General features: G+C 38.4%; 1 protein-coding gene and 1 pseudogene across 1 annotated transcript; both read right to left on the bottom strand.

Annotated features, from left to right (window-relative positions):
- Positions 1-43535: 43535 nt before the first annotated feature.
- LOC139740514 (solute carrier organic anion transporter family member 4A1-like) lies at positions 43536-104010 on the bottom strand (annotated as a pseudogene).
- A 13451-nt stretch (positions 104011-117461) lies between these two features.
- Positions 117462-131291, bottom strand: LOC139740515 (solute carrier organic anion transporter family member 4A1-like). The gene is made up of 11 exons (XM_071651106.1): positions 131094-131291; positions 128634-128942; positions 127648-127846; positions 126919-127018; positions 126326-126447; positions 125242-125502; positions 124256-124451; positions 123009-123177; positions 122116-122291; positions 119988-120052; positions 117462-118778 (listed from the first exon to the last, which is right to left on the bottom strand). The coding sequence occupies exons 1-11, from the start codon at positions 131286-131288 to the stop codon at positions 118474-118476; spliced, it is 2097 nt and encodes a 698-aa protein (XP_071507207.1). The 5' UTR covers positions 131289-131291; the 3' UTR covers positions 117462-118473.
- Positions 131292-144179: the final 12888 nt, after the last annotated feature.

The raw sequence follows: 144179 nt of genomic DNA, 5'->3' as shown, positions 1-144179 counted from the left end.
TATATTTAAATTTTTACACTGGTTGTTTCTATTCCTACCTCACGTTGTAGAACTATTTCGAAACACTTAGGTTTTTGTTTCATCTGTAAAGTGGTAAATTATACCTTTAACAGTTCCTATTCTCCTTGAAGATTGTTTGACGTTGTGTTGTCAGACCCAGATAACCACCAAGGTCTCTAGACCAGGGACTCTCTAGACTCCTTCGTCAAGATTAAGAGAAAATAATCATTGAAGACGGTGCTCAAGGCAGTGATAACCATCCAGGTTATCGCGTAATGCCTATTGCCACTTCAGACCTTAAGATTATCTTGCAAAATGTCAATTGTTCAAAGGGGCGTGAAATTCTGTCAGTATCAAAGGTTGGAGGACCCCCCTCCCCCCAAAAAGGCAAAACAACAACAACAACAAGTGTGCACTTGTTCCTCAACTTTTCAGAAGACATGCTGAAACGTTGATTTGTCGGTAATGGTCTATGTTTACAAACTTTCTTAGGGTATAAAGCGGTTCACTTAGACTCCGAGATATCCCAACACACATACACTCTCTCAAAAAACCTCACAAATAATAATCTTGAAGTCTTCAACCACTGAGTATTGTGCGCATTATTAGCACCAGTCTGCGCAATATTACTCGAGGCCTTTGTACAGGTAGACCAGCAGAGCAAATAGCCAATTGCGAACGCAGAGGATTTCATAATATGGAAGCAGATTAAATAAAAGCCCCTCGTTATGAGAAACAATTAAGCTATTGTTGTTATTATTATAATTGTTATTACTATTATTATCATTATCATTGTTACTATTATTATTGTTACAATTATTGTCATTCTTATCAATATTCATTCCATGTGTTGTTGTGATAATGATGATTATAACGATGATGATGATGATAATAATAACAATAACAATAACAATAGGGTGCTTACAATAGCTTGTGTCACTACCATAGTGTTTCATTGCGTTTCAAGGGAGTGGGTTGAAAATTGAAAATGAGCCGTACTGTGTGTACCTTAAACGTGTTAGATGGTGCAGTTTGCAAGACCAAAACTCATAGTCATTTAAAATACTTTCAAACAGAAATGTCTTGAGAAGGGTTCTGAATTTTAACACTGTGGAAACTTCCTTTCATATAACATGAAATAGTGTTCCACAGTGTAGGAGCAGCATGAGCAAAAGATCGCTCACCATAAAACTTAGTTGTGTGACAGTACAATGGAGGAGATTTAAAAGATCGGTAGTTCGTTGTTTACGACCCGTGCGCTGCATATAAGAGCTCTTGAACTTTGGAAATCTCAAACTCAAACCGTGATGGAGATACAGCAAAGCGCCGAGCTCAAACAGTTTTTTTTTTCTCTGCCTGTGTGTGTGTGTGTGTTGTTTGAAAGTTTAGATGGTGATGTAAATGACAAGGAGAGGTTTGCGGTAACACTATGTGTATGTAATCCTTGAAAGGACTGTTGGTTGCCATAAGAAGACCATACAAAAAGGGAAGGGAGGAGGGAGTTCCATGACATTTGGTCCTGCAGCAATTGCTCCCATGAAATTTCTGCACGCTAAGCCAATCATAAATTCTACCCACAAACATAACCCTAACCCTAATCCTAATCCTCAAAATCAAACTAAACCTAAAACCCTAGCACGACCCTAACCCTAAGTCCTAGGAGATAAAAAGACCGGAACATTTTCGCGGGAGCATAATTTCGTTTCACCGGAGGAGGGATGCGACATTATAGAGAGAGCGTAAAGAAATAGTGACAGTCAAATGGCAGCGGTGAACTTGAAGACACCCACTTGCTTCAATGTCTCTTCCTTCCTCCACCCTCTTCTTTCGAGGGTCTTCTTTTACCAGCCAATATAATACCCCAAACCTCTCTAACTTGATTGTGTGTGTTCACTGCTCAATATGTGGTAAAGAGATCGTAAGTTAAAGACGCTGTACACAGAAGATTGTGGAATCAACCATGAACTGAATTCTCCGAGTAGCATTCATTTCTGTCAAGGAAGACACATTGATTTTGTCAAGGAAAACACTGTGATTCTATCAAGGTAGAATGATTCTATCAACGTACACGAACTGATTCTGTCAAGGAACACACACTGATTCTGTCAAGGAACACACACTGATTCTGTCAAGGAACACACACTTATTCTGTCAAGGAACACACACTGATTCTGTCAAGGAGCACACACTGATTCTGTCAAGGAACACACACTGATTCTGTCAAGGAACACACACTGATTCTGTCAAAGAACACACACTTATTCTGTCAAGGAACACACACTTATTCTGTCAAGGAACACACTCTGATTCCGTCAAGGAACACACACTGATTCTGTCAAAGAACACACACTGATTCTGTCAAGGAACACACACTGATTCTGTCAAGGAACACACTCTGATTCTGTCGAGGAACACACACTGATTCTGTCAAGGAACACACACTGATTCTGTCAAGGAACACACACTTATTCTGTCAAGGAACACACACTGATTCTGTCAAAGAACACACACTGATTCTGTCAAGGAACACACACTGATTCTACCAAGGAACACACACTGATTCTGTCAAGGAACACACACTGATTCTGTCAAGGTACACACACTTATTCTGTCAAGGAACACACACTGATTCTGTCAAGGAACACACATTGATTCTGTCAAGGAACACACACTGATTCTGTCAAGGAACACACACTGATTCTGTCAAGGAACACACACTGATTCTGTCAAGGAACACACACTGATTTTGTCAAGGAACACACAATGATTCTGTCAAGGAACACACACTGATTCTGTCAAGGAACACACACTGATTCTGTCAAGGAACACACACTGATTCTGTCAAGGAACACACACTGATTCTGTCAAGGAACACACACTGATTCTGTCAAAGAACACACACTGATTCTGTCAAGGAACACACACTTATTCTGTCAAGGAACACACACTGATTCTGTCAAGGAACACACATTGATTTTGTCAAGGAACACACACTGATTGTGCCAAGGAAAACACACTGATTCTGTCAGAGAACACAGACTGATTCTATCGAGGGACACACTCTGATTCCATCGAGGAACACACAATGATTCTGTCAAGGAACACACACTGATTCTGTCAAGGAACACACTCTGATTCCATCGAGGAACACACACTGATTCTGTGAAGGAACACACACTGATTCTGTTAAGGAACACACACTGATTCTGTGAAGGAACACACACTGATTCTGTGAAGGAACGCACACTGATTCCGACAAGGAAGACATACTGATTCAAGGAACACACACTGATTCTGTCAGAGAACACACACTGATTCTGTCAAGGAACACAGACTAATTCTGTCAAGGAACACACACTGATTTTGTCAAGGAACACACACTGATTCTGTGAAGGAACACACACTGATTTTGTCAAGGAACACACAATGATTCTGTCAAGGAACACACTCTGATTCTGTCAAGGAACACACACTGATTCTGTCAAGGAACACACACTGATTCTTTCAAGGAACACACACTGATTCTGTCAAAGAACACACACTGATTCTGTCAAGGAACACACACTTATTCTGTCAAGGAACACACACTGATTCCGTCAAGGAACACACTCTGATTCCATCGAGGAACACGCACTGATTCTGTGAAGGAACACACACTGATTCTATTAAGGAACACACACTGATTCTGTGAAGGAACACACACTGATTCTGTGAAGGAACGCACACTGATTCCGACAAGGAAGACATACTGATTCAAGGAACACACACTGATTCTGTCAGAGAAGACACACTGATTCTGTCAAGGAACACAGACTCATTCTGTCAAGGAACACACACTGATTTTGTCAAGGAACACACACTGATTCTGTCAAGGAACACACTCTGATTCTGTCAAGGAACACACACTTATTCTGTCAAGGAACACACACTTATTCTGTCAAGGAACACACACTGATTCTGTCAAGGAACACACACTGATTCTGTCAAGGAACACACACTGATTCTGTCAAGGAACACACACTGATTCTGTCAAGGAACACACACTGATTCTGTCAAGGAACACACACTGATTTTGTCAAGGAACACACAATGATTCTGTCAAGGAACACACTCTGATTCTGTCAAGGAACACACACTGATTCTGTCAAGGAACACACACTGATTCTTTCAAGGAACACACACTGATTCTGTCAAAGAACACACACTGATTCTGTCAAGGAACACACACTTATTCTGTCAAGGAACACACACTGATTTTGTCAAGGAACACAGACTGATTGTGCCAAGGAAAACACACTGATTCTGTCAGAGAACACAGACTGATTCTATCGAGGGACACACTCTGATTCCATCGAGGAACACACAATGATTCTGTCAAGGAACACACACTGATTCTGTCAAGGAACACACACTGATTCTGTCAAGGAACACACACTGATTCTGTCAAGGAACACACTCTGATTCCATCGAGGAACACACACTGATTCTGTGAAGGAACACACACTGATTCTGTTAAGGAACACACACTGATTCTGTGAAGGAACACACACTGATTCTGTGAAGGAACGCACACTGATTCCGACAAGGAAGACATACTGATTCAAGGAACACACACTGATTCTGTCAGAGAACACACACTGATTCTGTCAAGGAACACAGACTAATTCTGTCAAGGAACACACACTGATTTTGTCAAGGAACACACACTGATTCTGTCAAGGAACACACACTGATTCTGTCAAGGAACACACACTTATTCTGTCAAGGAACACACACTTATTCTGTCAAGGAACACACACTGATTCTGTCAAGGAACACACACTGATTCTGTCAAGGAACACACACTGATTCTGTCAAGGAACACACACTGATTCTGTCAAGGAACACACACTGATTCTGTCAAGGAACACACACTGATTTTGTCAAGGAACACACAATGATTCTGTCAAGGAACACACTCTGATTTTGTCAAGGAACACACACTGATTCTGTCAGAGAACACACACTGATTCTGTCAAGGAACACACACTGATTCTGTCAAGGAACACACACTGATTCTGTCAAGGAACACACACTGATTCTGTCAAGGAACACACACTTATTCTGTCAAGGAACACACACTGATTCTGTCAAGGAACACACACTGATTTTGTCAAGGAACACAGACTGATTCTGTGAAGGAACACACACTGATTCTGTGAAGGAACGCACACTGATTCCGACAAGGAAGACATACTGATTCAAGGAACACACACTGATTCTGTCAGAGAACACACACTGATTCTGTCAAGGAACACAGACTCATTCTGTCAAGGAACACACACTGATTTTGTCAAGGAACACACACTGATTCTGTCAAGGAACACACACTGATTCTGTCAAGGAACACACACTTATTCTGTCAAGGAACACACACTTATTCTGTCAAGGAACACACACTGATTCTCTCAAGGAACACACACTGATTCTGTCAAGGAACACACACTGATTCTGTCAAGGAACACACACTGATTTTGTCAAGGAACACACACTGATTCTGTCAAGGAACACACACTGATTTTGTCAAGGAACACACAATGATTCTGTCAAGGAACACACTCTGATTCTGTCAAGGAACACACACTGATTCTGTCAAGGAACACACACTGATTCTGTCAAGGAACACACACTGATTCTGTCAAAGAACACACACTGATTCTGTCAAGGAACACACACTTATTCTGTCAAGGAACACACACTGATTCTGTCAAGGAACACACACTGATTTTGTCAAGGAACACAGACTGATTGTGCCAAGGAAAACACACTGATTCTGTCAGAGAACACAGACTGATTCTATCGAGGGACACACTCTGATTCCATCGAGGAACACACAATGATTCTGTCAAGGAACACACACTGATTCTGTCAAGGAACACACTCTGATTCCATCGAGGAACACACACTGATTCTGTGAAGGAACACACACTGATTCTGTTAAGGAACACACACTGATTCTGTGAAGGAACACACACTGATTCTGTGAAGGAACGTACACTGATTCCGACAAGGAAGACACACTGATTCAAGGAACACACACTGATTCTGTCAGAGAACACACACTGATTCTGTCAAGGAACACAGACTGATTCTGTCAAGGAACACACACTGATTTTGTCAAGGAACACACACTGATTCTGTCAAGGAACACACACTTATTCTGTCAAGGAACACACACTTATTCTGTCAAGGAACACACACTGATTCTGTCAAGGAACACACACTGATTCTGTCAAGGAACACACGCTGATTCTGTCAAGGAACACACAATGATTCTGTCAAGGAACACAGACTGATTCTGTCAAAGAACACACACTGATTCCGTCAAGGAACACACGCTGATTCTGTCAAGGAACACACACTGATTCTGTCAAGGAACCCACACTGATTCTATCACGGAACACACACTGATTCTGTCAAAGAACACAGACTGATTCTGTCAAGGAACACACACTGATTCTGTCAAGGAACACACACTGATTCTGTCAAAGAACACACACTGATTCTGTCAAGGAACACACACTGATTCTGTCAAGGAACACACACTGATTCTGTCAAGGAGCACACACTGTGACTGTCATTGTCACTACTTAAAATGGGCTACCCTCCGTATGTATTTTTTTCTTTACTGACCTTTATGTATGAAATGTGTTGACTTTTTTTTAGTACGGAAATAAAACAACAACAACAACAACACTGATTCCGACAAGGAAGGCATACTGATTCTATCAAGAAACACACAGTGATTCTGTCAAGGAACACATACTGATTCTGTCCAAAAAAAAAAAGCATACACTGATTCTCCGAAGGACAGGAAACGAAATTATGCTTATCAGTGCTATTCCTCCTTGTGTCTGAGATTTCCGTACACTCTCCATGGACCGAAATAAACCATAAGTTTGCTGATATGATAATTCAACCCTCCCGAATTTTTCTTCTCTTCATAGCAACAACAACAAAACATGTCATAAATACATTAAGAGTTAAAACCACAACAAGTTTATCGATAATCTTAACTCGGAACAAAACAGCAGCAGTAAAATCAACGAGTCTGAAGATCGAGTAGAACATCATGTCTTTGAGATGCCGTGCCAGATATTGATGGTGATGACAGTTGATGATAATTTTGCTGACGCAAAACATGTAATAATTATAATTACAGTGACAAAACATAATTGATGATCATGTTTAAAGCAACGCTAATAAGGAAGTAGTTTAGCTGATTTACAATAGGATTGTTTCATTAATACATTGTAATAATACAGAATGGCCTGGGTCGAAGCAATCATTGTAAGAGGATGAACTTGTGACCACATTTAATCGCCAAGACGCACCCGCTGAGGCTCCCAATGCATATACGTACAACAGGTTGATATCAGCTTCTGAGTGGATTCTTCAACCGAGTCAAGAACAAATTGATCATACCTTCACGCACCTGCTCAGTTTCCTGGTAATGGCATACTTGGCCTATTACGAATTATTGTACCACTGTAAAAAGATTGGATGGCCTTGGTTCATTTATAAACCCACTGATCGTGGGAGCGAGATATATGCCAGCATTAACTGCAAAAAGGAAACTGTGGTCGTTTTATAGCGGTAAATGGGTTAAGGATTACGCCTGGATTGTATCTCCCAATATACTAGTAGTTATTGCAGATACAAGGTTGAGTGTTTACTGGGCACTGGTAGCAGCTCGCTCTGTCCTGCGAGATCTTCTTCATTGTGCATTACGCCATTGACTCCCGATCAAAACATAATGAGTGCGTGTGATGCACGTATGGGGTTTCCTGCATGACCGGACTGCTTTTTGCCACACACCTCTGCGCATGGAGTTGATCTAATACAGGAATATACTCTAAATGATGATAGTACTGTTGGTAATATTAGTATTAATCGAATAATAATAATGATAATGATAATGATAATGCGATTATTATCATTTTTATCATTATCTATTACTATTATCATTGTTATTGTTATTACTATTATCATTATTACTATTACTAGAAATTATTATTATTATTATTATCATTATCATCATCATCATCATTATTATTATTATTATCTTTATTACTGTTATTTTTACCATCATTGATAATAGCAGCAGTATACTACAGTAGCACTATATAGTAAGTAGTAGTAGCATCAGGCCTAGTCGTATTGTACCAACGACGTCATTGATAGTAATGGTAATAATGAATAAAATAATCATGTCATACTTTTGTGGCCTAATGTACCGTGGGTATTACCTTCAATGTAAACATATTTTCTTCGGCAGGTTTAGGCACTCGACCTCTACAGCTTATTGTCCCAACAACGCATTTGCTATCAGAGTTGGACATTAAATCTGTCAGTTTGCTTCGCTAATCGTGGTAGCAAAACAGTGCATTGTCATATGAGTGTGATGTTTATGAATCAATGCAGCCATTGCAATGCCGCAAAAAATAACCCGTTTGGTGTTACAAAACAAATCGCCAAAGTGCAGCTTTCACACTGGTTTAGAAAAAAAAAGAAGAAAATCAATACCAGATTGAGACCGCAACGGATTCGGTCGCTGCGACTGAACAAGATAATGTTCTGTAGCCTTGTACGTCTTCGCTACATACCACCACCTACAGCTAAAGAAATTCACAGCAAACAGGGTGTAACGATTCTTGCCGAAGCCTTGGACACACGAAAGCAGATATCCATCACGTACATGCAATTTACCACGTTGCTGAAGCTTTTTACACATGAAAAACAGCAGATTGCCTGAAAACAAGCCATGCACTTAGCCACTTAGCAGCCATTCCATGTTGCGTTTCGGCTAATCGTGATATTACGGAGCGATCATTTATAAAGCCCCTTTGGCGAATAGACTGTAAAGTAGTTCGCTGTTCTATTTGAATGAAGTATCCTTATATACTGCAGGTCGAATGTGAGGTACCTGACAATCATGAACACTGAACAGAAGGCCACTGCAGCGGTCGAAATCTAGTGTCGTGTCTCTATACGGATCGTATTTATGGCACAAGGTTATGGTCGCGAAGTCCTGCAGTGTATGAAAAATCTTTCGTCGTGAAAACCATAACATGCAACAGATCATGACAGGAGAGAGACGCATGTCAGTGATATGTAATTCATCAGCAGTGGTAGTAGTGGTGGTAGTAGTAGTAGTAGTAATAGTAGTATAGTAGTAGTAGTAGTAGTAGTATTAATAGTAGTAGTATAATAATAGTAGTAGTAGTAGTAGTATAGTAGGAGTAATAGTAGCAGTAGTATAGTAGTAGTAGTATAGTAGTACTAGTAGTAGTAGTAGTATAATAGTAGTAGTAGTAGTACGTAGTAGTAGTAGTTGTTGTTGTAGTAGTTGTAGTAGTAGTAGTAGAAGTATTAGTAGTAGAGTAGTAGTAGAAGTAGTAGAGTATAGTAGTAAAGGAGCGGTAGTAGTATGTGGTCTTCTTTATCCAGGGTTGTCTCTCAAATGTTGCCCCTGCACTACCAGAGGGCCCTGCCATTATTTTATCCAGGGAGGTGAGGCCTCCCTGTTTTATCCTAGCGTTGCCAGGTACCCATTTATACTCTCTTTAAAAAAAAATCGAGTGAAAATATTCACTCTTAAAGGAGTGAATACAAAAAAGAGTGAATTTAGAGTGAATTTGGAGTAAAAATTTTCATTTTCACTCAGTTTGGAGTGACCTCAGGGATCACTCGAAGATTTTGGAGTGATCCCTTAGGTCACTCTAAAACGAGCGAAATTCACTCTTTTTTGCATTCACTCCTTCAAGAGCGAATATTTTCACCTGATTTCTTTTTAGAGAGTACATCTGGGTTGACAGGGACGTAGCTGGTAAAACATCTTGTCCCGTGACGTTACAGCACTGAGCGGGAATCGAACTCGGGTCCTGCGATTGGGAGTCGGGAGTCTTATCCACTATGCCACAGCACCCCACATGTGTGTATGTAAGTATGACTGTGTGTGTATGAGTGTAAGTACGTATGTGTACATGTAACTGCATTCTGTGTGTAACAAACAAGATGACAAAGCATTGCGTTCCACCTGTCTCACTGTTTAACATGCATAAAAATCTATCACGATAGATGATATGAATATAAGAACGACCCAAGTCCAATTTTTGGCCAACTTTAGTTTGACATGGGAAATTGTAGCTTATGCATGGACTCATCTTGTGTATAAATGATAAATCCTAATTACCCCCGGAAGTGCCTGAAATAAATGAGTTAAATCTTATATGAATGTAAGAATGAAGGACTTGGGTCATTCTTACATTCATATTATAGCCCCCTCTCTCATCCTTCTCTCATCTCTATAGCAGAATACCATGTATATGAATCAAAGAACGACCCAAGTCCATATGAATCAAAGAACGACCCAAGTCCATCATACAAAATGGCCTCTCCACAACTAATGTTAATGTTAATTGTCATAATAATGTATGTTCTAATTTGATTATACAATGTTGCCTTCCCATCACAGTTAAATAGAATATTATTGGACAAACAAAAAAGATATCAATTTTTTTTAGTTTACTCGAAATGGTCTTCCATGGACTTGGGTCGTTCTTATATTCATATACTCGATTATTTATTACTGTATACATGTAAATTTCCATGTGTACAACCATGATAGCTGTAGGCCAGTCACACACACAAGCACACACATAGAAACAGACACACACACACACATACATACTTATGTATAATAATCAGCTGTTGGTTGATCATGATCCCGGTAGAGGTGAGCGTGGCGTTTATTGTGAGTGTCCGGATGGTATGGGAGAGGTGGACCTGGTGTTCATTTGTAGGAAAAAAAAATAGGTGGTGTAGGGGATAATATTCGATGTATTGACTATCCCGTAAATCGCTCATTCCATTTAACATGCTGTTATATACATTTCCAAAAACAAACAAACAAACAAACAAACAAACACCCCTAACATTGATGTCTTTGAACAAAAAAAAAAATGCATTTTAATGTAGTGTCATCATAAAGTTCTGGCTACGCCATTGCATAGTTATAATCAGTGTAATCTCGTATACTTTCTAAATGAAAGCTATATTAAAGCAGCATCGAAATTGCTGCCTATTGCCAGTTGATTGCTGTCAGTTTTAATCACTGACCAAGGTTCTGGACCAAAAGCTGTGATATGAATAGACTCTGTGAGCTCAAATCTCTGTCAATCTCTGTCACTCACTTCATATCACGCTAATTGTGCATGTGTTTGTGTGTGTGTGTATGTGTGTGTGTGTGTGTGTGTATGCTTATATTTAAAGTTTCCATGTTATGTGTGTTACGACTATATAAGTGGTCCGTTTTGTTTCCAAGTCACTGCCGCCATTGCCCACATTCTGTACCTTTAATACCCAGATTCCTTACAACTGTGTCGAGTTGAAAAAGTGTTTGCGTGCTGGTGCTTAGCTATGAATACGAGCTCTTTTGTGTAGGCATAGTGATCGACGTTTCGCAACGCTTGCGAATCCTTTTTGCTACAAATGACCTGGTGGTCTTGTTGGCCTTGAAATGGCACGGATGGCCTGACAGCGAATATTACAGTTCTGCATGCACTAAAGTTTGTTTTTGTCGTTTTCTCAAAATAAAGTATGACGAATGCTATCTAGTCGTTCTGATATAACTTCACACTTTTTCCGTTCCTTCTAGATGCTGGTTATAGATTGTAAAGTCGATCAGGATTTCTTAATTGTTGTGTAACTTTCCAAACACATGACATTCGACAGGATCACTCACTCTTGGGGTGGTCAAACTTGACTCAAACATGGCATATTATTAAACTTTGTATCTCTCTTCAAATACTTGATGAAAGACAAATATTGGTACAGTGCATAAATAATGTCCAATATATCCAAATGGTTGCACCAAATTTTCGTCGCTGTCATGAGTGGAAAATTTGGTGCTAATAATGCATTATTATCCCTTCTCTTCAACTTTTATGTACTGAAACGAAGCATGGAACATACCCCCACCCCCTCTCTCTCTCTCTCTCTCTCTCTCTCTCTCTCTCTCTCTCGGGAGAGAGACAGACGCTGTTACATATTACATAACTCGATAGGATACGAATGAGATGAATAAGGAAAACCTCTTTCCATGGAACACTCTTCGTGTTTTTCAGAAGGTAATTATCTCCACTAGCTGCTGTGTTTAAGAAACATTCAAATCAATCGTGTTTCTTTTTTTCATCGATTAACAAAAAATGCTCTTCATTGTTCATGCGATACATTTTCTCATTTTGAATGCTTTATCAAAAGAAGAATATCAAGTTGGTTATTGTGAAAGTCCCATCAGGGTATTGCATACACACAAAAAATAGAATCTCACAAGAACTGCGAAGTTCAAGTGAACCACTAGCATTATAATCATGATAATAATTATGCGCAGAGGTCAATGGAGGTCATGGTGATGAATAGTTTGTGCCTATCAAAATTTATGATTTCACGTAACTGCGGTGTAAGAAACAAATTAAGCAAATCTAAGTGAAATATGATGCAAGAGACCATTTTCATAATAAGCAAATGCTTGAAGACGATAATGGCCTCAGAAATGCACATTTATAATTATGCACTGCGGCAAAATATAATGATAATCCAGTCACCACTCACAGGGTAGGGGGGAAATACTGCATTCAGCAAAAGTGTGGAGAGTCTATGTAGCGATGAGTTGTGCGTATATTTATGAGACAATGAATGTACGTTTTATGGTCATGTTTGGTCTATGCGCAAAGATCGGCAGCATCTACTGTTTGGACGCGTAAAAACTTTAGGATGTGCAGAACGCAGCATTAACCATAAGGACACTCTTACATTATTGAGAATGTTGACTTACTTTCGAACGATGCTGAGTAATAATGATTCTATAGCAGCCTGAATTTCATCTGCACCAAACCTCACGTTTTGTTATCGATTTCATTTTACTTTGATTGTCTTGCTCACACTTACTTCACATGATCGCTATCTTCTTTTATAGTCGATTTTTACCTGAAATGTGATGCTTTGTACTGAACAAACAACACTCATCGACTATCTTCCAACACACACACAGAGTCACAGACAGACAGACGGACAGACAGCACGCACGCACACACTCACACACACACACACACACACACACGCACACGCATCTAATGTCAGCTCTGCTTTCGAACTACATTCACGCAGGTGACATTGAATGACCTAGAAAAAGGTGTTGAAATTAACTCCCCCATAGGTGGATGAATGCGGCATTTCATGGCCATGTTGAAAGATGGGCGACAATACGGATGAACAGACACTTTTTTGATACAACATTATTCTGCGTTATTGGACCGTGACTGCTTTGCATTGTCGTAATCATAACTACAAGCACCACAGTTTTAATCCGAATCAGTGATGATAACATTCATACATCAAATACAACAACAACAACAAGAAAAAGAGGAGTAATCATTTCATTTTCACACATCTTAAAAGAAATAGCAAAAACAATATCACAATAATGTTGAATCATTATCAATTGTATAAAGAGATAAGCCGTGTTTACCCTCAGAAAACTGCTACACGTGTATTAACCTAGATACTCAGGCAGATGGAGGTGACAGTTAATTCGTAACTAGAGGCACTCGACTGGTGTCAAACCGTGTCATAGCCATCCATTATGACACTAACGCATGACAATTGCACGTCTCTTTTGGGAACAAGAAGTCCTGAACCCGGATCCGGATCCGGATCATGATTACGACCCGTACGACGACCGAACGCTAATCAACTGTTCAGTTTTACCACACCGAACCTAGTTTAAGAATAATCATTGTCAAGACCATGTAATCAATTTTAAGTTAATATTGCTGAGAAGGAAGCGGTCAAAATACAACGATCGAATAAGCCCGCAAAATTATATTCTCTCTCCCAGAGGTATAGGGGGATTGTAAAAGTTCAGTTATCTGTTATTAGTGGTCATGTAATCTCATGATTGCAAAAGAATATCTGGTTTCATTATAAGGATACATGTCGTTCATAACACAAGGGCACATGAAACACCATTCCCCTTATACTCCAACACGTCGACAAAGCTGGCGACAAAATAATCATCGCTTAATAAGAGATCCAGAGAAAAGAAAAACATGTTTCTGCGTGCATTAATACCAATGTCGCGACATAAATTTTCCTGGAATGAAATTAGCCCCTTGTATTTCCCATCACGTTGGATGATGTGTCCGCTATTCATCTGCATAATTAGCTCGATAAAACGAATCGATTGCGGAGCGACAAATTACCCCACCACAATACGGGGATACGTCCGGGGATGCGTGTGACGAAAAGTGTTACCAACCCGCACGTACAGTGTGTATGATGTTGCCTCGTCCGGATGCACCCAGTTATGTAACGCTATGTCAACATCTCCCCCAAAGACAATTGAGTCAGCAAATGTCAGGACAGTTGGGACAAATATATACTGGAGGGCATCTTAGATCCTTTTTTTTTAGATTCGAGATTCACGTCCATGCCCTCATGTGTGTGTGTGTGTGTGTGTGTGTGTGTGTTTCCCTCAGAAATGTTCAGCTGAGAAGTACTGTCAGTGATTATTGATTATTGTTTTCTTAGATTAAAATACATACAATCATGAAATAGCATGCGCTGCGTTAAGCTTAAATCACGGTTTGCCTAAAACATAGATTCAAAAATACTCTGAAAAATTCTGTCAATCTTTAAGAGAAAATATAAACGCTTAACTATATCACTTGATATAAAAGAACCAAATGGAAGTGGTAGATACACAAATAGTGCACCATTAATTATGTTTCTGTTCTTTTGTATCTTGTCTTGAGATAACATTTTAGTCCTTTATTATACAACATACAATAATTAGTCAAGGCTCCTATGCTGACTTGATGCACATTACATTGAGGGCTGATACCCGTATTCTATTCCAAAACAAACAAACAAGCAGGCAAACACGAAAACAGAACAGAACATAACCCATACAATTATAATTATGAAAGTTAGCACATACCAGCGAGGTTGTATATATCCGGGTTTAAGTTTCACGATCAGCCTTCGTACGATGTGCCTGCATGTGTTATGACGTGATGCTGACGCTTCGTTTGATGTGTGGTAATCCAGCCCTCCCGAGTTATATTCAACTGTCCCCCGTTGACTGCGGCGGAGGCTGAGCTCGATGTGGCGTACCGTGCTTGGCTTGGCGCCTCTTTTAATGTCCTCTGTGTTGTATTCACCGACGTGCGTGCGTGTGGACTTGATTCTGTTCGTATAGGCGCCGTTTGTTTTATTTGGCGTGTATGTATAGTCCCACCTGCGTGTGGATCCTTCGTGCGTTCGTTTTTATCGGTTTTGTTTTCCCATTGCCTCGCCTTACGGTCGGTTGCTGGAGTGATAACGCCAATAAAAAGCGACGAGGGAAGCTCGCTAAAAGCTCATTGGTATATGCAGGGTGCTGTACTAAATGAAATCCTCTGTTGATGAGCACTCATAAAAAGAGAGAGAGGGGAGAGATAGATAGATAGATATATGTAGATAGAGAGATATAGATAGACAGACAAACAGATAGATAGATAGATAGATAGATAGATAGATAGATAGCGATAGATAGGTAGATAGATAGATAGATAGATAGATAGATATAGATATAGATAGATAGATATAGATAGATAGATAGATAGATAGATAGATAGATAGATAGAGATAGAAAGATAGATTAGATAGATAGATAGATAGATAGATAGATAGATAGATAGATATAGATAGATAGACAGAAACTAGTAGATAGATAAGATAGATAGATAGGTAGATACTAGTAGATAGATAGATTGATAGATACTAGTAGATAGATAGATAGATAGATTAGATAGATTGATAGATACTAGTAGATAGATAAATAGATAGATAGATAGATAGATAGAGGGGGAGCAGAACATGGGATGAAATGAAAAGAAATTTACAGTCGATCTGCTCACCATTTTGTAGCAGCTGCAAACACCTGTAATTATATTCTGCTCCTAAACTTCGCAGCGACGCGTGTATAAAATATAGACTCTCAGTGATACAAAGTGGATAACGGTAGTTGTCATTACTTTCTGATGTTTTGCACAGGGAAGCGTAATCCATGTAGAGAAAAGTCTGGTCGAATTGCTCACATAACAGCGGCCAGAAATATATATTTCATTTATCATAGACAGGTTGAACAGTTTCCAACTGATGAGTAGGTTTGCGATGTATGGGATCAGGGGCCACGACAACTGGACAAGTACAACAGCTAGCGGTACTTTGTAAATACGTATTGTGAAATGTTACAATTTCAAGTGAACATGTGATGAACAATATTTCATATTCATTTATTCGTTTATGGCTTATACTAGTAACAAATCATTCATCGTTATTCACATTTCGGGCGATTTCGTGCATCAAGTGATAGGCTTGGTGAAAAGAGAGTATCGTGGTCGATTGAACGGATGAATGAAATGAATTGAAATGAAATGAAATGAGATGAAATTAAATCTATTTATATTCCACATTGTCAACATTATATACACAACATATCGTGACATTTTTGCATGTGATTACAAATGTGGAGGAGACTACTAAAAAGCAAAGCTCATGAAATGCAGATCCCCTATACCGAACATAGACAAATATAGTTTATCAATTTCGAAAGAAAAAGCAAAGTGCTATTACAAAGACACTATAAATACACATAATGCACAAGGGCTTGGAACCCTGTATATGAATAAAAGGTTATAATCAAATATAGTGTAGGCTTACAATGTTCAATGGGAAAGAAATACGCTGTGTCTTCAGGTAACGTGCTATTCATTTGGGCGATTAGTTTTCGGTGCTGTCTTCGTGATGTTAAACTAAAAAAGAGTGGCATTTTAGTCAGAAGTTGATGAAAGTGTTCAGAGCTTTCATAGATGATGATTAATTTTACTTTTATTTAATCAAGAAGATTACGACGAGACTACGCGAATTATCCTTGGTCCTCCTTGATTAAGCTATTTAATTACCTATTTTTTCTCATTTTTTATATGATTGAAAGAAAACGTTCCGTCATAAGAGAATGGATAATGGATTTTCTCTTCCTGAAGAAAATATTTCATGAAGAAGAAAAATAACAAGAAATAATGGAACATTTCAAAAGTCATAAAAAAAAAATAAGAAGTCTACGCCTGCAATCTACTATCCTGGGCTCACGATATTGAATTAGAACTTGAAGTTACCTGAGGCACTTCGCGTGGCAGACTTTTAGAAACTCGCTAGAATTATGCATGCCCTGGTTTTATCGCCAGGATGATTAAAAATAAAAATGACCTGTGATTGATAGATTCTACTTATTTTATGACTTTCTAGTAGACGTTTACTTCGTTATTATCCAGGAGATGATCATAAATTACATAGTTACTGCATTTCCCCCAAAAAAGGATTACATAAAACCCCTGTCTATCGGTCATTCATATTGTCTGGGGAATTTAAAAATAGAAAGATTGGTTTATGAGACAGACCATTTTTCACATGGTGTTTTTAAATGCGCTTCACAGTGCATATTGCTTTTAAGGTATACTCAATTTATCCACAAAAAAAAAAATTGCTTACCAGAACATGATGTCTGCATGGAGGCTTCTCTTTATGGTTGCCTTTATGTCTGTGAGACCAGATATAACCTAATATAAAACTGTTGTGATGAAAATGATGATAATGACGATGATAATGATCATGATCATGATAATAATAATAATAACAATGATAATAATAATAATAATAATAACAAGAAGAAGAAGAATGATGATAAGGATATATTATTATTTTTAAGCATAACGATAATTATTTTCGTCATCAATTTATTTCTATTACTTGATGGCATTTCAAGTGTAATTAATTTGATTATATCGAGATAAATAGAAATAAAAGCCTTCACACACCGAATGTTAGGTTCTAGCCCAATGATTCCCAGGAATAGTTGGAAAAGAAATAATTTGGCATATAAATCTTGAACCATCCTTTATACACATTAACAATTCAATTCAGTTGAAATATGATAATATAATGTTATAACGCAATATGATGTGATATAATATAATGTAATATGATATGATATGATATGATATGATATGATATAATATGATATATAAAATAGAAAGCATGCGTAAAAGAATCACATTGTTTGAAAAGTTTCAATCACCTTATTATTAACATTTTTTTGATTATACAATTTTTTGCAGGTCAAATTTAGTGTTTCTAATTGGCAATTTGCTGAATTCAAGCAGCTCCATCGAATCCCTTCTATTTATGTAAGATATAGTGATATGCACTCAGTCAAGTTAACGAGGACAAGAAATGTTTATTACGACGTTGATTCAAATACGTATATGACATACTCTAGACTTATTTCAATCCATTCTGTATCATAACGATAATAGATTCTGTATACACTGAAATTGCAACTATGTTGTTTTTTTATACTATTGATTGATCGTGAGATGCATGTTGAAAATGCAATTCATGTGGAAAACTTAATAAATTAATGAATGATTAATTCCTGTATGACTCGGGTTTGAATTCTGCCATTATTCATGATGGCAAAACAATTTAAGCTGAGATGTCATTGTTTGAAAGACTTTGTATTCAGATAATCATGTTGTACTCTCGTTTGTGTATAATTATACTTTTTTTCTGGAAAATGGAAAAAATATATATATAAATGAAATAAAATGAAATGAAATGAAATGAGAGGAAATGAAATGGAAAAAAAAACCTGCCTCAAATCTGATCTCATGATTTGAAGATTTAACCATGTTGAAGAGATTCTTACGGAAGAATGGGGAGAGAGAGAGAGAGAGAGAGAGAAAGTAAAAGAGGTAGAGGGATAGAGAGAGAGTGGGAGAGAAGGAGAGTTGCGTCCTGCTAGAAGAAAAGCCGAAGCGGCAGACGTGTCATCACAAATCAATGTGATTGATAGGACAGAGACAGTTCCAGTTCATTAGCGACCTACTGACAGTCCCCTTTAATCATCGTAATAACATGACATCGGTTCAACACCTGAGCACAGAATAATCTCCTCATCTCACGACACTCGTCCCGATCCGGTGGAATAGCACGGAGCTTTAGATTTGCGACGCGGACGTTCAGGGCGACGACTGCGTTGGCCGTTCTCCTCTCAGAGTCTCTCTCTCTCTCTCTCTCTCTCTCTCTCTCTCTACGTCGTGCTGCAAAGATGCTTTACATTACGTGAGAACGCAATTGATAGAAAGTAAATTGGCGCCCCCCCCCCATGTGATCAGTGCATCAAGTCATGAAGTAGCTTTCTGCGTCGTGAATTGAGCGGACGCAAAACTAGCCCAGAACGCGTGGTGAAAACTCAGACGACGTGAGATATAATATAGATCGATTTTGATTAGCAATTTTGCGCATGCGCAGAACATTTTCTTTCTTTTCTTTTTTTTTTCCGAACGTTTGCGTCGCCAAAATGGAGATCTAAAGCTCCCTAGTGATGAAATGGCGCGGCACTGATTTCGACTGTGATCTTTCCCCAACAAAACAACAACAACAACAACAACAACAACAACAACAAATCAAAACAAAACGAAATAAAACAAAATCTTAGCAACGTCAGCATCCAAGTAGAAAAGAAAAAAAAATAAAAGAACCATCCACGAATGTCAATGTCAACAGATGTATAAAATTTTAATGACGGTTAGACAATCTGAGATATTTCCAAACACATATCAAGTTTCGATTTCAAACAAACTTTACACCATTCGTTGTCCAAACATTTCTAGTCTTTGAACTCTGCAGCCTGTAAAAGCAGACTCCAGGTCTATAAAGAAGTTAGCTTGACATTCTTTGTCATTATCGTCGTTGATTTTAATGTTTCTGTGATTGTGATTACACCTATACCCACCATCTTCACTATATTGCGATGGGTAGATTTACTATGGTAGACTTTGGACGTCATTCTCTGTCACGTGCCCTTTTATTGATGCAATGAACATACAGAGTAACATGAGAAATATGTAAAGCTTGCAAACTGTCATGGGGGGGGGGGGGGGGGGTGGGGGAGTAGGGTATACAGGCCCAGAAACACAATGTACAATGCAGGGCCGGCATCTTGTTCCTTTGATTTTGTTTTACATATCCGTTATTTCATTAAGTCAATATTTATTTTCTTATGTATTTTCTGAGGGTCCCATATCGTACAAGCTTTGCTTTTTAGTAGGACCCTCCATTTCCATTCAATTCAATTCAATTCAATTCAATAGTTTATTTATTTCCATCATCACAAAGAAAAGAAAAGAAAAAGTTGACATAATCCAAAGTGATACAATTTTTTTTCATTTCTCTTACACTCGTCCGATAAAGGATTTTTTTTTTCAATACAATATAAATTATACACGAATGATGTCGTAAAAAAGAAACAATGCACTTTGTCATGGCAACAAAAATAGTAAATAATCACAATGATGGAAAACAGTGTTCCACTAAAAAAGCCACGCTTGTAAAACGTGGAACACTGGAACAAAACAACAACAGCACCAATTTGTTATACCAATAAGACATATTCATTTTAAATTCTTCTATATACTATAGTACATTTTACTCATTGATATAATGATGTTGATACTATGAACAATACTTACTAGGATTTTAGGATGCAAACGTATAAACTATATAACATATCACATTTGTGGCACAGACACTATGGGGCCAGGTGTGCCAGGAAAATTGAACGGAAAGGAAGATATGCAATCGGCCACAAAAAAACATAACGACGACAACAACAACAACAATAACACAATACACAGAAACAACAGAATTTGAGGAAATGCACTCAGACAGATACTGGACAACGAAGAACGAGGAAAAAGGAGCAGGGAAGAATAGAGAAGGAAAAGGAGAGGGATGGAAAAGGTCTGTGGACACACTACAAAATCTCAAGGAAAAGTGAAACATGACGGGTTTTTTCATTGAACAGAATTAACTGGTATATTTAGAAAACAAATATTTTTTGAGTTTATACTTAAATGTAATTAACTTCACAGATTCTTTTAGATCATTATCTAAGCTATTCCAAAATCTGGGTCCGGTATAAACAAATGTATTTTGAGTGTGTACAGTTCTAACTAAGGGAAGATGAAATTCTTTAGATTGTCTAGTGGGATAGTTATGTACGTGGCTGTTACGGTGAAATAAAGAATAAAATATTTTGGGTAGATGATTGCAGTTGTAATTAAACATAAATTGACCAAGTTGAAACAAATACAACTCTTTTATTTTCAGAATTTTGTGCTCAAGGAAAAGCTTGTCAGTATGTGCTCGGATATGAAGGTTAAAAACGATTCTGAGCGCCATCTTTTGCAGAAGAAAAAGTTTATCTAACAATGTCGAATATGTATTCCCCCAAGCAAGAATTCCGTAATTCAAGTACGGCAATACCAAACTTGAATAAAGCGTAATCAAAGCCGAAGAAGGAAGATAATATTTCAATCTATTCATTATGCCTATGTTACGTGCAATTACTTTACAAATATTGTTTATGTGACACTTCCATGATAACTTATTATCAACACAAACACCTAAGAATTTAATAGACGAAACCTCTTCTAAGGGAGTAGTGTCAAATATAACATTACCTGGTAATCTATCTAAAGAATTACTGAAAAACATATACTTTGTCTTCTCAATATTCAGTGACAATTTATTTGCATATATCCATTGTGAGACATTCTTCAATTCATCATTCACTGTACTAATCAAAGTATTAGGGTCAGGGTGGGAATAAAAAAGATTGGAATCATCCGCGAATAATATGAAAGAGAGTTTATCTGAAGATCTATAAAAATCATTAATGTAAACTATAAATAGCAGTGGGCCTAACAAACTTCCTTGCGGAACACCACATTCTATTTTCTTCATAGAAGAATCAAAACTGTTCACATGTACATATTGAAATCTGTCAGATAAATAACTCGTAAACCATTGCAAGGCTTTTCCGCGAATACCATAATGGGATAACTTAGAAAGAAGTATACCGTGATTAATCGTATCAAAAGCCTTTGAGAAGTCCAGGAAGATGCCTATTGTATGCGAAAATGTATCAAGTGCATGTGTAATCTTTTCCACAAAGGTAAGTAAAGCGTGGGTGGTGTTGTGATTTTCTCTGAATCCAAATTGAAAATTCGTAAATATATTACTCATATTGAAAAATTTTACAGTTCGGATATATACTATTCTTTCCAAAATTTTAGAAATTGAAGTTAATAACGATATTGGTCTGTAATTATTGACATCATTTTTCTCCCCTTTCTTATATATAGGTATAACTTTGGCAGTCTTCATTTGACTTGGTACAAGCCCAGTACTAAGTGATAGATTAATAATATATACTAAAGGATCTATTATTTGAAGAATTATATTTTTCAACAAATAATTATCGATTCCATCACAACCTGGGCTTTTCCCTTCTTTCAAATTGTTAATAATATCAATAACTTCTTCATTATACGTAGGGTCCAAAAATATAGTTTTAGGATTAGGTATATCTAAAAAATCAGAAAACACTTTATTAGATGAAGGGATACTTTGTGATAAGTTTTTCCCAATCGATGCAAAAAAATCATTAAAAATTTCGGCCATACCAGCAGGTACATTGCTTGAGGTATTACCCCATCGTACTTCTGAAATACTAGATGCATCATTAGATGTATTCATAACATCTTTTATTGTTTTCCAAGTATTCTTAATATCATTTTTATATTTCATTATCTGGTTGACATAAAATTTTCTCTTTTGTAAACGCAATAAATTAGTAAGCGTGTTTTTGTAAATCACATATTTTTGTCTGTTTTTATCCGTAGGGTTACTCCTGTATTTATAAAACAAATTATTTTTTCTATTAATCGATCTTAAAAGTGATTGGGTTATCCACGGGAGTCTTGGAGTTCTTTTATAAGAACTTTTCCTTGTGCAAAACGGAATATGTTCATCAATTTTAGAATTATCTAGTGTGTACTGTGCTTATGTATAATTATACTTTAAAAAATACAATTATGTTATTACTCATTATCACATGTATTTTGAGAATTTACGTCTTTGAAATTATTACAAGCATGTTCTGCTTATGCATTATATATAATTTTCCCTATTCATTTGATGGAAATGAAAATAAATTTGAACCTTTGAACTTTTGAAGACAGAGACGGAGAGGACACGCATTTAAAGTAATTTTACCAGGACAATGTCTCCTTCTCACACCTCTGCAGCTCCATGGTGTGAAACCCGATCCAATAGGGAGGAATCATATTGAGTGCGCTGCGGGTATTCCACCTGCTGCCCAATCATTTTTTTTTTCTCTATGATCCAGCCTAATCGATCGGTTGGGGGGCAGGGTGACCATTGTAGCGTCTTGACCTGACAAGATGGGAATGGGAAAACGACTTCGATCATCAACCATGTCCACAAAAGTCGGCAAGGTTAATCATCTTGGTATTTGAATACTCTGATAACAAATCGAAGGGAATATCTGAAACTAAGGCTACAATCTTAAAGCTTTGAAATGATACCAAGAAAAGTACCATCGGATGTACTCCGATTGTATATTCGTTACCTCATAATGAGGGTCTTTCTCTTTTCCCTTTAACAACAGGGATCAAGTTCGAAGCGTCCGTGATCTTGTGTTGTTGTTTGCCGTGAATGCTGAATTTGTTAGGTCGGCCTGCCTGCTGTTTGCCTGTGCTGCATAGTCAAAAGAGCCTCATCGGTACATGCGTGCAATATATCATAGTGAAGATTACAAATCCAATTTCCATCTCGCACATGCGCACATGCTCAGACAGGTGGCGGAGTCACGGGCGCCAATTTTAGTGTTTTGTGTTTATCACTGGTAAGTAAACATAACATTAGTTTTGCCATTAAATTATTATCACTGAACCTACCTCACACTATGACATAATAAGATCTCATCTCAAGGGTAGCAGTAAAGCTTGAAAAACAAACAAAAAAGTGTTTTATCATGCAATTATTTACATGAGATAACAATGATAACGGCAATAACGATAAGACAACTATTTAGGACGGTTCTTCTTTTACATTTCCTCCTATATCATGTTGTGTACAACGTTGGTTTGACGCAACTTGTTGTTCTTCTAAACAGGCAGGGAAGTAAAAAAAAAAATAAAGATAGTGAATATTCCTTAAATCCCAGCTAACGTGATCTGACTAATCAGCTCAACTGAACGACAACATCAACAACAGCAACAAGAACAAAAACAATGATGATAGTAATAATAATGATAAAACAACAACAACAACAACAATGAGGAGGAGAGAAAGGCAAATACAATCATAATCAGTCAAAAATGATAGCAGAAAATAAAATATATCAACAATCTTGATGTAAGGATGGTACATTTTCGATTGAGATGGGGCTTCAGGTTTCCAACTTTTTAATGATGATTTTTTGAGATAATGAGAAACCTGTTAGGGAATATGAAAGTACATAGAATTCTAAAAAGAGTTCAAAGTTTACTTGAAGAAAGTTGGCTTTGAAATGGCTGAGATATCCCAAACAAAAAGATACTAATAAAAGGTGGGATCCACCTTTTGATAAGGATCGCTTTGTTTTACTTTGTTTTTGGATGTCTCAGCCTTTTCAAAACCGATTTTCATCAAATAAAGTTCGAATTCCTTTTAGAATGATTTGTATGCTCTTTAACATTTCACAAAGTGGTTTCGAAGTATCTGTGTAGAAATTAAAAGCTGAATACTCACCTCAACCAATACTATATACTATCCCTAAAATTAATAATAAGATTTTCTTTTAATATCCAGGGCAGCCTCTTCCGTGTTACCACTGCTCTACCAGAGGACCCTGTCATTATCACTGCACAGCCCAACACTGCCAGGGGGGTGTTTCATAAAGCTGCTCGTAAAGTTACGAACAACTTATGAGCGACTGGAGATCAGTTCTTGTGCTGAATTATGGAAATTCTGATAAGTATAGCACAACAGAACTGATCACCAGTCGCTCGTAAGTCGTTCGTAACTTTACGAACAGCTTTATGAAACAGGGCCCAGGTACGCATTTACACCAGAGTCAAGAAGGACATGGTGGGTAAAAACATCTTGTCCATGGACGTAGTACTATGAATGGATTTGAACTGGCGACGTCCGATTGTAAGTATTGTGCACTATATGCCGCAGTGCCCCCACCAAAACACTTTGAAAATTCTGTTCTGCTGATATCGTCATAATGGTTAACCTATTATCATTGCCATTGTAATCACTATATGGCGACTTCGGTGGAGCATCAAAAGCGTTTTTTTTTTTTTCAGTGGTGGCACAATGATGGCGAGAATAATGATGATATCGATGAGTGAATGCATGTTCTTTCTCGTGTTTGATTTGATTTGATTTGATTTGATTTGATTTATTGGTTTCTTTATTATCATTGCACATGCAGGTACATTCACATGTATATTGTTGGTGCCATAACATTAGTTGTTAACAAAGTAAGTTTCTTCATTGCCTTCACAATATACAGCAAAACATTTTGAATGTTATATCTTGTTCCGTATCATATTGAGTTGGGTTTTTTTTTTCACTTAAAAACTCACTGAAAACAACCCTGAGCCTGATAGTGCTTTTTTGGCCTTGTTGAGATAAAACGAACAAAACATTTTGTTTTGGGTTGAAAACAACCCTGAGCCTGATAGTGCTTTTTTGCCTTGTTGAGATAAAACGAACAAACAAACAAATAAACATACATACACACAGACAAACACACCCACACACACACAAATGAAAAATATTTAAAAAAATCCCACACAAAGTTTGCTCGTTCAACTGATGGCATTATACCAGATGTGTATTTACCATCACCATCGGGATGCATCAGTAAATATGAATATTATATAACACTCAACTTTTCAATGGTAAAACCTTGACATAGCATCGCGAATTGCGTTTGTTGTAGATCCCTCCTCTGATAAGATTAGCCTTCGTTCAAGTCTGCTGGTGCATCAGATTTAGAGATTTTTAAAGGGCAGCTGGTTGCGTGTCTTGCGATCATGGAACACCGCGTGCGAAGGAGATTGTTTAAATAATTTTCTTGGTATATCTATGATACGCGTTGAGAATACATACGGAAATGAATCAATGTGAAATCTAATGCAATTAGTCTCGTTTTCTATCCCATTTTCTTTCATAAATGGTTAAACTGCTTCAGAAAAGATATTTGCATCCGATGTCATCTCACTGTCGGGTTTTTGTTTTATAGCAAGTAATTCCCCCCTCCTTATACGCTGCATGGGAGTCTTAATTTTGTTATAACAGTGCATGTGTACTTCCACAAAAAATTATCTTTTTTTTTTCTTCAATTCATTCAAACTTTATCACTTTTCATGTTGTTGTTGGGTTTTGTTTGTTTTTTCCACAGAACATATGTATACAGTAATGACTGGAATTGTACAAGCATTTTGAATAATACACAGGAAGCAATATAAACGTATGGTCATAAAACCATACAGGCACATATAAACATATTCTGAGAAAAAAAAAATGGAGCTACCCACTCATATGATTATGCTAGCACATACGTTAGTATACGCCGGAAAGAAAGATAGCTTACCACTTCAAAGAGTGTGGTAATAACTAAGGAGAGAGGGAAAAAGAGCGAAAGAAAGTGCAAAGAATGGCAAAAGCGAATAGAAAAGATGAGGAAACGTAATATTGAAGGAAGGAAATACATGAGCATTCATGCCGTTGAAAAAAAAAAGAAGAAACAAACTAATTGCCGCACTCCGTAACACACTGTTCCGACAAGCGGTGAAGCCTGGATGAAGATAATGCGTATTGATGCAAGGCTAACCTTTGCGTGTTGTCAGAGCAAATACTGTATGTCGCTTTCTGTCTGAACTAGGCAACGGTAAACAAACCGTGCAAATGATAGGTCGTAATAAATGTATTTTGTCGGTTTGTGTGAGGTGGTGAGTGTGTGCATGCGTGTAAATGTGTGTGCATGTATGTACGTACAGTATGTATGTATGTGTGTTTGTTTATATTGTGTGATGATGTGGGTATATTGTGGTGTGCTAGTATGATAAGGTGTACATTTTGTATGTTGTTAAGAGAGACAGAGATGATAGATCGATAGATATAGATAAACAGATGGATAGATAAATTAAAGATAGATATATACATACATACATACATACATACATACATACATACATACATGCATACCATGCATACATACAACATACATACAGACATAAAGACAGGCAGACATAGATGGAGAGAGAAGGGGGAAATGTGATAATGAAGATGAAAGTGATGGTAGTGATGATGAAGGAATTGGGAATGTAATGAAATGGTTATCTTGGTCATTTGAAGACGCCGGATTTTGTTTCAAATGTTGTTGTTCTTGTTGTTGTTGCACTTTTTTATACTTTTGTGAATATGCACGCATCTATTTGTATGGATATCTGAACTTCCTATGGACCATTGTGTACTATAATGACATACTCGTCTCAAGTTTCATAGAGACATGGAGAAAATGTTTTTTCCTATGCTTGCAGTGGCGGATCCAGGGGGGAGCATACCGGGCGCGCGCCCAATTATTATTATTTTTTTGTTAAAACAAAAGGATAAAAAAGAAAACATTGAGGGGTGCGTACGCCCCCCTTTAATTTTGTTAAAGGCGCCCCCTCTTTACGGAATTCCTGGATCCGCCCCTATATGCATGGATATAAATTCTGTGACGGTTGATGCATAAAAGGGAAAATGCATTTCTGTCTGACATGATCATAATGGTTGGTACTTCACTGAACAAACAGCGGTCGGTTGTCTCAGACAAACAAACAAATTAACAAACAACACAACAACAGTATAGTACTTTCATGTCTAATGTGTTTAATGTAAAAAAAAAAGAACTTTCTCTGCAATGTGAAAAGCAATTTATCCTTGCAGCTATTACGATCACCATTACAATTTGCGGTCTTTTATTTGTTGTTGCCAAGAAAATGATATTGTCATGACCTTTATATTCTAATCTAATGTGCTGGTGGGATGAAAATAACTGAAATTGAATCCATTAGCCAAAGCGAATTGAATTCATATTTTCCATTTTTGTACGAAATTTTCACTTGTCTGAGTCGTGAGAAGCGGAATGTGTGATGTGTTTCCCTTGGAGAGAGAATTCCACGTCGATATTGGCTGGTAAAGGCCTTGACCCAATTAATATCCCGATTCTCAGGCGCTCTGTTGAATGCGATAATAGTAATGAAGTGCATGTCTATAACACAGAGCACCTGATCTGCGAATGAGGACACACATGGGCACACGCGCACACAAACGCTTATCTCACACAAACACACGCACACACACACGCACACACGCACACACACGCACACACACACACACGCACACACACACACACGCATACACACACACACGTACACACACACCCTCTCTTTCTCCCTCTCTCTCCTTCTCCCTTTTCTGTGGAAGTATCAATTGCATGTATGTCTTCTGTGTAAAAAAAAAAATAAATGTATAAAACGGTACGGACTGACGGATACAAGAATAAACGTCTGCACTTTCTTAACTCTGATATTTGGTGGAATAATGAAGGGCTAGAACGGAAGGAAGAAGTAGATTCCACTGCATACAGCATGCTTTGTGCACATGTATGAGTAAAATGAATGCATAATTATGTCAGTATGATAAAATTCACACATAAAATAATGTTTAATCTACTTTTGTGGGTAAACACTTTTTTTTTTATTTCTGAATCTCTAATATTTAGCTATATACGTCCTCAGAATACCGATTTTGCCCATGATTAAGGGCCTATTAACTTCACGACTTAATCACGAAGTTAATTACAGACTTAATTACGACCTCAGAATACCACCCCAGGGGCCGTATTCTGAGAGCTAATTAAGTGTCTGATTAGCACTTAATTACCGAATTGGTATTCTGAGAGCATGATTAAGTAGGGGGTATATTAACTACCATAGCAACAAGCGTTTTGGCGGGAAGGACCTACGCGTTTGCGCGTATCAATGCGCGTGCACCTCTGAGAGGACTTAATCACAGAGTTAATTACGAATCGGTATTCTGAGGGTGTAATTAAGTATGAAAGTTAATGGAAAACTTAATGATACCAAAGAGTGACATTAACTACTCCGACATCACGCATTACATCGTGTTTTCTCTGCCACAATAATGCTTACCGTCTTCGGTAACCGAGGAGCGGTTGAATCTTGTTATCATGGTATCCGTAGAATTCAGAGAAAAAAAGAAATACAGCCGATCTTCGAGGAATTTTGTCATTTTATGTGAGCAAAGAGGTTGAGATCTTCGCGTGCGTAGGTGAGGGGTTGTAACCAAATACCGGAGTGTGCGCACGGAGCTCTTGGGTTGTAAGTACAGGGGGCGTGCAGGAGCGCGCATTCAGGGCATATTTGCGCGTGTAATCATCATTTTGGCTTCTAACAACGCATCTGATTGGATGGAATAACAATTAGATGGGAGGGACCTAAGATAATTACAGGGGACTTAATCATACCTTAATTACGTCCTCAGAATACCGATTTTGCCCATGATTAAGGGCCTATTAACTTCACGACTTAATCACGAAGTTAATTACAGACTTAATTACGACCTCAGAATACCACCCTAGAAGGCATAAGACCTGGAGATACAAGACTGGCCAGTATTTTTAAAGAACCTAAATAGATGTGAGTGTTTCTGTACGTGCTTGTACGTGTGTGTGTGTGTGTGTGTGTGTGTGTGATTTGTGAACTCATTATGCAGATTAGTTCCTGAAGGACAGATTAGACATAGGTTGTCTTGAGTATAAATAGCATCTTACAGTTAACTCACATCCAACTTTTCATGGTTATCACATCAGAAGTGGATAGTATATTATGAGATATTATGTATGTGTATACTGGATAAATGTTAACATGACCTATTGTGTTTATTAACATATTCATGTCTATATATACGGATATATTATATATTCATATCATACACTATACCTGTAAGATATACACTGCAAAAAGTCCGGTGTTAAATATGAAACACCGAGCTGGTGTTAAATTTTCGGTGCTCATTTGTGGTGCTAGATCAACATCTCCGGGTGTCACTTCAAAATATAAAAATTGTTTTTGAATAGTTTCTTAGTTACTGTTTTTCTTGTTGATTTTTTTGAACTTAAACAAGACGATCAAGAATTTTCCGATAAAGTACTTGACTTTTGAAAAAAAAAAGGTGTGAACACATTTACACCACAGTAACACCAGTTGGTGTGGTCTCCTATTGAAGCTGGGCGGGTGTTATGCCATTGACATTAACACCAGCAATATCAAACCAACACCATGCGGTGTCATAGTTGAATTAACACCAGCGCAGTGTCAATAATATCACCAGCTGCAGTGTCAAATTAACACTATGTAGTGCCAGGTGAACACTTTTCAACACAATCACAGCATACTTTCTACACCTGTGGGTGTGGTCCTCTATTGGCACTTGATCGGCGTTAGATTTAACACCCGTGGTGTTAATCTAACACTGATGTTTTTGCAGTGTACACATTTTTACATTTTGACATTACATTTCCAATCCTTCAAGCACCTATTACTGAGTTATGTAGTTGGTCCTTTGTACTGACATGCTTTCATGATTATTTATGCCTGTCGACTTAACACATTAAAATCATTAGTACGCATGCGCCATGACTTCTTTCTGAACTACCGAACGACTGAAAAAACAAAACCCAACTCATTTTCTATTCATTCATCCTTTCATATACTGTTCAATTAAACAATGTTATGCTTCGCACAATGAGTACACAAGCATTAGCACCACGAGTCTCGTAAGGTGTAGAAAACCATACGTAGGTGTGATGACAAAGTTAGCTAATGCACGAGTGATACAGAGATCAAAATGTTGACTTTCTAATGACAGCTTTAAAAAATACATGTTAAAAATCATGTGTAATAATGATAACAACTTACACGGCAGGTTTTTCTTTTTGTTGTTGTTGTTGTTTTTGCGCCAAGTTATCCATGTGACCAGATATTTCCAAGCAAATGAACTATCGACTCTCAATCAATATTTTCCTATCTTATCCCTTACTGCAGAATATAAAAGATAAGGAAAAGCAGGAAGTTCGGCAAACGATGGATCAGTACTGTATACAGTCTTGCCACGAAGCTGTTGATAATGTTCTTGGATTAGACACGTACATTTGTACTATTAGCTTACAAATGACAATTAGGGGGCCTAGTTGCAAAGGAACAGACGCATCATAAGTCATTATTGTTACTTAACGTGATACCATGACTGTTGCTACAATTACATTGGGCGTGGTGTCTTCATACCACGATACATGTTGGCATACACTGTATGCTTACGATAATGTTGTCGATGAACACACATACTTTTCTACGTACATTTATTAAATACACAACACACACACACACACACACACACACACACACACACACACATGAACGCATATTATATAAATATGTAATATGTATGTAGGCCTATGTATTTTATATATTTTAGTCGAAAATTTTTATTGATGCCTATTCTTCCCTCATCACAAATACTCTGTGTGCCACGTTCATTTCCAGTCCATACGTACCTGTATAATGATATGTGCGTGAAATTTTGTGCACGATATTTTGACTCATTGGCTCAGAAAGTTCAAAAGAATGTCGCTAATTCCATTGCATTCTTCCCCACACACGGACACTCGGGGGAGTACCTAATCATCTGTTTCGTATCTCACACCCAGAGTCCCTCTAGTACTAGTAGTAGTAGTAGTAGTAAGTAGTAGTAGTAGTAGTAGTAGTAGTAGTAGTAGTAGTAGTAGTAGTAGTAGTAAGTAGTAAGTAGTAGTAGTAGTAGTAGTAGTAGTAGTAGTTTATAGTATAGTACAAAGTGTAGTAGTATAGTAGTAGAAGTAGTAGTAGTAGTAATAGTAGTATAGTAGTAGTAGGCCCTAGTAGTAGTAGTAGTAGTATTAGTTGTTGTTGTCGCTGTTGTTCTCGTCGTCGTCGGTGCTGTTGTTGTTGTTGTTGCTGCTGTTGTTGTTTTGAGTCAGTCAGGTTGTAGCGTTTTTGTTTTTTGTTTTGTTCGTTTGCTTTTTACATTGTATCTGGACTGCCACTGATTGTCTATTTCATATTATGCGTGCTTCAGGTGGCATAACTTGAAGATAATGCATGCTATAAAGTCAGTAGAACAAAGGCACACACATACACAGATAAAACACACCTACAGTATACACACAACCACACACATAAACGAACGTATCTTTGGGGTAAAAACAAACAAACAAACAATAATAATCAAATTTGTGGATAACACATCTTCTTTTTCTCGTATACGGACCAAGTCAGTATTGTGTATTTGTCGTGTTTGTCGTAACATTTATTGAGAATAATCTGTATGTGCACTTTATTTATGACATAACAAAACAAGAGAATCGTACCATAATGACGACACTACTTTCCGAATTGAAAAAAAAAACAACAACAATCACATGGTAATGAAATACACGATTATATTCTCAGAAATGAATTCGTCATTGAACATATTTGGACCACGTGACACGGCGTTTAAGGACAGACGTCCACGTTCTCCTATGGGAAGGAAAATGCTGTCTATAACATGGTAAAAACGGAACTGAACAAAATATGCAGCTGTGTGTGAACTCCTACTCACTGTCAACAAACTTTTTTTTTTTGTTCTGATATTTTCATGTGCAACCAGACGGACATAAATCAAGATAAATACATAATAATTATTATGATATAATACACTATTATCATGAAAATGACACCTATGCAGAAGACAATACACGATTGACAAATGCAAAGAACATTCGGGAGAACAAACAGACGACAATGTCAGCAAATTGAACATGTGTGTACCAGCTAGATTGAAATGTGTAAACAATAAGCATTGGCGCGTGATAAAATAAATACAATCAACCTTTTTATAGCGTTCTTATTCATATATATCTTTAACATATTAATTGAAGGAGACGCGCGGTTTGAATTATCTCCTATAATTATCATATCTCGAAAGCTAAAAAGCAAGAATATCATTATGAAATGAATTAATAGCGCGGAGTAAAGTAAATATAGTCAACGACTTTATAGCTCTCTTATTTATGTATATCTTTAACATAATATTGAAGGAGACGTGTGGTTTGAATTATCTCTTATAATCATCATATCCCTAAAGCTAAAAATCAAGAATATCATTATGAAATGAATTCATGCTTTAGAAGCACACTTGACAACGCACGTAGAGGACATCGAGGTTCAAGTAACAAACGTCCTTTGGAAGAAAAACTATCAATCTGCAACACTTCAGTCGCGCATACGACGTGCTGATGAATAAAGGGTTCAGCCTATGGATACAGACACAAAAAAAATCTTTAAAAGTAACCGATGTCACTTCTCAAACGTAACTTTAACCAATTTCAGCAGTCCTTTCCCCTGTCATCCCCTTAATATTACAAGGGAGACACTGTTCGGCATTACCGCAGCTCAATAAGCTAGTTCGGGGTTCCACTTTGAGCATGAGCAGAAAAAGGTCATTTGTACCAGGAGAGCATGTTGGTTTTATATTCACCAAGATAAGCATCCGTGATGTAATGATTATTTCAAGTAATCCTTGTAAGTGGTGCTTGCCATCACATCCACCTGAGAGCAAAAGTGGTATTTGGCAATATCAATAGAAAATTATTGTCATTTCATTCAATGCAAAATAATGAAATGGATGCTTTCCAAAGTGCCAATTGATGGATCATTCTGGTCACCTAGTCTGCGCGCAATGACGCGAGTTCATCCCTTGCTTGAACATGACTGATGAATTCTATAAATTGCTACGTCGGGCAAGCTAATGCATTCTGTTGCTTGAAGACTAGTGGAGTGCCTAATCAACTGAGAAAGAAGAAAGGTCATTTGTACCCACCTGTACATGAGCTAACCCCGAACTGGCTTATTTAACAGTTGTTCAGAGTTTTGCTGATTGAACAGTGCGATGTTGTTCCACATGAACGAGGAAGGGGGAAAATACTCTAGTATGATGTGACTGAATTCAGAGATCTACGCCAAAATACCATCCTCATGTTTTTCTAAAACAATTACAGTATGGCCTATGCTAACATTACTCTCCAAGGAAAATGTTATACATGAAATTCAGGCGCTATCACATTTTTATTGTCTTGGAAATACGCAACCCATTATTACGTCATTGTGCAAATTGTACATATGAACATAATATCTAAATTGATAAGCTACCAGGATAACGCTAAAATAGTAAAGTAATTTTAACCCAAAATTTTGTGCCCCACATGAAATAAAAAGATCTCGTGTTACCCGTTTTCCGAAATCGCATATAACTTTACATCGAAACTGATATAAAAGCGAGATCCATCAATGAAAAGCAAAGGACTCCCTTCTTAAAGCTTTATTTCTAAGGACAGAATGTAGCATTAAGTACGCGGCGTCTCAGTTATGCATGCCGTCGTGGATTTTTCTTTTGTACGATGTGTTTGCTATAGGTGAGTAACTTCAGATTATACTGTACTCATTACTGTGTTTTAGCAATGTTTTAGCAAATAATTACATACCATTATATGCTATAAAATCATTCAACAGCGAGTTGAACATGTACAAATCCTTTTAATGTGACATCGTGTTGGTGCCATCAATGAGTATCAGAACCCACATGATATCAACAGCGATTAACCTTCAGACCCTCAGCGACAATGTGAACGCGATCATTCGAACGCGATCATTATTGAACGCGATCACTGTCACAGGACTGCAGGATAAAATGGGTTACAGCAGAGTTTCAGTCAAGAGGTGTTCGCGAATGTTACGGCGACACATTCTATCGCTTTAGCCGGTGTGAACGTGATCGTGAAAAAATGCCATCCATCCGTGTGTAGCAAGACGGCGGCATGATGATAGCGTGCATTCAGCCTCCCAGACACAGGATGTACAAAGAGAATGGACGGTTTGCTAATATTGACTCTAGCCTCCGGTGGAGTGCCAACACATACATGCTGTGCAGACTCTATAGAGTATACGATGTTCGGACAAGTTAATTCCTTTTATAATCAGTGACAACTCTTCCCCAACCCCTCCCTCCGTCTATTATTAAAGTCTCCCTTCTTGTTCTCTTTCATTACAACGCTGATCACGTTGGAATTAGCAAAACCTTGCGAGAAAGCCCTCTAGAAATACGCCTGGTAAGAGCAAGGAGGTAAAGAGCCATTGCCTTCTTCCATTTTTTCCCGCACCCCTCTGCCATCCAAATTTATGACGTCATGACAAACTTGATAACGCAAATATACGACATATACTGAGTCTATAAAGATTAAAAAGAGAGGCGGAAATAGTCCGTTCACTCCAAAGCATTATGGCTGGATCGACAAACACTGCATATTTATTTTTGTGTACGAAGGATCGCAAACTCTCTCCGTAACATTCCGTTGTTTGCACTTTGCATTTCGCATGCGAATTTATTGACATATTGAGTGAAATCACTGCTATAAATAGGATTGCTGTACACTCTAACCCATAGAGCGTCCCTCGTATACTAGTAGATGCTCTTTCGTTTCAACACAATTGTGTCGTTATCTTGCAACACAGGAATAAAAAGTTATGTATCCTTCTAACATTTAGCTGTTTTACTTTAATAATTATAGCAACAACAACAGTAATGATTACAATAATAATGATTATAGTAATAACAACATTAGTCGTTGTAGTGATAAGAATAACGACACTGACAATAATGGTAATAATAACAATAATAATAATAATAATAATAATAATAATAATAATATAATTCATCAATAATAATATTAATTGTAACTGTATCAGAACTTGACACGTGTCATGTGTAACTTCAACGCTTAGTTTAATGTAGGTTGGATTATATACGTGAGTCACCTGTGCATGGTTTTTATGATCATGTATCGACTTCTTGAACATGCACAGCATTCCATTGAAACTAAATTTAAAGCGGTAATGAAGGCATGAGAATATTTTATTCGACCAGTCCCCCTCAAGAACTTTCCAACTGACATCATCTTTCTCCGAAAATCATCTCTCGAATATCATTAGCCACAAAACAGCAGTGTCAACATCATTAGCTCCAAAACAGCAGTGTCAATAAAGGCTAGTGACAAACATACAACGAATAAACACGCTCTGTATAGTTTGAATAATGCACGCGTGAAGGTTTAGTAGGAGCAATAAACGTCGTGTTATCCGTAAACCAACATCAGAGCAGTTTACATATTTCTATCGAGAAACAAAGTCATAAATAACTCGAGGCGAATTGCATACAAATATGAGATAACGTTATAAGATGACGACTACATACACGTATACCGTCCACATCATGACATGACAGAAAAAAAATCGTCATAATACATAGCGACTTTGGTCCTCAGAATTACACGTAGAAAAATTGAACATCGCATACCAAAAGGAGGTTCAAGGCGTAACTGCCTATCATTACGTCATAATCGTGTCCCTCATATAACCAAGAGAGGGCGCTGTTTAACACAAAGTTTACATCAGTACGACGCCGCGCCACACGACCTGCCTTCTTCACCGCTTTACAGTTAGTCAGTTCTGCGTAACTGATAAGTAATCCACTCGTGGAACTGTATCCACTCTTTGCATGAGCTGCTACACAAATCGTGGACAGCATGGAGTACAATTCAAAACCTTTTTGTATAATTATCTGCGGATGTCATAATGGTGTACCAGACGCTCACATAGAACGAAACATGGCTGATACACGTACTATCAACAGGAATTCTCTTCGCCTCCCAATGTCTGCTCCCGTGTGCATAAAATAATGGAACGGATTCGAGTATCAATACAGCAAATTGTCTTTACGATCATGCACATACTCATTCACAGAAAGTACGACATTTTGTAAATCAAAATTCTACCATCGTGTGACACTATATAAAAGAGTTTCGTAAGCCTTGACAGTAAATACCCACATACATATCAACAAACAAAATAACTGGCACATTCATGCATAATCGGTCAAAAAACATTGTCATCGTTTGAAAATATATCAAGTCATATGACAAAAATCCAATCACTTTTCCGCCACAGCAAACAATCTTGCAATATCCATAAACCTTCGAGCTATACAAACGGTATCACACAACTGCCCCATGCACCCCTCCCTCCCCCCCCCAAAAAAAAAAAACACCACGCGTAGAAACACAAGACCAATACATTGCACAAGTACATCATAATGTGCTCGACACGTAATTGCAGCAGTGTTGTGATTGTCTTTTATCTTCTTCTTTTTTTTCCTTCATTTTTTTTTGTTTTTTTGTCTAAGACACACTTGTTCCCTTGGCTTGGATCTGAGTCTTTCTCACAGACGCAATCAATTAATTGGGAGCACCTTTCGAAAGGACATATATGGACAAGAAATATATACCGTAACAACTCAGAAACGGAAAACTAGATCAAAATGTCGGAAGAATAAGACACACTATTGCACTCATCTAAACCTTTCCTGGCAAAGTGGCGAGTATCGTCACAGATAAAGGGATATATTCCCTTCGAGGAAAAAAAAGACAGAAATAGTCATAATGGAAATACATTTTTTATGCCTGGAAAAGGAAAAAGACAGAAATAGTCATAATGGAAATACATTTTTTTTTTTTATGCCTGAAAAAGGAAAATCATGGCAAAAGCAGAAAATGAAAAAAAAATGGTCACATCTGATTTACGACCATTATCAAGAGATAAAGAAACAACTACGATCAATAGTATTAGTACGACATTCCGGGTACAAAAGCTAAAGTAGATGAATCATTCTTACGTGACATCAAATACAAGTATTACATCGATTGCCCAAACTTAAGTTCCCACACCAATGATTATATAGCGGCGAGTTTCAAACGTTCATTTTAAGACCTACACGAAGTACTACAGACTGTCAGAAAAAAAAAAAAAAACCCAGTTCAAAACAAACTGCAATTCCCGTTGGAATATGGTTTTAAACAATATGAAATTCCGAAAGAGCGATTGTAAAAAAACGCTACCAAAAAGGGAAAAAAATCTATTTCACTGTGCTGCCTACGCATAGACGAGTGAAGAAAAGGTCAACACTCGTTAAGATCAACTCGATATGCACCATACCCAAATGAGCACGACAGTATAAATGTGATATCGCAATGATCGTGTGTTTGGCAGTTAAGATCCACTGCATTTAATCAGGCTACGTATAGACAAACGCGATCGCATAGACATTTCACCTCACAATAAAGCAATCATTATTATACACTTCCCTTTCCTTGAATGCACGGCTCACCGGGCGTCATTCACAACTAACATGTACTTGGTTGTGTTTGATTTTTCGACTAAAGGATTATTTCAGCAGATGGGATTATATCCAGCTTGCATCATTCTATTCAGTCACAATAATAAGCTAATACTACTTCACTTTTTTTAGGGGGGTGTTTTTGTTCCTTTTTTCATTGCAGTAACTAAATAGAGGGCAATGGAATATAGTATTCTGAAATTTTGTCATCTCCCGAAAGTTACATGTGAATTAATTGTGGAAACGTTTTCAAAGACATTTTTAAACTGGTCCAAGGCTAATCAGAGAACATGACATGTGATAATCATAAGAAATGGATATGATGCATGGGCTCAATGTTAAACATGAGGAGCCATCACGGAAGCTTATCGGGTTTGCTAAACACAGATACCAAAAGCAACTACACATAATCCGATGGACAACTGCGTACATGTTAGTCGATCAGCCACAGTGAGCAAGCAGTAAGGTAGCTACAGTAGGTGAAATATCACCATTGGTTTCCTGTCGGGATGACGAAAGCTTTTAGGCGTTTTTTTTTTCTTTTACATTTTTCAGAAGAGCATACAATCCGACAACGCTATGACCCCATGTCTACACAAACACCTCGAGCATCTGCGATTTCGTTGACACTATATTATGATCGTACGGTATGCACACAAGCATACACGAAAAATCTATTCAGAAAATTCACGCTGCATACAAGCAGGACGCTGCATTCGTTGTTATGTACATAAGCAATCTTGTGTACTAATTTCTTGCGTTCTTGTGTCACACACATTAAACGGGCAGGCATCCCTTCCTCAGTATAGACGAAGAGGGCGCCATTCGTTGTCGGTTTCGTCGCAACACCGTTGCAGCATAACCATTATTAAACTGACAAAGCTGTTTATGGTGGCACGAACGTCTACACAAGAAAGATCTGATCGAATTGGCCATATAAATGTTGCCATGGAAATAAAGAAGAGATATGGCCAAAACTTTGGTATGTAATGCATGTCCACAGGATTGAAATGCAGAAATGTCTTACTCTTTTTTAAGTGTGGCACGACTATTTACACTAATTCCGAAAATAGTGTCCTATACAAAATACGGTAATTATGTACATTCTATCAACTACCATTAACATAGAATTTACACAGATAGTTTTCACTTACAACATCTTGTCTTTGTCAAACATTGTTATTAACTGAGACAAGCATATGAGCGCTGTTCGACCTAAAAAAAAAAAATCGCTCAGGACATGGCGATATGAAGAGAACATGTGGTGAACAATAACGAGCACAATGTGAAATAGAAAAATCTACCTAATATTAGCCCCTGTATAAAGACTTCACCGTCACGAAGTTGGCGAGACGTTTTCGTAATTGAAATTGGAGGTACATACGTGAGCATCGTCTGCTCGCTGTTACCATGGCAATGAAGTGGCCGAGAAATGGCAATGAACACGGCATTGCGTCTACAAGGCCCGAATTCGCGAAGGTGGTTTTAAACTTAAGACCATCGTATTTTAGACGATGGTCTAAACTAAGCGTGAAATAGGCGTACCTTTGACATGCGCGTATCAATGCGCGTTTGTTACGGGACGTCTGTTGGCGTACGCAATCTGTCAATCGTATTCACGCAGAAGAAATTTACATAAATGATCGATGGCTTGAATTTAAACCACCTTCGTTATTTCGAGCCAATGAGTCTACACAAAAACATTATAATTCACAACAACAAGACGATCGATTTTAATATGAGGTACATTAATAAGCACACATCAAACGGGAAGGTGTGGCAACAAACATACAACTGGGATGTATGCAACGCATAATTATCACCATACGACGCATGAAAATAAGGGCGGTCATTTTAAAATCGTGGAAAATTATTTCAACTTCGCCAAAGTGAACAAAAAATAATAATCACAGTAATTGGCGCCAAAATTGAGGAAAATCCACTCCCACGGTACGCCAGAATTGTGCTCTGCACACCGTTTGTACCATCCCCGTTTTCACGACAAAAATAAGTTTGAGAGTTTAACAGCATACTGTCAACGACGGCGCTGCTGCGTTTGATCAGCTGTGCGCCCTGTTGTTGAGGCAGCATTCGGCACAACAACAGTAATAATCCTCGCCTACGATTTCTGTGCACCATGAACTCTTTTTTCAAAGCCCTCGTACGTCAACATTTTGATAAGAACGATGTGTTTTCACTGGTCCCAAAAATCCACCACAAACGATAATAAATCTGCTTTAATTTGATGCACTAATCAAGAAAAGGTGGAGTGATAGAGCGATTGACAAACCAGAGTCCTCCTGTAACCACGGGTTGCGTCACTCTACAGATGTCATCCACGAGGATCCAGTGGAAACGTAGACTTTTGCAAAGGCAGCTGGCTATTATTCCAGCACACGCACGCAGAGAACAGTGGACTCGCACACACAGCAAGCGAGCGGCGATCTGCGAGCGGAGCGACCGATCCGATCGCTGTGTGCGTGCGATTCCACTGCGAGCTGCCTTTGCAAAAGGCCAGTACTAGCCGAGCTTCGTACCTTGATGTTACCAAGGTATGTCATAATCAAACACTCATATAAAAAACAGAGCGCGCCAGATGCCAGAACTATGCTGTGAACGGTTGTGTATGCACTGGTGTTTCAATTTTATCTATTCTATTTTTGTTTGCTTCTCCGGTGCAGTTTTACGCCTTACGTCGGTACTTTACAATACTATTACAAAAGAATCGGTTTGATTTGGCAAATTCATTCCCTTTCAGTTTGTTTCTTCTTTTTTTTTCTTCTTCTTCTTCTTCTTCTACATCGAGAGGAGGCAAGTTCTGTTTTTCAAGCAGAGAGAAAAATGAGAAAGAAAGTAGCGCTCTTGGTAAGATGATAGAAATGTTGGCAAGTTATCAATAATTCTCAAAAAAATCCGATTGCTTTATCTTTCTGGAAGTCATACCGCATGCCTAAACGTATTCTAACAATAAGGCAACTTATATACTAGTAAGTAAACTTATTTCATAATATGTGCATGTATAACATGAATATAAATATATTATCTTTGGTTGGAATATACTAATTTGCTACATGGGAAAACAGAATAATAAATTATCCATACAATGATACTATAAGCAGTGATCTGATAACGCAAAGCGATTTCTTAGTTTGCACATTAATTGGTTTTGTCGAGAAAACGACACACACACACACCTGGGGCCCGTTGCATAACAGTTACAATTATGGTAACTTTGCCATCTAATGGTAACTACCATGGCAACAATACTCAACAGCCAATCAAAATCAAGAATTCCATGGAAGTTACCATTGGATGGCAAAGTTACCATAATTGTAACTTTTATGCAACGGGCCCCTCGGATCAACCCATTGAGGACGAGCTGATCTTGCTTAAGCATGCATTTCCCATAGACACCTGCCCGAGTATACTCTGGACTATAGTCTTCAACGGGTTAAGCCGTCAACTGTTACAGCGTTACAATAACATCATTATCGCCAGCTCCGACAAACTCAATATTTTTTCTTTCTTTTTACCATGTGGTAAATAGTGTTCAACATGCCAGACAACGAACAAAATTGCAATATTGATATATTTAAATATTTATAGATTTAGTTTCGCTGCGTGCCAGTGAACAACAACATACAATCAACAACAAAAAATATCAAAACATAAATTTGTTCTACAAATCGAATCATTTGGCGCGCAAATGAAAGTAGTAAAGAGCAGTCTGCAATAACAATTGCCAAAATTGATAGTAATAACACCAAATCCATTAAACTATACACTGATTGCCACAGATGATTAAAATACATCGTATACCCTAATGCACCCTCACATTGTACTACAACGATTGTATAATGTGCATGATAATTGAACGACAATCACAAAACCTCAACAGAATGATATCATTGGTGTTGCAAAAAGTCGACAAACAGTACGAAATTCACTCCCGGACGAAACAAATGCAATTAAAGACAAATCCGTAAATCATTGTCGTCGTTGCAAGAAAGATCATACATCATACTTGGCAGGTTGATTCGCCGGGCCTGATCTGTTGTTACCCCATTAGAGTGGAACACGAAGCTCCCATCCGGTGTTTTTTTTTTTTTTTTTTTTTTTTTCAGAATCGCAGCTTTTTTACGCTTTCCATACTCACGGAATCCCCCCTGACAGTTTGACACATGTTACTATTCGGGTCCTGTTTCTGTAAAATGCCGTGCACTACATCAGATACACAGAATATTCTAAAACCCATTGCATTCTACCAGATACATATTAGAGTATTCTTTAAAGTTAAAGGGGATGATCATTCCACAACGTCACGTCTATTCTTTTTTTATTCACTTTTGATGAATTCTTGAATGATTCCTGAGCCTCATATGAAAATGGCCCCTAAATAATTTTCTTTTCGAACATAGGATACAGTTTTAATGCAATGCACAATTTGGTTTAGCGCAACCCATGAGAACAAAACAACAACAAAACCTCCAAGAAACAAACAAACACACAATATAAACCTGCCTGCATATCCGATCCTCCTCGTTTGCATATACTTTTTTTTTCTTCATACTCATACTAGATAGGGAACTGCTTGATATTGCTAGCGCTCTTTTATGAAAACCCGCAACATTCCAAACATATAAACACCAGCCACAATCAACATGAACAAAGAATGGAGGACTTAAGTCAACGAGTCATATCAACAAATAAAACACCAAAGGAAATCACATCCTGTCGCCAATAAGATAAAACTTTGATCTGATCAGCATACATCACCAGGCGTGGCGCACTGCGCTCGTTTTAAATCCAGAAAACACCTCTCCAAGTCATTAATCCTTTGTGAACTTTGAGTGCTAAACTCCATATCGTTGTACGCTCTGTCCAACGGTCCCTGCCAAAGATAGAGTTCACAGAGAGATTTTACTGATTGGGCTGTAGTTTGCCTCTCGGCTTGTAGGTGAGAGAAACGTTGCTGCCCGCCACAGCTACCGTGTTGAACACCATGAAAATTGGGGGAGGGGTTGGGAGAGAAAAGCCGCTATGTTGTAGCGGAAGCCCTAACCCTCACGGAGCCCTCAACTCGCGGGGCGCTTCTAGACGATGGTGCCGGTGTCTTGGGAGGAGATAGAGAGCTCGCTCTGGCTGGCTTTACTCCTAATGCCGTCCTGGGAGTCGACCTTCTTGATTAGCGGCTTGCTGGGCTTGTAAAGGACGTGGGCGAGGATGACGAAGACGACGGAGAGGAGCTTGAGCACGACGAGGAGAGTCAGCGTGTAGCGGCTAAAGAGCTCGTTGTTGTACGTCCAGCACTTCCGGCTGCCGTCCTGACCGTACTGCCACAGGAGACACGACTTGTCGATGAGGGCACCAAACACCACTGGCCCCGGCACGCTCCCTGCGAAGAGAAGCAGAACGTCCAAGGTCAAACTACTGTAACAGTGGAATGATGATAATAGGGAGCTTTTAATAGATCTGCGACGTACACGTTAAGACGACGGTTGCGTTGGCCGTTTTTCTCTCTCTCCCTGGGTCGTGTTGCCAAGTAGCTTTAGATTACGCGAGGACCAGCCTATACAGAGTAAAATGGTGCCCCCATAATGATCATCAAGTACTCCTATCTTTCTGCGTCGTGAAAAGAGCGGACGCAGAAATGTCCCAGAACGGACCGTGAAAACTCAAGACGACGCGAGGATGATTATATAGTTTTGTACAAACAAATGTGCGCATGCGCAAAACACTTTTTTTTTTCTGTGAACGTCGGCGGCGCAAAAATCTAAAAGCTCCCGAAAGATTTTTTTTTTTCTACAAATAAATTACCTGATGAGTCTAAATTATTTTTTTTTTGTCCTGAAAACATTGTTTGGTTAATGGAACCTGCATTTTTTTCTCTCTCTTTCCTATTCTTAATCTTTTACTCATTCTCAACATTGAATAATAATATCTTGTAAACAAGGTGTCATATAAGTAGTATGTTTTCGAAAGTGGTTACAATTACATTGTTTGGTTAATGGCATAAGCTAAAACTATATCGTTTTGTCCAACGGAGGTACATAAAGACGCTTGAAACTTCGTATGTTTTCTAGCAACTCTTATGTCATGGTATTGTTACTGCGATTTGTTTAATTTCATCGCACAAAATCAATATCGCAAAAATAAGGAAAAAAAAGTCCCTGTCTCAGTGACATGTGACGAGACATAAAATTAAGAGAATTTCCTTAGCTTTTCACCAGTGAAAAACACTACTATAAAAACTCCAATATTGAATAATCATACGAAATGCTAGATTTGTAGACAGAATTATCGGTCATTATATTGAAAACACAATCCATCCTATGTTTGAAACTGGGCCTCATTTCATGGTTGATATGATAGAATGGAATTACAATTGTCATGGTAACGACAAGAATCCAGCTTCCTGATTGGCTGTCGCTATGGGAAGTTGCCATTCAAGCATGAGCTACTATCCTTACATCTTTTAGGAAATGGGGCACTGGAGTAGTCATTTTCATGAGACGTTCGCCAGCGACATCACATTCAATTGATGTGCTAATGAATTGTAAAACTTACCGAGCATTCGAAACATTAATGACTGGACACCGAGGGCGTATGTACGCTGAGATCTTGAGACCACTCTGAAATATAAATGAATACAAATAATAAATGAATGCATGAAAATGCAGAGTTAGGAGGATTATACCTATACATGTAGCATACTGCTGTCAGATAGATCGATGTTAAAAGTTGAGAAAAGCCACTTCTTTCAAGAAATGCAGAGTATTTTTTTTTCATGTTAATGTGGCTCATTTTAGTGGGGTTCTCAAGTCTACTTTCCATTGGAAAGTAAACTTTCCAGATGGGAACAGCAAAATTATCATCGCTGATGACAAACAGTTCACAGAAATAGAGTTTACATATAAATGCATGCACATATGGGAATTATTCGATAGGGTCTACAACACAATGGGGTATAACGCGTCTACTAATCCAGAGCAGATAGAAATCAGACCTTCATTAATTTGAAAAAAATCAGAGAGGGATACTATGAAAATAATACACATCAGGGAGGGCAATAGTAAGAATCACCCACACAAGGCACCTTAGGCACAGTCTAACACGCCCGGGGCGATAGTCGACTATGGCGGGTTTTGGACTGTTTGGAAGGTACCCTGAGTAAGGGTAACAATACTAATGCCCGAACAAAATGATTTGCGTCATTAATTTTGCTTTATAGGATGATAAAGTGGATCCTCTTCAACTGAAAAATCACCCTCATCGCGAGTAGGTAGAACGATGAAATCTTGCCCGTTCACCATCACAACCACCGACAACGCGACAGTGAATGGGCTAATTAATGACCGGTCACTATACTTTATTATATACCTCATATATAGATTCCTCTCATCTGATTGGTTAAAAGTGGAGTCATGAAAATAGCTGTGCCCCAGTTTTGATCAAAATGACGTCATGATTTACTGTGCCCGGGGCATAGAATCAACTGTGCCTTGTAAATAGGTTTGGAGACAGTTGCAACCCCGTACACATAGATCACTCATATGTACGCACCAATGATACGACCGCCGCGCTGTCGATCAGCGTTGATTACGAGTGCTGTAAAAGAGCTAGACTAGAATCTATATTTTCGGTATCTATATTTCGGTATATAAAACAAATAATGACAGCTTGATATTCGGGGCACAGTTAAAATTATGTAGGCCCTCGGTGATGTGAAAACCATAATTTTAACTGTGCCCCTCATAGCAGTCATTATTTGTATACTAATGACTGGTCATAAGCAAAATGTCATGTTAGGCAAAATAAATGCCTGGTCACATGTACGCCCTCAACCAATCATTTTGATTAGCATCTGCTCCATCATTTCATAACACATCTCTGTACCCCTAAAGATCCGAAACCATCCAAACGCGCGCTTACCTGAGCGTCGCCGTAATCATGGGAACCGTTGCTAGGAATGTGAAGGTGATCATGAGAAAAAGGAGAGCAAAGAACGGCGCCCTCAGGGGGCAATCTGTCGCACAGCGTCCCGACACGCCACGGCCGAATCTTGGCGACTGCGAAGTGGAATTGCCGCCAGCTATACAGTGACACTTCTCGTACGTCTGTATGGAACGAAAACAAAATCACCAACATAATACGTTAGTGAAGGACTCCCCCAAATCGCTCAAATTCAAGACTTATCTTTGCTGCTCATTTGGATGAGAGATAAATCTGTAATTTGAATGATCTGGAAGAGACCATAACAATAAGTTGCATGGCAACTGCATGATAACAGATTATATAATGCGGCGATGGAGACTGGGACAAAATGTAGTCGAAAGCTACTGCGGATGTCATTCTCATCGTTACAAAGACAAGCAAACAAATAATTAATACATTGATGAGACGACTACGATTCTGACTTTCGTATATGATATCACTTGTGATCACGAGCAAAGCGATGAGTAGAAGTTGCTTGTCAGTCTACCTTATACATACATTATACAAGACAATTTATTTGAACTTTGTTTTTCTTCATGTAGATTAAAAAGGTATTATAAACAAATGGAGCAAAAATATTACATGAAAAAAAAAAAACATTACCACGTGCGCATCTTCGCTCTGCACGGTTTCGCAGCCAGCACGGCAGGCGGAGTAATACATGACGTCATCCTCCCCGCACACCGGCTGAAAGTTATCCGTGCAGTGGCAGTGGGCGTTGCACTCCGCCGAGAGGTTGGACAATCCGCCGCCGTAGGCAAGGGACCTGGGGAGAGTGGCAAAGATGTTTCAAAAATATCTAACATCAAGTTCATGCCTTCTCATATCCTCGAGAAACGTTTGGTACACTGCTATCTGCTCCAACAATTGACCGGTTTTTATTGCAACTGATTGACAAATTGTCCTACATCGACGTATAGCAGCTACGACAAAAGAAATTGTAGGCATACATACAGCAGGATTCGAACCTACGACCTCCTGTCTTATCCACTAGACCACCGAGCTTCCGCCCGCCAGCCAGTGCTGGTTCTAATCCTTATAGCATGCAGCGGGTACTGCATAATTATCCAACTGATGAAAGTCTTGCGTCGAGTTACCTTTATTGCAACTCTTTTTACATCCTTCATTTTCAACTCCTAATAACTTTTCAGAGAATGATGAAGCTACTGCTTTGAAAGTTGGTATAAGTCTTGAATGAAATGTGTTGCTTAATCTAACAATCCCTTCATTGATGTGCTTGGAGTTTGACACCCTGTTTTTTGTCCCATTCACTGCACAAAGCACGGCTTGGTAAAGATTTAGCGCTTGAATAGTCTTCAGCGCCTCTTTTCTCTGTACACACTTTTCCAGAGTGCATGCTTTCTTTCCAATATCTAGACAGGTAAGGAGATTTGATTTGCATCACACTGTGGACTCCCGTTATATCAAAGTCCTTGGGACCGGCAGTTTTCTTTCGTTATATCGAAATTTCGTTATAACCGAACAAATAAATAAAGAACAAAGAGCGGGTAATGTTGCGGCCTGAATATTTATTTCGTTGTGACCGGAATTCGTTATAACCTTGTTCGTTATAACGGGGGTACGCTGTACATCATTTTAAAGCGTAAAGTCTGCGCTTTCAGAATCTGCTCTCAATTAAAAATCCATGTCTGGCGTTTTTCGGTTGGTTTTGTGATGCAGGGTCACATTGATACACTCACTGATGACCTTAAGTTTGAACTCACCCATTACTGTACTCGACCGTGACCCCAGCGAACGGGGCGTTGGGACAGCTGATCATGAAGGTAAATGTCAGGAGGAAAGAGGCGCAGAGGCTGGCCAGGATGAATTTCATCATGCCGCGAAACTTGAGGTCGAAGCGCTTGACCGTGTAGCCACCGACGAGCGCGCCCAACACACTGGACGGAGTGACCAGCAGGCCTTATTAGAAGAACGAAAGCAAACGACAAACAAAAAGAAATCAATATGCAGTAAGATAACTTCAGTGTTAAGCCCAGCTCACACCTTTGCGGTTTTAGCTGCGTATAGCTGCGTCAGTTGAACGCAGCCTTAAAGCAGCCTAACGCAGCACTCCGCGGCAAAATATTTTGTAGCAGTCACATTGTTGCGTTGTAGCTCGTATATTTTGTACAAAATGGTTGCGTACGGTTGCCTTAGTTTGCTTTTCACCTCGCTCCATCTCGCTTTTGCTCGTAACAGTACGATTCAGTACGAAGATTGCTCGCCCCGTTGCGCGTGTACCTCGTTCGCCACTCGTTCGTTGCTCGCTGGCGTCTCGCACTAGCTCGTAGCAGCTCGCATGAACTCGCTTCTCCTCGTTTCACTGCTCATCCACTCGACTGTTACTCGTTCCGGCTCGATCCGCTGCGTATCAATTCGCCCTGCTGCGTATAAGCTCGTAGAGAGCTTCACTGGTATAAAAATTTTGACATTTTACAGTTACGGGGGGGGGGGGGGGGGGCACAAGGACTTTTTGGTTCAAATTCTTCAAAAAGCACTAAATTTGGTACACGTGTTGCCCAAAGCATACTAGTGTATTTCAATTTTTGATGGGCGCCAAGAAGGGCGCCCTGAGGCCATATTGGCCAAATCCAATATGGCCGCCATCTGAAATTCAAAAGTCACTTCCATTGTTTAAAAAGGTAAACATTTCACAATAATTTTCAAAATCTGTATTATAGGTTTTCTGGGTCAATGAAATCGATTCTGAATGTTGTTTTCATGGTCTGAAGTCAACTTTTCCTTATAGGGTCACCCTTAATGTCGCTTTGGGTCAGGACATTATTTTCACTACAGGTTATTTCAAAATGGCTTGCCTATGGTCACTATAACAGGAATGACAACCTTGCTCATTACCTGCAGTTGTTGAGGACTAAACAGAGCATGTTACTGTGTTAAAAATTACTTTTCAGCAATATACATTGTGTGGTAATACAATTCTGAGAAAAAAAAAAGATTTTCCACAAAACCTACAACAGCGGGAAACTCAGTTTGAGGTGTTTTTAAAAACTGATATGTTTGAATCTGATGTTGCTGAAAGCACACAATCATTCCAAAAGCTTCATGATTTGATAAGCATATTGTGTTTCTTAGTCAACTAAGTGAATTCTAAACTAGATTTTGTATGAACAGATGTATACGCAGTCATAGCGAGCTAAAGCGAGCGGCATCGAACAGGATCGAGGAGGAACGAGGTAAGGCGAGGATGAACGAGGGGGAGCGAGCGACGGACGAGCTAGATTCGCAATGAAGCGAGTTACATCCGCAACGGTCCTTGCTAATGCGAGCAGCGTACTAGGAGTAGAGTGAGGTGATGCGAGGTAAAGCGAGGTAACGCGAACGAAAGCGAGGTAAGTCGAGGTGAGGCGAGCAGGTATCGTAACCATACGCAGTGAAACGCAGTTCAAAGTAAAGCTGCGTTGGCCTGCGTTAAGCAGCTCGTTGTCGCTCGCCCTTGCTCGTCCTTGCTCGCACTAGCTGGTTGTCCCTCGTCTTAGCTCGAATGAATTTTGATCTTGCGTTCAGTTGCGGATGTTTGAAAAAATTTCAAACTAGCGAGCTAGAACGCAAAGCCTCTGCGTTAGTCTGCGTATTAACCTCGTATTAGCTCGTTTCATTGCGTAGTGCTGCGTTGGGCTGCGTTAGACTGCGTTCGGGCAATACGCAGCTGAACGCAAGCTCGAAACGCAAAGGTGTGAGCTAGGCTTTAAAGATTACTTGGATTTTACACTTGTGGACTAACAGATCTCTTTTTGCATTGGTGACGTCAAAGATGAAACATTGGCAGTGATATGAATCGTATTGTTCTGCTATTACTTTTGCAGCGTAGGAGAATATAATTTGTACACGGGTTTTGCGCTCGAGAAATTGATATCATTATTATACTGATCATTAATGGTGTAGTTGCAACAGCAGCAGCAGCAGCAGTAGTTGTAGTAGTTGTAGTAGTAATAGTATAGTAGCAGCAGCAGCAGTAGCAGTAGTAGTAGTATCATTATTACTTTTACATGAAAATATTAAAAGGAAGGTAAACCCCAAGCGCAATGTGGATTGAGTGAAAGCAGCAACATTAGTAGAACAAGTGACCAGTAGAACAAGTGATCTTTTAACGTTGATCTTTTAACGTTGATCAAGTGATCTTTTAACGTTGTTATGATGTAAGTTTATTTATGCATGCTTTCGGGCAGGGTATGTTCGTGGCAACCCGGTGGCTTTCTAGGAGCCTACCTGGGTGTGGCGTGTGTAATGTAAATGTATACACTGTACATACTTTCGGGCAGGGTGCATCCTTGGCGTTCCAATGGCTTGCCGGAAGTCCGCTGGGGGCCTGCCTGAGCGTGGGGACGGCGGGTGAATGTTGTTTGCTAATTTCTAGATTTTCTGTCCATGGGGCCTATTAGTATTTACGAATTTCCTTTTATTAGCTGTACATTGCAATGTGGCTGTGCGCGGCCCTGTCGCTGAGCTCAAGTGTTACACTTGTGTACGGCGGCGGGGCTGTGTGTAGTCAATTGCAATGGTCCTGTGGAAGTTATTCAATGTGCACTCGTCGTCGCCATGTCGGGCGGGCCTGGGCGGGCTTTCGGACCGCCAAAAGTTGTTTTATCCTATTTTCGCATTCTCGCATGTACGACCCTTTATAGTATGTTTTTTAGTAAGAAGATATTTAAATATTTGAAAAAAAAAGTATAAAATCACAGATATATGCTTAAATTGTTTGTATCAAAGAAATGTTTTTGTGTTGAAGTAATAACTTTGTAATTCATTTATCCTCTGTAAAATTATGTTGCTTCGAGAAATCAATAAATTCTATCATTTGAAAAAAAAAAAACATTAGTAGAACACATCAGTAAAAATTTGAGGAAAATCGGACAATCGATGCAAAAGTTATGAATTTTTAAAGTTTTGGTGTTGGAACCGCTGGATGAGGAGACTACTAGAGGATATGACGTATGAGTGGACAACAATACAAAGAAAATATAAAGGAAATTTAACAAAAATTCACTTTTCTAGAATTATGAAAGAGCAATGGACCAACCGCTTTCAGAAAGCAGGGGCAATAATTGCTGCCCTTAACATATCTCAATATCAAGTTGGTGGAATTTGTAATTTTCATGAAAAATGGATTTTTGTAGTATTTTCTTTATATTTTCTTGGTATTGTTGTCCACTCATACGTCATAACCTCTAGTAGTCTCCTCATCCAGCGGTTCCAACACCAAAACTTCAAAAATTCATAACTTTTGCATCGATTGTCTGATTTTCTTCAAACTTTCACTGATGTGTTCTACTAATGTTGCCGCTTTCACTCAATCCACATTGCTCTTGGGGTTTATCTTCCCTTTAAAGAACCATTACCCTGACAGGTCATATGTATAGGACCAGACAAAACTGCATTTGTAACAGAATGATTTGACTGGCAAAATTGGCGTTTATTGACGATCTTCATCAACCTCATGCCGAACTTGTTTAATGAAGCATGTTATCATTGCGTTCTAGATCGACCTATTCTGCTCAAATTCTGTATCGTCTGTTCGCGAAACTGCCCGTAAACTTCTAGACCAATTTTCTCAATAATGCGTTTATATGGTTGCTGGCTTTACTTTCGTTTCTGCCTCGGGTGTGTGGAAATGATGGGAAATAACTCAAAATGTGGTTGGAAAGCTTTAAAGTACTTTATAAAATGGGTTCAAGAATGTAGCCAATTGGAAGCGCTGAAATGAGTCACGTGTGCGTGCATAGGCGTACCCAGGATTTTTTAAAGGGGGGTGTTCAGTGGCGTACCGTGGGTTAAAACATTGGGGGGGGGGGGGGGGCACCTCATGGAAGCAACATCAGAATTGCATAACTGTACAATTAAATGCGAGCGGGCGGAGCGAGCGAGCTTGAAAATTTTGACATTTTTGACATACAGTCCCCAAACTGCCGTTTGTAGCTATATATGATAATATATGTATATATATATATATATATATATATATATATATATATATATTTTGCTTTGGAAATTAAGGGGGTTGCACCGGGTGCAACTGCTGGCAATTACTGACAGCAACATCAGGAGAATTGCATAACGATTAAATGCGAGCGAGCGAAGCGAGCGAGCTTGACAATTTTGACATTTTACAGTCCCCAAACTGCCGTTTGTAGCTATATTTTTTCGCTTTGGAAATTAAGGGGAGGGGGCGCACCTGCTGGCAATTACTGACAGCAACATCAGGAGAGTTGCATAACGATTAAATGCGAGCGAGCGAAGCGAGCGAGCTTGAAAATTTTGACATTTTACAGTCCCCAAACTGCCGTTTGTAGCTATATTTTTTCGCTTTGGAAATTAAGGGGAGGGGCGCAACGGGCGCAACTGCTGGCAATTATTTTCATTTCATTTCATTTTCATTTCATTTATTTCCACTTTCATAATTGGTTTACAAACTTTGCATTAAAAACAAACAGGCAGACAAACAAACAAACAAAATACATGGTGTCAAATATGATAGTGGCGGAATCATGGGAAGCACAAAGTAGGCTTATTGAAAATGATCCCTTAAGAAATATTGTGATGTAAATATATGTAATCATTTATAACCATTGGTTTGTAACTGAATTGAAACAAACATGAATACAAAATATGATAAGATTTACAACTTGAATCAATAAAAAAACGGATACGTGTAGATATGAAAATAGAGAAGAAAAGAAGAAAACTCCATATTATTTAACTATTCGTCAGCTTGTAACTTAATTGCATCAAAAAGATGTTGCTTATATAATTATTGACAGCAACATCAGGAGAATTGCATAACGATTAATTGCGAGCGAGCGAAGCGAGCGAGCTTGAAAATTTTGACATTTTACAGTCCCAAAACTGCCGTTTGTAGCTATATTTTTTCGCTTTGAAAATTAAGGGGAGGGGGAGCACCGGGCGCACCTGCTGGCAATTATTGACAGCAACATCAGGAGAATTGCATAACGATTAAATGCGAGCGAGCGAAGCGAGCGAGCTTGAAAATTTTGACATTTTACAGTCCCCAAACTGCCGTTTGTAGCTATATTTTTTCGCTTTGGAAATTAAGGGGAGGGGGCGCACCGGGCGCAACTGCTGGCAATTATTGACAGCAACATCAGAAGAATTGCATAACGATTAAATGCGAGCGAGCTTGATAATTTTGACATTTTACAGTCCCAAAACTGCCGTTTGTAGCTATATTTTTTCGCTTTGGAAATTAAGGGGAGGGGGCGCACTGGGCGTAATTACTGCTGGCAATTACTGACAGCAACATCAGGAGAATTGCATAACGATTAAATGCGAGCGAGCGAAGCGAGCGAGCTTGAAAATTTTGACATTTTACAGTCCCCAAACTGCCGTTTGTAGCTATATTTTTTCGCTTTGGAAATTCGGGGGGGGGGGGGGGCGCACCGGGCACAACTGCTGGCAATCACTGGCAGTAACATCAGGAGAATGGCATATAACGGTTAAATGCGAGCGAGCGAGGCGAGCGAGCTTAAAAATTTTGACATTTTACCGTCCAAAAACTGTCGTTTGTAGCTACATGTATATTTTTTTCGCATTGGATGGAGGGGGCGCCCGGTGCGCCCCCTGGATCCGCCACTGGTAGTCAAGGGTGTCGGTTTATGTTCATGATTGGGGGAGGTATGACCAGCGAGGGGGCGTCGAAGTGACCAAGCGGGAGAAGGATGTCCAAAATCTGTATTTTATATAGAGCATCCCCTAATTTGTTCGTGTTTGTGAGTGTGTGTGTTTCATATAGATGGAAAAGTTAGGAAATAGCCAAGGTCAAGTCTTATTATTGGCAATGCGAGGCATTTTAATATAGACTAGTATGTATAGCAACACTGCATAATCAATGATCAAGCTTTGATAGCAAATGTGTACAACCTATCAAACATCACATTGCGCAACATTGCAGCGACTCTTTTTGCCATTCCGATATTCTGAGTCACTGCGCACATCCTGCTTGTATTCAAAATGCCAACCAGGAATCACGCTGAATCACAATCTTTTGTCGACTCCGGGCTTTTTGAACAATGTTATACCTCTTTATTATGGTTAAAAGAAATCTTAGAAAAATATCTTTTTTTCTTGATCATTCTTTCATGTCGATTTCAAAAGCAGTTTACTAACCCTTGAATTATCATTTTCGTAGGTTTTTTCTTTTTTTCCCTTGTTTTTTCTTGTTTTTTCTTTTTTTTAACCAGCGGATTGGGGGGGGGGGGGGCACGTGCCCCCCATGCCCCCCGTAGTTACGCCACTGTTCCTAGACCTAGATATCTAGTGAATTTTAGGCGCAATAAAGTCATCCAACCACAATTTGTAGACTCACACTCAGTTATCTTTCAGTTTTAACTTTCAGTCATTGAAAAAATTCATATCTACTATTACTAAAGATTACCAAGTCCATGTGCTATTACTAATTACATTGAGTAGCAAGTAACTTGCTACTCCCAGAGCTTCCAGAGCTTGCTGCTTCCAGTAGGCTACTATACTGACAGTACTTGGTAGTCAGTGGAGTATCTAGGGAAAACGGCGCCCGGGGCAAGCGCGAAAATTGCGCCCCTAATTTCTGAAAAGGTGTTCAACCCCAACCCAATCCCGGTAGGGACTTAAAAAAAAGTCCTCATGATATGCTTTTTGAAGCACTTAAGAGGGGTCTTTTGAGGGTGATTTAAATGTAATAGGAAACCCTAAATTTTGATATATTTTGGCGAGCGAGCGCAGCAAGCTAGCCGAAAATTTTTATATTTCAGCTTTATACATAACATGGAATTCTTGTCATTTTTGGTTATTAAATCTTCGAATTACAATTCTAACTATAGTGACGGTCTTATAGATAACGATTTATACCAACAGTGTCCAACCCCATCCCGGTAGGGACTTAACAAAAGTCCACATGATATGCTTTTTCAAGCACTTAGAAGGGGTCTTTTGAGGGTGATTTAAATGTAAGAGATATTGAAGAATTCTGGCGAGCGAGTGCAGCGAGCGAGCCGAAAATTTTTGTATTTCAGCTTACAAAACTTGGAATTCTTGTCATTTTTGGTTATTAAATCTTGGAATGACAATTCTAATCAAGATATAGTGACGGTGTTATAGATAACGATTTATACCAGCAGTGTTCAACCCCAATCCCATCCCGGTAGGGACTTAAAAAACGTCCACTTGATATGCTTTTCGAGCACTTAAAAGTTTTTTTTTTGAGGGTGATATAAAATCTGATAAATTTTGATAAATTTTGGCGAGCGAGCGCAGCTGGCGAGCCGACAATTTTTGTATTTCACCTTGCAAAACATGGAATTCTTGTCATTTTCTGGTTATTAAATCTTACAATTCTAATCAAGATATAGTGACGGCTTCATAGATAACGATTTATGCCAACAAACTAAGGACTTGGAAAAATACTCTAAAATACTACGAGTGAGTGAGCCGAAATTTTTATATTTCCACGTCATCATTACGTTTTGTTCTTCTTATTTTTTTTTTTTGGATAAATTTTGGCGAGCGGGCGCAGCGAGCGAGCCGAAAATTTTTATATTTCAGCGTTACAAAACATGGAATTAATGTTTTGTTTTCATCTTGTTTGATTTGGTTTTCTGCCCCCCCCCCCCCCCCCCCCCCCCCCCATTCTCCTTTCCCCCGTCCGGGCGAGGTTTTTTTTTTTTCTTCTTCTTCTTTTTCTTTTTCTTCGGCGGTTTTTTTTTTTCTTGTTCTTCTTTTTCTCGTTTTTTTTTTCACGTGCCCCCCTTGCCCCCCCCCCCCCCCCTAGATGCGCCACCATGGCCACTGTTGGTAGTTGATACTACTAACTTAACATGCAATGTGCCTATAATAGGCTGCAGCGCAGCATGCATTGTATACACACATAATATTATGCATCATACACAATTTACGGGATACCGCGTACGGTATAATACCGGTAAACGGTGAACATTACGCGCAATGACAATCTCCGCGATTCGGTCAGAAAGCAAAGCAGGGATCGGGAATGTCTACTGTTTGCGCGTCAGCTTCGCGCGCGGTGCGGTAACGTAGTATTAACACGTACTGTACACGAGTTCTTTAGTGCGTATATTATGTAACTCCATAATGTGTCATCGTCCACACAAGCATTAAGATAAAACAAGGAAGAGAGAAAGAGAGAGAGAGAGAAAATGAACGCAAAAGAAAGGAAAGGCGGAATTCAAAACGGAAATAAAAGCGGCAAAGACAGCTTTTGTTTCATTTGTCAACATCTAAACATTGCTGAAGAGGGGTGTTGAACAGCTCAAACACCTCCCTTTTGCCCAAGGGAGGTGTTTGAACACCTCAAACACCCCCCTTTTGGCAAAGGGGGTGTTTGAACACCCAAAACACCCCCCCTCGGTACGCCCTTGTGTGCGTGCATTATTTTCTTCAGGTAAGCACTAAGAAGAGTCTCTCTTCCACCTCCCTGGCCTGACGTACGTCACAATGTTTTACACTAGCAGTGCGCACTCAATCAGTTGTTACAAGTGCGTCACACGCTACTATACGCGCTGTCAATCCTGTAAACAACTTCTAGTTCGGGCCGCGGGCTGCCACAACAGCCGGCGGCCTTTCTTGTGCATAACAGTACGTGGCGTACGTATACTCTTATGCGTACGTACAGTACTTATCAGTGTGCGGGATTTCCGAGTGCGACGTGCGTAAATGTTTGGGACGAACATCTTCGGACATCTTGACTTTTGAGCGAGTGCTACATGTAGCTGACTGGTATTGACCCACAAAGGTACGTGAATAATGCTGTTAGTTTTCGACCCATTTTATAAAACTAATGATGCACAGGATTATTTCGTGGCGTTAGTGAAGGTGCGGCTCACTCTCGAGTATTGACAACGGTTGCAAACATGCACTCGGCTGCGCCTCGTGCATGTCGCACCATTGTCAATACTCTCGAGCGCGCCGCACCTTCACTAACACACTCTATCCTGTGCATCATTAGTATAGTGACAGCAGCTACCTGCGGTGATGGCGGCAGAACCCGATGTCATATTGAACTGGGACTCGAGGTACTTCGGGCCGAAGACGGCGATAGATGCCAGCGTGAACGTCTCGGTGACCGACACCATGCTGACGCACATGAAGGCGGGGTTGCGGATCAGCATCCACGTGGCGCGGGGGAAGTCGATGAGGCCGCCGCTGAAGCCGGCCCGCACCTCGAACTCGTGGCCGTTGTGCGCTTCGTTACGACGCTGCTCGCGAATCTTCTCCGCACCTGTGATGTGGAATTAGGAGAATCGATATGCGAAGATGGAAGAGGAGGAAGACGAGGGGGAGGAAAGGCATGATAAGGAGACGAGAAAGAGGAGGATGAAGATCAGAAGGATAAAGGTGAGGAGCAGAAGAATTGAGATGATGAGGAAAGAGGCGGAGGGAGAGGAAGAGGTGGAGGATGAAGATCAGAAGGATAAAGGTGAGGAGCAGAAGAATTGAGATGATGAGGAGGAGGGAGGCAGAGGGAGAGGAAGAGGAGGAGGAGAAAGAGAAGAGGGTCCATGAGCAGGAAGAGGAGGAGTTAGAGGAAGAGGAAGAGGAGGAGGAGGAAGATAAGGAGAAGGATAAAGATGAGGAGTAGAAGAATTGAGAGGAGGAGGAGGAGGAAGGCGGAGGGAGAGGAAGACAGTAGGATGAGAAGGAGGAGCAGGAGCAGGAGGAGATGAGGAGGAGGAAGAAGAGGGGGAGGAGAAGAAGAAGGAAGAGGTGGAGGAAGAGGAGGAGGAGGAGGTAGAAGAGAAGTAGGAAGAGGAGGAAGAGGAGTAGGAAGAAGATAAGGAGGAGGGAAGAAAGGAGAAGAGGGAGAGCAGGGGAAGGAGTAAAAGGTAGTGGAGGACGATGAGGAAGAGAAGCATGAGAAAACGAGAAAGAGGAGGAGGAAGAAGATAAGGAGCAGGAGAATTGAGAGGAGGAGGAGGAGGGAGGCGAGGAAGAGTCGGAAGAGAAGGAGGAGCAGGAGCAGGAAGAGCAGGAGAAGGGAGATGAGGAGGAAGAGGCGTAGGGAGAGAAAGAAGAGGGGGAAGAGGATGAGCAGGAGGAGGAGCAGGAAGAGGAAGAGAAGTTAGAGGAAGAGGAGGAGGAGGAGGAGGGAGATGAGGAGCAGGAGAAGACGAATGAAGAGGAGGAGGAAGAAGAAGATGGTGATGAGGAGAGGGGAGAGGAGAGAAGATGGAGAGGGAGATCATGGTGGTGAAGGTGATGACGATTGAAGAAAAAGAGAGAAAGAAAAGGAATGTAACACAAGATTAGATAAAGAGATTGAATTTAGAAGATAGTTGAAGGGTAACAGAAAGACACAAGCCAAGGAGAAAGAAGGAGAAAAACGTAAAGTTAATTTGAAAAGATAGAATGATTTCTCAGATGAGCGAAAATACATATTCAAAATTCAACCGGTTGCCATAAAACACAAAAGGCTAGGATGATTAACAAGTAGCAAAATATTGAAGCACTGTCTATCATCTTGTTGACAAATTAGAGTTCTCTGTCGACAGTTTGATATTCATGATGAAGCTGCCCAGGCATTTTCTATTCGTGTGTGTGTGTGTGTGTGTGGGGGGGGGGGGGGGGGCGGCAACTTCAGGACAAACTAAAGCAAACACCTACACACAGTATTTCTCTGTCATTCCCCTCCCCCCCCCCCCCCACTTCCCCCTCTCTCTACCAATCTATCTATCTATCCATCAATCAATCAATCTATCTGTCTATCTATCTATTTATCTATATATCTCTCTATATATTTATCTGTCTATCCGTCTATCTATCTCTCCATCACGCCTCAAACCTGCTTCCTACTGTCATGACTGATGCTATAAACTCAGCTTTCACATGCTTATTTATTGCACTCGATGCAGGCACGAAACGTGTTTTAACACCTGCGTTAACCACGGAACAGGTGAGGATGATCGTAAACGTGCCTCTACACCAACCCCTCCGTGAGTAATTTCCGCTGGTATTCAGCAACTGTGTCTTGTGTTTGATATATCAAAAGACAAATAAAATTGGAGCGCACCCGCAGAATGCAACAAATTTGTGAACTCTCACACAGATACATTACACTTGCATTGCGGAAACGTACTTATGGTGCTTTATTTTATTTATTTTTTTCTTGGTTGGTTTTGTGTTTCTATTTTGATTCTGCATGATTAAAAATGTGCACATTAAAGCGTCACATGCAAAAGACAAAATACAATGTATGTGCACATTGCATGTGCCATGTGTCAGTAGCATAATATTATCACAAATATCAAATTTCAGTACCGGAGGCTTCACATTAAACTCTTTCGTGAACCCTGAGTAAATTATTTGTACACTATGTCGATGGCCTTTCAGTTCGTGGCCTGAGATGGCTAATTCTGACTTTATAGAGGTGGAAGAAAGTAGGCCGCTTAATGGGGTTACCCTGTACAAGGAAATGAAAGCTACTTGTTCTCGATTGTGCAATGTATTAAAGACATTATCAACCACTGCATTGTTACAGCATGGTTACAGAGACTAGTAGAGTAAAAATGATCCTAGCTTACATATACTTTATCATTTACACTACACACTTTTGTACATATCCAAAAAGCAGCCATGTTGCAAACTGGGATTTATTACACACAGCGTGTTGGGTTTACATTCTACGTTTACCTCATTCTGTTTTTAATTCGTAGGCATAGCTTCTTGCTTCTTTTTTTTACCACCATCTACAAAAGGACTGTGTCCCCATTTACTTGTTCTTTCCTTATTTTCTGGATCATCATCCATAAGGTATAAAATATTTATACGGATCTACAATGTTCTACCTTGTCAAATATCAAGAGAAAGAGAGAGAGAGGGGGAGGGGAGGGGGCGACTAATAAGTTATAGGGGAAGAAAGCAGAGAGAGAGTTTGGACCGCTTAACTGCCTCGTGTGATGAAATATTTGACAAATGAGACACGATAAGTATAAGGTAGAGATTGCCCCGGAAGGAATTGTGTAAAGACTGGTATAAACACAGAGACCAAGGAAATCATACTGACCCGGAAGTGACCTTGGGAATCCACAGAGCGGGAATGCGACAATGAGGGCGAGGATTCCGGTCACCAAGAAACCCATCCACCAGGCTCCGACCCATACGGGACTATGCGGGTCAATATCCAGTCTATCGGGAATAAAACATACCGGGACAGAAGTAGCCCCGGGAAAAACGGAAAATGGTTACAGAAGAAGGTCAAAAATCAGGGGGAAACGAGAGAGTTGATAACGGCGAAAAATAAGATTGGAAGGAAAGTACAGAATCGAAAGATGAATGGTGAGATGGACAGAAAGAAGAACAGGGTACGAAAATAATGACAGAGAGATAGATAGATAGGGAGATAGATAGATAGATAGATAGATAGATAGATAGGTAGATAGATAGATAGATAGATAGATGGATAGATAGATAGATAGGTAGATGGATAGATAGATAAATAGATAAATAGATAGATATATAGGTAGATAGATAGATAGGTAGATAGATAGATAGATAGATAGATAGATGATGGATGGATAGATGGATAGATGGATAGAGATAGATAGATAGATACATACATAATACATACATACATGTAGATATAGATGTAGATAGACAGATAAAGTGAGGGGGAGAGAGATAACAAGCAAATCAAAAGGACGAGATACAGTGTCCCAGTAACAAGCCGTGAATAAGAGAACGTTACAAGGATCAATCACTTTTATTTTTCTTGTTTTGATTTTTGATACAATTAAAGAGACTTTGTACGGAGCATGAAGAAAAACGTAATTATTCTACTAGTAGTCGATTTTTGTTATCACCCTTTCATCGCATTTATTGGTTGACTTTTAGCATGGAGATAAGTAGGTCTACATTCGAGAACAATCAGAAAGATTGGCGCTTACTATATGACTTACAGCCCTTGATGAGAAAATAAACTCATTTTCAAATAATTATGGCTATTTCTGTCGATGGGTTTGATTACTCACACCTTAGACCACCTAATATTTGAACAATCACTCGTTATCTGCATGCAATCAATGCTATCTAAATTTGTCCACGGACGATTTAATGCTATATTTCACTAGACTCGTTACTGTAACGAGCATTTGATTGCTACGTGATAGGTTATAGGACACGATCGAGTCTCTAGTTACTGGTGACACCAACTCTATAATATGCTGTTTTTATGACTATTTCCCAGAAATGTATTGTAAAAGAAGGAGGTTGAGGGGGAAAATGTGAAAAGACGCGCAGACAATGTACAAAATGAATGCACACAATGCATAAATAAACTCTGTAGTCCGTATCAATGTATAGAAGCCAGCGACACAGCAAGTTCGTGAGGGTGGAATACACTCAGCAATAACGCGAACAAGTCAGTTTGGGGTTCAATTTTGCGCATGAGCAGAAAAGGCTTTTTGTACCAGCAGGGCATGTTGGTTATTAAATTCACTGAGATACCATATGCATCTGTGATGTAATGATTATTCATGTCATCCTTACAAATGGCGCTTGCCAGCACATCCATTAAGCAACAACAGTGGTATTTGGGAATATCATCAGAAAAGGATTATCCATACGTTCAGTGCAAAATAATGAAGTTGAGGCTCTCCCAAAGTGATGACTGATGGACCACTCTGTTCTCCTGGTCCACTCAAGGTTATCCTTTGTTTGAACATGATTGATGAATTTAATAAATTCTCACGTCAAGCAAGCCTTTGCATTATGTTGCATTGAAAACGAGAGCAGTATCTAACCAACTGAGAAAAAAAAGAAAAAAAAAAGAAAGAAAGGTGATTTGTACCCATGCAGCCTACACATTGTCATGAGGTAACTCCGAAATGGCTAATTGAAAAGCTTATAGATATCAAGAAGTGATATATATCTTGGTTTCCGTGTCGCCGGCGTTCGTTTCATAAACATATCTCTATTACAGCACTCACTCGTTCCGGTCTATTAAAGGGTCGATGTAGAAACCAAGGAACACGCCTCCCAGTAAATATCCTAGCGCTGGTCCCAAAATGGCGAACGCTTTGAAGACGCCTGCGTGAGCAAGAAAGGAAAGAAAAAAAGTTAATTTTATTATATCTGACTGGTATAAAGAATTCTTTCACTTCATTTACCTTACTCAGTTACTTGAATTACATTGCAGGTCACTATATTCTTGTGTTTGCTTTGTTTCGTTTTGGATTGTTGTTGTTTTTACAGAGATAACTCAATACAGCCTTCGATCTTCACACACACACATACATGATACACACACAGACACCTGGATAAGATGTCGAGCGTAATGAAGAGTTATTAAGGGAACCAGTGTTTGACTAAGCGCTCCGCTAAATATCACATGAATAATGCAAGAAAGTAACCTTTGTGAATATTATGATATGCTCCATCTAAAATGCAGACTTGACCAGTATATTCTGCCCATATTTTCTTGTTTAATACTCTGACTAATGCAAGCACAACGGGCTGCCTTTAATCTGGCCAACTTCGCCACACTTTACTGCTTGCAAAAACAATTCCTTAACCCTTGACCTGCCACATCAATTAAATGACCAAAGTTTGTGTGTGAAATCTGTGCACATTCTACTTATTGGAATAGAAAGGGCTAACCCTAACTGCACTGGGGGGGGGGGGGGGCCTCGGAGGCGCCCCCCCCCCTCTTCGACATTTCGCACGATTACTCTGCAACACGCAATGCTCTCGCCGCGATGCTCCATGACTTTTTTCTTTTGAGTTTTCCGCACATTTTGACATCAAATTTGTGACGCCTGGGGGTACGGTTCTGAAGTTACATGACTTTTTGTACATGCACGTGAGGCCAAAAATGGCAAAAAAATGTGATTTTTTTTCACATGGTTCATATGAATATGCTTATTTTTACTCTCAATGGCTAAAATTTGTTTTAGGAGTATTACGCTTCAAAAAGTGTCTGTGACAAATTTTGTTACAAAAAAACAAAAACAAAGAAATACATAAGAAATTCATGAAACAATAAAATAAATAAGAAATCAATTTTGATACCGAATTTTTTTTTCAAGTACATTTGCTAAGAATGCCACAAAGAATAATTATACCAAAAATGAGCACTTTTGGAGCTTTATTTACTGATTTAGATGAAAGATTCTGATTTCTTGCATAAATTATCATAACTAATCAAAATAAAATAAAAGGAGACTATTTTGGAAAATTTAAAAACACGATCTTGTAGATTACATCGCACACTACCATTGTGCAAAGTTCCGCGGCGATCGCGCGATCCACGGCCGAGATCTTAAGGGGGGCCCTTGAGCCCCCCCCCCCCCCCCCAGTCTTTCGAACTACCAAAATAGCCCAGTCTTTTTAGGGTTAAAGCGCCAATCGACTTCATGAGCAGCATAAAAATACTGTATTAACAACAAATACAACAGAAACGCATTATAAGTCATGTTAAAACCATTGTCATTTCTAACATAACCACATCAATCATGCATAATTGTATTTTTTTAATTTGAATGAAATCAGATCCTTCGTGAATCTCCCCCCCCCCCCCCCCCCCCGGAAAGAATTATTCTCTTTTTTTCTTCTTCTTCTTCTTCTTCCTCTTCTTCTTTTGTGTGTAAATGCTAGAGAACATTCTTTGTTTTTGTAGTGTTTTTTTTTTTTATCAGAAAAGGGCTGCTATGTCATCAAGCATTAATTATTATGTATAGCATCTGCAACTGTTTTCAGCTGTGATATGGAAATGAAGATGCGATAATTTACAGGATTTTGTACCTGAACGATTTCTTGAATTTGCTGTTAGACTTGGATATTCGCAGAAAATTCAATCTTAACAAAATCTTCATACCATACTGGTATTTTCGTTTGTATGTATTAGTGTATATATTCGGGGGGGGGGGGGGGGGGGAGTTGCAGAAATGAATCGTACCGAATTGAAAATTGAAATAAAAAAACAGACGAACGAAATGGCGTATGTTTCATTGCAAATCAGGCATAACAAAAATATAGTGGCATTTTGAAAGTTGGTATGTTTTCACTATATATCGCTCTTTAACTAAAATATCTCTGATTAAGTACACCAAAATATTACCGAAACCATGATTTTGGTCCATTATTTTGACGAAACCGCTGGCATATTGTTTGTACTAATCTTATTCTGTGTACTATGGCTAACTTGAACACAGTATAGACTTGCCCTCTATTAAAGCACACTTCCGCTGTGATCAAAAGCAGCATACAGCATTATGTATATTTTTTTAATCTTAAAAACAGATTTCCTGTAACGTTTAATCTATCAGTTGACGCGTATGCAGTGTATAGTTCTTTTTTTTTTCTTCAAATGATAGAATTCATTGATTTCTCGAAGCAACATAATTATACAGAGGATGAATGAAATACATAATTATCAAAACCATATAAAGCCAATTCTTTGGTACAAAGGTGTTTTTTTTTTCTTTTTTTTTTCCAAATATTCAAGTAACTCGCAAGCCATTGGGTCGCCAAGGATATACCCTGCCCGAAAGCATGCATACATTTACATTACACAATAAAAACGAACTGTATACATTTGAATAATGCTTGTTTACTTCATGCATATATACTACTTCAACAGCGGTTGCCACCGGCAACCCGAAGAACCCCTTTCGAGTAAGGATGAAGTCGCTCTTGGCAGTGCGACAGCCCGCCCAGGCCCACCCGACATAGCAACAGCGCGTGCATGCAAACTGTATAAAGTACAGCAGTATCTTACCAGTGTACAGGTTAATGTATAGTTCTTAATAATTAGAGAGAGCAGAGAAATCACCAATCGTTTCGCTGTGTAATTTATATCAAACATGTCAGGCATAATACGACCAAATGAGGTTTCAGTATCGTGACGCATAATTGTAATGAACTTAACTCCTTAACTTCCTTATACCCCCTCAATATAGACAAGGCAATACATTTATCGATGGGTTATGCAGGGTTCATGAAGTAAAAATCAATTTCCCAATAAAGTCCAACAAAAAGTGCCGATGAGAACCACTGAATACTGAGTATTATGAGTCGAAATATTTAGCCTCCTACTATCTAGTGAAAATGACATATTTGCTGACATCTAATAGGAATTTATACTTCTCTAATCCCATCAATCCAATCCAATCCAATCAAATCAAATCATGCATTTTCTTTTTCCACCTTTGGTGTGTCTACCTAGATAAATGCCTGCCGAAGCGGGCGCGACGTTTTCGTCGATATAGGTGATGCCCAGCGTGTAGATGGGCGAAGCCCCCAGCCCGTGTAGGATCTGCGCGCCGATGAACACCCAGAAGTAGTTGCTTAGCCCCTGGACCTCGTCGCCGGGCCCGTTGTCGATGCTGGAGCCGTTGAGGCTGTGGTTGAAGGCACTGCACTCGTCCGAGTGGATCTCCTGGGCAGCAGAAAGTGACGAGGCATTGATGAAAATGACCCAAACTGCATTTTTTTTCAGAATATTGTGATTATAGAGTATCAAACTGGCAATGACACATTCTTGCAAAAATTCGAACGGATGACAGAAACTTACACTCCAACATTCCCTGTTAAGTATAGCACAACTATTTTCATCTCAAGCATTTCTACCACCTCTTTAGAAACGATAATTGTGCAGTATTTTATTTTCTTTAGTTTCATTTAAATGTTCGACAATTTTTGGCAACATTGAATGGACGACTTCACTGGTAATGGTGATAATGATATCAAGGGGAATTATAAATAATAACATTAAAGGGCATTTAAAAACGATGAAATGACAGCAAATAAAAACCAAAACAAACCAAAGACAAGCAAACAAACAAATAAACAAACAGACATATATGCACCTCGCCGTAGATCATGTACGGCCCCGTGGTGAACTGCGGGCTGGCGAAGAGGAACGACCCGCAGGCGAAGATGAAGGCGCCGATGCCCAGCCACATCGGCTTGTGACCGCGCTCGCCGACGTACGTGACGAAGACGATGATGATCATGACGGTGAAGTCGAAGCTGCTGGAGATGAAGCCCGTGCGGACGCTGGGAAGTTGTAGCGGCGCTCGAGCGACGTGACGACCACGTAGACGAGCCCGTTGACGGTCATGCCCTGGGCGACGACGAAGAGTGAGAGGAACACCAGATACCCGATCGGGTTGTTGCACACCTGCATAGTAAAGAGTTTATATGAGATGGTTCCAAATATTAACAAGCGAGTTGACGATATTAAACTAAAACTAAAACAAATACACGTTATCTATGAAATTTTAACTTGGTTTTTTTTTTGACATGCCATTTTGTTCTCTCTCTCTCTCTCTCTCTCTCTCTCTTCTCCATCAATAATTTGTTTTTTTTAATGTTTTAATGAAAAATTATACAAAATCACACTATTTACGACAATTTACATGATTAAAATAACACAATCACTGAACACTGAAGAGTAATTGTAATAAAAACAACAAGCAGAATATTAAGTTATAAGATACGAATCAGATCTTGTTCAAGGGCGAAGTTCCGAGATGGGGAAGGAGAACAAAAAAAAAACAAACACACAAACAAACAAACTAATGAGTGACCAATTAACAATTTCACCCTCCCCTGCAATAAAAAAAAAAAAGGTGTGTGCATTGCAGAGACTGGAACAAGCAAAACCAGGGACGAGGAGATCCACATTACCCAAATATAACTTGAACTTCCACACCAACTACACCTCCCCCCCCCCCCCAATAATTTGGGTTTTCATTCCAGAGCATCACATTTTATGTTGTATATAGTGGATGCTTTTTCATAATTGTTATTATGTTATAGCAAATCGAAAGTAATGAATTGTTGCACCCTGCATCACTTTTTTTCGTGAAAATAATTCCAACAACTTTATTAGGTATGTTTACTTTATAAAATTTTGTTTGTTTGCTTTTACCCTGTTTATCATAATCAACTTCAATATTGGTCGACATAGCTCTTTATTCATTTTCGAATGAAGGGCAAGACCTTCCCCCTCCCCTCCTCCTCCTCCTCCTACCCCCCCCCCCCCCCCCATCAAATATGGTGCATCGTCTTTCTGAATAAAACATCAGTAGACGAGACAAGCATAATAAACGAGGTAAAAGGGATCGTACAGTTTTGGTTGAGACCTAATTTCAGGTTTCTAACATTTTTTGGTGAGATAATGAGAAACCTCTTGTGAACTATGAAAGAGCATGTAATTCTATGAGGACTTCAACGTTTATTTGATGGAAATTGGTTTTGAAATGGCTGAGATATCCGAAAAAAGGAGCGATTCTAATAAAGTGTGGGGACCCACACTTTATTGCGATCGCTTTGTTTTATTTTGTTTTTGGATGTTTCTATCATTCCAAACCCGATTTTCATCAATTAAACTTTGAATCCTCTTAAAATGGTATGCTCTGTACTATATCATAAGTGTTTTCTTGGTATCTCGCAAGAAGTTAAAAGCCCAATTCTCATCTCCACCAATACTATACCATCCCTTTAAAAAGATACACAAATAAAGAGTTCCTCCCTTTCGGATTTCTTTCATGAATAGCACCTACTCCGCATGAAATCTATCTCCAGTAAACCGTTCGCGACAATATTCACTGGAAGTATTTATCAACAACATGAACGCTTTAACAACCAGCAATATTGTGCTCCGTCGCTAACACATCTTCAAGATCATTTACCATAGAGCTCGTATTCATGTGAATTTGAGGATTTGGGGATATGCGTATTGGTGTATTGTGCGTGCATTTCTATGATTTCGTCTTACAGAATTACATTGTTATCTGTGTTTCTATTATTCGCGTTCTTGAGTTGGCAGATTTTATAGACTTCTACTTGTGGTGATGGCGTTGCTCAGGAAAGTGCTAGATAGCAAAATCATATAAACACACGTGTACACGCGCGCACACACACACACAAGAAAAAACACACACAGAGACATTTATACTGCGTGTGATATACCCTGTAGTCAATTTTTTCCATAATACATACACGCCAATGCAAGGAAAAACATTAATGACAGCGCGTGGTAGAAAAATGTCCAAAGAAGTGTCGTTTCCGCCAAATCTGCGGCACATCAGCATTACTGGAATGACAAGTAAGCCGGATTCACAGCGTGCCTTTACGCCTGATTAGCGACGGGTACGATCAGGCAGCTAAAAAACTGTACAGGTATTCGTCTTGAAGAAGTCTTGCCTCACACACGTATAAAGGGGACAAAATATAAACTTCTGTTCTCGTGACAGACGAAAAGAAAAGGAAAAAACATCGTGTTAGGATTCCGCGCACACGTTCGTGAAAGCCAATGTACCATGACTAATGGATGGGTTGGAATATTGAAGGACGCCGTGTTGCGTTGCCCATAGCAACGCTCTCTTCCATTGTACAGCGTCTTGTCGCTAAAGCTTTCTTTCGCGAAGCTATAATAGCTGGGTTCATATCACTGGAAGTAGTGCAAGAACGACAATGGAGTTTCAAGATGTAAATGTATTGTATACTAGTACACAGTGAGTGCATGGAGGCAAGAATACACTCCCTATTATGCTCGTGAGTAATGCTGTTCGCAGACACAAGGGTGTGATGTTCGCTGCAAAGCCGTGCCTACAATGCAAAACAGAATCACGTATTATACCATGTCATATCTGAAGGTTGAAAGGTTCACGCAGTCGCATGTTTATATTCGCTGCCAGACTTTTCTTTGATTTGTCTTCATTTCTTTTTGATATCAACTTAAAGGTAAACTTAGATTAGAAGCCGGAAGGGGACTATATAGGTAAAAGCTACTGTAGACTGATGTTGAAATATATAGTAACTCAGTGACGTTACCAAACTCTTATAGAAGTAATAAGTTGTAGACAAGTACAAGTTGAATAAAGACTCACGCATTAAATTTATTCCAAATCACACTGACCACCATTCTAAACATGTTCCATAGGCAATTTGTTGGGTGATGCAGTCGCATAATTGCTCAGAAACAGATTTTTTTTTTCATTTGTATATACGTCTACTCACTTGAAATCTACCTGAAAACATCGATAGACTGTATATAACATTTTACCCGTGGTGCTGAACGAGTCAGTATATAGACTTCGAGTTGTAGGCGAATAAATATGTCACAAATAATTAATCTACACTGTAATCAGAAGGGAAAATCAGCGATCTTCATCGAGTGCCATAATGACGCAGGCAGATGCAATATCAGCACAGAAACATGCAATTAAAGTCTGCCCTATAGAACTCATCGGCTTTTATACTTTTCTAGATTGTAACGTTGACAGCCACGATAAAGAACAAAGGGGATTAGTGGGCGAAATCCTATATATAGCACAGCTTTGAAGCGAGCCAGTTTTCTATATTATTACACTTTTTGACAAGAATAGATGGTGTTTTGAAACGAATGATCAGTGTCATATCATTTTAAGAAAACGAGATTCTGATAGAACCGATTATAAAATGAAAACCAAACCAACAACGATTCATCTCACTGAAGCTATCATTAAATGATTAAGTATGTCAAGACATTTCCATAGACAACTTTGATTAAACTGAGTTATATAGAAGCTATCATTACGCCTAAGATTTCAGGATCACAAACTATTATAAGGTTAAACTGAAATATTTTGACGGCTTGTCGATGAATGTTGGCAAGAAACTGGTCATGCTGTGTTTTATTGACGCAGGATATAAAATGTTATAAATTTCAAAAGAAAGAGGGGCAAATTACTTTGAAAGCGTTCGTTGAGAGAGGTAAAACTCTTTACCAGTAACATCGAGATACAAAGCATGGGATTGCAGTAAACATAACTCTTGCGTGCAAGGACCAAATAAAAAGTCATGTTGCGAACGCACAACTCAGTCAGCTTTATACACGTTTCGTGTTTGCGCTTCAGTATTATGTACATGTATAATCTTCTCACAGGGTATGCACTCTAGCTCATATTACACCTTTCGAACTGCTAAGTACTGGTGTCAATAGCTGTTAAACAGTTGTTGGTGCGTTGCTGTCGTTATAAGAGTCTATTACCATTACATCCGTCTGTTGGGCTTCGTTTCTTTTAAAAGGATTGCATATTAGCTTGGGGGGGGGGGGACACATCTGCTAGCATAAGAAATAGAGGGAAGTATAGAGTCATTCACTATACTTCCAACAGATATTATAGTCTGAAGGTTTCTACCATGTCGCCAGTTCCAGTAACAATTTCCAACGACATTCTAGGATATGATTTCCACTCCTTTTCTTCCTCCCCCCCCCCCCTCTCCCCCCCCCCCCCCCCCACATGACTTCACTGAAATTTATTTTTCAGGGTTAGGAAGGCGATGAAATTCAATTGTGCATTACGTTTGTTGGGTGTTCTTTTTGTGCATGTGTTTATTTGTGTTTTGATCGTTGATTCTTGATACGAGGTATACTTCTCAAAGAAATGAATCGATAATGGGGGGGGGGAATAAAATAATATTTTCCACTGCTGCTGCTGCTGGTCCGCTGAAAGACGTATGCTTCTCTTGTAACTGTGGTAATTTACAATAAGCAACCTCCTTGTCATGCATGTACACTGTGTAAGGCTTTCGGTACGGAGAGGCGCTTAAGTCACTCTAAACCTAGCAATAAACGATGAAGCTTTAAGTATTCTTCTTTTCCCAATTTAGTATGATCATGTATGGCGGTGGCAAGGGTGGTGGTATAAGATCGCAGTATCGCTTTCATCACTATCACCATCACTATCACTATCGCGGCTGTCATCAATGTCAAAAGGAACATGATACATTGCATAAACCCATTCAGCTTAACCATCATCATAAAGTGCTATTGACACCATACCCGTGCAACGAGACTAAAAGAGTCAACAGTCGCGGTCACACAGGCGAAAGATGGAGATCGTAAAGATCGAGATCTTAAAGATCGCGATCTTAAAGATGGAGATCTTGAAGATCGCGATCTTAAATTTTGCGATCTTTTGCCAGTGTGACCGCGACTATAAAAGAGATGACTACATTTCTATAAGCCATTCACAATGAACACCAGTCCAAAATGACCTCTGGAACCACAGACTTTACAAAACGTGGAATAATCTACTCGAAGAGCACTTGAAAACAACCAAGCATAAGAAAGTTGTAATTTACATGTAAGTGCTGCATGAATGTATTTTGTTTATTTGGTTGAAAAGAACACGCATCACCTGTACATTCCAATTTGCACCTGGCTATGAATATTAATAATGTAGTTTTCATGAAGACCTTTTCAAGTGTTCAGATACCTCAGTTCCAAGTCAGTTTCAAGAGAAATTAAGTTATCATGTATCTGAACATGATGCTTTGAGTGACTGCGTGAAATGGCTTACTATCGAAACACGCCCCACACTTCCACGATACTCTTGCCGTTCGCCACCTCTACGAAAGTGCGCAGTGAAACCAACGAGCGTCCGCTCTCTCCACTTCAACATCAAGTGGCATAACCGCATCTATAAAGTCATTTTTATGAATCTGCGTCAGGCATGGGACACCTACTGTAGTTTTTACCCTCTTCCTCGGCCTCACACGTTTAATTAAGGATTGAATCTACAACGGCCTGTCCACGACAAAAAAAAAAAAAAAAAACACGGTAATTTATACGGGTATGCATTTAAGTGCTAGTCTCTTTACAGGACTTCATTTATTAGAACTTGTACATGTACATGTATCTCGTGAAATGTTTTTTTTTTTCTAGCTTAATTCACGATGGTCTCAGTCATGATTATGTTTAAACATCACTTTATTATTTTTTTTTCGGGGGGGGGGGCGTTGCTTAGTGTTTTTTTTTTTGTGTGTGTTTTGTTTTCGTTTTGTTTTGTTTTGTTTAAGGACGTAGCCTCGTACCGTGGTTGGTATCGTAACTGATAATGATGTGTTACAGTGATGGAAGTGATGGAAAATGATTGTACCATGCGATGATTAACCTGCTGCATTCGACATAACCCAGTTACACACCAAGACACTACATGTTCTCGTACATAAGCAATGTGTTAAACGCCCGTGGGAAACGGTGGATAACTCAAATCCGCTCCTGAGAACTGTGCAATGCTTCTAGATTGTATTTTTGTATTTTTGTAGCTTGTCCTCTTGTTCTCTACTCATTTAATTACCTGTCATACCAGTTTGCAATATGTCTCTACATGCATTATTTTGTGTTATTTTTTTTTTCTATTTTGATTTACTTCAATTGTTTTCCTTGTCACATGTTACACTCTATCTGACTTCCCTTTGGTTCTAATCATTATGCTGTCTTCCCTCTTTTAATCATAATATCGTATTTCGTTGATCCACCACACGATATCTCACCTGTATACATTTCGGTCTCCACGAATACCAGCCGCAAAGATAGCTCCCGGCGTCGTCCTTGCCGTCGTCGCCGTCGCTTCCGTTTTCCTCCACCAGGTCGTTCTGACTCGACGTCTCTTCGCCGGCCTTCCGGTGAACGCCGTTGGCAATGTTCTTCCGCTCCAGCTGCTGCGCGCTCCCGATGTCGGTTATGCGCAGCGAGCCGTTAGAGGGCGTGTGGATGTCGGCGTGGACCAACGTGCCGTTGGACAGGCCCGCCGTCCCGTTGATGCTCGAGCTCGTGTCCGAGAGGGACACTTCCTGCTCGTTGGCGGTCAGGGAGTCCCTGGACCCTGTCTGTTCGTTGGACTGGACCATGTCCTCGTTTGATTGCTCGGGAGCTGCCTGGACCGAGGACAAGCCTAAAAAACACATAACAAAACAGCAGGTTCAAAACAAAGAATCCTCGTCAAGTAAGGCCATTATACTCTGATAATATAAGATATGCATGTCATCACAAACGTCTACTGATCAGGTTATCAAACATCAATGTACCTGTTTGGTACGCTGTATTCCTAAATTCTCTCCTATAAGTACGCATTTCAATGCCATAGACTTATCTCACTTATGAAAAAAAAAAAGCAAATCAAAGAGTTCCAATCCAACAAGGCTTACTCTGATAACAAGCGACCTGTTGTCACGGAAGTCAGTAGCTGATAAAAGTTATCAAACATGAACGTACCTGTTTGACATACACTGCATGTTCCTAAATTCTCTCATATTATTTAAGCTCTTCATTGACATAGAACTGTCCCACTAATCAAACAAAAAACCAAAGAACGAAATAAACGCGCAACAGGTACACACACACACACACACACACACACACACACACACACACACACACACACACACACACACAAACAAACAAACAATCATGTAGCACAGAAACTGGTCACATTGCACAGCCAGCAACCAGATAAACACAGTGGACAATGTTAGCTTGTTGCCACCTTCTAGTTACAACTGCACCACTGAGTCTGATGACTATATTAATAAATTCTTGTCAACTCACTTCAAACATAAGAGATTCAGTAACGGTCTCTGCTCAAGTAAAAACGGAAGGCCTTGTGAGGTTATATGTCATTTGCCACCTCATTTAATTTACATACAACTTGTAAATTGTGACCAATTTAGTTCGTATATCCAACTTTAAAACCCCATTCCACCATTCTGCGTCTATTTATAAGGGCAAGACTACCGTTACGTCATTTCCTGTGTAATCTAATTAATATCTTTTATATTCATGATGAAGTAAACAACACAGAACAGGGGGAAGGGGGCAATTGCCTATACGATTGCAGTGCAAAGGCATGATGATTGCGGGGTACATGGTGTTTACGTCAAACACGACACGGTCGAGTATCAAAAGTCGAAAGAGCGTAATATAACACCCAATGGAAAGTAATGCGTGTAGCACTTATAGGTTTAAAATTACACGTCGAAGTATACACCACTGAGCTGAATGAAGGATACGAGCCGAAAAGTGCGATTCAATTTTTTTTTTCTGTCTCTTACGAACACAGTTCGTGGTGCAGGGGAATACAAGTGACAAATAAGTTTTTTCTGGCATATTCATGCAGGAAAACGAACACACGAACTGTAAATGAACATGCACACTGTTATTGTGCATGGCAAGAATGAACGACGCACTTTCAAGAGACCTATATAATCCTTCTTTTGGTTCGCTAAACCAAAACGTCCATGAATAATGAGTGTATTGCATATGGCATGTTGTACGCGTAAGACCTATGAAATGATGCGTGACCTGCATATATTTAAGTATCGTTCTTTCCTAGCACTCTAAATGTATATGGAAGTATATATGAAACCCTACAAAGTTTGAAACCCTAGTGCTTCATACTGCACCTAACTTAAGTAAGAACCATGGTGACTGCACGCTTAACAAAGCTCTCTGTAAAGGGCTCTGTCTCCCTGTGAAAGGAATACCCAAAAGCAGGCTCTTAGAAAAGACATCCCAAAGATAAAAAAACAACAAGTGAACAAAATGAAAGTCGGGACACAGTCGGACGAACCAAGACACAACGTCACATTTTATACCTGAATGATTATACTGGAGACATGACAATTTATGGATTATTCACCAATAAAATATTACGCAAAAAGAATATTTAAAGAAAATACATGGGACTGCTTTGGACAGACAACTTAATCAATGAGACCTAGAACAACGTTTTGAAACACGCATGGACCTGATCGTTATAAGGTCTTATCACTGGCGAACAGGAGGGAAGAAAACCTCGATTAGAGTTGCTTTCCTTGGACGGTTGTTGATAGCGTTCGTCGGAAATTTGCATTTCCGTATATAGTAGATTGCAAAACTTGCACTCTTTCTGTCTGCGTAATGGTCTGGGACTAAGCCAAATGTACCTCCCTTCCCACCCCACCCCAATGCAACAGATAAAGAAAGACATTGAACAGAGTTGTACAGGGTGCCCCAGGAAAAAAATACACTGTTAACCCCCCCCCCCCCAAAAAAAAAAAAGCGAAAGAAAACACTGATTTTTTGGTAAATATGGTTAGCTATAAAGAATGGCTCTTCTATCGTATGACACCAACAAGTCCGAAATCATTTATGCTCATCTGATGAGCACTGCCCACTTTTGTAAAGGACATGTAAAGTAGGCTGCTAAGAAAATTACTATCCATTTAGATGGCTGGTGACGTAGCATCAAGGAGCTTGAAGCTCCTTAATTGGTAGCATAGACCTGTGGCTGCGAGTATCTCCCCCCCCCCCCCCCCACACACACAAAAAAAAAAACACACACACGCACACACAAGGAAATGGTAGAGTTTTGGGTAAGGGAGTGTGGAATGGAATTGTTTGGAGCGGAGCAAAAACCTGAGAATGGAGCTGTGACAACATTACGCATTGTGTCGCGACTCAAACCGGGGAGGTGAGACAAAACTGCCTCCCACACACACTTTCAATTCACCCATGGTGTGTAGCCAACTCCTGCGCAACCTAATTTTCACGTCCTTTCTGAAATGGGGCGGGAGGGTGCTCACTCAAGCATAAAACATTTGCGGATTTCTTGGTGTCATAGTTTATGATGAAACATATTTTTTTTTCAGCTAAACATGACATTGTATATACCTAAAAAATAAAAAGTGCGATAGATATTTCCATTTCGGTGATATGTATTTTCTAATTAAATCGTTTTATTTGGGACAACCTGTATGGATGCATATAGCGGCCTACGGTATTTTAGTAGACTTTTTGAATACGTGCACGGGTGTCGCATGCACCGAGATTCTCTCTTCCTCTCTGTAGTGTTCCCTCGCTTGTTAAATAATGCATGAATGATTATTCTTCCTTTTATATTCCAGCACAGTGAGCACTCCCATTTGGTTTGGCTCTGAGAGCCACTTCAAAGAAGGGATCTTCTAACCCGTTCACTCATTCACCTTATCCTTCTCTCCCCCCCCCCCCGCTTCCCCCAAGCCCAACCTCCTCCAGGTCCTATACCCGCGTTTCCTGTTTGGTTGCAAACATGGGACAGGGCAAGCACGGTAAGTGATTTGAAATCTTATCCCACATGCATTCTCTCACACCCTCTTCATTTCTCTCTCTCCAATTAAAATTTGCAACGCCAATTCTAACAACAAAACATATAATATACATACAAATATAATTATATATTACATGTGTAGGCATATCATATAACTTGTGTCATTGATGATCCAAGTAAAACGCACTTGAACATGTACGTGGAAAATGCGCTATATAAGATATATTATTCAAGAGCCTCTCTTTCGTCATTCATTACCGTCAATTGTGGCTGTTTACTTGTGTTTCCTTTTGAAAGTCGTTAGTCTGTTAGTAGTACATTTCCTGCTCTGATTGATTTTATGTTTAATAATTTGTTTGCCACTTTGCTTGTTGTGAACATTTGCGATGAGCAGTATATAAGGCCTAGATACTAAAACTCTGTATGGAAACATGATACGCGGAAGAGGAGACATTGTGATTATGTCGGGAAACATAATCATTATCAGAAACAAAACTAAAAACCAACCAGCAAAGAGTGTTGAACAATAAAGGGACGGTATAGTTTTGGATGAGAAGAAGATTCATATTCTCACGTTTTGCGAGATAATTAGAAACCCCTTTTATGAAATATTACAGAACATATACAATAATTCTATTAGGCACACTGGCACTGGTCCGACGGTCCCTGACCAGTAAAAATCACTGTCGGACCAGTAACTTTTTTCAGGAATGTACCAGTAGAAAATAGAAAAAACACTGGGTACCTACTGGTCCAACACACAGGTTGGACCAGTAGAAGAAAAAAAAAAATGGGTTAGTGTGCAGCCCTGGCTTATTTGATTAAAATCGGTTTAGAACTGGCTGAAATATCCAAAAACACACCAAAACAAAGTGGTCCTAACAATGCCATCCCTTCAAACTTCAGCTTTATAAATCCTTGAAATGACGCTGCACGTTGTGTCGAAATATTGGCGAAAATTATACAAAAATGTTACTATGATATATATGACTATCATAACAGCAACAATAACATCAATGATCAGAATTAACATTATAAATAATGATGATACTGATATGAATAATATACAATCATCATTGAAGATAAACGAAGAAGAGTTAATTAACTACTTTTCTGTATAGAGGCCCTATACGTTTTTTTATCATTTTAGTATAATACGATGATATCAATATGGGTACTTTAAATGATTATTTCACAAGAGGAACAAGAAAGAGAAGAAGGAAGTAAGAGAACAAGAATAACGTAATAATATACCATGCATGACTACAGTACCAGGGTGGTCTATTAGTTGCCAGGTATATACGGTATCTCATGCAAATGCGAGTAACCACGGTACAAGGAAACCCGTTGATCCTTTATTAGCTTTAAATGTTCAGCCTCATATTTGTTCCTCGGTTTTACTTTTGTTTTGTTTTTATTCAACCTGAACCACCTTTTGTGTTCTGCAAGGTCATATCCATTTCTTTGCCATACAGTATAATGCAGTGATTTGTCTTTTTATTGCCTAAAAAAAGGATGGCTGTCAAACAAACATACGTCACAAAGGCGTTTCGGTGACAAATACAAGGAGCCGTGGCACTGCCGTCAGATAATTGTGAAAAATCATTTCAAGTAGCACTTCAGCTCGTCCAAGCAGAAACTATATATCGCACGCGAACTACAGATTATACTGCCTTGCACCTGAAGATATTATTGGTAAACAAACACGGCTTCCACTAACAAGACCATCACTGTTTGCTACCTTATATCCTTGCCTTTCTTCGTCAAAATTGCTAGTAAAACAATATTCGACGTGTCATTTATTTTGCATCATGTTTTCATTCATATGATTTTCGGCTGAAGTTTCAACACGTTTAATTTTTGTCTTCGACTTGTGTATAGTATGTCATTTTCGACTGTATAATTTCGATTTTCAACGATAATTTGTTTCAATGTCCTGGATTTTTCCCCTATGAATAGAATTTAGCTTGGGTCGAGTTTTTCCTCCTTTCCGCACATTCCTTCCTGGCACGTGTAGGTATTGCCGATCTTCCTGACACACTGTATTATTCATCACATATGATATAAATGGAGCACTTTAAAATCGCGCGGAAGCCCCTGTATCGTAAAAATGAAATCAAATACACTGCAGCAACACCTCAGTGTATCATCTCCTTCATAGTCGCTATTACAGTGTATTATCATGCGATTCCGCTTCAATTATCACGCTGGATGACAATTAAACTTTAAAGTGAATTAGTCACTGAGTGATAGAATAACACTAACGAGAGAGACCATCGGGAGCTACAGTATAGTACAGCTGTATAGGCGGAAACGACTTATGCAACGGAAAAAGTGTTGAAAATGCGATACGTTCATCAGTTTCTTGCCTAGGTCCCCCCCCCCCCACCCACACACACACACTGTCCCTCCCTCTCCCTCTCGCCCTTTTAGGGCTTTTTACACTTGTAAAATTTTGCTTAGCCCCGGACCAACGGTGGGGCTAAGGGGGGGCCTTAGCCCCACCGTTGGTACGGGACTATCCTTAGCCCACTTTCTGTTTACACTCGTTTTTGCCAAAGTGGGCTAGCCCCACCGATAGTACGGTACTATCTGGCCCTGCAAAATAGCAGGGGTTAGCACCGCAATTGCGGTGCTAGCACCGCAATTGCGGTGCCAAGCAAGTGAGTGTAAACAGACCGAAAAAATAATCCTGGGCTAAGCGACGGAGACGAAGTCCGACCCTCACTGACCAATCAGAAACGAGATAATCAAGTGCTGCCGGTGCGTGCGTGTACGTGTACAGTACACAGCGTAATTATGAATATTCATGTGGTTTGGAAAGTCCGGGGCTAAGAAATACGAGTGTAAAAAGGTCAGTTTTCTCCTTAGCCCCGGACAAGAGATAGTACGGGACTAATTGGCGAGTGTAAAAAGCTGAAAAATTGGTACGGGACTAACGATAGTCCTGGGTCAGAGAAAGTCCGGGGTTAAGAAACACAAGTGTAAAAAGCCCTTTTCTTTCTACTGTACTATAAAAGTGAAAAACAGGCGCCATCGCTTTTGTCAGGAAGTCTCAGCTGCAGCAAGATATTTGACAGTTGACACGACAGAACAATCGCATTTCCTGGTTTTAACAGGTCAGCCATTTACAGAATTTTGTGCGGCGGACCGACATTTGGGGCTCGGCATGTAGGGTTGATAGGCGTGGCGGTGCATGGACTGAATAGAATGAGATACGCTTGTTTGTCTATAATAATTATCTATATCTATAATTAGTAATATATTTCCAATATTTCATTCTTTGTCTTCAGAGTATCTTTTAACTGGTCCGGAATGGAATGTAACCTTTTGTTACCCCAGAAATTAAAAAAATGAAATAAAAGAAAGAAAGAAAGAAAGAAAGAAAGAGAGAAAGAAGTAGAATGTTGTCACTCGGAAGAATATGACAGACTAAGCAATTATCAAGGGTTATTGAACAATTCTGTAACCCGAAACAAAAATTACATAGACCCCACAAACAACAACGAACCCATACGACATAAACTTCAAAAACACAAACGATGACTATAGTATACAAATGAAAATACTTTGCCTTGATAGTTTTTGGTTATAACCACGGGCAAAGATGGCTCCATATAACAGTACATGTGTATACTGTTAGAAGCAACAAGGTCCATTATAGTTTTAACCAGAAACTCGAAGTTAGGAAGAGTATTTTTTTTTCATAGATGCAATGCTATAGAGGGACCAATCCCACAAGATATTACCATGGAGGTACAAAGTCTTTTGTACCTCCATAATATTACTAACAGTGACGGTAATGTGACAAGACTGTATGAAATGACTTGGTGACAGTTCAAAAAGTTTCGTTACGAGGCAGCGTGCGATGTCAGAATTGCTCTGTGATGTCACAATCCTTTTGTGACATGTTACACAGTGACCATACGAAGCAGCGCGCGATGTCGCAATCGCTTTGTGACAATATTTCGTAAATTATTCATTACAGTGTATCTCCTATTTGCAAAATGTCGTTATAGAAAGTGATGTCATTTTCCCAATAGTATACCATGGAGCTTGTCAAACAGGCAAACATTCAGAAATAGTTGAAACTATAATTTTCACGTTACGCTCTTTCAACCAATCACAAAAAGATACATTTTTGATCCGAATATATAGATATAACATTGATTATCATTAAAAAAAAGACACAGCACGAAACCACAGCAAGCAATGAGGTTACTGAGACACGAGTGGTTAATGTTAGTAGCAGCTTCTGTACAGTTGAGATGAGGTTTGAGGTTTCCAATGTTTTTTATGATAATATTTAATGACAAACCTCTTATGAATCATGAAAGACCATATATAATACTAAGAGGAACTCAATGTTTATTTGAATTTGATGAAAACTATTTATGAAATGGCTGATATGATCTACAACAAAAGGATCTTAAAAGATGGGACCCACCTCCTGAGGATTGCTTTGTTGTTGTTGTTGTTTTGTACCTCAGCCATTTCAAAAACCCATTTTCATCACGTAAACATTGAATTCCTCTAAGAATTGTATGCTTTGTAACATTTCATACATTAGTTTGTATCTCGCAAAAAGTTAAAGACTGAATTCTAACATCAACCAATAGTATACATCCCTTTAAACACGGTTTTTTGCATGCAGTTATGACTTTGCAGTGTCTAAGCGTTAATCGACCGCGAAGAAAATGTTCGCCATGCAGGCTAAAGACCCTTACTCATAATAATTACGTACTTTGAGATTGTGACGCCATTATGCTCTGCAAATAAGGGTTATCTCTTTATTGTATGACGGCGCCTTTCAGTCGAAGTCATTTCTCGATATACGATCCACGTACCAGTGCATTCGCGATATAACACACTGTCAAATAACGAAATCATTTTGAAACCGAAGTCATGGTTACAGACACCGACAGGGTAGCTGTTGATCAACACTCTGGGCGCTATACTCCTCTCAGGATGTAGACTCCTACATTATACACTGAAGAAGGCATTGTGCTCTAAGAGGGCAAACTTTTGACTCAGTAATGGTTTTGGGGTACAGCTTAGAACGCCTTGTTCTAAGACTAGATATGGGACATTTTCAGAGGCCCGATTCATAAAGCGGTCTGCAATTACTCGAAGCTCTAATGAATGCAGTTAGTGAGGCATCAACCATGAATGAAACAATCAGTTGCATATTTTGAATGGTTGCCCCTGTATACATAGTAATCATGGTAATGGCAAACATTTGAAAGGAGCCCCACATTGTGAAACGTAATTATGCAAGTGAGTTCTGCATCGTAATGAGTGAATTTGACCTTTGACTACATGTATAGCTTTTATAGAGTATAAAAGGCAGAAAATACCTCTATGGTTTCTCTGAAGTTATACCGACAGTGAAGGACGTCTATAAAGAATATCTGGAGGAAGCACATGTTGCGAAAGAGCTATGGTTCATCCCTGCTCCTCGCGCATGTAGCTTTAAAGGGATATGAAACCTAAACACACATGTGGATTGCGGATCGAGGAATATACGCAGCAGTATTAGTAAGAACACATCAATGAGAGTAAGCAGAAAATCGGACAATTTGTTCAAAGATATGATTCTTTAAGGGAATTTCTCATCTTTTATTTAAAAAAAGAACTGTTGCTGAATTTTCTTCGTTTTCTTTTTATCGTTTTTTATGATTATGTAACCTCACAAATTGTAGTATAATCTTCTCATCCAGCGATGCAAGGCTGCATAAAAATAGAAAATAAAAAATCATATGGAAACGTTTGATCGGATTGTCTGATTTTCCCCAAACTTTAATTCAGTGATGTGTTCTATATTGCTGCATTCACTCTATCCACATTTATATTTTGGGTTAATTCATTCATCTTTAAGCTGGAAATGGATATCCAGGACTTGGAACATAGTTTATGAGCTATTTAGATGGGACTCCTAGATACGATAACTTCCAGCGGAAATCGGCAGGCCTAGAACAGTTAGAAATAGAGAGCTTCATTTTCAAGAGAGCCTATCACTCCATGTTTGGCATGTAAAATTGATTCGAACAAATACTGAAGGGAAAAAAAAGAAAAGTCAAAATTAAATCAAACATCTCAGATGTGTTAATAAAGCAGAGCAATCGTTCAAAATACAATCTTATGCAAATGAGGTGATGTCATGTTGTCACTCTCAAACTCGATTGAAACATATAATAATGATAATATTTGTTCATTATCAGCATAATAACCCAACCGTCTTAAAAAAAACCCCTCATTATCAACTCGTCGTCGTTGTTTATCAAATACAACTTCAAGAGTAGACCTAATTTGATGCTAAAATTGTATTTTTTTTTACTGAAATTGTGTGAAGATACTGCGTCAGTCCATTGAAAACTTTCGAGCAAGATTGCATCTAATGTTGAACTTCACGATTTTCTTGATAATGGTACACTGGATGCTACTTGATAGAGCACAGGTTCACCCTTCCGTTTCGATACTCTCTCTATTTTTTCTCTTCCTTTCCCCCATCTTTAGACAAATGTTCCTGTCTGTTTGATTTTAATTTGTCCATTGGGCAGTCGACTGGAACAGGGAGTGGTAGTTTCACTTTAATTCCGGTTGTGGTTTGCGAGGTACCGGTTCTTCCTTTCGAAAATAATCAGACTTTTAAACAGCGAAAGAGACGCGCGATATCTCCCGCTCATATCGCCAATCAACAGATCAATGACAGAGATTTCCTACAGAATGGGCAACATTCAGACCAGTTGCTGTATATTGCCCGGTCGTCGGCAGACATTAATTGCCGATAAGTCAGGGAAGTGGCTAATATAAGTATGGTCTGAACAAATATCATATCTTATTATGACATTTCAGCTGTGACATTTATAATTGCCGATTACATTTTGGCTCTTTTTTACTTTAATAATAGGCACGCACCATGATGCGCTTTGATATTATCAGCTGGTTAGTATACTCATTCTCTCACAGCTTCCGTGTTGAGCTTCTTGTGTTCCTTTTTTTTGTGGGTGTGTGTGTGTGTGACTTTGGACTCGTTTTCATACCCTTGCTGTTTCTTTATAGGTCGACCCGATTTAGATTTGAAGAACAATCTATACACAGGGTTGTAAAATGATAAACCCAGCAATCTAGAACGTCCAGCGTGCAATAAAACGTCTTCGTTAATTGCAGGTGTGTATTATGAGGAAGTACAAATCTGTTATGATGCTTTTTGCATATTTATCAATGTTATGAATGTTCTCTACGTTATGGGCAATCCCTATCAGGCATCAGGGATTAATATCAATCACGAGATTGTGTCATAATTATGTGTTATGCGCAAATACATTAACGTTTCACTTCTTTCCTCCATAGTATAATATGTGTATGAGTGCCTTATTCATTACAAGTGACTAAACCGCAATAATTGGCTCTTTCAAACCACAATAACTGTCTACATCTACGTATAAAACAAAGGCATAAATGCACACAGAGACACACAAGTTACTTCGTGAATATTAATCGGAAACCCGCCAACGGAAACTGACAAAACTAGAACTATCACTCAATGTGATTAATACCCCCATATAACACAGAGGGAGTTAATTCAACCAGCAATTACTTTGTATGCTTTTTTATAGAAAAAAATAGAAACATAGCAATGTACAGTATTGTTCAACATTGAATAAATGTATATTTTGCTCACTGATAGTCACATGAGCCATTTCTCAAGTCGAGTGCTCAAAACCTGAGGGAGTAAGTAAATCGGCAATTTCTTTGATTTTCATTTTAAAAATGTTGTTACCATGGCAACACAAAGTTTGAGATCGGCAAAAAAAAATTATGTTTGCACAAGTATATATCACAGCCGTCACATGAGCCAAATTTCAAGTCAAATGCTCAAAAGCTGCGGGAGTTAGCTGAATTCGTATTATCGCATTTTTTCATTCAAAATATGTTGTCACCATGGCAACGCATTTTTCAACGACGACGAAAGATAAATTTTGCGCATCTAGGTAAAACACTGATCACATGTGCCAAATTTGAAGCCAAATGCTCAAAAACTGAGGGAGCTAATTGAATCCACAGTATTCTGTATGATTTTTAATCAAAATATATTGTTACTTATATATTTATGGCAACACAGTGTTTAACAATGACAAATGATTAAGTTTGCACATCTACGTACTACAGCGGTCACATGTACCAAATTCCAAGCCAAGTACTCAAAGACTGAGGGAAATAACTGAATCCATAGTATTTTTGTATGATTTTCATTCAGAATATGCTGTTACCATGGCAACGCATTGTTCAACAACGACAAAAGATTAAGTTTGCAGATCTAGGTACCATAGCGGTCACATGCGCCAAAGTTATTTAATAAAGCTAAACGCTTAAAGACTGAGGGAGTAAGCTGAATCCACATGTTTATATGCTTTTAAGAGAAAAAAATTTGTTACCATGGCAACGCATTGTTTAACAATGGCAAAAGATTAAGTTTGCACATCTACGTACTATAGTGGTCACATGTACCAAATTTCAAGCCAAGTGCCCAAAGACTGAGGGAAATAACTGAATCCACAATATTTTTTGTATGACTTTCATTCAGAATATGCTGTTACCATAGCAACGCATTGTTCAACAATGACGAACGAATAAGTTTGCACATCTACGTACCATAGCGGTCACAATGTGCCAAATTTCAAGCTATATGCTCAAAGATTGAGGGAGATATAGCTGAATCCAAAATATTTTTGTATTCTTTTTAGTGAAAAAATGCTTACCATGGCAACATATTGTTCAACATTGACAAAAGATGTGTTTTGCACATCTACATACAAATGTACTGTAGTGGTCACACGTGCCAAATTTCAAGTCAAATCGGCCCTACTCAAAAACGCAGGGAGTTAGGTCAATCCACATATTTTTGTATGATTGGCATAAAACACTGATGTTGCCAAAGGTGTCTTGCACAACTACACATTACATTGATCATATATCCCCAATTTCGACTGAATTGCTATAAAACTGAGAGGGTAGTTCGATCCACATCATTTTGTAAGATTTCTTAAAAATTTGCCGTTGCCATGGCAACACAATATGCAATACTAACAAAAAAGGAGTCTTCCACATCTTCATTTGATAGCGGTCACACATGCCAAATTTGGGGTCAATTGCTCAAAAAATGAGAGAGGAGTTCGATCCACAAGATTTTGCCACCGACCGACCGCCCGATCGACCGCCCGACCGACCGACCGACCGACCGACCGACCGGTCACCCGACCTCAGAGTGATTCCTATATACCCCCATACACACTATGTGTGGGTGGGGGTATAATGATGAGGGGGGGGGGAATATAGGTGCAAAGTATTAAAATTAACAAGAGCAACAATGAAGACGTCTAGCATAATATGCAATGATCTCTTAGGATGAAATAAGGCGACGTTCCTGTCCTCGCTATTATTTTGCTTAACTGTTTGCATTTAAAACAAACAAACAAACAAACAAAGGGGGAGGAATGGCAGAGGTTTCATCAAAATCAGACCGAAAATGATTACGGAATGTTGGATTTTTCCGAGCATTCACGAATCAGTAATTGAAAATCAGTCACAACCACGCCAAATACTTGTATAACAGTCAAACTAACAGAGGTAATGACGTCATCACGTCAAAGTTAGTCTCCAATTGAATTTTGATACATGAACCTATATGCTAAAATTTCCTTTCAGTGATTATGAAACTTTAAAATCATCCATGATATAAAACTAACATAAATCACATTCTACGACGAAACGTCTACGATTCTGATGATCGTCTCATTTTATACTCTGTGGATCAAAGTTAACTCTAAATTGCGAGAAATTGCACTACATGATGTAACTAATTCCTCTTGTCCATTTTTGAAAGTTCAGAATTTTCTTTTTTACCAGTTTACAGAGTATGTTTCACACTTGCATTTTGATACGAGTCAGTGCATTGAAGTGTCCATTATAACACGTTTAAATGCATCTAAACTGCAAGGTCATTTCTGTCCAATCACACATATCTCCTTTTAAAACAACAACACAGAGAATGAGAGAGAGAGAGAGAGAGAGAGAGAGAGAGAGTGAGTGAGATAATGAAAGAGAACAAAGCTTCTGTTGTTGTTTTTTTTCAGGGATACAATCCGTTCAGATTGACTAATGAATTCCACTCGCGGCCTCTTACGATCATTGAACCACTGAGGAATTTTCTACCTGCCTTCTTTCTGTATGCATACGCAGAGCATGTCCGTGAACGAACCGTGAACTTGATGTGATGCGTGATGTGCTCAGAACGGGGATGAACCTTCAAGGGGTAAAATATCCCTTGAAGCTGAATTGCTTTGCAGTTCCTCCGAATTTTAGTGATCGGGCTGTTCCTGCTTTTATAACGTCGAAATTAATCTAAGTTTATCAACAATGATTTATGCTTTGGTATGAAACATTTCTAAAAGAGCACAGTGACATTCCTGTAACAGTCAACATTTTTGCTTGAAAGGCATGAAGACGATGTCTTCAACAATCGAAATGTATATTATAAAGAGTTATAGGCCTATATTTCCGTTCGCGTCACTAATTTGAACAAAGAGAGACTACACCGAAAGTATAACAAAACAAAACAAAAACTTCCCTACAGTTATGCACTGTAAAAACATCGGTGTTAGATTTAACACCACGGGTGTTAAATCTAACACCGATCAAACTTCAATAAAGGACCACACCCACAGGTGTTGAAAATGCACTATGATGGTGTTGAAAAGTGTTCACCTGACACTTCGTGGTGTTAATTTGACACCGTACCTGGTGTTATTTTGACACTGTACTGGTGTTAATTCAAAAATGACACCACATGGTGTTGATTTGATATTTGTTGGTGTTAATATCAATGGTTTAACACCCGTCCAGCTTCAATAAGAGACCACACCAGCTGGTGTTACTTTGGTGTAAATTTATTTTCACATTTTTTCAAAAATTTAGTATTTTAATGTAAAATTCTTGATCGTCTTGTTTAAATTAAAAATCAACAAAAAGTGCAGTTACTAAGAAACTCTTCAAAAAACAGTTTAAAATTTGGAAATGACACCCGGAGGTGTTAATTTAACACCATAAATGAGCACCGAAAATTTAACACCAGCTCGGTGTTCACTATTTAACACCGGACTTTTTGCAGTGTGTTTGTGAAATTACGGTTATAATGAGCAGCAAGCGATGTATAAAGATTCCATCTTTACACCCCATGCAGTTGACGAATTTATGACTCATCGAACTGCTCGGCAAGTTCACCAACAGGACCCGTTGAGGCTTGAAATGGAATTCCACACCATGACTTTACACATGCAATGAAGTTGACTTAAATTGATAGAATAAGATAAGGTGAACACGAGCCTTTCACAAGATAGTGATATTGGTTGCAACTACACTCCATACATTTTAATGTAGTAGCTGATGTAAATTATATCATCAGCTGCAACATTCCCCTTGGTTTGTGCACAAAAATGTCTTCATAAAGAATTGTACTTTTGGTCAGTAATTCAGACACTACGACCACATCTCCTACAATAAACCAATGGGCAATTGCAACATAACAATTTGGAACAAATACAGTCTATTTTTTATTATTATTTCATGTTCACAAAGGAAGTTTAATGACAATTTGCATTTATGTTGAATGGGATGACTACGAGAAAAAGCATGACATCCATACATATGACATCATCATCCTATCCTATTTGCACATTATTTGGTTAAATACCATGTGTAATAACTTTAATACTTAACTGTGACCGCGTAGAGTTCATCAGTAATCTTCCAACATTACACATCTACAGTCTATCATATCGTGAGAACTCTGGCAGCCATAGCCAATAATCATAAAATGTGTGCGCCAGCATACTGTTCCGTGCATTCGGACTACAAAAGGTAATTACCCCATTATTGAAACGTTTTGAAATCTGCGTTTGTTGTTGCCAAGTGAAGTGAAGAAAAGTGACTTCTGTCAAACTGCCAACTACATGCAGGGACGGGCAAAGTGCACATGTCGCGCATTAGGGGTCGTATCTTCATCGTAAACTGCGATAAAAGGGTTTGCAGAACAATTCGAGCGCGGGGTCACAGACCTTATACTCTTTCTCAAATTTATCCACCTTCCTTTATATCTTGAACCGTCAACCCGAAAGATCAAACGTTCAACTTTGTATGGATATAAACGTTGGGTAACGAAGAAGAAGAAGTAACACACAAAAACAATGGGTTCACGGGTTTCATGAAAACCATCTAGCTTCGTAATAAAGTTCGTTTAGGTATAATCGTTTCCGTTCAACAATAAAACCAAGTGGCACATTATACTTCCATGGCCAATATTCAATTAATCGGCGTCCAAGTTTCTTCCTGCTGTAACATATAGCTTTCAACAGCCTCATGTTCGATGTTTGTGGAAACAACGCTTCAAATGCAAGTCCTACATGTATGATTCTGCTTGATACGTGTAAACTATTGTAGAAACTGTGAAACTCAAAACGTAGCCTTGCACTCAAATGACTCTCAGTATTAACTTCCCGCAAACATTTTTGCCAATCAGTGAATAGAACTTCTTGTGGTAGAAGTTTAGTACGGATAGGAAAATTTACGAATATGTGATTGTGAACATACTAAAAAGAAAATGCGTCATTGTAATTTGGTTGTACGTTGTTTCAATAGCGGAACGATCATCAATTCGCTTCGTCATTCTTTGACTTCGCATTCTCGAATATTATTACCGGATTACACGATGATTCTACATGATGAAATCTGTATTGATGAACGTCTGCTATATAGTATCATGCAATTGCATACATCATAGGAAACTGGGAAATGGTCGTTACGAGGGACATACAGTAATGTATCGTGTACAGTCAGCCTGATACTGTTATTGCCGCATGACGATGGTGTTGACAATATTGATAGTATACAGTATGTTTATTTCCGAAGCTTTACGATGACACACACATCTCACACCTGATAAACAAACGGGCGGTAAAGTTATATACATGTATACCCAGTGATGAACATCACACCTGCGCGCGGGAGATCGCCGACTGTGTGTAGGACCACATCGTATAATACTCGTACACCTGTACAGTGTATCACCGATCAGTTGTATCTTCGTGACATTTTGAGTATGCCTTGTGAGTGAGACTCTTGGATTCCCGTCTGACTGAATACATATAGCTAATTGTCCTCTGACTGACTCATAACAATGGCAGCCAGACGAATGCCTTAGAGGTGATTGCATTTAACCATGCACTGCTGGCAATATTAGACAAGCACATAATAATAATTTGACCATCTACATGCTGTCAACACCTCTTCAGGACTCAGATAAAACGGGAACACCACGTGACTTTAAAGGACCTGTCTGCAAATACATATTGACTTACATTGGAGTGTCTATCTTAAATATCCTTATCACTAAGATGGCAAAAAGAATGTCCCATAATATTATACATGTATTTCATAAGGGTATAGTCAATTTAATGAGATTAGCAAAAGACACTGTATGGGCCCTTGAAAGCTTATGCTCAGTTCAGTGGATGGAATTTTTCAACGTCTGTTGTTCAAGAGTGACTGCCAGATGTCATAACCAATTCAAAAGAAAATACTGTTTCACTTGTTACGGCAAGTGTTATAGTTTGTATATACGCAGTTGGCGATGGGCTTCTAATTACCTCCGCCAGTAGGTGAAACCTACAGTACGCGGAGGTTATGTTTTCGGGTCCGTACGTTTGTTTGTTTGTCTGTCTGTCTGTTTGTCAGGTAGGCCTACAAAATAACTCGAGAACAAATGAACGAATTTTCACCAAATTTGCAGGGTGTGTTGATAATGAGGTAAGAAAGAAACGATTGAATTTTGGGGTCATGACATCAAAGGTCAACGGTCATAAGGGTCATGAAGGACATAAAATTGAGCTTATTCTCCAAATAACTCAAGAACGGATGATCGGATTTTCACCCAATTTGCAGACTGTGTTCATAATGAAGTAAGAAAGAAAAGATTAAATGTGGGGGTCTGAGGTCAAAGGTCATGTATAGGGGTCACCAAGGACATAGAATTTGCTTTATCTACCAATAACTCAAGATCGGATGGCTGAATTTTCACCAAATGATATGTGTAGATAACATAATGTATGTTTGTGTTGAAAATACGGAATGGTGATATCTTAATTTTGGCTGTTTGGCGGAGGTCTGCCCTCTCGGAGCGCTCCTCTCGTTTTTAGGCGCATTTCCGTGGTATATCGCAGACCGAAATAAGTACATGCACGCATGTAGTTGAAGATCATCCTACAGTATGCTGTCACCTCGAACACAAAGTCACTGAACTGCTCTGCGTAATCTATGTACATACATGTATATACAATTGTAGCTCGGTCGAGCTACAGTCGGGCGAATCATTATTAGCGGGAGTTTCATAGAAAAACTAAAAGGTCATTGCTACACAAATTGGGAATTTCATGTTTGCTCAGGTTGTTTTCGTCGTTGGCTCTGGGATGCTTTCACTCTCTTCATTTCCATCATTTTAGTGCTTTGGAATTCCTGGTCAAAATCCATTATCGACCGTATTAAGGAACTTAAACGAGGACGGAAAATGCTGACACCTTGATTTAAACTGGGGATCTTATGAGAGATCATCACTAACACTCGTTACCGGCAAATTTACAGCATAAAGTATTTTTTTTTAAAACAGTGATACACACAAACACACTCGTATACACACAGAGCAAATAATCCTATCCCCCCCCCCCCTCCCCCCACTATCTCTCTCAAGTCCTACACATACGATCCCTGATGTGTTACTGCAACATACAGTAAACAGGGTTTGGCCTACAGGGCAATCCATTCCATCTAGAGTGAAATTGCCACAAGAAATGGAAGTAGGGGCCTAAATCTTTAATATTTTACCACAATAAATAACAGATTATCAATCGCTTTTCATGCGTCATGGTAGACTAGTTTGCACAAGTCGTGGCAGAATGAATTAAAAGGAAATTATTTACCGTAGTGCATCGTTATTTTTCATGCACACTATTATGCAATGTATAGTGATGTACAGCACATCCAACATGACAATCCAAGTGCGTGTGGGTGTGCGCGTACGCATATAATTATGGATATAGTCGAGCAGTCGTATCTGTATAGTCAATGTTATGTTAGCAGGTACTTGCTATCCGGTGCACATGAATTGGCGAAGGATACTAATAAGATACCTCGAACCATATCGAATGGAATATTTATGATTGCCGGTTTCATTACTGGCGCGAAGGTGAGCACAATCAATCACCTTCAGTGTGGAACACATCACAAAGTCTCAGGCATGGGTGTTCGCTTTCGTTGAGCCGATATGATTTTGAGTTTGAGTGTTTTGTTTGTTGGTTGGTTTGTTTTTTTCGTCTGTCTCTCTGTCTGCTTGTTTTTGAAGGAAACTTATGTTATCAATTTGCTATTCTACGCAAAATGAGAAAGCATATACAGGGATCGCAAAGCAATATACAGCAGTACGAAGTGTGGCAGGTTATAGTCTAAACTTCATACATTGTCATGATTATGACAATGCATAAAACATACACATCATGATTAAGTTAATAAAATGAATAAACTCAAACAAAAATGAATATACAGGCATTATTAAAACAGAATATTGAAAGAAAACGGTTATGTTTTCTTTTTTTTTAATTCCATATTGTTTCATGACGAATCACCCATATTAGCAGATATTTCATGGAAAAAATATGCCATCTTAAAGGGGCATTCCAGACAATTTTGGCCTACATATCTGAACATCATGTGGGGCATAAGTCGATAGTGTATCCAATAGATTTGTGGAATTTATTGTTGTCCTTAATGAGTATATAAACCAATATTAGTACTCTGACGAAACCGCTGCCAATTTTATTTTGTTATATTTCATGTTGTTATATTCGATGTATTTTTCACTGAGAAATACGAAAATAAACTGAAATTGAAATTGAAATAAAAATTTGCTCTGAAGATCTTTCTCTCCCTGCTATTATATTCTTTTTTTTTCTTTAAATGATTTATTGATGTTCAATGCAGTAAACAAGGAGATAAATGTCTTTCGTTTTAACACAGCAAACGAAGAACAGGAAGCGAGGAGCTAGGAAGAGGAGGCAAGACACGAATGAAAACTATCATAAACTCGCCCTCCCTTGGCTTTAATCGCCCATTCTCACCGTCAACTCGTCCTCTATCGCCAGACCAGATGTATACAATGCATAAATCTTGTCATGATCGCAACCCTGTCGTAGTACAATATGTCTGTTCTCATTTCCTAATCCTTTAATCATCTTGCACGTCAAGCACTATATGCACATGCAGTATTACCAGCTGTCATTATCGTGACCTCGGGTCAAAGTCGTGAATGAATATCTTAGGGATGTTCTGGGAATTCCCCCCCCCCCCCCACACACACACACACAGAACTTGACATTTAAAAGTGTATCAGGAAGGAACATCCCGCAAATAAAATGAGGAATGGAAGGCGAGACAATACATAAAACACAAGATTAGTTTTTTTTTTGTTTGTTTTTTGTTTGTTTTTTGTTTGTTTTTTTAATCAAACAGCTTGCAGTATGCAAGCAAATCTCCACCTTTTTTTTCTGCACATGCATAGCGAGATTTGACTTTCGGTAAAACAGATCGCCCGGATCATGTTTTAATAAAATGCCTAAAATGATCAGCAATCACAAGAAACAGGATCGCCCTAATCTAGGTTTGTTTGTTTGTTTGTTTGTTTGTTTGTTTGTTTCACTTACGCATTGATAATTCCCACACTAGAGATGCCCACATTGTGAGCACATTTTAATGCTCACGTGCATGGTCATACAAATAACCACATGTCAAACACAGAAACAAATAATTATTATTAGCGTATCATGTACACGTGCTGTTTATGGCTCACATGACCATAATATACTGAAGCTCAAATTATCTAAGTTTTACAATTTCATGTGAGCACTATACTCGAAGATGCAATATAGCCAAATATGTCTACCCGTGTCTATAGAGATTGATGAAAACAATTCTCAACTGTGCTTTTATTTCTTTGTATGATAAGTTTACGACAGCATGAAAACTGAATATAGACGCTTGGTTGGAAAAAAAAAAGATAAAATAGACATTACATACTTTTCGTTAGCTGGTTTTCCTATAAAACAAGGAAAGACGGAAACAAATTAAAAGTATTACGTTTCAACATTATAATTAAACACGAATATTTACCCCTACACTCAATGTCACATATGTGACCGTGCACCTCAAAACGAACATAAAGTCGCACACACTGATTTTGCGTGAGGACTGAAAATAAGTGAAATGGGTCAACCTAGCCGAACTTGACTTTTTCATATTTTCTGAAAGAGCTGGTATTCTTTTACATTATGCTAAAATTTGGTATCATAAAACGGGCGGGAAAGTGTGTTTTTTAAGCAGTTTATCTCGAGCATTTTTGGTAGAATAGTGTAATCATGTGTGTCTTTAGAATCCCTTTTTCATTTCTGAAAAACCTTGTCCACACTCTTCACTTTTAACTCTAATAACTTTTGAAAGGATAGTGCTACTGCTTTGAAAGTTGGTATTGATTATGGACATAATGTGTTAATTAGGCATGCTTAATTTCAGTTTAATTTGATAATCCCGTCATTGTTGTTACTCTGGTGGTTTACTTCCTGTTTTTTGTCCCATTCATCGCACAGCCAGCAGGGTTTGGTAAAGATTAAGCGCTTGAATAGACACTGTACTTCAGAGCCTCTTTTCTCAGTCACACTTTTCGTGAGTTTGTGCTTTCTTTCCGATATTTAGATAGGTTAGGAGAGTCCATTTGATTTGAGTTATACATCATTTTAAAGCTTAAAGTCTGCTCTTTCAGAATATGGTTTTAACTAAAAATTCCTGCCTGGCGACTTTTTGTTTGTTTTGAGGTGCATGCAGTGTCACATATGGACCTATATATCCAATGCAACTACAATTCCTTCAAAGTAACCAGACGATGTCGTTCACAATAGAACATGAATAATATCAAAATTACTAGAAACGTTAGAATATTGTGTAAGACGTGTAAGACATTAATCAGAAAGGGAAATTTGGAATCCACTTGTCACATTTCGAATCGCACACAAAGTGCAGTTGATTTGAAGAATTATTCACTTCACCGCATCATACATGCATAATTCTTCAACGGTATGCTGAGAATAAAATTACCTGTATACTAGTATACAAATTATACCTTGCCTTGAGAATTTCTGGTTAAAACTATGGGCAGAGGTGAATCCAAAGGACCTATTCACTGAGGCGCTCAGGCCCGAAGTGAATAGTTCTTTCGGAGACACCGCGGCCTGTGGTTTTTCGAAATTAGGCAAAGTATAGGGCCCTATTTGTTTTCAAGTATTTTAGATAAAAAATTTAAAGGGGAAATGCAAAGCGAGAAGTCGTGTCGTAGTGGTGGATGCGATGTTATGAAGGGACTCTAGTACGCAGCGCACGATGTCAGGCTGCTTTTGTTCGAAAATTTTACATTTCAGAGCACTTGACGGTCCGAAGCAATGCGCAATGTCAGAATTGCTTTATGACGTCACAATTGCTTTACAAGAAATTGATACATTTCACAGACTGACGGTACGAGCAGTGCGCAATGTTAAAATTGCTTTGTGACGTCACTTTTTTGGAATTGTTACAAACGGTACGACGCATATATGCAGTGCGCGACGTCAGAATTGGTTTGTGACGTGGCAATTGTTAAAAATTGTTACATTTCACAGAGTGACAGTGCAATGCTGCGCACAATTTCAAAAATGCTTTAACTGTGACATCATTTTGCAAATACACTGTAGTATACACACTACTTAAGTATTTGCAAAATGTCATCAAAGGAGCGACGTCATTTTGCAAATATTGTAGTACTTTCTGGAGTGTCAAACATGCCAACACTCTGATATAGCTGAAAATATACATAATCACGTGAAGCTCTTTCAGCCAATCACGAGAGGATAAATTTGTTATCCAAAATACTGCAGTATAATACATAATATGAGTTGATGGATTGTGATAGTCCAGGGAGTATATCACCCATGATGAAAGAAACCTGGGAAAATTCATCGTGAAATGTAGGACTGTGGGGCTATGCGTGCTGCACAGGATGATTAGGCAGAGCAAAGTGCGATGAACCACAGCAGAAGGATTCTACCGCTGATGTATCGGACCATCAGAAAAATGATTGCATAATCGCGGAAGATCGCATTCCCCATGCCACCGCATCCCTAACCATACAGACACGCACACACACACACACACACACACACCCTGTATGTGATTATTGATGCAGCATACATGGCGTCCATATAACGAGAAATGACGTATGGCTCGATTAGTCATCTATTAAAAATTTTGATGTGACTCCGCAGTAGCACGGAGAACTACTAGTAATTAACGTTTGTTTCATATTCGTCTATAATCTCTCAATCTCTCCCTCTCTCCCTCTCTCTTTCTCTCTAACTCTCACTCTCCTCAGTATCTTTCCTGTCACTTTCACACACGTGTCACTCATTAGCTCATACTTGCTTGAATCTTACGCAATCATGATCACTACGCCAATACATTTTTTTTTCTTTTCATTCCGGGTTTCCATGAAAAATAATGACATGCTACTAAAGTCATGTGGCTCCTGACGTTGAAAATTGTAATTCATAACCATGAAGGAAATAATAATGTATATTCTATCTTCTATGGTGACCAGCGATGACATCTGCATAGCGCTTTGTATACAGTAGAGAAGGCGCTAAATAAATACTCAACTACATATTTTTTATTGAGGATATGTAGCATCGAATGGCCGTATTTTCTGTGCTTTTTACAACATCATCGTTATCAATCATCATTTTCGGTATTAATTTTTGAAATACACTGTAGTTATATTAATTCTTTATCAGTTTAATCAAATATCAGCAGCATTAAATCAGCAGCAGCAGCACAAATATTAACGGCCTATAACACAAAGACGAGGATCTCATCTATACAGGGACAGGATGTTTCTTTGCAGTTACGAGTAAATAACACATTTTCACTGCAAAGCAATATTAACAACATAGACACTCCTTCCTGCTATATAGATAACAGGAGACACCTTTATGTAAAAAGGCTCTACAAAATACCCATTGGTTCTTTGAATTCCATGATTGTCTGTCAACTTCTATCATCAAGAAAACGTAGTGATACGTGCCTGCAACACGCACTTTATAGTCACCAGTGGGTATACCATAGGTCTACTCATAATCATCTGCCAGTGTTTGAATCACCTTTTTGGTTTGTCCGGATATTAAAAACGCCCAAATTTCTGCAGTTTGGCGTTATATCACTTTACCATAAATTTCGAATAAATATTAGTAGTTACAGTTTCATTTAAAGGTAGAACATCATTAAAATACTCTTGCATTTGAGCCCCCTTCATACAGATCATCCTATTATTTTAAGTAATCATTTCAGTTGCAGTAACTTTGAAAAAAAAAATTGGCAATATATATAACAAGATCAGACAGATTCCACGAATTCAATCATGCAGTTCCATCACGAACAAATTATCATTACATTAATTTCCGTTACATTGTACATAGTGTGCAGTGAAATCCAGAGTTGCCAATACAAAGGTGACAGGAAGATAATTTTTGCAGTTTGACCTGATAAGTTACATGTTTATGTATACACAGATGGAAAAACAAACTGTCATACATACCAGCATTTTGTCACTGTCATTTGTACCCGCATAATACATTGTCCCTCAAATTAGCCCAGGCTGGTCCATCGCACGAGGTGAGAAAACTTTTACTGAAAAAAAAGTCCAATCACCGAGCAAGGAACCTATCATGCCATGATAAATGATGGCAGCATGTTGTTGCGGAAAGTATACAATTTATCTGTAGAGGATCCATCTCATAACACAAATCTGAAAAGAGTATAATGACTGTACCATTTGTAGGCCTACTAAGGATGGGTATTATCATTATTATATCAACATCGTATTTTTTTTAATGAACTGCCTTGAAATGAGGCTAAACTGTGCAAATAAATTCATGGTACATGCACGTGTATCACTTGGAGATGGACTCTGTTTACTCTTAATAACAAAATAATTCGAGGCCCTGTCCGGAAGCACACGCAGGCAATGCCTTTTGCTGGACATGTTGGGCGAGATAATACTCATCATTCTATATGACGATATCCCTTTTGAAATTGATAATAAAGATGGATGCCTAATAAACAAACTTATGGTATATCAGTGGCTATAAGGAAATTTCGGAGAGGGGAGTCAAAGCAGGGAGGTGCATCTCCCTGGTCAAAGCTTCTGTGAAGAGGCTACCATATAATGCGTCCTTTAGTCTAAAAAAAAAAATAAGACTGCAGTGTTGCGTAATAACTTACTTGCAATTACATCAAAGCTTTCTTGATAAACGAACGTGCGCATGCAGTCTCAAGACATCAAATATACTGTACCATTCAACTATAGTGAAATCATCTAAGGAAAGTACACAATGCCACCTTTTTTTGGGGGGGGGGATGGATTTCAGTGAAACATCTACTCTCTTCGTCGTCTTCACCCATTTACTCGTCCCCATCTTTAAACTCTAAAGTCAGTCCACATAACTTCATTATGTTGTAAAATTGTACACTGTATAAGATATAAGCATTCAGATTGCTAAACTTCTCTTTTTTCCAATCTCTCTTCAGGTAGTGAAATTAACTGTCATAAACTGATCTCTAAGGGCTTATCTTATTGTGAAATGACCTCCTGACCATGCAGTGTCAACAGTCAAATTTCCTCGTTGCATCAGGACCACCAGCATAATCTCTCAATCGATACGCACTTTTTCGTTATTCATCGTGGCTAGTACTATAGTATATATAGGCCTGTACAAATATACATGTACAAAACTGTACTATAATACTTCACAACGATGGTAATGATGATGACGACGATGATGATGACGGTGAAGGTGGTGGTGGTGGTGATGATGATGATGGTAATGATAGCGATAATTACACCAAAACAGTGATCGCTTTTCGTTACTCAAGTTATATTGATGTAGTTATTGTTTGATGTTCATTGTATTTCACTGTTCGCGAAACTGTACTGAAAATGAGTGTCATAATATATCTGGGGACCATTTCATGAAGTCATCACATAAAAGTCTTGATATAAATTTCAGAATGGCCACCAGAGTCGCTCATAATAATGTAGCTATGAGAGATTTTCAAAGAGAAGTAAAATCCCTTTCATAAAGTCTATCATAAAAGTGTGTCTTTTGAGTGAAAAGTTATAGATGTCATCAAATTACGAACACCACATTGCAGGCTTGTATACTCGTAAATGAAATATAGGAAAAGAGCTATACAACCTAAGAATACGAATTAATTATGAATAAACAACGACAACAACTACAACGGTTAAGAAGCTTAACTTCAGAAATGAGGTCTTTGCACACTCATGCACAAAATCTTTTGGCTTTTATGACAGAGTAGAACTTGGTTTATGCGGAGAATCGCCAAAGCCATGAACAGCATTGGCTGAATGCAATTCATCATACTTCGCATAAGCAGCAAAATGAATGCATATTATAACCGCTCAATAATATCTATTGGGAAGCATCACGATTTTACCCCATACTGCGTAAATCAAATACATTGTACTTCGCATTGTAATACTGCAAGAACACCATGACAACATGACAACCACGGGTTTGTATAAAATATTATGGTTTCATGTCATGATGTATTCCAAATTACATGTGACCTCGTAATATAGAGTAGACAACTGAAGAAAAAGAAAGATTGAAGAGCGGCTATTGTAGAACATGCACGTTTCCTCCTGTGTCACCACGGTCGGGATGTTCTTTCTTTGAGAGTATGGCTGGTTATTTAGTTTGCTCTGTCAGTATCTGTGTCATTTCTTTTCAATAAGCACCATGGAAGACAAAACCCTGCAGTGTCTTTTATACTATAGAAATACGACGGATACCCGTTTGTCACCTTATTCTTCTCTTCTCCGCCTTCATTGCATAATTGTAAAATATGCCTTACTAATCACACCCGGTGTCAGCGGCCTAGTATAAGCCTAACTACTTGTGAGTCTCACAACGCAAAATTATAGCAATAACAATTTTCCGGTTCACACAATTTCTTGTCAAATGCATATGTCGCAGTATAGGACCTCCAGATTCGGACAATTTATTGTACTGTCGTTTTGAATTATACTGCGTTGTCGTTGTTCTTGTTGGTGGTGGTGGTGGTGTTGCTATTGTTGTTGTTTTTGCTTGAAGATTTCGCTTAAGAATGAATGACAAAGCAAATTACACGAAATACGGAGCAGGTTTCTGAATGGAATTAATCATTTTTCGGATTATCAATATCATAGAGGCCAAACCACGAACCACAACTGTGCGTCAGCATTGGCACGAAGCCAACGATACGAGTGCATTCAACATTGGTATTTTATAGAGACAGCAGGTCCATGGGGTACCGTAGGTGTTCCTCGTTCAGGATGCGGTGATACCTCGCGTGGCATCGCTAATGTATTATTCACAAGAAGTCCCGAGGGGGGCTGGGGGAGGGAGGTGCAGGGATAATGGGTGACACGACATTTGCTCCTGCGACAATTGCTCCGGTTTTATTTTCCCCATAGACTTTACATAATAGGGTTAGGGTTGGGACATATATAGAGGTTTTATACTAGTAGTTTGGTGTGAGAATTAGAATTAGGCGCAGGGTTATGTTGTGGATAGAATTTATATGGTTGCTTTACAGGAGCAAATGCAAAACTATGCACATGATGAAAAAGATGGAGGGGGTAGGGAATGAATGAAGGAAGACTCACTTATCGACAAACCGCCCACATACACACACCCCCCACACACACACACACACGCACGCCATTCAAGAAGATGACATGATATAGGCCTTCAGCCTCAAAGTAATTGTTCTAGTACCAGGTGTAAGGAATGATTATATCATAAAAGGGGAGGCGTTATAATTTGAGAAATGTTATTGCCTTATATGTTAAAGAAGTTAATGGTAAAATTGTCTAATTTGCATAACACAACCACGATCGGTATAGCCGTCTCTTGAAAAACAAACTGCACAACTTTTCTTTTCAGTTCTGCGATTTTCTAAGCCCTTTGTCAAATTTTATTCATACAGTGACTTTTTCTTCTCATTTGTTATACTCACCCTATACTAAAAGTCAACTTAAACGAGGAGAGGGTCTTCTGTTGTTGTTGTTTTTTTTTATTATTATTTACACACACATGGGAACCGAAAATCCCTCAAATCATTCCGGGCTTTTGTTTGACAACAGGCGCAGATGTTCAATAACTGTCCCCCGGGAAGTGTTCCGGTAATCCCTTCGTTTCCTTTTGTCCCCTTCGAAAGCATCCCTGGCAGCGTTTCCATGAAAATAGCCACATTCGTCTCATCTCCCATAGGCCAATTCGGTTTGGTTACTGTGTTTTTATGGTAATTTCTACCTGGGTTGCTTCACGTATGCCTAACAACAGATTATTTATGCACTGGCATGTATGCAACGCCCCTGACCCATTGCATAACCCATTGAATGTGTTTTTGTTCTTCTTTGGAAGCCCCCAGTTATGTTATGGCTGGCATAGGTTACAGTGATCTGAAGTCGGATTCATCTAGATAGCAAGATTTGAAGATCGAGGCGGTGCCAAACGCCAGTAAGTCATTACTTATATTTTAGGCAACACTGCCGGGCTAATCGAATACATTACACAAATTGGTATTATTATTATTATTATTATTATTATTATTATTATTATTATTATCATTATCATTATTATTATTATTATTATTATTATTATTATTATTATTATTATTATTTAATTGCCGTTATTACGGTATGAGTCACAAAGAAAACTTCGCGATAATACATTTGGGATCAAAAATTTATCCTCGAGGTATAGTGATTGGTTGAAATAGTTCTACATGATGCAGGCCTATTCTTCAACTATTTCAGAATGCTGGCATTTTCGACACTCAGTGGTTAATTGATGTCACTTTTTATGACGACAATCACATTACCAAAATAGTACAAACCACTCAGTATACATAATTATGTCACAAAGCAAAATACTTGTGACATCACAAAGCAATTGTGACATCGCGCGCTGCTTCGTACGGTCAGCATCCCTCCACAACATTGCATCAATCATATCACACAACTTCTGGCCTCATTTTCCCTTTTTTTTAAATAAATTTTTGATCCATTTGAATATACAAAACAAATACAGTCTGTCTCATTTCGAGTTTGCGGTTAAGTTGCTGGCCCCGACGCCTCCGATAGTAGGTTTGTTTGTTGTTTGTTTTGTTTGTTTGTTTTGTTTGGGTTTTTTTCAAAAACCCCTCCGTTTCGTTGAAAAGGGACGGAAAATAGTCCTCGGTTCGCGGTCTTTCCGCTGTCACTGGATTTTGTGTGTAGATGATAAGTCATTTCGCATCCGGGTTGAAAGAACAGATGAAGTGCAAATGTACATTTTATATATAAAATGTATGCAATTTCTAATGTCAAGTCGATCTAATTTGAACAGCTGAGTTAAAACAAAAGTTGTATTTTTCCCCTGCTTCTGACGAAAGTGTGTGATTATGCAATGCACGCTTTAAAAAAAAAAAAAAAATGTTTACCTCAATGATACATTTCAAATGAAAAGCAATGAGTTATAAGTGACCAGCATCCATGTCTACCATGAAGTATAGTACCGGTACTCGGAAAAGAAGTGTATACATTTCGATTGGAGGCCTTTACATTATTCTCTAACGTTAGCCCCCCCCCCCCCCCCCCCCCCACACACACACACACACACACACAGGCATGGAGTATACACAGAATACATGCACTGTACCAATAACAACGGTGCTTGAGCTAGATTCTGTTTGCAATAATTTATATCCATTTTTGTCCAAAGCCTCGGGAGCCCGTGATACAACTGTAATTCAAAAACTTTAAATAAGTATTAATAGAAAGAATAAATCCTTGTATTGGACGAAGTTGAGGATGCGATTATGTCCGTCGTCTTCCGGATAGTGCAAAGATCTTGATAACATTCACATTGCAGAATCAACAAAAGCACCCCCCCCCCCAAAAAAAAAAAAAAAAAATAATAATAATAATAATAATAATAATAATAATAATAATAATACAAATAAAAAATAAATCAAGGAGGAATGAATTATTGCCGTCAGGAGAAGATCTGAATGTCGCGATAACCGCATTGAGTATCACCGAAGCGGTGAATTTGACATCTCAGCGGGCCTATGCTTCGACAGTAGAAAGTCGCCTGACCTTAGCGTGCTCATGTCCATGCTCTGGAACAAGTCATGTCACGAGTTGGACTATTGTATTAGGAAGCTTCAGGAAAGTACTTACCTCCTTAGTCCTGGCCCCTGTCCTGACTACATTCACATGCTTTGTCTCTTTTACTACAGGAATTCCTATAAGAGAGCTAGATTTAGTCGGAGTAGTCTGCAATTTGTTGACAAGGTGCCAATTCAGTAGTCACGTCTCTGCTTCAAGTGTTTAATATAGGATAAACATCTATTATAGCAACGGTTCTACTGTAGATATCTACTGTACTAGGTTCTCCTTGCAGTTCTCGCTTAATCGAGCATGGTCGCTGGAGGTCAGCGGTAAATCAAAACAGCGGAAAACACAGGCCTATCTAACACAGTGTAATGATAGAACGTTCTACATCTCAAAAGTGAGTCACAAATGGTAAAAGGATGTCGGTATCTCATCTTGTGTGAAATTAAGGATCGTCTCTGAATCTGATTCCACTAATGAATCATTTCAGCTCTGCGTTGCACATTGACATGGTACATGTACAATTGCATTGACATTTATTAGTTGTATTTGCAAAGCTTCCTTGGCCTTGCACTCTTCTATTGAGTCTCAACGATTACGACAGAAATTGGAATATAGTAGGAAATCCATGCATTTGTTTGTTATACTCTAAAAGCTTTAGCCCAGTTAATACACGCACAACATCACAGAATCATGTAAGGTACACTCGCAGGCGGAAGCGATTGTATCTCACGCACGTAGCTATACAGCAAAAACTTTCACCCGGCCGTCCTCATACCCTCACCTGCTCCGATTCAAACACACCATACCATAACACACGGTACACAAGAACACACGCAACATGAACGCCGGTACTCCTGCTAGGCCTATGGACGCAGACGATCATGTCTTGAGAAGTAGGCATTTTTAGGCTGCTTGTACTTACGTGAATATCTGCATTTCGACACGCACTTTTCGTCGTGTTCGTGCTCAAGTGAAGTCCTTGCCATGAGTAAATTCCTTTCTTAAATTCCAACAAATCCAGTGTCATCTAACAGTCATCTTTTCGTGAGGATCACTTATCTCGTTAGGCGTAGGATGCTATCTTCCTTGGTTGTCTCGGAAGCTCGCGGCGGATGGATAGATGATGGGGTTTCGATCGCTCGTCCGCCGATCGTACATTCCCTATACTGAGACACACGAACACACGTTACACACACAATTAAAACACACACAAAGTCGATCGGGCGAGCTACGGTGGAGCTGTTTCGAACACGAACTCAACAGTAGTACACGTTACAATTTCATGGGCGGAATACACGCGTGGAGAGAGTCAGCTAGCTTTCACATCACACAGCACATAACACTCTTATTTCCCCAGCTTGTCTGCTGACCTTTCGAAGTAGAACCATAACACGATATAGACGAGCCTCGCCAGCGCGCGCGTGTCAAGTTCATAGAAATAAACAAGACGCGTGTACGTGTCTCCCTTATATGCTGCATGCACGCAGAATCACGCCATCCACATCCACCCCATCGAATGAATGAATGAACGAGCGACTACACCCTGCGCGCGCAATCGCAGTTTTTATCGTTATGAAAACGCACAAACACATAGGGAAAAGTGAGTGTACCTCGTAGGTGGCTACACATGCAGTACACGGATACTAGTACAGTGTACACACAAACCTGAACATAACCGCAATGAAGCCGACCACGCCCCCAAATTACTGTCTTCACGTTGAAACCGTTGTGAGTTGTGAGAACGCGGAAGTCCTTATTTCGTAACAAGGAGAAAAGAATTATCGCTTTAAGAAGATGAACAACATTTGAATGGGTACAACAGTACACTTGGTCTTCTTGCGAGTATGCCATGAATATAGATAATTTCTCCGAGAATCAGGCAGAAGAGAATGCTTCTGTGGAGATAAACTCAATAATTATAACAAACTTGATGTTAATGCCCAAAGTAAACTCTTACAATATCGTGACATGTCATGGTAGCAATTAAAATTGACGAGTAGAATAGCTGTACACTATGCTTACTTCGTAACTCCAGTGTTTGGTATGTTCATGCGTTTTCTAGTTTTATTTTATATCTAACATACCTTTAGACCAGAGTAAAAGAAATCCATTTTAACCTATTCATTTTAAACCCGTATTTTTTTCGATCTGAAAGAATATTGTTCATCTGAAAACGACTATAGCTTACCCAAAAGCAGAGCAAGATGATTCGAATCGCGATACTATCACTGCACTACATACATTGTCTTTCACTGTATCTTAGAGGCAAACAATTACAGATTCCTGAAACTGGTCAAATTTTGTGGAACTATAATTTATAGCAGGGATTGAAATAAAATCTCAAACCCAGTGGTCTAACTCGCCAAGTCACAGTTCAGGGTGGTCCACTAGGGATTTTCGAACAGCATGTTGCTGCAACATGCTCAAATTCTTGTGCAACATCCTCAAATGTTGTGCAACACCCTCAAAAGCCGCCAGCAACATGTTGTGCAACAGTCTCAAAAATTGCAACAAGCTCAAAATAAAATATATTCACACATGTGTAAAACATGTGCAAAACATAAGAAACATCAGACTATATATATATCTTATTTCCGGTACTGAGATATTTGTGTGCAGAACATGAGAGAGTACATTGAATGTAAGCAGCAGAAAGAGAGATAGGCTGCGAAATGTTGCGTACTATACGAGCTTGATGTGCGCTCCGCGCACTTACAATTTCTGCAATATTCTCAGATTCTGAGCTTGCGACAAATTTAAAATAATTGTGGACCACCCTGCTGAGTTTCCCGTGGAATCTAAAGACTAATATTTAATGTGATTTTCCCATCGCTTCCCCTCCCCCCCCCCCCGTCTCTCGCCAGTTAAGTTACAACACTCGATGAATAACCCAGGAAAATGGCACTTGCTCATAATCCATGTCTTGTAATTTCCATAACTTTTACATTTTATACTTCAATCCTCTTCTTCATCTTGATGTCATTCTCTTTACATTGCAAATGAAAATAATGGTTACTGTTGACATTTGGTAACCAAACAGGAACACGGGAATATAACACTGCTATTACATTTTCAACAAACCTCCCTATTATGTTTCGATAAAGATATGTCTGCTTTCTATATATTTATAAATTTTTGTGATCCCAACAGCAATGTGGTTTTTAATTCGTGTACGAGACATTTCCCGGGGTTTTTTTTCATAATGTATAATGTATGTTTGCATGTCACTGCCTATTAATTGACTGACTTAATTACAAATGCTTTACGTTTTGTATTACTCGTTATTCTGATGTGAACACTCCTGGGTGAAAACCACAAGTGTGATTATGCAGTATATAATACGTAAATGTACAGAGAGATAAATCATGATATGATTATATTCTGGCATTTGGAAGAAGCCTATAAACTTACAATTGAATTGAATGGGGCCCTTGTTCTTTCCTTTAAAAGGGTTTCAATTAAAAGGGGCAGACCTAGTGATACTAGATTACCCTGCAATTGCTAGAAAGGAGAAGGAAGTTTCAGCTGGCCTTAAAGGTAGGGGGTACCTTTTACAGACCACCCAAAATGCAGCAAAACATTAAATATGAACCTCAGGGGACTTGTTTAGGCCACTGCTGAGAAATTTGGAAGTCAACAGTTATCTACAATTTGAATAATGCACAAAACTCAACTACTCAGTAGTTCTGTGTGTCAGCCACACTTAAGCCTTTTTGTTGCAGTCTTCTGTATTTTTTTATCTATAAACACAAATCTAAAAGTATAAGAGCTGATGTAATAACATATAGAGTGTGCGGCAAGAATGTATTTAGTTAGTTTTGATGAACTTTCTTCACAAAATATACATGATGGACACACACGCAGTGCATGGGTCTGCAAAGGTAGCCTAGTAATGTACTGGAATTTACGGTGAGCCCCGAAAAAAATTCAATTCAAAATCTAACGGTCAAAAAAATGTACTAAATGTTACCTTCCACTTTCAATACTTTATGGGAGTTTCTAAAATGATACTCTCTTCAACATACCACTGTATTTATACAACTCTTCATTTAAGGCATGCAAATGGGATTCCCTACCTTTAAAACTGCAAATATGTTAACTCCCGCTTCTCCGGGAAATAAGCAACTTACATTGCTAAATTCTGAAAGGATCGGCCTTTCACGAGCACCTGTGTGCTGTGGGTGCATTTTTGGCACAGAAAAAAAAAAACCATCGCATCGTACACACTGCACAAAATCCCTGACACAGGAAAAGTTAGCAAGTATAGGGCCTCTCTCTGCATTGTTGCTAAGGTTGTTTAAAAAATATTCTATAATGTCTTTGTTGTCTTGCAGCCTGCCGTATATGGGCACATATCGATTAAAAGGGGTCCCCGTTCTTCCTGCCAACGCACTGAGTGTCGGTAATTAAATATTCAGCGATTACATAACAAGGAGACATGTACGGCCTATAAGATGACAACTCGGTCACACAGTTGTCAATTGTTAACAGTCCATCGATAGATATTTGAAATATGGTGAATGTAGCTCCTGTTTGTTTGATCCTATTGACAGTCGACCTTTTCAAAATGGTGCTATCGGAGTTGCTGAAAGCGATAAATGATTGTTAAAGACGAGCAATCAATTCACAGTTCCGACAGTGTATGTTACACCAAAATTGTGTGCAAGTGCTTTACGTGATGGCAGCGTGGAAACAAGGTTGCAAGAGAGCCAGTTTTTCTTGTGATTAGATCCATTTTAAAAAGATTTTAATCTATTTTGTACCAAGCATGGGCAATATAAAGGTGCATGCGAAAGGATTGTGACTCTTGGCCACAATAAACACGGCTTTCAATTAATTATTTTGCTTTGTTTGTTTGGGAAAATGTGTGTGATTAACAGCTTTATAGCATGACTTTGTTCATTGTATCTGTTATAATTATTATCATTGCCTTAATATCATTATCTGTATACCGTTACCATTATCATAATCATCATCAGAAACATGATAGAATTACCAGCTAACTATGTTGACATTACTCGTGTATCAACAAATGAATAATGTTTGTAAACAAAATGGACCAAACTGTAAGATATCATAGACGATTGTGGCGATGCGTGTGATGATAATGACGGTGATAATGATAATAATGATGATGATGTCATTGAAAGCGTGTTTGTGTGGTTTTCTCGTGAAATCGTCAAGAGTATGGAACAAAAGCACTCTTCATTCGGTCAGAGATATCATAGCTGATGCAAATTGTATCTAGCATTAACAATAAGTTTGTGAATGGGGAAATGGCCACGATGATTAGGATTTTTTCCAGAGGGCAAGAATACTAATAGGAGGTATAGCTCATGTTTTACGGCATGAACCGCTCTCCAATATCACCCGTTCCCTCAATCCCCCCCCCCCCGCCTCCTTCTCTCTTTCTCTTGTCCGGATACGCCCTAATATAAATCATAATTGTCACAATTTATTCAAATATTATCTAGAATTTGAATGCAAAGCCTGATTAGCGCCATTTTCACAAAGCTCAGGGTAAGGTCTTCATCAAATAGACAAAAATAAATACTTTTCCATGATAGTGCACTCGTTACTTAACTCGAAATATTTTTGAAGATATCAGTAAAATCATCACCTCTTATTATCACTTCATTTTGCTTTTCAGCAGCTTATAAATCTCAAATATTATCTCAATAAAAATTGATAATATATAACCTGTGTGTTGTTGTTTTTTTTTTTTCATTCAAACTCTTGGTACGATTTATAAATCATATATAATATTGAAATAAGGAAAAAGGAAAACTTTGCTCAGTTTTAACTAAATATATATCCTGTGTGTATGTGTGAGTGTGTATGTGTGTGCTGATGAGCAACGACAAATAACAGATGTCCAAGCCCCATGCTGATGATTATCCTGCACATTGTAAAGCTTCTTTCACTGTATGGTGCTCTGTGATAATGGCTGTTGTGATGTGATTGTGTGGATATACTAGGTGTTTCAAAAAACATTTTCCACTTTTGATTCTTAATAATTAAAAAAATATATATCAGATAACACTGTCATTGATATGAGTGATAGCTGAATAGTGTACAATTTGGTTAAAGGTGGTTTAAATATGAAAACATAAATCAATTTCATGAAATCCCTGATTAATTTCACAGTTAGGTTCCAGACTTTGCTCTATTTTCAACCCTCTGTACAAAATTTCACTTTGCACAGGGGTCAATGGGTGTGTATGGGAGTGTGTGGTTAACACCCTGACAATGGTCCTGAACAATGGCCAGGGTTTGAATGCTTCATTATTTATTCATGAGAAATTCCATTATCACAACTAGTCTTTATTCAGCCTCTGGCCGTATCTGTGTAAAGTCAAACGCCTGCCGATACTGTCGTTGAGTCGCGAAATTACAATGAATACCTTCTGTTCTATCGTAAACGTGGTGACAGGAAGCAAAGAAAATCAATTAGAGTATATATACACTTGTGTATATGGAGCCTTAAATAAATCTAATGTGAAACAAATCGCCCCAATGATAAATGCTGCTGAACTCTTTACCAAAAATGATCTCTTTTTATCGAAAAAGCGAAAAATTTGTCAGACTATTTAATTAGTAGACAGTTGTATTAAAATGAGGAACTGAAGATCATTTATGCTTATTTATATCCCAAATTTAGTGATATGTGAAGCAAAATTTGAAAATGAGTGCCAGCTGGAATGAAAAGTGGTGTTTGCAAGCACTTTACCGTGCATGAATTCAGACTAGCAGTGCCCAGGGCAATCCAAATGAATTATTGATTAAGCATTCATGTGCCAGGGAGCGCGAGACTGACGTCTAGTCAACAGGTGGTTCAGGCATGCCCATTGTTCAGGGCCTTTGTCAGCACACACTCACATACACATCATTGGTTTCTGTGCGAAGTTAAATTTTTGTACAGAGGGTTAAAATTTGACCAAAATCTGAAACCTTACTTCAAAATCAATCTTAGATTTAATGAAACTGATTTATGTTTTCACACCCAAATTACCTTCAACCAAATTGTACACTATCCAGCTATTACTCATATCAATGTCAGTATCATTGGATGAATAGTTTTTGAACTATTAATGATCAAAAGTGGGAAATGTTTTTTGAAACACCCAGTAGCTGGCCTTAATGGCACAATCTTCTTTGTAAAGGGGAAATGGAAGCCTCCCTCTATACGAGGAAGCCACGCGTCTGTGAATGACATTGTATGACTTCTCCTTATATGACATTGTATGCATGCAGCTGCACAATAAGGTTTCTTTATTTCCGTGGCCGCGCGGTATAGGTATCCGAAGTGTTCATTCAAAAAGCCGTGTCTGTTATAACAATTTCGATCCTTTCAAACTTGCTTTCGGGATCTTCCCCTAACCAACCTAGAAGTGACGTCAGTGATGTTCTTGTTGTTGTTGGTTTTAATAAGATAGGGACATGTGGACAACAATGTCAAAGTCACTAAGCCGTTTTACCAGATGAATTGTATACTAAAGTCCCAGTCAACTGCGAACAGGACTCCTCAGGCTTTTTTTTTTTTTTCGGAGGAAATTAGTTAACAACAACATTATAATAGCCATAAGGGCAATGTGGAAGTACATGTATAAATGTGAGTCATTCTTCCTCATTATGTGATGGCTCGAGACATTACAATCAGTCATGTATATTTCGCGGTCGATTCCGATAAGCTTACTTTGAATTTATGGCACCGGCTATTAAAGGGGATGGCTAGTAACTGATCAGTTGGAATCAGTGGGAATGCTGGGGGATGATAGTTCCAATTCTTATGGGATTCATTTAAGAGTACATTATAGGCCCTATATATATTGTTGTGTGAAAATTATTTGCTTCAGAACGGTCTCATACTCAAGTAATGTGCAGTTTAATGACCCGTCACTGTACAGGCATGCTAGCCTGGAACCATTAAACTGCACATTACTTGAATAATAATGAGACCATTCTGAAGCAAATAATTTTCACACAACAATAGATATATAATGTACTCTTGAATGAAACTCACAAGAATTGGAACTATCATCCCCTAGCATTCCCACTGATTCCAACTGATCAGTTCCCCTAGCCACTCCCTTAAAGTATCAATTTGTTACTTAGTTCTTTGTATATTGTTATGATGATAACGACGAGGGTGATGGTATTGATGACGACGACGACGACGATGACGATGATGATGATGATGATGATGATGATAAACGTAATCGTGGTGGCAATGAAGATGATAGACTTTTTTTTACCGGATAAGAAGATTAAGACAAAAGAATGGAAACTACAGGAATTTAAAGATGAGTATCATATACAGCGACAAAGAAAAAACAATGAGCGGGGAGATCGAGGGAGGAAGGAGAATATTGATGACGATAAAATATGGCTTGAAAGCAAAGCTCTTCTTTCAGACTGAAATAAATTATGAGATAATAAAAGTAATTATTTCACGTGGAACTGTGATTGTATAGTGAACTGAATTGTTTGGTAGTATTTCATCACTATGTTTGTTTATCTTAATTGTTCCATATTCCACATTTCAACAAATACATAAACTATAAACATAACAATACAAAAGCATGGATGAATTCAGTTCAGTTCAGTTCAGTTTTTATTTCTGCATTTCAAAATCAATACAAATCAACAAATCAACAAAATACTTACATAGTCATTTACACAGCTAATATTCGTAACGTTTGGATCTTACGTACATTTTCTCTTTTTTTTTCAAGAACGAATATCATATGAAAGGCAGCAATAGGAAATGATAAAAATGAAATGCAGGGGACCATCATCATAAGCTAAGCTTGACGAGGAAGATGGCCCCAGGTAAAGAGATACATAAAGAAAATCTTGCCACTCACTGAGTGGGGGGTAATTGTGCAAAGGGCACAACGAGGAGATACATAAAGAAAATCTTGCCACTCACTGAGTGGGAAGTAATTGTGCGAAGGACGTGCGGTGCAGTGCGGTGTGCATTGTGTTGGGATGAATCTTGGTTTGTACGTTGAGTGTTATTTTGTGTATCAGTGTGATGAGGTGAATGTTACTTCAGTTATGGCCGTGAACTCATTGTTTAGGGTGTTTGTTGACCAGGTGGTATGAATATTTATGTGTCAGAAGTATACTGGATTATGAGGGTTTTTTTAGTTCTCGTTTGAAAATGTTCAACGACGTACGTTGTTTTAGATTAGGGGGTAAAGAATTCCAAATATCTGGTCCATTGTGCTTTAATGATTTTTGAGCTAAAATGATTGTGGGGTTTTCGAGATGGTAATCGGACGACTGACGTGTTGGATATGAATGAACGGTGGAATTTGGAGTGAAGAAGCCATCAAAAATTTTTGGAAGACAATTAAATGTATATTTATACATAAAAACAGCAGTTTGAAAGGTGTGAAGATCCTCAATTTTCAATGTTTTTAGTTGACGAAATAGGGGATTGGATGGGGATAAGTAACGGGAATTGGTAATCAAAGGTAAGCTTACAGCACGTTTTTGGAGAGTAAGAATTGGATTAATTCTAGTTGAGCCACAGTTTCCCCAAACGATATTGCAGTATGTGATACGTGGTAAGATCAATGCATTGTATAGAATAATCAGGGAATTTTGAGAAATGAAGTTTTTCAGTCGATATAAAATTCCTACAGTTCTTGAGACAGACGTGTGGATATTATGAATGTGATCGTTCCAAGTTAAACTCGAGTCAATTGTGATTCCTAAAAATTTAGTAGATCTTACTTCAGTTAAGGATAATCCATCAATAACTGCTGTTAATGTTCTGTGAAGCAGTAGGTTTGAAACGTATAAAATTTGTTTTAGAGACATTAAGGGATAATTTATTACATATAAACCATTGGGAGACTTTGTCTATTTCCGTGTTCAGAGTATTAAACAGTGTTTCGAGGTTCTCATGGGAGTAAAAAATATTAGTATCATCCGCAAAAAGTATAAATTTAAGTGTTTTTGATGTATTTATTATATCATTAATATATACAAGGAACAATAGGGGGCCAAGAATTGATCCCTAGGGAACACCACATACAATATTAGAATTCGGAGATTTAGATGACTTAAATAGTACATATTGCTTTCTGTTGGATAAATGATCAATAATCCAAGAAAGTGCTAAACCACGAATACCATATCTTTTTAATTTGTAAATTAATATATCATGATCTATGGTATCAAAAGCCTTTGATAAATCCATGAAAATTCCTATAAAATGTGTTTTATTTGCAAAAGATTCAGTAATCTTATCTAACAATTGAATTATAGCTAAATCGGTGGAATGGCCCTTTCTAAATCCAAACTGATTAGGTATAAGTAGGTCATTTACATAAAGAAAAATGTACAGGCGTTTATGAATAATTTTTTCCAGAATTTTAGAAATACTAGGTAATAACGATATTGGTCTATAATTTGTTAAAAGAGAAGGGTCGTCTTTTCTTTTGAAAATTGGAACTACTTTCGCAATTTTTAATGAGTTTGGGCATATTCCAGAAGACAGTGAAAGATTGAAAATGTAAGATAAAGGTGTGGTTATTTGTTTGATTATTTTCTTCAGTATATAAACACTTATTTCATCATGGCCACTAGATCTACTTGGCTTTAATCTGTTAACAATCTCCAGTATTTCTTCCTCATCTGTTGGGGTAAAGAAAAGGGATTTGTCGCAGTTTGCTGGAAGAAATTCAGTAAAGTTTGAATGAGCATGTTTGTTTTTTAATTTTGAAGCTAATTGGGGGCCAATATTTACGAAGTATGAGTTAAAAGCATCAGATATTTCATCAGGGTTTGTGAGTTCTTTGTTGTCATTATAAAAAACGGACGATGTTTCCTTATTATTTTTACCTGTTATTTCATATAGTTTCCCATCAGCCATTTACGTTATCCTTTTGATTATCAAACTTATCGGAATAATACATTTTACGAGAAATACGAATCAAATTACTGAGTATATTTCTATACTTTTTGTAATCTGTAAAATGTTTTGTATTGTGGGTAGTAATCGCCAGTTTATACAATTTATTACGCGTTTTTATTGAATTGATGATTCCCTTTGTAATCCAGGGATGTTTGTTCTTTCTACGTGTTTTTTTCTTAACTAAAGGAATGTTTTTTCGATAATAATATAAAAGTTTATCTAGGAAAATATCATAAGCTTTATCGGCGTTATTTTGAAGATACACTTCTTGCCATTCTCCTTCACTAAATCAAGATTAAGTAATTCAATATTCTCGTCTGATTCTTTTCTGTACATTATCGGCCTGGGTTTTGAAATACTTTTGACGTTTTCAGAATAACGAAGAATAATGAATATCGGTAAATGATCAGATATATCATAATATAAGATACCATTAATGAATTTGTTTACAGAAAAGTTATTAGAAAAAATATTATCCAACAAGGTTTTAGATGTTTGGGATGTTCTTCTTGGGTTATCAATATGGGAATGGAAAGCATATGAAAAAAGAATAGTTTTTAATTTTACCGCTAAAGTATCTATTTTCGTCATGTCAATATTATAGTCGCCCATAATATAAATTTCCTTATTTTCTTGTGTAATCGTATTGAGGCATTCATCAAAATTTTCTAAAAACGTTTCGGTTTTATGATTTGGTGGCCTGTATATAACACCAATTATCTTATTTTTCATTTTATCATTGATGATTTCCACAAACAGGCTTTCACAACCTTCAATATCAATATCAGTTCTTATTTTCACTCGCAATTCGTTACATATATATATATAGGGCTACCCCTCCCCCTCTACCTCTCTTACGATCAGAGCGAAATATTTTATATCTATCAAGGCTAAACAAATTTGGAGACGTGTGCCCTAGCCAAGTTTCAGTTATACCGATTGCGGAAAAGGGAAAATTTTGTAAAGAAAGAAGAAGTAGTTCAAATGAATCAAAATTTTTTGTTAAGCTTCTAGCATTCCAGTGGAATAAGCTAAAATCTTTAATGGGGTTATAATTAGTGTCATCATTCCTATATATATATTTGTGGAATTACTACGGGAATTATTAACATGACTTGCAGTGGAATCAAGTGAAGATTTGAACATATTATTGAAATCCGAAATAGTGTAGTATTTACTGTGATTACTTATGATACCCTGGTCAGGATGATCGTTGTTATGAGTCATTATGAGGATTTGAGTGCAAAGTTGAGAATGGTTGTTCTGGGGCCATGTATTTTGTGTAGTACGTTGCAATGTCTGTGCGTGAATGTAAATGTGAGTGTAAATGTGATTGTAAACGTGAATGTAAATGTGATTGTCAAGTAACAGCTTATAAGACAAGTATTTAACATGTGAAATATGAGGAATCTACACAGAAGCATTGCTTGTATAGGGTGTAGATTCCCAGATGCGGATGTGAGATTAATTCTTACTTGATATATGCAATTGAAGGAATGACAATTTGTGAATTGGGGAAATATAAACGTCGAAGAATAAAAAAAGACAAAGAAAAGACAAAGAAAACAATGTCCGCGGCACAAGACTTCTTGAGAGTTGCGTGATCACCCGAGCGAGGTACAAGTCAGATAAAGTGTACAATAGCAGAAATACAACATATGCACAAAGGATGTTCAGGAGATAATAAGAAATCACAAGCAATGTACATGTTACATAATCGATAATGACAGTAATACGAATTATGAACAGAGAATGTCGAGGAGGATTGAAGAATAGCTATAAGTATGTATTCAGAAAAACTAGTTTAAGTTTATGCTTAAATGAATTAAAAGACTGAGATTGGATTATTTCTCTATCGAACTCTTTCCAAAATTTAGGTCCTGTAGTAGTTATTGTGTTTAAAGCAGATACGGTGTATAGGAGAAAGATGAAAAGAATCTTTTTGTCTAGTAGGGTAAGAATGAACTTCAGTATTTTTAACAAACATCGAAGAAAACACAACAGGGAGACCACCTGAGTTTAACTGATACATAAATGATCCGATATTGAAATAATATAAATCCTGGATCTTAAGTGTTCTACTGGAAAAGAATAAGGCATTAGTGTGTTCCAGAAATGTAGCGAAGTTAATTATCCGTATAGCTCTTTTCTGTATCAGTAATAAAGAATTTAGTCTAGTTGTACAGCAGTTTCCCCATGCCAGGATTCCATAACCTATTAAAGGCAATAAAAGAGTAGAATACAATGAATGCAGAACATGCTTAGGAAAATACTGTAATAACTTATACATAACATCTACATTTTTTGATAATAATTTACGCAGAGAATCAACATGAACTTTCCATGTCAACTTACAATCAATATAAAGACCAAGAAATTTTATATATTCGACCTGATTCAATTCCACGTGCAACAACTTGCTCGGTAAAATATTGATTATATTGCTTAAAACCATAAATTTTGTCTTAATCAAATTCAGTGACAATTTATCAGCCTGAATCCACTTAAATACTGACTTTAATTCAGTATTAATGGCATTCAGTAAAACATGAAGGTTTCGATTCGAATAAAAATGGTATATGTAATGTTTTTAGGCTTTATTTCAGCAAGTATCTTTTGTTTTTCAATCATTCAAAATGATAATGATGATGATGATGATGATGATGAAAAATAATATCTTACTAAGTACTATAGTGTTCTCAACCTGAGAGACTGATGAAGGTCATAATATGACAAAGAAACACAATGCGTCATAATAATAATATATTGTTTAATGATTCTCTTCGTCAATAGAAACCAGATGTGGTATGTCATTGACGATATTATTACATGTATTTTTCATTAAACTTTATCCCAAACAAACCAGTGTTTTTAGCGAGCCGAGTTGCACTCACAGTCAGAGGAAATTCAGATGATCGATGAAAATTGAAGTAAAGTAAATAAAAATCAACTAAGGGGTCTGCATTGAAATTACTTGAACAGCTATGAATACCTATAGATGTATTTAAGACCACCTGGTGGATAATGCACAGAATTATAAACATATATCTCTGGTAAGACGTCCAACTAACGGTATTTGAGATATGGGTTATGAAGCATCAAACTGATAGCATTTTTACAGAGATGTATATCAATGTACAATATCTATTGCATTGCGATATTGGTAAAGGGTCCTGAGGTCTACAAGCATTACATCACGATGAATTGCTTAATTCACAATGGTGCTCAATTCCTTACAGACAGAAAGACACTCATGAAATGTGTTTATAACCTTGGTTGCTTCATTGCACAAAATGTAAATCTATTTTTCGGTGTCAACTCGTCGGCTCGCTACGTCACTCCTGCTTGACTTACGTGTCTATCGCCCTCTTTTGACGAAAACATACAAGTCATCAACTTGGGTTCACATTGAATAAATACGGATGAAAACATCTTTGAAGTGTATCATTGCTTATGATATACGTATGTAAATAAAACAGTAAAAAAGAAACAATAACAACCATCCAACAACAAGCAGATGAAACTATTTTGTCACTGGCTTACAACTACAGAAGGTGAACAAAGGATTTCAGTTATAAATGGTCGGATAGTCCCCCGTCCAAAAGTTGCTACAAAGGAATTTCGTTCATTTCGGTATATTTCAGTGAGCCGTCTTTCTCTTATATCTATGTGCAAAGCGCTTTTCCACAGGAAACTTCCAAGATTCTGGTTTTAGGCAATTTTTTGTGTGACACAATACCATGCTAATCACACATGTGGACATTTTAGTTATAAAATAATGCGATAAGACGGAAATCCAGATGGGGTGTGACTAAAACTGGTAATTTCATTTTTTAAATGGTCGATATAACCTCTAAATGCAACTGTACATTACAATACTTATGTTATCATATTCTATGAACTATTTATTGAATTCTAATTAGGAAAGTGTGCGCTGGCCATATCTTTATCTACCTTTGGCGGTAATCTTAATTCTTCGAGTGTACTCTCATCCCTGCTCTGTTTTGAGACATGTACGTACTGCGTAACAATCTTCAAAGAAACATAAATATGTGATATCACAATATCCACCTCACATTGAGTATAATAATGATGATTAAAAGTTAGGGATGATACTTATCACCCCAACCATTTGAATTTTCAAAAAGGACAAAAGTCCAACGATGAGTTGGACGGCGTCAAATTTGTCTTCACATAAAACGTGTATTTCTGAAAGGTGTACACTTATTATCAATATGAAGTAAACTACAACTGCACATTCTTTCATGAATTATTAAAATGCGATTGGCTCCGCTTTCTGTGGATTTCTTTCCATTCTTATATATCCTTCTTTCAAGATCATGCGTGCATTCATTGTGTGCGCATTCGCACTTTTATTCGTGAGGACGTGCATGCGCGCATCTCGTTTTCCACTAGTCTTGTTTCCCATTGAATGGTCCCTTAATACCTGAATCAGTTACCTCGGTGCTAAATGCTTGCAGTTTAGAATAACTTTGAAAGCAATTTATGAAACTGAGACATTCACCCCAGAACGGAGAATCTACGCTCACGGTGAGTCCAGAAAACTGTGCGCATGCGTCTCGTACCTCTGTTGTCAGCCAAGTGACAAAAGTTTGCATATTGAGGCAAAATTATTGACAGTATAGGTACACGCAGCTAGCCTTGCGCACAACACAAAGTTTGGTCCTTGCGGTTAGTTATGACGATGCGAAGAGCTTAAAAGAATCAAATACTAGTACTTCGCAGCGTTAAGAACTCATCCAACAAGGATAAAACAAAATGGCGCCTCAGTGGGATTCCTATCGTCAAAGAGCCAGTTTCATGTCAAGCAAAGAGTGTCAGTACGAAGGCTCAAGGACAGATGTGCTGAATTCTGTATCCATTGTCGTGTGGCTAGTACAAAGTGTGTCATTCGTAACGTTCTCCTTGTCGTCACCGGGCTCCGCTGGCTTGTAGAAAAGGAGCGCCAGACAGATGAACGTTATGCTGACTACCCGTAGAATCATCGTCACCGATAGGACAACCAGGCTGAAATCGGCGTTTTGGTACAGCCAGCACGTCTGCGACCCGTCGCAATCCGTCTGCCACACTATACATACTAGGTCGATGAGGGCGCCAAACACTATGGGCCCTGGGACGGTACCTGGTTTGGAATGACAGACATACATTTCGTGATAACCGCTACAGAGCACCGTTCCATCCTCGTTCCCGCCTCCCCCTTTTTTTATTGATGATTTCTTCGTTTCTTGTTCTCATTCAATGAGCATTAGCGTATAAACATGTAACCGATACATAGCAAGAGAAATGCAATAAGATAAACAAGTAATAGTTACTTCGCCAAAGTCTTACGTAACCAATCTAAACGAAATACTTTACCTCAAAATTAAGGGGAATATTGCTCATATCATGCTGAATGAAGTTTATTCTAAAATCGTCTTTTGGGAATAATGAAACGACGTGGAAAAAATAGCGGTATGCTGACTTCTCTCACAGGCACATACACATTGTATGATTATTGTTTATATGAATGACCTTTCAAAGTTCTACTGAAAGTGGCTTTAGGAGTTTTGGAAAGGCAATGATCATCTGCCGAAAAAAAAATGTCTCCAACAGCGGGAAAACTAAAATAAGCATAAAGAGGAAGAGGAATTTTGTGTTTTTCACTGACAAAACATGAACAAACATCCTTCAATAAGTACACCATGAAAAAAATATATTGATTTAATGTGTGTTCATCAATGAAAACAATCCCCATCAGAGTAAAATCTCAAAGAGCTCAAAACAGATGTCATCTTCTTCTTGATTAACCCTCTGTGTACCACATTCATTTCCGGACCTGTTCATATAGTGAATGAAATTTGTGCATATTTTTGACTCATTGGTACAGGAAGGATTGAATGAAGAGTTTGTTCGCAAAAACCGATAAGTCCATTTTTGAAGATTTTGAAGTACGGTCTCTGTCATAAATTACAAAATAATACCTTTTAAATGATATATTGGTCACTACATAATAGATAAAGGTATATTTTTGAAGTTATGATCCAAAGAAGCAAACATTTTCTTATTATTCTCTTTACTTTTCTTGACCTTTAATTACAAATATCTCCATTTGGCAAACATGAACTTAGCGGTTTTTGCAAACAAACTCGTCAGATAATTAATCAATTATAATGATGTTGTTGGTGTTTAAATGCAATTGCCTGTATCATAACAGGTTTCTCAGGAATGAAGGAAATTATATACAGACAGGGTAAAGGATCGGGGAGAAGATAATGTAGACGTGGATCATTTATAACACATTGCTGTCAGAAAAATTGATAAGACTTCATCGTTCTAGGCACGGATTTCTTACCAAGACCACGATAAATGAGGGACTGGATTCCAAGCGCAAACGATCGCTGTGAATGGGCGACACACCTGAGGAACAGATACATAGAGAGATTATAGAGAGATTATAGAATCTATTAGTGTCATTATTATTGATTCTTAGTGGTATTTGATAGATAAAAAGGCACACATATAAACACACAAACACCGAACGGAGACATTACTGAGTATGAGCATTAGCAGGTCTGATGTTGCAATTGGAAGGATTATGTACTTTCGTGTTATGATTTTGCTTCATCCGCAAAGATATTTTTTGGCACCTAGAAAATAATACTTTCACCTAAATTAATGAGCCCTCTTTTCAACCCCCGTCCCCCCCCCCCCCCTCTCTCTCTCTCTCTCTCTCTCTCTCTCTCTCCTTCTCTCTCTCTCTTTCTCTCCCTCTCTCTCTCTCTATCTCTGTCTGTCTGTCTCTCTCTCTCTCTGTCTCTCTCTCTGTTTGTCGTTCTTCCTTTCTCTCCCATCTTCTTCCCTTCTCCTTTTTTCCTATCGTTTTAGTTTCTTCCTCGACAGCTTGGTAAGTTAAAATAGCTCCAGAGAATACTAGACATATTCCAGAATTTGATTGTGGATTTATGGTATTCTTTCTCTATCTTTTCATCACATTTTATTTTTTTTTTCTCAATTAGCTTACTCCCCAAATTCTTAGCCCACCAGTTTCAACTTGTGCGTGTGTGCATGTGCTTCTTTTGTATAATACGCCGTTATCACAACGCGCCAAGATGACATTTCGTTTGGTAATTTTTGCATAACGTTTCATTTTTCTTGTCGACTCATAATAAATGAAAATGAAATGTATAACCTCATCGTCTGCTGAAGATACCTAGTTAATGAATAAAGATTTGCTGCAAGTACAATATATTTGTATATTTTTAAAATAGATCTCCTATAAGTCAATTCTATGAGGCAGGCAGCATCATGACTTGTGTAGTGTTACATGCGGAAGAAATGGACAGGTACAAAAAGTACTGCCTGGATGTTGCTCCTTCTTTTACTTTTTTTTTTTAAATCTGAATCTTTCGATTAGCTTAGCCTTTGTCAAGAGATATTTGTAATAGACATAATGGCAAATCGGATGTCTTGTAGAACAAATCATAGCATGCACAAAGATAATGTATTAGAATGTATAATTTTTTCATCAGAATGATAAATTAGACACCAATTCAAAAAAAAAAAAAAAAACAGAATTAGCGCAGGAGCAGTGTATAAATTTGAATACCTAAATATAAGAATGACCCAAGTCGAAATTTGGCTTTCATCGTTGGAGACCCCTCACGAAGTAATTCATTTACTGCAGGAATGACTGTTTCACATAATAATTCGATTACAGTATAACATTCCCATTATAAGTGAGAATTTTAAAGTATAATGAAGTATTTTCTTTTTTAATGTTCTATTTTTTTCCTAATGGACTGAGGTCTTTCTTGCATGTTCTTGTTATTCAATCGTTCATATACAAATCAATAATCGGTATATACATAATATTGAAAAGAGAGATATACAGTTTTGTATGGAGAAAGAGCGAGCAAGAGAGAGATGGTGAGATAAATAATAGATAGATAGATAGATAGATAGATAGATAGATAGATAGATAGATAGACAGATAGATAGATAGATAGATAGATAGATAGATAGAGTGATAGATAAATATATATGGTAGTTAGATAGATAGAGATAGATAGATAGACAGATTGATAGATAGATAGATGGATAGATGGACAGATAGATAGATAGATAGATAGAGTGATAGATAAATATATATGGTAGGTAGATAGATATAGATAGATAGATAGATTGATTGATAGATAGATAGATGGATAGATGGATAGATGGACAGACAGATAGATAGATAGATAGATAGATAGATAGATAGATAGATAAATAGATAGATAGAGTGATAGATAAATATATATGGTAGGTAGATAGATAGAGATAGATAGATAGATTGATTGATAGATAGATAGATGGATAGATGGATAGATGGACAGATAGATAGATAGATAGATAGATAGATATGGTAGGTAGATAGATAGGGATAGATAGATGGATAGATAGATGGATAAACAGACAGACAGATAAAGAAACTGCCTTACCTCATCGTGGCCAAGATGGAGGGAACGAGGCCCAGAAATGTGAACGTAAGCACTAAAGACATGACGACTAGAAATGGCGCCTGTATCGAGCACGGTTCGACCGGACACTTTCCAAGAAGGGCGTGGCCATGTTCACCAGTTTCATTGCCCGGTATGCAGCTACAATCAAAATACATCTAGAGAGAGAGGATCATAGAATGATAGGGTGAGAGGATAAAACGGACTACGCTATTAGCATATCCACAAATATCTACTATACTCAATAGTGAAGGTTCAAAAACTGTCTGATTACTAAGGGGTAGAGATTAACATTAACATTACATATTAACATAAGTGTGGATAGGTTGGGTTCTGCCTACCTAGCCCTCCATTCATCTATCTATCTATCTATCTATCTATCTTTTGATCTATATATGTATCTTTTTATCGAATTATCTATCCATCTACTCATCTCTCTCTTTCTACCCATCTATCGACCTATCTTATGCTATACCTATCTGTCTATCTATCCAACTCTCTATCCATCTACCTCTCTATCCCTTTTGATCTCCCTATTCTTATATATATATATATATATATATATATATATATATATATATATATATATATATTTATATCTTTCTATCTATCTATCCATCTACCTACCTATCAATCTTTTGATCTACCTATCTTTCTATCTACCTATATCTATATACCTATCTGTCTATCTATCTATCTATCTATCCATCTATCTATCATCTATTTATCTATCTATCTATCTATCTATCTATCTATCTATCTATCTATCTATCTATCTATCTATCTATTCATCTATCTATATAATCTATATAATCTATCTATCTATCTCTCTATATATCTATTCACGTTGTAAAAATTCTAACTAGCGGTCTTACCCTATCACTCCCGTTGCTACCCGGTGCTTCCGCCTGGCATCCGGCGTAGCATGTCGAGTAGTACATCACGTCGTTGCTTCCGCACACTGGGTTGAAGTCTGTGAGGCAGTGACAGTTTTTATTGCATTCTGTCGTAAGATTTGCTTCCCCTCCGAGGTACGGTAGTGACCTGCGTCGAGTGACGGCATAATAGAAAATGCAAACATAAATCATAGAATTGTCGTCATCAAGAACAGCCTCTCAAATCTTGTCTCTTGTTAAGTCTTTTATGTATTTGAAGAGATTTATCGCATAACGAGCTTACTCCATTTCTGCTGAGTTGAGATATTTGTGATTAAAGCTGCCAAAAACAAATAAAATAATAAGAAAATACAGGATATTTGTAAGCATAATCTAGAATATTCCTTGTTATGTTACATGCAGTGAGGTATTACTGGAAAGGTTTAATTTTGATCTGTCTTTCATTCTATCTATCACTGAAAGGTCTAAAAATGTCACTTAGCTCATTTTGCAATAAAACTCTTCATTTATGTATGTATTTATTCATTTATCTATTTATTTATTTATTTATTTATTTATTTATTCATTCATTCATTCATTCATTTATTTATTTATTTATCTATTTATTTATCTCTATCTATCTACCTATCTATCTATCTATCTATCTATCTATCTATTTATTTTAGGTTGAAGGCAGTTTGTTTTGCTGATCTGGTTGTGTTGCTGTCCAACTGTTCAGGCTCTGCAGATACAGTACATGAGATGCAGTCTTCATCTATTCGTTTTTGTATTACTTCTTTCGCAACAGACAAAAAAAAAAAATCTATAACTCAAGTTCATGCTTTGACTCCAAAGAGGCTTCCACACCAATGCTGAAAGCGAACACTAAGAGGAATTAAATAGATATAGAAACAGCATCTGTATCTGACTGGAATAAAAAAAAAGGCTGGACTTGCAGTCTACTGTAACAATAGTGTAAACGGGAAATATATGTATGTATGTATGTTCATGGGAAATGTAAACATAACATTTCCCATGAACTAAACATAGCTAGCGACGGTGCATAGTAATTTTCTCGCCCGTCCGGAAGAGAACAGCCTCGGTGTATAATGAAGTGACATCTGTGTATGTCATGTGTACACTATCATGTATGAAGTTCGCACGTTTATATTTACTACATTGATCTGTTATTGTTTTGGGACGAAACAGAATCGAACGACAGGAAACGCAGTGCATGAATGACGTACGTGTTTACATATTGCACCGTTGCGCCAGCCATATCGGGGTCTGGACAACTCAATACGAAGATCGGCATACAAGCCAGTGAGATGACCAAACAACCCAGGCAGAATTTGATCATTCCGCGAAACTTGAGCTTGAAGAACAGGACGATAACAGCGCCCACTAGCGTTCCGACGCAGCTAGACGGAATGACGATCACACCTGTCAGAGAGAAAACAAACACAACAAAGCGTCACCTAAAGTCTCAGTGTATATTACATGATCTGTCGTTTGTTTCGTCCTCTCATTTTTCCATCTGAGAAGATGGCTGGATAGCCCTGACTCAGCTACACTAGCTGGTCTTCCATGGGGTCCAGATGGATGTGAGGCGGGACCACTTCACCGGGTTATGGACCCTGCTCTTTGGGATGAATGAATGAAGCGGGATCTTTTACGTGCATGAGTTGTGACTCTCCCACACACGTTGCCTTTATTATTTTTGTGTCCTATTCGAGATACAGAGTATTTTCCTTCTTACTAGAGGGGACGGTATGATTACATACAAAATTGAATGCTTAAACAGATAATGATATGTTAAACGTTTCTCTTTTTTTCAAATTAAAATCGGCATCAAACACAGAAAATATTGATGCTTTTTATGTTACTGTACTTGCTATATACATCAAGAAATATTTCCAAAGGTATTATCAAAATCATCACATATATTTTCATCTTTTTCTTTGATTTTCTTTTCAGCTACTTCAATCTCAAATATTTTGAAGTTGACTAAGATAGGAAAAAATATAAAGGTAATCGTAAATGATCATAATCATCAAAGTTGTTATCAATAATGAAATTATGATAAATGTCATAATCATAACCGCGTTATGACATTCAACAACACCAACTATAATTAGCAGTAATATTAAGAATGATGATGACAGCGAATGGGCTACAGGCATGGCGGTAGCCACATCGATTAAAGTGGGATCACGAGGTATAATAGCTGCACCTGTTTCAAAGGCCGCCGCGCTCGACGAGATGCCGAACTGCGATTCGAAGAACTTCGGCCCGAAGGCTGCCAGGCAGCTGATGATGAACCACTCGCAGGCAGCCGAACAGTTCAGCAGCATGAACGGCGCGTTGGTGACCAAGATCCGCGTGGCCCGCGGTATGTCTCGGGTCGTGCCGGCCAGATCGTCCGCATGAGCCTCGAAATTTGATCCCTTTTGGCACTGATCCCTGTCAAGGTGCCCGTCTATATTTTTGGCATCTGTGTTGCAGTTCAATAAAATAAATAAACAAACAAACAAAAAATAGATTAAAACACAATTTAAAAAACCCACCCAAGCAAACAAAATTAAAATAAATAGATAAGGACGTATTTTCCACAAATGCATATCTATACAGGCTGTACATAATTATATCTGTATATTTCTATTCACATACATAAATGGGGATTATTCAACTTTGCTATACCCAAAAGAGTTCAGTTTGCCGGATCTTAAGTGTAAAGTAATTCCAATTGTTGAAATCAATCAATTCTTGAGCCGAGTTGTATTTGTTGCAACTGCTTGACATATTGCCCTTCCAAGTTGCATTTGTTGCTACTGGCTGACAAATTGCCCTTCATCGACGTACGGTAAATCATCAATAAGTTGCAAAAAAAAAAAAGCTGAACGCAAGAATTCATTAATGTGAATAGATACGCAGTATAATACCGCCGCAGCTGTAATGATTAGAATCATCATTGGCTGATGGGTGAAAGCTCGGTAGTCTGGTGGATATGACACCTGTCTAGTAATTAGGAAATCGTTGGTTCGGGTTCAACCCAAGTACGTTTATATAACGATCATTTGTTTTTCTAAACCATAATTACAGCTAAAACAATGCTGTATACATTGTATTTTTTCCCTTGAACTTGTATCAATAAGATATGCTCATGGAAATAAAATCTCATTCGAAAGTTGAAACTTAAAAAAAAAAACCAAGTTGAATAATGGATGCTGAGTTACGTCGATGAAGGGCAATATCATTTGTCAATCACTTGCAATTACTCAGATCACACGCTTGCGGGAAAAAAAAAAGTGGTTTACCTGGAAGGTACTTGGGGAAGCCCAGGAGCGGAATGGCGACGATAAGAGCCAAGGAAGCACTGGTGAGAAAGCCGATCCACCACGCCCCTACCCACAGGGGACTGTCTGGGGTGAGGCCGAGACTTTGGAGGGTGGGTAACCATGGCAACCAGGATAGGAAATGGTATAGGCATTAGAGACAAGATAACGACGATTTTTTGTTGTTGTTGGGATGACTGTTTAAGGATGGTGACATGCTGTAGAATTGGTCTAATTTGATAAGTCACGAAATTACATCTATTGACAGTAAGCAATAATGACATAGCAAGACAGTATAGATAATGCCATCAAAGAAATAACGAATGATCTTTAACAATTCTGAACATCATATCACTTATAGTTTATGTACATAGTGACATAAACTTGCAGCTGGCACTAATATAAAACATACATTGAAAAGTTACAGAATTTACTTGATGATTGAAGAAGACCCAAAGGCCGTAAACTTCTTGTGGGGTAAGAAGGTGGAACATTATTTTCTGTTCTACCACAGCTTACTTTCCATATAGATGACACCATAATTCATGACAATGAATATCTATAATCATAATTACCTTTCTGGATTGACGCCAGGATCCACGTATATGGAGAGAAAATACGCACCCAGGAGATATCCTAGAGCCGGACCGATTATAGAACACGTCTGTATGATACCTACGTGTACATAAAATGGGTAAATATAATATTATTATGATGTTAATTGTCATTCAAATGTCTATCAAACTGATCCTGGCCATGGAAAACAAACCGGTGCAATACAGACAAGATACACGAAGATCCGCGTACGGGGAAAATGTTCATCAAATCGCCAATAAAATACTAGAAAGATTATAGATATAGATTATCGATGATAGATATATAGATTTTTACTATTACTTTCACTTAGGTTTGCAAGAACTCTCATTCGGCATGAAATAAACACAGATAAGCCTACCACTTTGGAACACAGGTATAACGACTAACCGACGTATGACTGGTCATTTAGGCTTGGTTTCTATTATGTATTTATGCTATTTTATGTGTCTTGTAGAAAGAAAATAGAATAGCTACAATTTAATCGCCATTTGTTCGTAAACTATACGTTTTGTTTTTATTTTCAGGGTGGACCTCACTTTGGATATGGTGACATTTCAAGTTTCCGTCGTTTCATAGTCTGTGGATGTCTGTGGAGAATTTTGAAATAGATGAAATATTGTTGCATCGATTGATACAGTCTGGCCACAGAGGTATAAGTTCCCCCTCCCCCCCCCCCTCCCCCCCTCCCCCCCCCCCCCCTTTCTTACCAAGATAGATGGAAGACTCGCTGGGAGCAACGCTCTCATCTAAATACGTCACGCCCAGTGTGTAGATGGGCGCCGCCCCGATGCCGTGAAGACACTGGGCGAGTACGAAGACCCAGTAGTACGAGTCGGACGAGGTACTATCGGCGCTACAAGTATCCGTGTAGTTGCTCTCCAAATCACACACATCGGGAATCAACGTCTGGGAATAGTTTGCACAAGAGGAATATTTTAAATTCTTCTGTATTTTAATTAAGCACCAGTCCATACAGTAGAAGCAGATTTGATGCGGAGTCGGTTTATTGTTGAATTCTTTTCTTTTTTATTCGTGTGACATGTGAGTCACTTGTCTTAGTTGCATAAATGGATGAATATTGTGTCGCAAAATGCAATAAAGATGATAAAGGAAAAATAGATTGAATTCTCATAATATATTTGCAAAATATCAATGTGACCATGTTTATCTTCCCTTCTTCTTGTTTTCCTTATTTTTCTTTGTTTTTTCTTTTCTTCTTCTTCTTCTTTCTTCTTCTTCTTTTTCTTTCTTCTTCTTCTTCTTCTTTCTTCTTCTTCTTCTTCTTCTTTCTTCTTCTTCTTCTTTCTTCTTCTTCTTCTTCTTCTTCTTCTTCTTCTCCTTTTTCTTCTTCCTCTTCTTCATCTTCTTCATCATCTTCTTCTTCTCCCCTCTGAGGCAAATAGACACTCTATAAGCATTAAGGTACATTCTGTACCAAGTAGAACTCGACTAAAAAACCGAACAGATCACTACCCCATTATTGGACCTTGCGAAATGCAACTAATAAGTGATAGATATTATTATCCGTATACTGTTATACTATCATTATCCTATACTATAGAATGCTATTATGATAATAGTCCGTAAAGCGCACTGAGATATTTTACAAGTGTGAAATGCGTCACATAAAAACTAGCAATTCTCCCAAAGCAACATAAGCTTCTTTGGGGTTGCCATAAATACGGCGACTTACTGAGGGCTGATAGAGGCCGGCGATAAACTGCGGCAGAGCGAAGGTGAGGGAGCCGAGAGCGAAGATGAGCGCACCGTTGCCGAGCCACAGAGGCTTGTTGCCCCTCTCGCCGAAGTAGGTTACGAAGAGGATGACGACCAGGAGGGCGAGGTCGTAGCAGGAGGCCAGGAAACCGCTTTGCACGCTGGGAAGACCAAAGCGCTGCTCCAGCGTGGTCGTGTCGGTGAAGACAAGCCCGCTGGTCACGTAGCTCTGGATCACCGCCAGTCCGCATAGCCAAAACAGCACCCCTTTCGGATTATTCCAGAACTATTCGGCCACAGCAAAAACGATATAAAGCAGACAAGAGCATGGGGAGAGACAAAAACGATAACTTGTAACCCATTTTGATGTTTAGTTGTGAGGGAATGACATGCTCTCTTTGCCATTTGCATATTCATATTGACCTAACGAACTGTTTCCTGAAAATTTAGAGAAACTTCAAAATGTCATAACTTCCTTATTTTTCACCCGATTTCGAACAAAAATTTACCGTTCAACTCGTAATATTTTACTCTTTCTTGTAAGACTAACCTATTTTTGGTCTGGATTTCCCCTTTAACCAGACAAAGCTAAATGTGCTTGGACCACAATGACTGTTGGTCATATCCCATTTCGGAAAGGGTAAAACTGTAATTTTATTTGTACACCTATAACCTTCCTGGCTCCAACGATAATTTCTATACTCCGAACCCCATTACTTGAGATAAAATCAGAAACAAAACTGCGGCGAAAATTACCCCTATAAATCAGAAATACAACACTTTTGATCAAAATCAAGAGAATGTCTTTTCAATAAGATTTATGAGTTTATAAGTTTATAAGATTTATAAGTTTATGATACAATATACATCAAGTACACTTTCTTCATCGATAGAGAATATATTGGGAGTTCTTGGGTTTGTGTATTATTTTGTAAATAATAATTGCCTAAATTCCCACTTTTACGACACACATGTCTGCCGGGCTGACAATCAAATCTGAAAAAGGCAGTTTCATTCGGAGTTGCGTTTTGCGCATAAGAAAATAGAGGTCATTCGAGATAAACGAAATAGTGAGACACACAGTGTTGCAATGAACAATAATTCCATGAACAGCGCTTGAACTGTCTCTTTACGTTGCAGTGAAAGAACATTCATAATTATCGAATTTAAGCGAAATTGCTACATAAAGGCAAATTTGATTACATAAGAGGATGATATCTTGCTTCGATGGTTTCAGATTCAGGGTTATTGTTGAACCGTCGCTAACTGCGTACTGGTGCACGAGTGGGGAAGACTTATAAAAAACCCGCCGTTTCGAGACAGTTGTTGTTGTTGTTGTTGTTCATTTTCCATCTGTGAAGATGGCTGGATAGCCCATATTCAGCTACACTAAGCTGGTCTTCCATGGGGTCCAGTGACACGCCAATAATAGTATTAAAGGACTAATCTTACAGCTACGTTGTAGTTTCACAAAATCCGGCAATGTAATCCGATGCTATTGAGAGGCGATTTGAGCACCTTCTCTTAGAAATCCAGCAACCCGTACATTGTCAAACTAGACAAAATCGCGGTACTTCAAGCTGTTGAAGGCATTGGGATTGGAAGATGTAATGATAGAATAGAATTAGTATGAGGGGGAACGGGTAGCTGAGAGATTATCCTGGAGTCATGGGAGGTTGAATATATCTGTTGACGGGGTAGACCAGGCTGGGTTTATGCTTCCACTTTTCGGGCCAGAATCAGCGTTTTGAAACGTGATTAGTGTAAAACGCGGTTTGTAAAACAAGGTTGCGTCCTTCCTCATTTTGATATAGACGCCGTTTCAAAACGTCGTTTCAGAACGCACAAAAAAAGGTGTGTTTATGATCGGCGATTCTGACTAAAATGATTCCATTGGAAAGCATGAACGCAAAATCACATAATATATACGCGATTTGATTTGGATCTGAAACATCTTACGAAGCTAAAGAAGTAGATTTATGACTTCGATTAAAGACTTTCTCGTTATGACACGAGTTTGACACTTAACTCATTACATCTTAGAGAGAGAGAGAGTGATCGTCCACACATTGGTTATTGTTGAGCACCCCATTCCAGTGAGCAAAAGGTTAATTTCGACACTCCTTTGGAGCTACATACATATATCCCCTCTTACCATCTATAGTCATTCGCTCCAACCTTGCTCTCCCTTTCTGTCCTTTAATTTCGTTTACATTTGTATTTATTTAGTTATTCATTTATTTACTTCCCTGTTCGTTTATTTATTTATTTATTTATCTATTTATTTATTTATTCATTTACTTACTTACTTATTTATGCAAAATCAAAATACTCGATGCCTAGTGCTTTGGAGGGAAGTTAGAGCCGTTGGCTCTGTGAAAGTTTGCTCGTTAGTAAGTGGCCCATGTGAAGCTATTAAAGTCCAAACAAATCTCACCTGAAGGCAGGACGGACGGAAGGAAAACCAACCGTACCTCCTCTCCCCTCGCTCCTCCGTGTCGCCATTGGCATCGTCCACCTGATCCTTGGTCGTCGTCGACTTGGACGACGACGTCAAGAGGAGCTTTTCCTGATCGTGCAGGAGAGGCTGGAATTCGTCCGCCAGAGGTTCCCCGTTGGTGTCGTCCGCCATTGCTGTCCCCAACGGACAGATCTCACCTGCAAGATTGAAATGGCGGACACATACACACACACACACACACAAAATGCTGATGGTGATTGAGCTCATGCAAATTTCAATGTGCCGCTGTGACGTCACACCGCATTCATGGTTTGGCTGGAATCGATGTACTTTATATTACCAACTGTCATAATCACCACGGTCTAATTTCTATTTCATTATTCTGTTTCCCTTCAGATATGTAGTAACAAAAACATACAAAATTTATGCAGCGAAAGATGAAGACGCAAATAATGTATATGATAAGGAATTGTGAATTCCGTATAATATCAGTCACCAGCCCTAAAGGTTAACACTGCACTTAATTTCATAACATAATTAATATGATAATAGTGACTATGATTGTAAGTAAGAGATAGAATGAGAGAAAAAAAATGTAGGTGACCTCCATCATAGGCACAATTGAAGCTGGTTTGGGATCCATTAAGGAATGAAAAGAATAATCTCTATAATATTATGACTTTTTTATGGAAACTTATCCTTACATGATTATACTCAAAAGGGAAAGGCAGTCATTTGTATACGATGATAATTTATATGTGTGTGTGTGTGTGTGTGTGTGTGTGTGTGTGTGTATGTGTGTGTGTGCAGATATTATATTGGTGGGACGTATGGTTTTAGGTGAAATCACTTTTACCAGTAAAGATTTATGCGAGAATGTGTGGTGTGAGCGCAAGTGAGGCAGTGCCGGTGTAAATTCTAAATGAATAATATTATACATTTAAAGTAAGTGGCTGCGTGACTGTGACAGTAAATGGTAGGTGACTTTCACGATTCTAATAAGGGGAAGAGGAACACACTGTACATGCCTCCAGTCATCAAACCACTCCTTTCACAGTCGAGGGGTGAATTGAAACTAATCAAATAAAAGTAGTGTTGCATGAGTAAACATTTCGACACCAGATACTGATTTTTCTTAGATAAGAGAAGCACATTACCATGTGATAAAACAAGACTTATTAGTGTCTTTGTTCTATGGACTTTAGCTCCAATTGCAATTTCATTCGAATCTGTTTAACCAATTCCTTACGGGAGCCGCATGAACAGCACATAAAACATTGATTTCAGAGAGAATTATTCTTTCATGGATGCAATGGGTTAGGGCTAGACAATACATGAGGGATGGCATAAGTCGACAGATCACCGCAACTGAAATATCTGTATATCTGATAAGCATATCAAAATATGATTTATTGTCTGCAAAGGTCTAGGCGCACTTAACTCGACAGAAAGTTCGAAGAAAAAATATTTCATAGAGAATTAGTCTTTTATGGAGGCAACGGGATAGGGGGCTATAGGCAATATACATACCATGGCATTGTAAGTCAAAAGATCACCGCAACTGTAATATCTCTATACTGAATAAGCTTATTTATTGTCTAAAGGTTGGAGCGGGCTTAACAAGGCAGAAAGTTCGAAGAGAAATACATGTATTGTTTGGTATCTTGCCATTGTACAGTAACCGCTTTGACCCCTGCATTGAAAACTGCCGAATCGTATGAAATACACGTATACTTACATGGACTGTGTACAGTTACAGCACTCTGTATACACCGTCACTATTGTGTGTGTTGGCAGTAGAAATTCCACGCCGTTTAGATGATATGGGATAACGCTATACTCTTTTTAGCAAACTTCTACATGGTCGCTATACAAATATCTACATAACGCATAATCATTTCATTGTTTCATCTTATTGGTATACGTCCGTCAAGTGGTATTATCTAAGTAGGTCCTATTTTATCATGCAGGAATTTGTGTATGTATTATTGTCCCTGTGTGTATATTTGACCTGCATGAATCGCGTACTAAGAATCCTACGACATCTCTAACATTGAAGTCCTGGTATTTTTTACTAATACTTTACAACATTACACCAGTCGCGGGTCCAAGCGTAAAAACCTGTTTGATGGAACGAAAACATTGCCTACCAAATGAATTTCTATAAGCAGAGTCTGCTACACATGCACTGCAAGTTACAGCTTACCTGTGTAGCTCAGTCATGCTTCGGAAGACCACTCCAAACCAAGGGGTAAACTGGGTACGGGTTGAGGTCTAAGATAATACTGCTCCCAACTGCGGACACGATTAATGCTGAAAGCTGAACACAAACAATCATGACGGAGAATTAATGAATGCAAGAAGTAGGTCATACATTGTAAGCCTAACCAAAGGTCCTTTTAGGAAGCATAACTCCGCAGTTGCGTATATATTTCAAAACTTTAATACCCCGAAACAGTGAGGGCGTTTGTCGGGGCGGTCGTATAGCAAGGCAAAGTCCATGGCTAAGAATTCATGGTCATGCACGTGTAAATTGATTTTGGTGCGGTAAGGTCTGTGACAGCTGTTAACAAACTTTACAGAACTTTGAGGGAAAGCTGGAATGAATAAACTGACAAAATGACAAAGGTGCTGACTGATACGATGAACGATGAAAATGATATTATGATTACTGCTACGTACTTCTACATGCCCTGCTATTATTACTACTACTATGCTACTATACTACTACTGCTACTACTACTACTACTAATCATCATCATGATAATAATAATGATAACAATAATGATGATAATGATAATAATGATAACAATAGTGATGATAATAATAATAATGATAATAATAATAATAATAATAAAAGTAATAATAATGATAATAATAATAATAATAATAATAAAAAGAATAATAATGATAATAATAACAATGATAATAATAATGATAATAAATATGAATAATAACACCAAGACCATTATCATTATCAATTTCAATAACGCCTACACTGTACTTCTGAAAATAATGAAAAGAAGAAGCAGAACAGATGAAAAATAAGTAAACATGGAGAATTGATGTGAAACTGAACTTGTCAATTTGTAATGTTTCTCGAATAATATTGCAACTGTATATCATTACACTTGTAATTAGGCCCTACTCTTTTTTTTTCTGAACTCTCCGCAACATTCTGTAACATCCAGTACACAAAGCTGAGTAAAGAGTTCGAATTGTTTCCGTTCTTATCATATCATTGTAATTATACATTTCTCACGTTAGTGTTGCCTAAGCATACACGGAAAATGAATAACTGAAAAAAAAACAACATTAGCATACACACTCTGTACATTGACATGTTGGATAACGATGAAGATTATCATTTTGATGAAATTCAGTGAGAGGATAGAAAAAGAGTCATAAAAGTTTGACGAGACGCCAGAATATAAGAAGAAAGGAAAGAGAAAAAAAAAAAAAGAATCGTAATAATGTGTCCAAATTTACATGCCCTTTAATCGTTAAGACGACCATACGGGTTCGAAACTCCTGTGTTTATTGAAAAAAATGGAGTACACGTCTAAATCTAATAGGCAGCATGTTATATTGCTTCCACGGTATTAACATTGCTTCTGTTTATAAAATCCTATAGGAACATCGGTTGATTTAATTGCTTCAGTGATATCGGTGGGTTGCACTGAAGTGACTTTGTGGGAGAAAACTGCACTAGTTTGGGTTAAAGCAATCAGTGGTAATCAAGCCAAAAGTTTGTCGGGCCCAACTTAGATTTTAGTTATTTACTGTCTGTTTCAAATATGCTAGTATTAGGTAATCTACACTTGTAAGATAGTTCTTCACTTTCTTACCCTGATGAGATTAAAAACAAAAATGAAAGGTTTGTCTAAAAATTACTGGTCATAATGTTTAGTGGTAACTCTTGTTTGAGAGCTGGTTTAAGTTCAAATTAAGGGCTACCTGTCTGGGGCGTTTAAAGTCAAGGCGCCCTTATGTAAATTATAGATATTTATTTTCACTGCACTGTTTTGTGCATCAATTTCAATTTCAATTTCAATTTCAATTTCAATTTCAATTTTAATTTCAATTTCAATTTCAATTTCAATTTCAATTTCAATTTCAATCATGACCCATCTTGCGAATCGCAGCCATATTTAAGGACATTATGATGTAGTAATCACGACGTGGTGCTATACCACAGTCCCATTTACTGGTTCACGGCGTAGCCCCGTGTCGTGTTTTCTCGTAATCTGAGTATTTCAGCCATTATTGTGGCACACGCTGATGGCACTGGTGTATTATTATTGTACTGCTGGCTGATTCTTTTGTGTGGTGCATGCCTGAATCCCCGTCATCCATACAGTAAATGCTGGTTATTTGCCTCAATAGAAAAAGTGTTTGCTAGATCCACACAAAAATCATATCTAAAGGGTCAATACATTGCACTTTAACATTGCAGCTACACAACATACAGATGTACACGTAGGTCTACTCGTATGGTAACTCAATACTGCATTATAGGGTTCATCAGTAATCAGCATCTTTATCATCTTATACTCATGTAAAGACCTTACCCTCATAAGACTTTAAAAAATGTGATAGTGGTTCATGAACCCCGTAACTCACAATACACTGTTATAACTGATGGTCAGAAAATAGTAAATGAGGACGAACAATTCTATACCTGCAACTCGTGCTGAAAAGAGAGTTCAGTTACGTAACATCAGGGTGAAACTCAGTACTTTCAAGTCTACGTTTGGACCAAGGAGTTTGGTTGGACAAGCCATGGGGAGTTCCACGGGCAAACATTGGCCCTTTCAGGGGGGTGAGACCAGGTGAGACACCACCTCCCTGGTCCTGCTATGGTCTCCTAACATCAATCCCTTACCCCTCAGGATTGTATTTGTACGTTCACCCACCATGCATGTATACATGTGTATTTGTACATCACACAGACGACCGGAAGTCTCGACAGGACTACAGTGTACTTACAGTGTACATTGTACTACATATGTATATACAACTTTTAGTACGTACTTCCGTGTCCTGATGATGATGACGATGATGACGATGATGATAATGAAGAAGATGATGATGATAATGACGATGATTATGATGATGATGATGAAGATGATGATGATGATGATGATGAAAATGATGATTATGATGATGATGATGATGACGATGATTACGATGATGACGATGATGATAATGAAGATGATGATGATGATGATGATGATGATGAAGATGATGATGATGATGATGATGATGATGAAAATGATGATGGTGATGGTGGTGGTGGTGAGAGAAAGAATCACACATTTAGATAAACAGACAGACAGGCGGTCAGACAAACAGACAGACATGCATCTACAGTAATATTGCCGGGTGCTGTGTCACAAAATGTATAATATTCACTGTGTGAAAGGCTCTACAAGACTTTACAAAATACCATACTAGACAATGTCATGTACATCATGTACCGTTAAATTGGTATGAATTTAAGCAATGCTTGGCTGAAAGGGACGCTTTTCTTCAGTCGAACAGCTGAAGAACTGTGCACATCCAAGATAAAACAGCTGAGATGAAGCTATAAAAAAGGAGGTATATAAATATCTTCAAATTCAGACTTAATATCTCTTTGTAACTGTATATGAAGAGCGCACAATATAGAGGGCCGGGTAAAGAGAAAAGAAACGGAATCATTTGATCGTACAAGCAAGCAACCATGCACTCCTGAAAACTAGACAATGATGATAAAAGCGCCTTGCCTATATAGGGACACAAAAGTAAAGCCGCAAATTGGGAAACTCTACCTAAGAATCTGTTACGATGATGGCAATCAGTGATAGTCCGTGGTTTTATCCTCTGCACCACAACAGCTCTTCAACTATACAGCCTTCTGCAGCTTACAGCTCGATCGTGAGTCCGATTCCAGTAGACACAGGTGCAGCTATTGATACCCGGCTGGTCCTTATTTAAACAATCCAACGCTGGTACAGCGCTTTATTATTGTTACGTCCACAGAACTACTATGTACAATGTACGTCTCTCCCAAGACGCCGGGTAACTGTAAGTGTTTCACAAGATCTCCCCCGTAACACCTGCGAACGCTGTGATCTCGTTGTTCCGAGACAAGATCTGAAATGTCCTTTCGTGTCCTCAGGTAAAGCCTTTTTTTACCAAAGCATAGAACTGTAGGTGGTTTATAGCATTATAACCTAACAGTTCACAGTACAAAGCGAAATTATTGTGTCGTGGCGTAGTCTTGCGTATCGAGTGCTGTCTGAAATGAAAGGCTTATACAAGGTAAAGCGTGTATCTATTGATACCACCAGACAGGGAGGTGAGAGCTCCTTACCCTGAACGCCAAGCTCAGGAAAAGCAGGTAGTCGGATGGATAGGCAGCGTACAAAAGGCCCGTCTGCACTCCGTACGAGATCCCATTACGTAATGCTCCCCGCTGATCTCGGCTGAGTAGAACGTTCGTAATTATGTCTTTGAAGCTCCTTGATAAAAACAGTGGAAAAGCGGCTCTCAGTCTGTATTTCACGTCACTTCATTTTAGTAATATTGTTGTCTACTACTATATTTCATAGAAAGCGACCGACGGAAATGGGTCTGCCTTGTTGTTTACATTCAAAATTCATGGAAAGCAATATTCACGTAATCCCCATCAATCAGTACTGGTAGGCCTTTAGTGTAAATTTGGTCAAACAATGGAACTACAACACACTTAGCTCTATGCAGGATATAACGGTGGCATTATGACTGATTACGATGAGACGAAAACGTATGGCGTTTCTGTTCACAGAGGGGGTAAAATGCAACAAAAAACTACCCTACTAATATGACGTGGCAACATTTACACATTTACTATATCCTCACCACGAATAACAAAGTATTATGTGAACCTTAACTGCCATGCATGATGTGTAATTGTAAGCCTTGTTCAAGCTTTTTGTTCAAGTGTTTTTTGTGATATCAGAGAATATAGTCAAGAGAATTAAGGAGATTTCAATATAAAAGTAATTCGCCATAAAGAGAAGAGGGACTTTTACGTATATCAATGTAGCAGAATAATTATTCGCGACCGTGCATACCATTACTTTACAAGGTTCTCTATTGACCTTTCTATAAATTTCCCTGAATATTCGTTTCGGACATGAAATCAGTTTGATCAAAGTGTTTGACATTGCCTATTGGTTACATAATGACAAAGATAACAACAGTAGTAGTAGTAGTAGTAGTAGTAGTAGTAGCAGTAGCAGTAGCAGTAGTAGTATAGTAGTATTAATGATAGTAATAGTATTAATAATAGTAATAATAATAATAATAATAATGATAATAATAATAATATAAAAATAATAAAAAGATGACAACAATAGTGCAAATGTCATTATCATCTTCATCATCATCATCATCATCATCATCACAATCATCAGTATAGAAATAGATGACAAAATTATGATTACTTGTAATGTGGCGGTATTCATTGTGAATGCATTCTCACTGCGCAGAGAAAGGCAGACAGAAAATATGGAGAAATATATGAGAAAAGAGATGAAGAAAACATTGACGAAAATGACTGGCTAAAACATTGCCATAACTTATAGCAGGCCTGTGATTTACCGATGACTTTTAGTAGGACGTGTGTTATGCTTTCTAGATTACAAACCAAAGTATACCATGACATGAATGATGTCATTTTCGCGTGTGTGTGTGTGTGTGTGTGTGTGTGTGTGTGTGTGCATGTGTGTGCGTGTGTGTGTGTGTGTTTGTGCGAGCGCGCGCGCGTGTGTGCGTGTGTGTGTGTGTATGGAAACCAATGAGAGCGTTGAGGTGATGACATCATCCCCTCCCACAATTCTTGTGTGTAGCTTGTTGCAGGCTGCCAAAATCACGATTCAGTGAAATCCTGTAAAACTCTAAAATTCCATGAATTCATTTGCATAATGTCCTATTTTTTCATAAAGGTACGACCATTCTGTTTGTCTAATTGTGATTCTTGTTATAAATCAATGTTATGAACAAGGAACGGACTTGCCCTTTCACGCAAACATGTTAATGAAGACGTGTTCGATGTCATCTAATTTTATTACATATATATATATATATATATATACAGTAAACCTCGCATGAGTCGAAGCTCTCGGGACTGACAAAAATGCGTCGACTTAAGTGAAATTCGACTCTCGCGAGAGTCGATTTTTTTCCGACTCACAGTTATGTACATGTATTATAGTACATTTGCATGCGTGTGTGTGTGTGTGTGTGCGTGCGTGTGTGTGTTTGCATTCAAATTTGTCTGTTCTTGAAGATAATGTTCTTATTTTGTTCTAAATTGAACATGAATTTGTATCAATACTAGTTAAACGTAGTTCTGAGAATGTCTGCGCTAATGTGGCAATGTGCATGTGCTATGTCTATGATGCAACACAGGTAGCCATCTCTGTCAACCAACCCTTAGACAAACACTCTCCCAGGCCCATCCCACCTCCATTGAACAAAACTACTAGTATACAGCAAGCCACGCACAAACAAACTCCGCCCACTTGGCCTGTCACTAAAATATTAAAGCAGCGATTGGTTGACCAAGGAGTTCTGGCTTGACATGGATAAAGTATGGATGTGCTGTGTGTATGGATAAAGTATGGATCGATGTGCTGTGTGTATACATGTATACATGTGTATGTATTCGATATGCGTGCGGAGCGGTACGGTGAGTGTGCATGCATACCTGCAGCAGGTCATGCAGGGACGAGGTTCTGCGACATGCCGATTTTTTTGTTCTCCTCTAAATGTAATGAGAATGCCAGGCAAAACATCTTCGGCTCAAGTGATGTTAAGCCCCCGTTCCACTATGCCGTTCTCGCTACGATTTGATAATTTTCTCAGGTCGGGAAGGATCGGGTAAAACCTGAGCCGATCTGGACACAGTACGATGTTAGAACGCTCTAGGTACGCTGCAGTTACGACTACCACGTGCTTGCTACGCTCTTACTACGATGATCGGGAATGAGATATTACGATCTCTGCCGCTGCCGGTACGCTTTAGAACGATGTAGCTACGCTGTCAGTGCGATGTTGCCGATGTTATCCGATCGATGCACGCTGTATCTACGCTCTGAACGATCTATACGATCTTATCACGCTGTTACCCCGTTCAGAGAGCTGAAAAGTGCCCGATGTGCCCCGATGTACCCCGATTCGAATGTCGATCTGCAGTCAGTCAACTTATTAGCATGCAGAACCGAAGAAATATACTGTTGACCTCGTAGAGGCTCCTCAACTTACGGTTCTTTTGAAGCAATGCATCGTTATAAACAAAGACGTGCTGATTTTTCCAAGGTTTTTTCTTAATGTCCTTGCTTTTGTAGTTGCAGATGATTTCATATTCTTCAAAATTCTGCTATGTCCTCTTCCTCCTCTTTTAGCATTTCGTGCTGTCTCTCTTTCTTCGCCTTTTGGGTAACTGCTTCGCTGCTTTCTTCTCTTCTTTTTCTTCATCTCTTCTTCTTCTTCGAAAATTACAGCTAAAATTACTTCCCGTTCTTGGGCCGATGTTACTACGCTCAAAAAGACCTTGTTACGCTCATCCTGCTGCGTTTACGCCGTCACTACGCTCTCCCCGCTGCGTTTACGCTGTCACTACGCTCTCCCCGCTTGCCGTACGATCAAAAATAGGTCAATTTTGATCGGGGAGATCGGGAAGAAATTTTGAACCGGTTCAAAATTTCTTCCCGATCTGAAAAAATGCCCGCTCCAACCCCGACCTCCACACGCTGCTGCTACGATGTTTCCGACCCCCGTACGCTTTTGCCGCTCTCCCCTTACAAAAAAGAACCATGGTTTTACCATGGTAATACCATGGTATGGTAATGAACCATGGAAACCTAGTAATTTTGCCCTGGTAAAACCATGGTACATTACCATGGTATTACCATGGCAAAATACCATGGTATTACTGCTCTTACCATGTACCATGGTATATTACCATGGTATTACTGTGCTTACCAAATACCATGGTACCGGTACCATGGTACAATACCATGGTATTTCTGAGATGATTTTACCATGGTATTACCATGGTATTACCCTGGTATTACCATGGTATTTACAATTTGAAAAGAAAAATAACATTAATGGTCTTGTATTTACAGCATGCAGTACTAGTATGTTATCTACATAACCGGGCCTCGAATCAGATACACCTGTTTCTACACTATAGTACAAGACCTACATCCTAATCTATACAGGTCTACCTATCTGTATACCTAGAGTATACATCCTATTCCTAGATACATTGCTAGTGTATCAGTTCTTTATATATGGGCTGATATCTGAAAAGGTTTAAGGCATGGTTACTAACTACATGTCATGCATAATATTAGTCCTATCAAAATATGAATATGCATTGTTATAACACAAGTTAAAATAGTTGGTAACAAAAGAGAAATTTCCCAACATACTTCAAAGTTTAAACCCAGAATATATACTTTGGGTTTTTATGTCTTTTATCTATTTTCTCACCTTTTGCATGTTAGATGCTCTCTCATGAATATTCATGAGCGATACAGAAACCAAGTCAAAACATGGTTCGTGCAACTTGAATCAACTTGTGTTACATTTTCCAGTTGGGTTAATGAGGTTTAAACTGCATGGGAAGAAGTCAGTTCTTGGTACCATGGATATATTAGTACTAACCGGGTGTTTGCACTCACCCACACCCCCCCCCCCCACACACACACAAGCACACACATACACACATACACACACTACACACATTCACACATATACTAAATACAGGCTGTAGTACATTTATTACATGAACATACCGGTATAATATTTTGGGTCGTACTTGGAATTTGTATGAGATAACACACAATGTGAATTAGTTCCAAAACTTTGCTTATCTTTAACGGGCCAGGCTTATTTGGCTATAAATGCTAAAAATTGCATTTTGGGAGGGAATTTCGCCCCCCCCCCCCCCCTCCACAAGATCTCGACCATTAGTATTACGATCGTAGCGAAATTTGGCCCAAGTTACAACCACATTGTAATCTACAAAATTATGTGTTATATATCTTATAATATTTTTTTTTTATTGTCAATTTCTAATTTTAATTCATCAATTAATTATTTGTGCAAATTAGGCCCATCATCTTATTTTAGCCTAATTAAAAGCATTAAGAGTCTATTTCTTAATCATTTGTAAGTCTGTTTTTACATGTTTAAAGACCATGCATCAGACATTAAAGGACTTCCAAAAGCCAATTTATTATGTATATGATTTTTTTTTTTGAGTTTCAAATGTATTTCTTTGTTTTTTTATTGTTTCCTTTGTTTTCTTATGAGATTCTCATTGACCACTTTTATACCATAATTAGCATAAGATCAATCAATCGCAGTGATTAATGTTACAGCAGTGATAGCTCCAGGGGGCCCCTTCTTTAATTTTTGAAAAGATAAAAATAAATAAATAAAAAGAAAACAAAATGAAAATGGGCGTGTCTGCCCCCTTTAATTGCGGAAGTGGCACCATGACAGATCCCTCCCCCATCCCCACCCCCACCCCATTTACGGAATTCCTGGATCTGCTCCGATAAAGAATAGTCAGATTTTTAAAGAGTTTCTTTGTTGCTGTTTTCAATCAATCTTTGCGTCGATTTTTTTTTTTTCAATCCGGAGAAGGGACCGTACTTCACAAGCTTTGTCTTTTTAGTGGGTCCCTGCTTTTTTCACACAATGCATATTTCATTTATTTCACTTTTGTTACCTCAGCAACCACTGCATTGTACCCCTACTTTAGGTTTTCAATTATTGCTTTCTCTGTACAAATTACATGCATTCTACTTTCATTGAAGAAAGCGAGATTTATGCTCACCAAATAGATTATTTTGCTGTGGAAAAAACAACAATGAATTTGAAGTTGAACTTGAAAAAAAGTCAGGAAAATGTCTCATGACAGGGTCTCTTCCATCGCAGACTCGAAACATCGAGGGTGGATTCCGCCCTTCCCTCTCCTGCCACGTCCCTTAGAGTTTAAGGGGTTTACCTTTAGAATCGGTTGATATATATTTTGATTTTTCCCATTCGTTGCAAGTATACTCATAATGGTCCAATAGTTTTGACTGTAATGTATTGGTACGTTTATAATCGTTTAGAAAGTGGAATCAATTGGTAAAACTGCCAGATTTGATGAACTGGTATAAACTTCCCCAGTCATGCCAGTTTGATACATTACCCGGCTGGGTTCTACTAACTGTTACAGCCTAAACTTTATCAAAGTGCATGTAGCTTAAATCTGCATTGCTTTGAAGTTGAATAAATCTATCAGTTGTGTCAAGTCATTTGCAACAGGTATACAAGAGCCTGGTTCAAAAAAGTTGAATCTGCTGGAATCATGGAGTTGATGTTTTAGTATGCCAGTTCTTACTGGTAAATCTGCCAGTTGTGTCCAGTCGATTCAACCTGCACCAAATTGGTCCAATTTTTTCGGGGTCATCCCACAAGTCATACGGCCCACAAGCTCGACATTGCATCATGGGGCTTATTGTAAAAGTGTCGTGGGCCTTATTTACCTAGTGTCGCAGTCATGTGGGCCTTGTTCGCTAGGTGTCAAATTCATACCCGGGTTGTTTGATTTGTTGGCTGTATGATTTGTGGGTGTCGAACTCGAATGTGCACTCATTGTTTCTACTGTAATCAACTGGTTGTTGTATGCCATTTCACACAATTTCTTTCAAGTGGATCATCAACTGAAAAATCTGCTTGTTGTGTCCAGTTGATCCCACTTTGTCTAAGGGCATACTTTGGTCTATTTCTTCCTACTGGAATCAACCAATAGGCTTTAATGTTCCAGTTTACACAATAGATCTAATTTTTTTAATCTGTCATTTTCATTAGAACAGTTCAACTGTTAGTGGTATGGCAGGGCCCTGTGGTATAGAGCAGCGACAACACTGGAGAGGCTCTCCTGGATAAGACCTTATTATTATTATTATTATTATTATTATTATTGTTATTATTATTATCATCATCATTATTATCACCAGTACCACT

This window comes from Diadema antillarum, unplaced genomic scaffold (genome assembly GCF_040938485.1).
Source record: "Diadema antillarum isolate AM-2024a unplaced genomic scaffold, OU_Dant_1.0 seq00000857_RagTag, whole genome shotgun sequence".
In the NCBI taxonomy this organism is placed as follows: Eukaryota; Metazoa; Echinodermata; class Echinoidea; order Diadematoida; family Diadematidae; genus Diadema; species Diadema antillarum.
Note: the sequence above shows the minus strand (reverse complement) of the source record. Positions and strands in the feature narration are given on the sequence as shown.

What these genes read in the sequence shown, in the direction of transcription:
- LOC139740515 (XM_071651106.1), bottom strand. Translation starts at nt 131,288, where the DNA reads ATGGCGGACGACACCAACGGGGAACCTCTGGCGGACGAATTCCAGCCT. An exon ending in GTAGCAACGGGAGTGATAGG is followed by an intron (nt 122,292 to 123,008) that starts GTAAGACCGCTA and finishes CTCTCTCTCTAG; the next exon opens with ATGTATTTTGATTGTAGCTG. An exon ending in TCCATCTTGGCCACGATGAG is followed by an intron (nt 120,053 to 122,115) that starts GTAAGGCAGTTT and finishes TCTGTTCCTCAG; the next exon opens with GTGTGTCGCCCATTCACAGC.